Source organism: Notechis scutatus, chromosome 1, assembly GCF_049901735.1.
Source record: "Notechis scutatus isolate UNSWTSFEM ecotype Mainland chromosome 1, rNotScu1.2, whole genome shotgun sequence".
Classification (NCBI taxonomy): Eukaryota; Metazoa; Chordata; class Lepidosauria; order Squamata; family Elapidae; genus Notechis; species Notechis scutatus.
Window position 1 is genome coordinate 187,567,254 of NC_142009.1, and position 132,350 is coordinate 187,699,603.

Genomic DNA, 132,350 nt, shown 5'->3' on the forward strand with positions numbered 1-132,350 from the left:
CTCAAATAGTTTCAAGGATCTCTCCAATTGGTTAGATGGCCTTTTTCTCTCTTTCCATCCTACTGGAGGAAAATATTGAGTTTATCGAGGAAAATACAGATCCAGAAAAAAAAAGGCAGTTTTCTTTAGTGATATGTGTGCATGCTTGAATCACACAGCAAACAATATTTGTATATGGTGTTTGTAGTGTTCTTTTTCTAAGATTGTAAACTGATTTTGTCTTCCTCGCTATTCCCACCACCCATTGGGGCTTGCTCCGAGGTAAAGAAGCGCAGCCCTGCGTGATAACCTTCTCCAAGTAGGTGAATGTGGACACCCTTTTCAGACGGGGTCACAGAGAAGGCAATCTTTTAACAATGTAATGAATTCTCCTCATCCCCATCCAGATGTTTGCCCTTTAAGGTTCTCTGACTTGTGCAACCAAACTTGTAGAGCCTACACATTTTGGGGGTGGGGAATAAGCTCCACTGAACTCAAGGGGGCTTCTGATTAGGCTTACATGTGTCACAGTGATTAAGCTCTGTTTTTCCAAACTAATACAATAAATAGTGCCAGTATTAATATTGTAGTCTTTCTCAGTAAAAGGGGCTTATAAACCTGACGTTGGTGAGAATTAAAGGGGGGGAAAAAAAAACTCAGCTTCGTTCCATATTAATGTGAAGGGAGACTGCAGATAGCAGAACGTCCACTCTTTTGGGGAGGGGAGGGGTAGGAGGGAGACCTTCCTGGAGAACGGAAGTCCTGGCAAAGAAGGGACCCAACCAAGGGCTGTTGGTAGGATGTGGCTGGTTCGAAATTTGGCGCTGTTTCTACACACTTGGTGGAAATTCAGGGGCGTTTTGTTGCACCCAGCGCTATTTGGCGAAGCGGTGCATTTCGCGAGAATCCGTAGCGCCTTGTCGTCGCTCCCTGCTCTCGGCGCTTGGCATCCAGGAGTTTCCTTGCAACTTCGGGCTCCTCCCTCCGCAGCCGACTTCAACTGCACGCTCCCGGACCGCTTGGTTGCAGCAGGGATGGTGACCCTCGGGGAAGGCGACCCTTTCCTTCATAATGCAATCCTTGCCCGCCGAACTGGGCCGTCCCACACGGCTGCTTCCCTCCTTCCCTCCTGCTGTCCAGCAGGTGGGCTGGGTTACAAATCCCATCAGGCCACGCTATGGGGTCCGAGGGTAGGAACTGCAGTCCAGGTCAGGTGGAAAGCTGTCATGCGGGGCAGGGAAAGGCCCAAGCGGAGGGCCTGGTGGTTACCTGGGGCCTCACCTCCGGGCTCACGGAAATGGGAGACAACGCGGAGAAGCGGCCGCTCCACCGATGAAAAAGCTTCGGATGAGTCTCTCCGGCTAGCCTGGGGCTCTCCTTGCCACGTACTACTCTTCTTCCTCGCTCCGCTATTTTTCTCTAACATCCCCCCGCCCCTCCTCCCTTACTCCGTCGCATAAAACAGTACTTCATGATTGCCGCTCGCGAGGGTTTGCTCTGAGATTTTGCAGCTCGGCTAAATGCCGAAGAACAATTCGGGAAGAAGAAATAACCTCAGTTCACCTCGCTTTCGTCAAGGGCGATTTTGACAGGCCACACAGGACTCACCTGGGGAATTCAGCGGAGGAGGAGGAAAGAAGGAAGGAAGGAAGGAGGCAGGCAGGAGGAAGGAAGAAGGAAGGAAGGAAGGAAGGAAAGGAAGAAGGAAGGAAGGAAGGAAGGAAGGAGAAAAAAAACCCACCACCTCCAGAATTGTTACCAGTAAAAATAGTGTAGCCGATTTCTGCTTGTCTTACCAGGAGGGAAAAGTTAAGCGCCGCGCCGTTCCTCTTCCTACCTAATAAATGCGGTACACAAGCGACATTCAGGGAAACACACACACACACAGAGTAGGATTTTCCGGCAGCGATGTGGGTGCAAGAGTGGAGTTTCGTGGGAGAGACGCAACCGAGGACTGTCGGCTCTACAAACTCATTGGCCGCTCAGAAGTCACACTTTTTGTAGGGTTAGCATAGGGTTATTCGGTCCAATGTTTTGAGTGTTTACAGTTCATTGAACCACAGAGCTAGGCTAAAATGTATCTGGCTACTGAGAGATCCAGCGTCCGTGTGAGCACAGCCTTCCGGGGTTTTAGGAAAGCTGCTACTTTTCTTAACCCTGTCTGCAGGGTAGTGGGACAATGAACAGACCAACGTTTTGGGTAGCCCTAGGAACGGTCCAATATTAACCACTGCTCCTTAAAGTTTGGGCTTGAGGGTGGGGAGAACGATTGATAACTTCCAATGGGAGGGGGCAGAGATTCGTTCATCGATTCATTCAGCATGGGTGCAAATTGGGGAGGGCTGCTTGGAACCTTCTGCGCGAGGGTGCCTCTTTCTTTTTCTCGGCATTGTGGGGAACAATGGAGATGCGTCTTTTGGACACCCCAGACGATTGCAATTCCAGAGCCCCCCGTATTTTGATCTGCGGCTGCAATCCATAAAGGCCTCTTTGGGATATTCTCACTGATCGCAAAGGATCTCCAGAGTGAAAGAAGTGGGGGAATGCCGCCTGTGTCCAGGGACCCCGTGACTCTCATTAAACATCCTTAAGACAGGCCTTGAATTGGAAGTACTGGACCCTTTGTTTCAAGAGCTGGATGAGCGGACTTGTTCTCTTTCTTTAAATTGAAAGGGAGGGATTTAGCGAATGGCTCGGGTTTGGAAGCCTAAGAGCCATTTTCTTTAAGAAATTAAATTTAAGAGCCTAACACTCGGTCCACACGCGAGATTCGAGGGAAAGGCAAACCAGTAAGGAAACGTTGGCAAATGGAGAGGCGGTGTACTTTGCAAGCTTGCGTCTCTGCACTCTCACCCACTTCTTCCACATCAAAACTCCACTGAAATCAGTGGGGAGGAGGAATTCCAAGAGAATAGCTCCCCCTTTACCACCCTGTTATCCTTTTAATTCGGGGTAGAATCGGGGAGACTGGATTGGGAGTGACATCTCAACTACATCGAGAAGTACAGTATTACTTGTATAGGCTCTTCCTTCCAATTTGAAATAAAGGTGGCTCCCGCAAACTATCTTTACCTGGCCCTTTCCGAGCAACCAAAGGCAATCTTGCTGCAGCTTTTTAGGGAGGGCGGGAGGGGGGGTGAGCGCAGGGAGCGCGCTCATGTTAACTTTGTTCCCTCCTCCTCTCTTATCGCTTTCTAACCTTCCCAACCGCAGAACTCAATTATAAGAGCTTTGATTACCACGATATATCTTTACAGTCCTCCAAACGCGCGGATGTCAAGGGCAATCTTTTAAAGAGGAAGCAGGGCAAACGAGAGGCCTGACAGCTCTTTGATGGCGAAAAGGATGCTCGCGCTACTTGGCCTCCAAAGCAGGGACGCGCGCGAGCGGAGGGGGGTGGGTGGAGGGAGGAAACGACAAACAAACAAACAAAAACAGGACGATGACGTCATTCCTGCGTGGAGAAAGGCCGCGAGTGGGAAGAGGGTGGGGGATCACGAGGTAGCGCCTGAAGCCCCTTTAAGATTCCCCCCCACACACACACACACACCGAGCCCCACCAAGAGAGCCAGTTTGGTTTAGTGGTGAAGGTACAAGGTAGAAACCACGAGAGTGTGGAGTTCTAGTCCCTCCTTAGGCATGAAAAAATGGCTGGGGGACTTTGCACCAGTTGGTTTCAGCCCAGTTCACCTCATAGGGTGGCTGTTGTGGGGAAATTAGGAGGAGGGAGGAGTATTAGATATGGTTACCTCCTTGAGTTGTTTATAAAAAAACAAGAGGTGGGCTATAATAAATATATAACTAACATAACCTAACATATATAATTAACATAACAACATAACATAACATAACATAACATAACATAACATAACATAACATAACATAACATAACATAACATAACATAACAAATATAAATTAAATATACATACATACATACATACATACATTACATACATACACACATACATACATACTTATATAGGTACATACATACAATGTTGCTGGTGCCTTGGGGCTGCAAATTCATCACTTGAGACTTTCAAGAAGAGCTTGGACTGCCATTTGTCAGAAATGGTGTAGGGTCTCCTGCTTGGGCAGGGGGTTGGACTAGATGACCTACAAGGTCCCTTCCAACTCTGTTAATCTGTAAAGGCACAGAGATAGTGGCGAAGGTGGTAAAGAACAAACTCTGATCAGAGAAGCAGTTGGATGATTTTAAGGTCTGGCCTAGCCTTTGCTCTAGGTGTGTGTATCACTTAAAATAGGCTGGGTCTGGCCAGTTTCTGATAGGTGACTGCCCTCAAACCTGGTTCTTTCCTGGGTAGCACCTCCTAATTTTCCCCCTAGTGGAAGTAAGATTTATTATGCCTGATGGGTCGGGATTGCTATCCCTATAGGCACAGACCCCATCCAAGGAAAAAAAAAAAGAAAAAAGGAGAAAAAAAAAAAAAAAAAAAAAAAAAAAAAAAAAAAAAAAAAAGAGAAAAAAAAAAAAAAAAAAAAAAAAAAAATAAAAAAAAAAAAAAAAAAAAAAAAAAAAAAAAAAAAAATAAAAAAAAAAAAAAAAAAAAAAAAAAAAAAAGAAAAGAAAAAAAAAAAAAAAAAAAAAAAAAAAAAAAAAAAAAAAAAAAAAAAAAAAAAAAAAAAAAAAAAAAATAAAAAAAAAAAAAGAAAAAAAAAAAAAAAAAAAAAAAAAAGGAAAGGGAAAAAAAAGAAAAAGTTAGGGGGAAAGGAATATAGAGTAGGGCTCATTTGGAACAATGAAGGCAGTCAGAGCATGGACTTGAGTTGGCCTTCATCTCCCTGCTTCCAAACACCAACCTTCCCACTTTTCATTTCATGAGAAAGTTTAAATGATCTTACTAAAAATGGGCTAAGAAAAATAAAAGACCAGTCTATGTTTTCCTACAAAGCTTTTACATATGGTAAGGCAGCTTTTCCCAAACTATTTTTTTTTCTGGAAATGTTGGATTGCAGATTCTGCTACTCTTTTGCCTTCCCCTCAGTTTCCTAGGTGGGTTGGCCTACCAGTCTCATCATCGGAGTCAGCAGCAGGCACAAGGGTGGATGACACTGAGATGCTTAGAACCTTAGTTTGACATATCTGGACAGCAACAGGTGGGGTAAAATTGAAGCATAATGCAGGACCACCAGAAGATTTGTCTCTTTCTCAGGTGATGTCCTTTAGATCAGTGATCCCCAACCTTTTTTACGCCGCGGCCCGGTATCCCCAACCTTTTTTATGGCACGGCCCGGTACCGACATCAGCTGGGCGCCGCCATCTTGTTTTGATGAAAAAGTGCTTCCGGTGAGCTTTCTACCCGGAAAAGCTCACCGGAAGCACTTTTTCATCAAAACAAGATGGCGGCGCCCAGCAAGCCAGCGGCCCGGTAGGACTTGTTCCACGGACTGGTGGTTGGGGACCCCTGCTTTAGATTACACTGCTTACCTCCCTCCCATAAATAATAATAGAGTTGTTTCTATTGTCTCAGCAACTGAGATTAAGTTGTCTTGGTGAACGAGTGCTACAGTACAAAACATCAGGGGAGGCTAATTTGAGGAGACTACAGAAAGATGGTACAAATGGTCTGGCCTGCAGGTTGTTCTTCTGGATTTTAAATGATCAGATTAGACAAGCACATGCTAGTGATACCATTTCCACCAACTCTTGCACTTCATCCAGAAGAGCACAGGTTGTTTCCCCTCCACAACTCTACACATTTTATTGTTTCTTCTCTACCCTCAAGTCAGAAGAAAGCCTCACTGATATCAGAAGCAACAGACAATCCAAGACACTAGTAGCAATTCTATTGCAGCTGCTCTCCAAGCCAACTGCAGGATGTTGTCATGCAAGCTCCACCCCGTTGATGCATTCCTATGATGCCGCAAAAGGCATGTTCAAAAGCGGCAGCACTCGCACTGCGATAATGTGATGTGGCTTTCATCATTTGCCCCCTTGACACCCCCTCCTGGCCCTGTAAACTCTTTCCCTGAAATTTCTGTGTATAAGTATTTCAACTCTGTCTAAAAAGTGTTACTTCCTACAAAGAGGAGCAGAGGTTGCTGTCTTCTTCTCATGCCTCTAGAAAAAGCCATACCATGTTGCTGAAAGGTAACTGAGCTGGAATGCAAGAAAAAGAATCATGTCTCCTTTGAGGCCTCCTCTCTTTGCACATAACGATGGGACAGAATTGTCCTGATAACTTGTTTTCTGATATGTCATATCCCCGTATCCCCTGTGATATTGCTTTCTGTGATATTGCTTTCTCCTAGCTCATCCATTAGACAGCCTGAAGTTCTTTTACTGGTCTTATTGTAATATTTTCCCCTTTTCCAACACAATCCAAGGATACCTTCAAGGGGTAGGAACTCTTATTGGATAGTAGAGAGAGTGTAAAGCACTATAAAGCGATATATAAGTCTAAGTGCTATTGCTATTGTGACCTTCACTCATTATCCTGGAGAGAAATAAAATGATTGGCATTTGGGACTTGGAACAGGAGCCAGATAGGGCTTGGTATTGGGGACAAACAATTCAACTCTGGCATTGTTTTATGCTTTCTCGGGAAAAAGTGGTTAGTGCATCAACTTAGCAGGGGAGAAAGGACACAGATATTCCTTGGCTTTGCTGAGGATCACTGGGCCTCTTTCAAAAACCTTGGAAGGCCGGGGACTTCCGGTTGCAAGGCTTCGGCGGCGGCAGGAATCCGCTTCTCTGTGGGTCCCTGCTGCGCTCGCCGCTGAGGTACCCCCGATCCAACTGGATTTGGGGGTTGTCGCTGCCCCGAAGAGGCAGCGGAAGACAGAGGAGATCCGGGCAGGGGTCTGGGGATATCGCACCCCCTTTCCCCAGCCGGCTAAAAACCTTGGAAGGCCCAGCCAGCTCTCAGAAGAATCTACAATCTTCCAAGTCAAAGGAACTAAAGCGTTCCCCCCCACCAAGCTAAGAGTGAACTGGGCATATTTTATTTATTCTATTTGTATTTATTTATCAAATGTAGGCAACACTCACCTCACTATTTATCAAATTTAGGCACCACCCGTCTTCACTATCACTGTGACTCAGGGTGGTTTATAGAGAAAAAAAGTTATACAAACATAAAAAGATACAGTTAAAACAGAATTAAAACTAAATGACAAACAGGTACAAGCAAGGATAAAAAGGAACGTTCTCAGGTCACCAACCACCCCCGTGGTTGCATGCCACTCTTTAATAACCAGGCAAGTTGGCAGAGCCAGATTTCCACACTTTTTCAGAAGGAGTGATAAGGAAAGTGAGGTTATATTATTTGTTGCTTTTTAAAAAATCATCTTTCCTTGTGAGCTCATGATGGCAGATCCTCCCACTGGCTCCCCACAATGGCCCTGTGATCTGGGCTGGGCTTGAAAAAGAGTAACTAGCTCAAAGGCACCAGGTGAGCTTTATGGTGGAGAGAGGATTTGAATTTGATCTCCTGTTAAAACCCAGCATCTTGACAGCTCTATTTTACCTCTCCAATGAGCTGGCAAGCCTTTCCAAAGTGAGGCTCTGCCAGCTGGTTTGGACGACAACTCCCGAGCCAGGTGCTGTGAGTATGACAAAAGTTCAGAAATAGGGAAGTGGTTATCCATAGAATCTGGAAGACGCCACATTGAGTTAGGAGTCCCCTTTCTGCTTCCCCCTGAATGTTGTTAAAAGAATTCTAGAATCTCAATAAGAAGTTTGTCTGGCCAATCTCTCCTTATTAGAAGAAGAGTGAAGGCATTTGTATATACTGTACTCAGAGACTCTCTTCTATTGTTCTGAAGATGCCATTTCCATGAACTCGCACATAAACTGTTTCAACTCCTTTCCTCAAGATGACGCCGTAGAGCCCTGCACACCAGAACAACTAGACACAAGGACAGTTTTTCCCTAAACGCCATCACTCTGCTAAACAAATAATTCCCTCAACACTGTCCAACTATTTACAAAGTCTGCATTACTATTACTATAATCACTCCTTATCACCCATCCCCTCCCACTTGTGATTGTATGACTGTAACTTTGCCGCTTGTATCCTTACGATTTATATGGACTGTTTCCTAGTATGATTTGATTGCTTATTGTACCCTATGACTATTATTCAGTGTTGTACCTAAAGATTCTTGACTCTTGATGAATGTTTCTTTTCTTTTTATGTACACTGAGAGCATTTGCACCAAGACAAATTCCCTGTGTGTCCAATCACACTTGGCCAATAACGAATTCTATTAAAGGCCTCTTTTCTAGGAAATTAGCTGGACTTGATACTCAACCATGTAGCCAAATTAATTAAATGAAACTTTTCTTCGGAACTGGGTTTATAGTAGACTAAAGCCTGGTTAATTAATTGAGCCATTTCCTGAAGTCACACCACACATTCAACCACATTAGGCTAAAATATGGTTGCCTTCTTTGCTGCTCACTCCTTTGGTCAACCAATCGTATCTGAGCCTTCCATATCACAAAGGGATCTTCAAATAAATACAAGCTGGAAGAGGAGAGCAGAACTTCATACGAGACTTGGTGCCAAGGCTCCAGTCCAAGTGTATCAAACTCGATGTCGTTGAGGGCTGCATCAAGGTTGTGTTTGACCTTGGGTGGGGCGGGGGGGTGGGAGTGGCCAGGGTGGGTGTGGTCAGCTCGACATCATTTGTCAGAGGCACCTGTGATGGCCAAGTGCTAAGGCAGAACTTCCCCCGGACCCTCCCTCTCTCACTATAATCTCCTTCCTTCCTTCCTTCCTTCCTTCCTTCCTTCCTTCCTTCCTTCCTTCCTTCCTTCCTTCCTTCCTTCCTTCCTTCCCTCCTTCTTTCCTTTTCTTCTTTTTCCTTCCCCTCTTTATTCTCCTTTCTCCTTTCTTCCCCTCTTTCTCCTTTCTTCCCCTCTTTCATTTTTCCTCCTTGCTCTTTTTACATCTTTTTCTTTCCTCTTTCCCTTTCTCCTTCCCTGTCCCTTCTTCCATGCTCAAATGCAAAAGGGGAAACGGGGCTGGGGGGGGGCTGCACGGGGCCCTCCTGAGGTCCATTTTCACTGGCAGAGGCACCATGGGCCGGTCTTTTGCTGTTTCCAGGGTGGCCCCGAGGACCAGATCTAAGCACCCTGTGGGCTGGATCTGGCCTGCGAGTCTTGAGTTTGACATCCATGCTCTAGTCATAGAAATGAACTGCTTAGGTCAGTTTGTTGTTTTAGCACAGTCTCTGGAAATCTCACTTGGGAATTGTTTTTAACAGGATGTGGTTCAGAACTGTACATACATACTCTGTGAAATGCATTCAAGTCAGTTTAGTTACAATCCGTTGTCAGTATTAAAATTAATGGGACACCTTTGCTTAGCTTCTTAAAGGACAGACTAATATCCGTTGAATTCAATAGGATGCAAGGAATTTGGATTAGGGCATTCTTTGATAATCATCTGGGAACTGGGGTGAAAACTTGGTTGCTGTCACTTGCTCTTGTATGAATGAAATCATCCAGTTAAAAATACAGCTATCTTTTCCCAACGTGTCACCATAAATCATCCAGACATCAGTGATGCCACATTACTTGAGAAGACTATAGTCTATAGAAGGAATGGAAGGACATCATAAAATGAAAAATAAGGAAAAATATAAAAATAAAAAATAAAGAAATTCATGAGATAAAAAAAATGGCTGTGCAAAAGAAAAATGGGCGATAGATGTAATGAAACTGAAGAACAGATAGATCTCAAATTACAACAGTTCTTTTAGTGATGGTTGGAAGTTACAATGGCACTGGAAAAGTGACTTACGGCCATTTTTCACCCTAACAACCATTGCAGCATCTCCATGGTCACGTGAACAAAATTCAAAATGGCAACTGACTCATATTTATGATGGTTGTAGTGTCCTGGGGGTAATATGATCCCCTTTTGCGACCTTCTGACAAGCAGAATCAACGAGGAAGCCAGATTCACTTAACAACTGTGTCACTCACATTAACGGCAGTGATTCTTTTTAACAACTGTGGCAAGAAAGGTCATAAAATGGTGCAAAGCTCACTTAACAACTGTCTTGATTAGCAACAGTAATTATGGGCTCAATACTGTACTGTAAAATTGTTCAATATAGTTTTGGACCCAGGGGTTATTTCAGATGATTGGCCAATAATGATATTCATTACTCTATTTAAAACAATGACAAAACTGCAATAATTACTGTACAATAAGTTCAATGAATTATGTTTTAAAAATATTTCTTAAAGTAGTACACACAACAGATCTACTAAAGTTGTTTTATGTTTTACTAGTTTGGATTCAGGTATTGGAGGTGCCTTTTTAAATATAAAATGTCTAGCAGAATATTATGGAGATATGAATGAGGATGTTGATAAGGCAATGATCACATTCTACATTTATTAACCTACTACTGGTTTCAGAAGAACCACCTGAACTGCATTGTAGATGCATAGTAGACTATGTACAACTCTGCCCTTCAACATCTGGAATGCAATCTATTTTCTGCCTAGTGACACAGAGCTTCTTCTAGGGTGAGGCAATCATTGGTGTGTTTCATTATAGCAGGAATGAAGACCAGTTATATATCATTTCAGTAAGGACTAGGTGATGATCTGAAAACGTTCTAAGTTGCCAGTGTGGAAATGGCCTATGATGGCCATTATCCGGAATTAGATGAATTCTAATTCTCTATTCTGAATCTGGTCCACAACAGATTTTGAAGCACTTTGGTTGACAAGCAGCGAAAATGTCCTTCAGTTCTGATAAACTCAAGAGGCCTTCAGTGAAATGTATTTTGTGAATATTACTGCTTTTGAAATTCAATACTGATTTGACTGTTTGCTTTATGTGTCTATATTATTGCTTGTTTCTTTTATATTTACACTGTGGACACTTTATTGCATTTTATGGATGTGTGTAAACTGCTGAGGGCTTTTTTATTGCAAGGGTAGATAAGGGGCAGGTATGAAACTAATACATACATGCATACATAGCACATATTTGACAGACATGCCCCTTATTTTACAAATGTCCCTTAAAGCTGAATTTCAAAAGGAGAAAAATTAGTGCTTAAACATTGTGTTTGATTTGGAAAATGAAAACAAACAGTTTTCCAGGCCAGATGGTTATAATCTCTGTCTAGAACTCACTTCTAAGATACAGCCAAGAGGAAAGGTCAGATATTACATCCCAATTCTAAAGAAATGATATAGGTGTCACTTTATAATGTAACTGCTCAATCAAGTTGACCTTGACTCCAATAACTTTGTGGAATATATTCATGCAGTTTTCTTGGTAGCAACACCTGAAGAAGTGAGCTCTTGCCTTTTTCGGGTGCTTCTTTGACTTCCCAGACTAGTCTGTTTAACTCCAATTAAATTGCTGGGGTCTGAAGTACAGGCCGCATGGGATTTATTAGAATTATCAGTCAGTTTGTATTTGTTTGCTTTAAATAACCTGCATTAACTTTAAATGTATATGTACAAATTACCTGGTGACACAGCACAGCCGCTTGCAGAGGGATTTATCCTCCAGGGAAAATACAGTCTCTACCCAGCACCCTATTCCTACTAGCATTGGAATCAAATGCTGCCTTTACTTACAAACAGAAGAGCGAAAAAGTGGTAAGAAAATGGCAGATTGCTGGAATTCTCCCAATTAAATAGTCTCTAGCATTGTTCTTGTTGAAAAAATACGAGTGGCAAAAAAAAAGTTGTGCCTTTGAAGACATTTTTATGGAAGGAAGCAGGCAGTGACCTTTTATCCTTTAAAATCTGTTATTTACAAGTGAGGTTGTTGACTCTCTAATTGCAGTTTAGAAACCAGCACACACTCTCATTTAATCTCTGACTATTTGCTACATTTCAGTTTCCGCATAAATTTTCGTTTCCATAGGGATCGTCCATACTTGCTGGAAGTTAATCCCAAGGTAGATTATAAATGCAAAGTTAAGGGAATTGGAGGGTCTAAATGCAAAAAGATTCCAAATACTGGGGGAAAAAAATGGATGGATTAGATAAAACAACCCTTCATTGTTTTGAAATTGGCTTTGTAATACTAAATCAAACAGGGCGGACACAACAGGAGTGAAGAAAGAAAAATGATTAAAATTAGAATTCTCAGAGAACAAGTTAGAAATTTGGGAGTTGGGGCTAGTTTGGAAAAAGCTGTTTACACGTGTGTGTAAATGCACCCAAAGAGAATTCAAGAGAATTAGCTGTGAGTGACACCACAGTTGAATGCACAGGTATTTACTTGTAAGTGCAACTTTGATGTACTTGGTGTAGTGGTTAGAGCATCAGGCTAGAAACTGGGAGATAGTGAGTTCTAGTACCATCTTAGGCACATAGCTAGCTGGGTGATCTTGGGCCCTCACTCATCCCTAGGAAAGAGGCAATAGCAAATCTCTTCTGAAAAACCTTCCAAGTAAACTGCAGAGACTTGTCCAGGTAATCTCTAAGAATTGGATACAATTGAATGGAAGAAAAAAAACAAGCATTTGAATAAAAATACTATAATTTAAATATCAAGACAATATCTGTAATGAGGAAGATTGTAACAAGATGGCTTAAAGTTAGATTTGCAGTCCAGAGGCTCAAGGTGAACGACAACTTCTAGGATTCTGTTCTCCAGCTTCATGACAATTTAAAATTGGACAACTTTTTAACAGGACCAGGAAAATGTTTGGGATACTATCTGGGTCTGATGAGAGCTGTTTTCTTGCATGTTTGGAGGGCATCAACCTGTTTCCCTGTGAAATAAAGAGCTGCTTTCTTGCAATCTTTATAATTGGTGTATAAGTGGAACACGTGGTCATCCTTTCATTTTTACTTCATTTCAGTTTCTCATTGCTCAGCAACTTTTCCCCAACAATAGATTTTCTACAAACAACCCCCAAAGCATTACTGAGCCATATTGATCACATAGAATGTTACATAAAGCAGGGTCCTTCACTCCATGGTAAGTGTTAAAGTTAAACTGACAATAGGTGGCTCTCCAAATGTTGCTGAATTTTACTTCTTAGCAATTCGTAATTAATTTTATTAATCGATTTAGATGCTGTCAGCTTCAGAGTGGCTGTGGGTGGCTCACAATACGACAAAGAGGAAAAAAAAATGCAATACAATTCAAAGAGACATGGCCAACAAAAACAAATAGGATAAGAACAAGATAAAGAACAAGATGGCAAATCCAGTGAACACACATACACTAACACACACACACTAACAAAACTCAAAAGCAGCTCCAACCACCCTAGTCCAGGAAGTACATGATCAGCATGACCAACAACTACGAGGCTCCCTACCTAGGCACTGAGAATACTTGCAGTCTCTATCCAAAAAGATAAGATGGTTTTCCTTACAAGGTCATATATATTTTCTCATTTGATAATGAAAAGTAGGTAGCAGTTCATTGAAACCAATATCAGAACACCTTATTTGCCTACGTTGCTGTTCTTTAGAAAACTGCAGGAGTGGCCCTTCAAAGATGGAAGGTTTACTAAATATTGGTGTCAGCCAATGTCAACAGAAAGTGGGGTCAGAGTTCTAGCTAGAGCCCATTATGCGGTCACCATTTGTTTAGATTGGTTTAGTGCCTCTGCTGTTGTTTATGTTTTACACAGTGTTTAGGTATTCATTCATTTTCATTCATTCCATTTATTTATTCAATTTATACATCTGCCTACCACAAATTCACAACTCTGGGTTGCTAACAACAATAAAAAAAACATTAAAACACATAACTGTACTGAACTCATGGAAGAAAACAGTGTAGGTGTTGCTTCTCAATGCCTTGAGTTGCTATTGGGAGATGGGTAGTCACATAAATCAAATAAATATGTAAATAAACAAGCAAATATGCTACAAAACACGTTCTTCTGTTGGACCCATCAGATTTCTTGAACATGTTTACATCTTATTCATCAAGAAAGGCACCAAAAGATGTGCAGAGGACACATGTATCAGCAAGCTTGGAATCTTTCAAGTTTGCAGACCCTGAAAAAGCATTAAACCACAGGAAGAGGGACAAAAACAGTTCAGTGACGATCAGCACTCCTCCATGTTGCTGGAAGCCTTGGCCATCGCCAAATGACACTCTATTGTGTTACCATTGGTGCCCAGATTTGAAGAAGAAGAGGTGAAAGGATTAGAAAGGCCTCCTGGATCCCACCAGCAGAGAAGTGTTAAAAAAAAAAAGACTCCAATTAGTGACCCATGCACATATCTTTACTTTAATGGCAAAGGAAAAAATATCTACTGAACATGTGGGAAGAGCAACAAAATTGTCCCTGTGATTTGTCTAAAGAAAGGGAGAGGTTGGTAAGATGCTATGGCATGTTGGCTTCAGCAGGGAAGAGGAAATCCCAAGAGCAGGCATACTCAGTGATAGCACTTGCCCAACCCTCAGCTTCAGAGGAAATATTACAAAACTGCCTTGCAGCATTTCCTCTAGAGAAGAAGTTGAGTGTATAGGGAATAGGGATCTACAAAGTTTCAGATTCAAAGCCAGAAGATGTTTTGGAGAACATCTGGGTACATGTATTGTACAGCCACTCTGCAATTGCTTAAATTGAAAGCACTTTTTCTCAGGGTTGTGTTTCAGGGGTAGAGAAGGGAGGTATATTTTGGTGTGTTTGTAGGTCCAAGAAGAAGAATGATGGTTGGGGAGGAAGATGTTAGTGGAATTTAATTCAATCTGCAATCTAAAAGAAATAAAAAAATTATTACAAACATGACTCATAGGCATAAAAATGGGAACAAACATAATAATATACTGATTAATATTTGAACTTGTCAAGTTAAGCAAAAATATTTACAGAGAAACAAGCCTTCTTGATTTATTCTTCTAAATATGTGTGTTGGGATCACCGACTAGTTGAATCAATCTTAAATTTGAATAATACCCTATGTAAATTGAAGAAAAATTGATAGATCTTGAAGGTACAATAAATACAAAATAGGAGAAGGAGGACGAATACGCCATTTCAAGACTGAACAGTTGTAGTAACAGCTGTAAACAGTATAACTATAAAATGACAAAACTTTTGATTCTATGATAATTGAACTTAAGGAATTTGAGTGAAAGAAAATTTACTGTTTCCTACACCTTGCTAGGTTCCCTGAAATATGTCCTAGGACTGTCAGGATCCCTCCCAAACACTATGGAATGGACTGTGGACAGCTGTTGGGAGAATAAAGAGTCCTTAACTGATTTGGCCTTAATACCTTGGTTATATGTCAACCTCCATTATTTTTTCTGACCTTCTATAAACACTTCCAAATCAGTACTAAGCAGAAATCCAAATCACTAGGAAAGATTATTTTTCAAGGAAAACTTTTCCTGATCTGAAAGAAATTAGGTAAAAAGAATCTGGCCATAAAATGGTACAGGGTGGAGTTGGAGATCCAGCCAGCTTATCATCTTCCAATACTCTCCCTTTCCTTCCTATAGCCAGCATTCTGTAGTCATGGAGGAGGAACATTCTGTCCTTGTCAACCAATTCTAGGACTTTTGACTTTTTCCTTGCACACAACATGGAGAAGATTCATATGCATACATAGTCCAATGATGTCTCTGGTCATTCTTTCTGCAGGATTTTAAACTGTTTGAGAAAACTCTCAACTGATCAACATTGCTTGAGATAGAAAGTAGAGAGTTCTGCATCATACATTGTATGGAAAAAGAACAATTGCCAAGCACTAAAGGGAGCATAGCATTATTGCCCCCTATTTTCTATCACAAAAATAGCAGCTATATTTAAAATAAAAGGTATATTCTGTGTCACTAATTAAGAGGAAGCCCAAAGTACTACTCAAGTGGCATAATGCTCAGTATCTTTCATCTTTTTTCTTATGGAGAAAATGGCTCTTAAATGATACAAGTTGTTTTAACATTTACATTTGCTTTTGATTAGCCTTTGTAACACTTCAATTCTCTCATGTATGGCTGATGTTCGTCCAAGAACTGCAAGTAAAATGACACTCTGAGTCACTCATGAAGAATTTATGGGAAAGATCATGACAAAAATAGTACCCCTGTTGAGTGGGCAGATACTATTGATTTTATTGGTTTGCCAGAAATACATAGTTAAATATATCTATAAAACCTGACTTTAATCTTGTTCTTCTGTTCCCCAGCCTTGAGCAAATAGACTATTCCTATATTCTACCTTCAGAAGTACTTGGTAAGGGGTTCGGTTTTTTCTTTTCTTTTGATGATGACTTAAACTAGACATCATCAATCTGGCACCTTTCAGATATGTTGGGGGTGCAACACTCAGAAGTCCCAACCAATGTGTCCAGTTAAAGACTGTGCTGATTGAGAAGTTTGGGGATCACAGTCCCAGTGTAGCTGGAGGGAACCAGGTTGGAGAAGGGTAATTGAAGCAATATTTCTGTATTAGCATATATAATTAATTCTGCAGTTGGGTCCGCTACAGTGTTTGACATGATGTCATAAGTTCATTTGTCAGCTCATCTTTTCATATGATTCTTCTACTTCTTTTTTTAAAGTTAGAATTTCTTTAAAAAGGAAACCTCCAACTTTACACCATTGCTACCATTGCTATATTTAGCTCTTTCTCAAAATTGAATACACGAACTCCTTCTGTGAAAGAAGCTGGTGGTTTGAAAATGTGGTAAATAAAATTTAAAAAAAAAGACCTCCATGAATTCTGGCTATGCTATAATCATGACCTTTTAAAAATTATTTTTTCTTATGATCATCCACTCTGGAGATTCAGAAAATTCTGATCCTGCTGGCCTTCTGAAAGGCCTTTAAGACCTGGCCTTTTTTCTGAATCCTGGATGAGACTGTCTATAATGATTGGAATACTGAATGTTTGTGGTTGGTTTTAATTTATATTATTATTGTTTCTTTGTTCTACCTTGGTCTGTTTTTGAATTTATTCCTATGTTATTCCTATTATTTATTCCTATGTTCCTCAGAATCACAGTTTATGATTCAGGCATCCATATAAATAAAATAGAATAAAGAAATAAAACAATCCAGTCTGTCCCCCATATTAAAGCACCGAATAGATACTTATAAACTGCAGAATTCATTTATTTCTCATCTTAATTTGTATGGCTGTCTATCTCAAATTCATGACTCTGGCTGGCTAACAGCAATTAAAACTGCATATAAAGAGATTAAAAATAAATAAAACAAGAACATATGTAATCCACAGCCAAGGTAAAAACAAAATCACCTATGGCAAATGAATACAACCACTGCATAGGCTCTGCCATGCATCCAGATCCCCGGCCCAGTGAGAAAAACTGTCTTTTGAAAAACGGACAGGCTTAAGGCTAATCTGACCTTTTTAGATTTGTTACTATGCACTAATAACTATTAAGTGCATGTGCAAATACACAAACACACACACATACACACACAAACACAGAGGTTTGTCTTTAGATCATATACAGTTTTCTTTATTAAAAAAATAATCATGCAGTTTTAGTAAGGGTAACAGATCTTTCAAGAACTATGTAGGGAAGATTTGGGGAGAGAAAAATGCTATAATCAGAATGAAAAGGGACAACCATATCGATCCTGGTGCAGGCTAAATCTTCTCAGCATGAAATGCTATGTCATCAGCATTTTTATTTAAGCATTTCAAATCAACTGGATAATTGGGTTAGTTCTTTCCCCCTTCCACTTTGGCTGGTGTCTTACTTTTTAAATCAAGGCCCCCTTCCTCTATTATCTGAACTGACTCCGACACTGAATGGTTGAAACGGAGTGCAGAGCTTCGGTAACAAAAATGTTCTTGCTGTGTTTTATGATTAGGGCTGTATGCTTTAATCAGCAGATTAATCAACTATAGCATTAGTTAATTAATCACTGGGGGGCAAATCTGAGTCAGTGTGGAAAAATGTTCATTGCTGAAGTCAAAGCTGATAGGCAATCTGAGGACTTAAAAGACAAAGAAAAAAATAATGATTGATCTGTTGTGGTCCATTCTTTGGGAAAACTACACACATACCCACATATGTTTGTGTGTATGTCGCTGAATATATATCTATATATCTATCTAGCTACACACAAACACTTATTACAATGTCAGATGAATATTCATCTGTCATTTAACTCTTCATTATTTCAGAAAGCTATATTGAGATTTTGGTAATATGAATTGTGTTCAATTTTTCGATTTACACGGCCATTTAAAAAGGCAGTTGATAAATAACTACATTTTACTTATTCATTGTAAACAGATTTGTTGGTTCTGTGTGTATGCAGAGAAAAGGGGGTCGGAAGGAGAGCAAAAGTATATAGGGCATTATGAAACATTTACAATTTCTATCCAAACCTGCTACTTGAAGCAACAAGCCCAGTCCTAAGCTTGATGAACCTGCCTTGAGAGCCTTCCTATCTTCCTGATTACAGTGTGCCCATGTAAATGTAGAAGAGTTTTCTGCTGGGATTTGCTGGAAAATCAGCTGAAATTTCAGTGAAAGTATCTTCAGTTGATATAGCGAAGTCCCCATGTAGACCTTGGTGCTTCAAGCAGCTTCACAAAGTGCCCTGGCGAATGTTTTGTAGAATCCTAAGAGTTCGTGTATAAGCAAAAATCAGTTAGAAATTCATTTTTTGATTATTTTTATATTTGAAATATTTATTTTATGTCTTCTAGAACTTTGTACATGTGAACGATCCATTATGCCCACTATATTAACTGCATATACAATTATAAGTATACTAATTTGTCCAGAGATGTGGGCAAGATTAGACTGCACTTCAGTCTCACGCATAGTTCTGACAACAGATGGAGTAATGATATTATAATAATAATAAATATTTTTATATATATGCATCTTTAAGTAGAAGAAATGGGGAGAGTTTTATAAGTATGAATCTAGAGCAAGTGTGTCCAATCCATGGCTTGTGGGCTGCATGCAGCCCTCGACAGCTAGTAATGCGGCCCCACAAGATTGTAAACTTTTAATATTACTATCTGATTTATATACATTAACTATATTATATATTTTATATGCAGACCAAGACAATTCCTCTTCACTCAGTGAGACTCAGGCAGGTCAAAAGATTGGACGTGATCTAGAGTAATTAGTTATCTAAGTATAATATTGAGTGTGCTAAGCACAGTACCTACCACCATAATCCCATTTTAATTCACAGGAAGTAAAGTAAAAATGAGTCACCGAGCATAAAACTGAGTGTAACACAAAAACCAACAACCCAGAGCACAAGGAAAGCCAATCAAAAAACTAGAATGAAAAATGATACGTGGCAGAAGAAATTCAATGGGGTCCAAGTGTTAATAAAAGTTCAATTTGTATTGTTGAAAGTGCGGTACATATCCAGGATTTTCAAAGCAGATACACCAAAGTAAATCAACTTCCTTAGCTGTACCCCACAACCAATAAATCTAAATGTGCTATTCTTCAATAGATTCTAAATTTTCAAGATGTAATTTGATATCACACTTAAATTTTTAATCTTATTTTTTTTCTCCAATACTCTCTTTAAACCACAAAAGTATCTTCATAGAACTTGCCCAAAACATATATTATTTATTAGTGTCTGTTCCAACATACAGTTAGAAACCCACCTATTGTTGTACATCTTATTGAAAAATCCAAAATATTTTATGTGTCTATAGCTTTTAATGCAGGAAATCATCAGATGTATAACCAAAAGAAATACTGAGTCCCTGTCAAGGTATTAAGAGGAGGAGACAACAGCTTTCTAGTTGTATCATTTAATTTCCACAATGCAATGGAATTCAGAATAGAATTAAAATGGAAAAAATCCCCTCTCTGTATAAAGTCATAATTTAGGTTTTTAAAAGTAGAGATCTGTCTAGCCCTTAAAAACGTATATTTTCAAAGCATTCTCTTTTTTAATGTATTTGACAGCATTTCCTTTTTTCTTTTACAAAATCTTTCACAACATGGAGGTTTTAAGATTAGCGTTTAATGCCAGAACATGGCCCTGCTGAGAATATAGAAAGCTTGTACTTTGCTGGCAGGGCCAATAATGGCTGGAGGTGCTGATCTTGCTGAAGCCCTGACACTAGCTAAGCTGATAACATTGAAAGTGATTAATGAATGATTGAAAATTCAATCACTGCAGCTCCAGGAAGAATCTCTTATTTAGAGGCTGTGGCAGAAAACTAGGCAGCTTGTAAATGAGCCTCTGATCATTGTATTGATAGGTATGCTACTGTTTTCCAAGGCTAGATGGAGAAGGAAAAAGTATAGGCCAAGCTTCAGTAGGTAGCAACCAAGCTAAGAAATCTCTTTCTTACTGCGTACAGAATGCCTGTCACTTTTCACCTCTTCGTTTCTTGGGTCCAGCTTTTGCTAAGAATGTTATTGTCTTAATACCAACATTCTTCACCAGCCTGAAGTTACTGCCGTGAATCCTTCATAGGTTTCCTGTGAAAGGTAAAATGGAGGGGGAAGCTATGGTTTCATACGATACCACATGAGAAATGTGGAAGGGATTGCAGATAAAGGTTAAGCCAACTTACCACTTTTAGATCTCAAATTGCAATTCATTTTCATACGTGCAAATTCATTTTCAGTATTGTATACCACCTGTAAATTCATTTCGTTTCTTCCCTTCTAGAAAACAGGGACCGTAACATTTTTTAAAATAAACAGTTCACTTGGTCAATAATTTCATTTTCAATTCTTAGATAATTTTTGATATGTTCTGGTCTCTGTAGGAAATGCTAAGCCCATCTATTGCAAATAAATGTTATAGATCCAATGAAGATAATTTTCAAGAAAATATATTTTGTAAGCAATCAAATACATTTTGTTGGAAATTACCTCCACTGGATAACCTCCACCCCCATTTTAGAATCCTAAACGCAAAAATAATTATTTATTGGACATAAACAACTTTGTTAATAAAACTTAATGCAAATAAAAACTATTTTGATTTCAATACATTTAACATCTCTTTCCTGGCCACATCAGAACTGAAATATGCAAACCCTTATCCCACCATACTGCTTTCTTTCCGGTGATATTACTTCCTCAGTTTGCTATGTTATTTTTTATCATTGTGTTATTCAAAAAATATGCTGGGAAGCAGGCAAGGAAACATAATTTTCCCCAGTGGTAAAAACTAAAATATTAGGAACAAAGTTATTTCTCTCGCTGATGAATTAGTTTAACTCATGAAAGGTATAAATTCTCAGATGTATGATTAGAGTGGTTACAAATCAAGATTCTATCAATTTAATAGAACCCAACTTTGCGTGCCAGATAAAACAAAGCAGTCAGTGCTCTACTTGTAACCTTATGATAAAACATTCCAATAAATGGAATGCTTATACATGTAGAGAAAGTAAAATGCTACAGTAGTGGCAGACTCCTTACATTTTATAGTTTGAGGATTTTAAAATCTGCATAGTATGCTAGGGTAATAAAGTTTTTTACATTTTATATTGATTTCCCCCCTTTGTTGAATATTGTTTTTTTCCTAAATCTATTGTCAATAGATTTTTTTTGTTTAGTTTTTATAATCTCCATTGATAATATTTATTAATGGGGAAACAGAAAACATACAGTACTTCTCCAAGGCATCCAGACAAAGAGATATTTTGATACATGGATGCATCAACTAAGTTCATTATATTTATGGTATTTTGAAACAACACGGCTGCAGCTGAGGATTTAAATACATGACTGCCTGGCACGCTTGGATTACCTCTGCTTGTTTGGAATCAATTCTTTCCCATGGCATAGATCTCATCTAATTCATTGTGGGTACTGTTCCATTAAGATAGAGGCAGACAATCATTTGGGGCCAGAGATTGCGTTTTTCCTTTTTTTAAAAACAAATGTCTTTGGTTTCCAATGGTTGCAGCAAACATGGCAGATAAACTGTCTCTGTCACTACAGGTAATCCACGATTTATAACCACAATTGGGGTGGGAATTTCAGTTGCTGAATGATGCATTTTTTAAGAGACATCACACATGACTTGATTTTACAGCCATTTATGCAGGCATTAAGCAAATCACATGGCAAATCACACAGTGGTTAAGCCAATCCGGCTTCCTCTTGCTGGAAATTGGCTGAGAAGATTGCAAATCAGGATCATGTAACCACAAGATGCTGCCACTATCATAAATGTGAGCCTAAATAGCAATCACATGACCAAGGGGTAGTGTAACAATTATACGGTAATTTTGAGGACAGGTTATAAGTAACTTTTTGGAAGGCTGTCATAATTTTGAACTGTTAAATGAATAGTTGTAAGTCAAGAACTACTTGTAGAATGGGCTGGGAGAAATGTTCAATCATCTGTGATGTTTTTCAAACTGAATATAAGGGGCATAATAGATACAATGAGTCTCACAAAAATTCCAAAATCTTTCCAAAATTTGAAATGCCACCCCTTCCCCCCGCCCCAAAAAAGAATCAATTCTGATTTTTGGTTCTTTATTAGAAAATCACAAAAGATATCCTACAATCTACACACCATTGCCGTAGATTTAAAAAATGTTCTGTTTTCACTTTTTACAAAGAGTAATCACATGTAATCTTCAGGCTTCAGAATGTTAAGGTCTGTACTTATCTTTCATGAGCACACTGGAGAAAAATCAACAAGCATAATAAGGTTATCACAGCCCTGCGTCTTTAAATAACCATAAGTGTTCACTATGGTGGAGGGCAAGATGGAGAACTCTTGAACATAATGGTGGAAAATCATCTTAGAAAACAGAGGAAATATTTTTTCTCTGATGTACCCATTGTCTACTTTGACCGCATCCAATCATCTCTTGTTCCACTCATGTGGAACTGCTTTGGTGTTTAACAAGGTATGCTTATCTCCTGATCATGAAAAACTTGGACTTTTGTGGCAAATGTATATTCTTTTCTTTTGAACCAAAAATCATTTTTGTAAAAAGAAAGTCATGAAGAGAAAATTAACTAAAATTAAATTAAAAGAAACCTTAATAGAGGGGAGAGATTGATCAGCTATTTAAAAATAAGCTACACAATACCTGGAAAAATTGTAGCAATGGGAAGAATTAAAAACAAAAAAGCGGTGAAGCTACCTCTATTCTTTGAAAAATGTGAGCATGTTATAATATTTATATCTAGTCATTATAAATAAAACATGGATGCATTGTTTTTAAGACATACACACAGTTTTATATCCATTCTTAATCTTTGTTTACAAAATTTTACCAACATGATTTTTATTGTTCCTAGATACCCAGAAAGTCGGTGGCTTTTTTTTTTTTTTTTGAGAAGAAAAATCTTCTGACTTTATCTGAATGTAGGTATATTAAAAGAGGCATTCCTAATCAAAAAGAAGTCTTTTATTAAGGTTTCACTGGGAAACAGTTACACTAACCCCAAACAATAATTAAACATAACATTCTGATGGGGCCCTTTCCTTGTTAACCTTCTAACATTTTACATTCCTCTAATAGCTTGAGGTTATAAGCAAAATAAAATTCTCAACTGGAGAATTTAAACTGGTTTCCCACATACCTGATGGCAAATTATACTACACAGATGCAGAAAAGTCCTTATAAAAGAACTAAACAATATTTCCTGGTTTTTTTCTTCTATCTTTTTTGGGGGGGCGTGGGGGGGCAGGTGAATGAATTATTCCATGAATTTCCCTCCTTGAACTTTCTTAACATTTTATGATAACAGTTCCTTTTTATAAAAAAAAAGGGTGGGTGCGCGCAAAAATTTGGTTTCCACTCTTCTACTGTTCTGCTGACCCTTAGTTGGCATGTACAAATATAAAAAATATAAAATCCTTTTCAATAAGTTTTTATTAAAAACAGTTTCCCTCCTCTTGTCTCAAAGAGCTCAGACAGAGTGAGGTATCCTGTGTTATCATGATAACAGATACCCTGCGTGTGAGGCCTTTCTCAGAGTCTAGGGCTGTCTTTTATCATGGACTTTCTCCTCAGTTATTTCTTTCATTTAAAGGAGGAACTGTTTCTCCCAAGCCATAAACACCTATTAAATATTCCCCACCCTTTCATACTGAGGTTGAGGGTCTTAACAGTCTGCAGCTGGGTGGATCATTTTATCTTCATTTCAAAGGCAAAGCGCTCCAACATGTAAGCCAGCTTATTACCAACTCCCCTTAATGGACATTATCTTCAATAAAAAAAGCATGTGATTATGTCTGCGAAGAGAGAAAGGTTCCTGTCCTGTAATCTATATTCACAAATGGGAAAATCAAGTCCTGGCATTCTGGGGTCCAGGAGAAGTCTGAGTGCAATCAAAGTGGACCAGCTGGGAAATAGAATCGGTGTCCTGCTAAGTGAACCTCTTGGGTGGCTTACTTTTCACCAGGAATTTGCAGAAGGGAGAAGGCCTGGGTGGATCGGGGTGGCCTTGCTTAATCTGATGAGAGGCTCAAAGGTGCTGCCATCTCGTGATATGGAAAAAGAGAGTCCTATTTCATTATTTCACCAAGGCAAGGGTATGTATATACGGGCATGTCTATGTGAATGGATGGGTGTAAACTTAGGGGATGGCTTTAAGATTGTTTGACTTTTTAGAAAACAATGCCTTTTCTTTCTTCATAAACTGTTCAATTGGCATATTCATTTGCATGGTCAGGCAAATGGGCATCTTTTATTTCAATGAAAGCCCCATGTTTCTTAAAAGGAACTACAGAGCACTAAGAGTTTCAAAGAACAGCCGAAATATAGTAAAACTCTTGCTAGGATGACTCAAATAACAAAAAATGGAACCGAGATTTATGTTAACTAAAGTCCAGTCAAATTATATTGAACGGCTTGTCTACTTTTAAATTCTAACAAATTATAAAAGTTCAGCCTATGTGTACTATGCAAAAGTCTTCCGTATTGAAACAAAAATTCACAATTATGTAGTATGACATTATAAGCAAACAAACCATGTTTAGAGTTAGTGTGATGGCTGAACCAAAGAAATACTAGAGTTACCTGGGGGTGAGTACAGCAAATGTTGTGCTGAAGAAACTGTTGAGAAAATTCTTGTCCATATCCATGTTATCTTGATTTCTTGAGAAGATAGAACAGGACCTTGTGTGTTAGGAATGAGATTTCTGGATTAGCAGGTATCTTGACATCCTGGAAAGGAGAACTAAGGCATTAGAAATTGTTGGATACATTATCTCTGTCCACCAAATTGCCTTTTTAATGGTGCAGAATAGAGAAGATATCACCTAGTGTCCTGCTTTCCATTGCGATTCAGCTGTTGTTATATACATAAAAAGAATTAAACAACAATCTAAGTCCACTCCCTTTGGATTGGTCAATACTAATTATCTTCTATTATTTGCAATGGGTTTGGAAAGTTCTGTGTTTCTTGAAAGAAATGGAGATAAAGATTACATTATGTCAATTGTTTCTCTCTCATTTTCTATCTCTCTGTCTGATCTTATATCTCACTTTGCCAGTTAATTATTTTGGTAGTTGCTGATGTTTAATATATAAATATCACATTATATTTTTACTAGCTGAATTGAGTTTTCTGATTTTGTTATAAATTAAATTGAAAATTACTCACAGTAATTATTGAACAAAAGGGTCATGGGCCCAGTATGGAGCAAAACTAAACTCTGATCACCCCAGTAATAAAAATATTCCAAATTTCTTTCCAGGCACTTGATATAGCACACAGCTGATCAGTGCTTAGGTTGTTGATTTTAATTAGGACTTAAAAATCCTAATTAAGGAACATTTTTATCTTTACAAATATAACAAGAGTTTTTAAAATGGCTGTGAAAAATGACTAGAAAATCTCATCTTCAAAAATGGGAAAAATATGGCACCTAGGACATCAAATGGAGTTTGAAAAGCTGGATCTCTCAGAAAATGTCAGGCAGCTTCGATGAAAAAGGATGGATTGTTGAAATCTGAAATAGTGGTTGAATTTAACAAATTGTAAGCCGATTGTTAAACTGTACTTCAGGAAAGAGAATAAAACAGATTGAAAATGTTTTTACTAAAACATTTCAAAGAATAGATGCACAGTTATGATAAAGGATACATCCCTTTTAAGTCCTCTAATAACTTATATTAATCAGAATAATTTCTATAGTTTGGCTAAAATGAAATATTTGAGAGACTATAATCTTTATGGATTAAAATACTTTTATAGTAAGAGGGAACCTTTCGATAAAGATCAGATTGAGTGACAAATAGATGATAAATTACCACAGCTCTTCTGGTATCAATTTAAATCTCTTTTAGGTAAATTAATAATTGTGCAACATTGGAAAACTCTTGATAATATAACAATAGAGTTGTGAATTACTAAGACCTAGTTCTAATTGCTACATTAAAACAAATCACAAAATTAAAAATTAATAAGACATCAAAGGAGGGAACTATCAAACTTGGATGGCTTTTATGGTTTAACTTATTAACTATAGATTACAATCTGGTATTACACACACACACACAGAGAGAGAGAGAGAGAGAGACAGCATATTTTTATATGTATGGCATTTGATCCTTTATTCACATTACAGTAGATCTCTTTGGCAATTTTTATATTTTTTCCTTTTTGTTCTTTATATTTTCCTCTATATTATCTTGAATTTATGAAAATGTAGTACCTGATTTTGTTTGGTAAAACCAATACAGATAATTTAAAAAAAGAAATGGAGATGGTTGGTTAAACAGACAGACATGTTCAGAAATGAACAATTATACTTTCATGCAGAAAACTCATAAATCTTAAATTACTGAGGAATTTAATGGAACATGCACCAAAATCTCTCTCTACTCCAGAGACACTAAAATAGTATGAACCTTTCTAGTGATTTAATCAAGAAAGTGTTATTAAAATCATGACCAGAATATTATATATACAGTATATATTAGAGTTAATCAAACTTCATGATGAAATTTCTCTTGAGAAAGTAATTGCAAAACTGGAGGCATAGAGCAGCTTGAATAATTTGCAACTGTACAGAATTCCTTAACAACATAAAAGAAAGAAATAGGAAAGGAAAGAAACATAAAGGAACGTGTCATTAGTCTAATAAAATATGACCTATTAAAGGAACATGGAGATTTTACAGAACTAAGACTCATATAAGAGACATATAATGAGATCAAATATCCTAAAAGAAAAGTCAAGCCTGTCCAAGGATTGCAAAAACAAAGATGTAGACAAATAGAGTATTCATGTTCACATACTTGAAATTGGCTATGATTCTGAATTTAAAAAGATAAGACAGATTTTTGTCGGATAGTGGTACATCATCAATTTGTCTGTAACAAATATATTTTTATGAGCATTGACAAATTTTACTGTGGAAAAGTTAATTGAGTAAATGGAATGTTTATAGACGTATGTGGAAAGGGCAGTATTAAATTGAAATGTCTGATAAATCATAATGAAAGCAGAAATACTCTAAGAAGCATATTATGCACCTGAATTCAACACAAATGATGTATGTCTATGTTATCTATGTAATGTGGTTGTAAAATAATGCTTAAAAATAGATTTTGCACTCTTACAAAGGACCATGAAATAATATTGATGGGAAAGGAAATTGAAGCTAATTTGCTGGAACTATGCAACCTGAAACAAATGGTAGCAAGAAAAAATTCCAGAGTTTTTAGCATTCTACTTCCTTCTCAGCCACCCAAGTGATAAGGTTCAAATCTGTCCCTTTATTCAATCAGGACACAATTTGTAAAATCTCCAGTACCTTTGTTAAGAGTGCAGAGTCAGATCAAGCACATAAAGAATATGTTTGACCATGCTTTCTTGGGCAAGACCACAAGCACATATATCAGCCAATTTTATAATCTTTTTCACCCAAAGAGTTAAAGACGGTACAATTGCATTGGCCAATACATAAATTATTCCATATGTGATCATTTTCAATCTAATTTGGAAGTTCCCTGCTTATAGTATATCTAGCGCATGCATAATTATCTCTAATGCCTTGGCAATATACAGTGGCTAATAATGGAAATGTTTAGAATCTGTGTTGATAATACCAGTGGTTTTCTATGACTGTGACCTTTTCGGGGAAGAGGGAAGCTTGCACATGCTATTATATATGATTTTTTAAAGCTATTCTGTTCCTTTCTGGTTGTCCTAGTTTTGTATTTCAGAAGAGTTACTTTAACCATCAGTGTCAGTGCTGTACTAAAACATTATGGCAGCTGTCTTGCCCTTTTATTCCATACATCCCTTATAGAACTGAACTCTGTATTTGTCCTTACAAGAAATAAAAGGAATCAAAAGGTGATTGTTGCTTAAAAGCAAAAGGAAAAAGAACAAAGTACATTCAAAGAATTGGACCTTAGTTTTTTTGATGATTGTCAAAATCAAAATGAAGGTCAACTGCTTTGTAGTGTCATTCAAAATACACCTCCATATCTTTTAATGAGAGTAAAGTGTTTCAGAAATTTTGATTGCAGTATGCTTAAGTAGAAAACACGTTTAATAGAACAATAAGGAGATCAAAATCTAATAACGGAGAAGAATATTGCAATCAAGATACTTTGGGAAAAATACAGCAGAAAATTACAGGTGAAACTCGAAAAATTAGAATATTGTGCAAAAGTTCATTTATTTCAGTAATGCAACATAAAAGGTGAAACTAATATATGAGATAGACTCATTACATGCAAAACAAGATAGTTCAAGCCGTGATTTGTCATAATTGAGATGATTATGGCTTACAGCTCATGAAAACCCCAAATCCACAATCTCAGAAAATTAGAATATTGTGAAAAGGTTCAATATTCTAGGCTCAAAGTGTCCCACTCTAATCAGCTAATTAAGCCATAACACCTGCAAAGGGTTCCTGAGCCTTTAAATGGTCTCTCAGACTGGTTCAGTAGGAATCACAATCATGGGACAGATTGCTGACCTGACAGTTGTGCAGAAAACCATAATTGACACCCTCCATTGAGGAAAGCCTCAAAAGGTAATTGCAAAAGAAGTTGGATGTTCCCAAAGCGCTGTATCAAAGCACATTAATAGAAAGTTATGTGGAAGGGAAAAGTGTGGAAGAAAAAGGTGCACAAGCAGCAGGGATGACTGCAGCCTGGAGAGGATTGGCAGGAAAAGGCCATTCAAAAGTGTTGGGGACTTTCACAAGGAATGGATTGAGGCTGGAGTTAGTGCATCAAGAGCCACCACACACAGACAGATCCTGGACATGGGCTTCAAATGTCATATTCCTCTTGTCAAGCCACTCCTGAACAACAAACAATGTCAGAAACGTTTTACCTTAAACAGACCTGGTCTGTTGCTCAGTGGTCCAAAGTCCTCTTTTCTGATGAGAGAAACTTTTGCATCTCATTTGGAAACCAAGGACCCAGAGTCTGGAGGAAGAATGGAGAGGCACACTGCAAGATGCTTGATGTCCAGTGTGAAGTTTCCACAGCCTGTGTTGATTTAGGGAGCCATGTCATCTGCTGCTGTTGGTCCACTGTGCTTCATTAAGTCCAGGGTCAACGCAGCCGTCTACCAGGAAATTTTGGAGCACTTCATGCTTCCTTCTGCAGATGAGCTTTATGGGGATGCTGACTTCATTTTCCAGCAGGACTTGGCACCTGCCCACACTGCCAAAAGCACCAAAACCTGGTTCAATGACCGTGGGATTACTGTGCTTGATTGGCCAGCAAATTCGCCTGACCTGAACCCCATAGAGAATCTATGGGGCATTGCCAAGAGAAAGATGAGAGACATGAGACCGAACAATGCAGAAGAGCTGAAGGCTGCTATTGATGCATCCTGGTCTTCCATAACACCTCAGCAATGCCCCAAGCTGATAACTTCCATGCCACTCCGCATTAAGGCAGTAATTGCTGCAAAAGGGGCCCAAACCAAGTACTGAGTACATATGCATGCTTATACTTTTCAGAGGTCTGATATTGTTCTATGTACAATCCTTGTTTTATTGATTGCATGTAATATTCTAATTTTCTGAGATTGTGGATTTGGGGTTTTCATGAGCTGCAAGCCATAATCATCACAATTATGACAAATCACGGCTTGAACTATCTTGCTTTTCATGTAATGAGTCTATCTCATATATTAGTTTTACCTTTTAAGTTGCATTACTGAAATAAATGGACTTTTGCATGATATTCTAATTTTTCGAGTTTCACCTGTATAGTCTTGAACAAAACAGGGCTTCAAAGATAAAAATAAAAGATTGCTAAGCACCGAAGAGTGTCAGTTCAAGGTTACTAAACAATTTTGAGAGAAAGCAACACAGTTACTTAACACTAAACTATTTATGAACAAAACAACCAGATAAAATCCAACATGAAATAGAATTATGGAATAGGATAGGAACCATTTCAACTATGGAATGGAAGCAAACCCTGACTCTCCTACCTCAAGGTATTTGGGTGCAAAGCTTATGCATATATCTCTAAAGAGAAAATGAATAAACTAAACTGTCTAACTCAGTTATGAATAATGCTGGGATAACAAATAGGAACAAGAGGCTGTAGAGTTTTGCTTTTAACAATTAGAAAAGACATACAGTCATTTGAATGAAATTTTTGATATTAGAGCAAACCAGTCTAGTTTTACCAGTGTGTAGCACACGAATCTATTTGTGAAACTTACAAAGGGAAGAAAATAACAACATTATATAATTGGAAGAGGTTACAGAAAATTAGTCTGAAAAACCTGAAATAGCAACAAATTCAGAAGGGGCTGTGACCTAGGTTATGACCCAGGCCCAGAATTAGGTTAAGAAGATCCCAAAGATCTAATAAAGGAATCCTTCCCAGGAGAATGTGTTGCACAGATAGAACAAGTGGGGTCCCAGATCCCAGTTGATGGAAAGTTGTACAGAGATTATCAGCAGCCAAGGCACAGAAATAGAAGACAGTTGCAGGGGAAGAAATGAAAACATTGCCTATACCTTGCCTGCTTCCACAAGGTGAGAGAAGTATTGGGACTCAATGGACAAAACAATTTGTGGTGGTACAATCCATTATGAAACACAGTTCAATGCATACAGTATATAGCACTTTCTTTGGGATTATTTGTGCTAATTACCCACTGTGTTCTTTCTTGTGTGTGATATACTGTAATTAATGCACTGTAAATCCATGCTTGTTCTTTGTATCTCTTTCTCATCAGCTCTTCTTGCCTTCCTTTTTAATTTGACAGTTAATTCTTTTAATGTTTGCTGATAAACATCAAAGCACATTTTTTTCTAGGTGAGTGGCATGTACTTTCTTTGATCTGGATATAGAAGCTGACCTGGAGTGTGTTGGTTACAAACAAAACTACAAATTACCCCCAAAAATGAAGATCTACACTATGAAGTAGATGTACTCATCTAACAATATACAAAATAGGATTTGGCATGATGAAACTGCTACTCAGAAAACAGCCTACCGTAGAAAAGTATTGATTATATCACAGAAGTGTAAGACAATATCCATATTTCATAGCGTTTTATCAGGAGAAACATTTGCTTTAAGTTAGTTGCACAAATAAGATTATCAGCTGCTGCAAGATATTTTATTTTACCTCCCTTCCTAATGTTTCATTTATTTTTTCCAAAACACTAGTATTTTTACCACCTAAGGCTATTAGTCCCCATTACTTTTCATGTTTCTTCATCCTTAAAAGGATTTCTTTTCCTCAAAAATATTTGGGGTACAACAGATCTGCTGATACAACCACGAGATGCATGACTATTTGAATCTAAGAATTCTGACCACAGAAAATGAGCTTTTTTTTTTTTTTAAAGAACATGATCTGTGTAAATAGCTTCTTTCAGCATTGAGAAAAATACACATTAGCATTGAATAGTATAACTTGCAATCTTATTTGTACAGATATTTTCATTTACTGCATAAATTATTTAAGAGGCATCAAACAATTATACCGATATTTGTTTTTTTTAAAGAATATATCAACACAATACAAAATCAAAACTAAATCAATATACTGTACTATTAGGAATTGTCTTTGTCAGGGAGGGTGGTTATTAATAGCCCAGGATGGCGATGGATTTTTTTTTAAAATAAAGTTTATTTAAGTTTCAAATATTTAAAACATTTAAGAAGAAACAAATAAACATATATATATGTGTATACACACACACACACACAAACATACATTTTGCAGCAGGTATTGAGCATTGGTTACATTTTTCTTTTCTTTTTTTCTTTTACCCCATAACATTGACGTGATCTACCTTGTTACAATACCCTCCTTGTTCTTTTAATGTTTTAATTTCACAGAATACTTTATGATTAAACGCATGTCCTTCATAGTTTCATAACTTATTCAGTTGTCAAATGTTGCTTTTTCTTTAACCATTCGTACCAACAGTTCCAAACTTTGTAGTATTCACTATCTTTGTTGTTTTTTAATAATTTGGTTAGGCTCTCCATCTCTGCACACTCGTGAATTTTTTTAATGACCATCTCCTCTGAAGGGACAATAGACAGTTTCCAATTTTGAGCATAGCTTATTCTGGTTGCCGTTATAATGTTCAAGATTAAATATTGATATTTTTTTCTATTTTTGAGTCTATCATACCCAGCAAAAAGGTTTCGGGTTCAAGTTTTACTTCTTGTTTAGTTATATTTAGAATCCAATTTTTGATATTTTCCCAAAACTTCTGAGCATATGGACAGGTCCACCACATATGAAAGCATGTTCCTTGGACGCAGTTACACTTCCAACAGTTTGGGGGGAGGTTCGGGAACATCTTAGCCCGTCTCGCGGGTGGCAAGTGCCAACGATACACCATTTTATAGAAATTCTCTTTGTACGAGGCTGACATAGTTAGTTTGTAATTTATTTCCCAAATATGTTCCCACTTGTCTAATTCAATACTGTGGCCCACATTTTTTGCCCAAATTATCATACACTCCTTGACTGTTTCTTCTTTTAATTTATAATAGATATTTATATATTTTACTAATCAATTTCCTTTCCTCTCCATGCCAAATTTTATCTAATTCTTGGTAGGTCATGCTAAAACCAAATTGTTCTTTATCTTTTTTGTAATGCGTTTGTATCTGCGCATAGGGCCACCATGCTATCTCTTTTTCTTGAATTTGTATTTGATTCCTACCCTTTAACTCTCCGGTTTGATGTAATAGATCTTTATATCTTACAATTTTATCAAAATCTAAAATGTTTGGATGTGTAACTGCCTCCATTGTAGATAACCACAGTGGGCCTTACAGTAATGTACTTTTTTTATCTTTTCCCAAATAGTTAATAACACACTCCTTATATAATGCCTTTGAAAGTACAAGTGGTATTTACTCTTTCCATCCCACATAAATGCGTGCCATCCAAGTTGGAGATCAAAGCCCTCTAATGTTAGCATACTTACCTGCAATTGGTCGGTCCGTGACAGCGGGAAATTTGAAGAGCTGTCACTGGCCACAGCCGCGAGCACCCCGACTATAAAAAGGGCTGCCGCGGTTTCTTCAGTGCTCAGTCCTAGAAGGAAATAAAACAATAGAAAATCATGCTGATGTCCTGAGTCTCATTCCCGCGACTTAACATTAAATATCAGACATTTTGGGGACAGAAAGAAACAACAAGAGTGTAGTTCATTGAAAACAGAGAACTCTACTTTTCACTACATTTTCTTGGACACACATAATCTGGCTATTGTAACATTTGCATTGGTAATCTCATAATCAGATTCATTTCATCTGATCTGGTATTTTAATGGACCCAGAATAGTGCAGATGCTGACCAACATACTGTGAATATGAATATATCACCTGGCCAGCATGACTATATACTGAGGTGCACAGAATGCAGTTAACTTCCCAACAAAGTGGTACCTATTTATCTACTCAAATTAGCATGCTTTTGACTGCTAGGTGGGCAGGAGCTGAGGCAAGTAATGGGAATTCACCCTGTTACATGGTGCTCGGGTCTTGAAATCCAGGCTGTCAGCTTTCCAGCTGACAAGCTAAGCATCTTTAACCACTGAGCCATTGTGTCCTCCAATCTTTCAATAAAGGATTATCTATTTATTTATTTACTGAATTTATCTAAATTCAATAAATTACAAATTGTCAAATTATCTAAACAAATGGCACAAATTTTCTTCAAAACTCACCAAAATGAAGATACCTGCTTGTTGAACTTGAAATGGGGAGGGAGTATCTTGTCAAGAAAAATAAGTCCTTTCAGGATTGTAAAACATTTTACGCAGTTTTGTAAATCCAGACCAATACATTTAGCATTCAGAATGTTAAAAGACCAATCAAAATGTAATACTTGGTCTGTGTCAGTGGTGGAATTCAATTTTTTTTACTACCGGTCCTGTGGGCGTGGCTTGGTGGGTGTGGCAGAGGAAGGATACTGTAAAATCTCCAGGTGGTATTTGCCGGTTCTCTGAATTACTCAAAATTTCCACTACCGGTTCTCCAGAACTGGTCAGAACCTGCTAAATACCACCTCTGTGTGTGTAACTGTATCTTGCCTCAGGCCTTTATATGAAGCATGTTTACATTATCAAGATATTTAAATGGAAGAATATTCTTGGGTAGTTTGTAGATACTTTAATACATATATTTTGGATGTATGAAAATTAGGCTTTGTGTTTTGGACCAATTTATTACCAGCCTAGTAATAAAAAGTATGACAAATTCCATTTTAGATTGGAAGAGTTCAATGCAGGACCTGCTATCTTTTCTCTAATAATTACCAAGTCTGATTTCTAAAAAGCTTTTTCCAATTTCTAAGAAATTAATAATTTACAACACCAACAAAAAGATGTATAGATTATGAGAATAATTTTATTGTCTGGACTTCTTATGGACTTATATCATTGAAATTTAAGTTTTAAAGATATAATGAATAATATATTTGGTGTAACAAATAATACAATGGAAATTAGTATTTTTCTTTCATATCCTGTGATAATGCAGTTCCAAAAGGTTTAATCCTAATGGTGAATTGTTAAACTTTTAGTCTAAATGTTTGGTGTTATATACAGCATATTTCTAGGTTTTTTTTTTGTCTTTTTGTTTTACCAGTGTGTATATTTGAGCAATTCTAAGAGTTTGCTGCAGGAGAAAATGTTTTTCCTCTAAAATATTAATGAGTTTTACCTGGATTACCTGGATTTTTTTAAAGCACAAAACACAATTGAATAGATAGAATGAGCTCATTGCCTGGATATGGGCAGGGGAATTAAAACTGAAGTTCAGTTTTGTACTAGGGGATGGATAGACTTAGGATGTGTGTATGTGTGCGCATGAGAGAGATAGGGAGAGAGAGAGGGAGAGGGAGAGAGAGGTTGGGAGGGAGATGTTCTTGCCCATAAATGAGATCTATCAGCTACTACAAGATCTACCATGATGGATCAGGAGAATCAGTAATCCATAACCTACATTAAAGATGCTCGGGTAGGTAGACAGACAGCCAATCAGTAAGTAAATAAGTTTATTGTTGCAACCACTGGTTATTACTGCCTCCCAAACATAGCTTATTGGAAACTCTACAGCATATTGGAAGCTAGATGTTATCCTGTATAAAGGAAGACATTGTCAACAAAAGTACAGGCTCCCTCTATGACTCAAGAACAGAAGGAACTTAGAGATGATGGACAGAAACAAATAGATTTTAAATTTTTAAAGGGCTTTTTTCCCTGCCTTTATTATTTTTATAAGTAACTCAAAGCTGCAAACACACTTAATATTCCTTCCTCCTCCTGTTTTCCCTACCACAATAGTTCTGTGAGATGATTGGGCTGAATGAGAATGAATGGCCCAAATTCTCCCATATGGTTTTCATGTTTAAGACTGAACTAGAACTCACAGTCTCCCGGTTTCTGGGTTGGTGACTCAATCATTAAACTGACTCACTGACTATTTGCTCCTTTCCTGCTATAGGACAAACTTTTCTTGCCAACTGTGACAGGCAGAAGGAAGATAGCAAAGCCAGAAGAATCAACCAATTGTTTTTATCATACATTCCAGACAAAATCAGGAGAACACAATTTGAGATCATCCAACACCACAGGATGAGATATTTCAATATGCAGATGATACTCAGCTTTAAAATTCCATTCCTAGTGATCCAAGTGGGGCTGAGGCTGCCCTTTTGGGGTGCCTGGAGGTTATAGGGGTCTACATGTGGGACAACAGGATTCAGCTGAAGCCCAGAAAGATGAACTTGCTGTGGATTCAAGGGACTTCAGGATCTTGTTTATTATTTGTAGTTCTGGATGGGGTTGTACTATCCCAGATAGGCCTGGTGTGTGAATTGGGGTTAGGGTTAGGGTTCTCTTCGACTCACAACTCCTGCTTGAAGAACAGGTAGCAGTTGTGGCTATGGGGGCCTTTGTGCAACTTTTGTGTTGTGCCTTGGTCATCTCTCAATTGGATTACTGCATTGCACTCTACATGGGACTACACTTGAAGAGTATTTGGAAGCTACAGCTGGTACAGAATGCAGTGGTACATCATTCTGGAGGCCCCTAGGGTGGCACATATAACACCACTGTTGTGCTAGCTGAATTGGTTACCAGTTTGCTTTTGAATCCAATCCGTAATTATTTCTTGAAAATCTCCATATGACATAGGTCCAGAGCATCTAAGGAGCCATCTCACCCCAATTCTGCTCCACCACTGGGGACCATCTATTAATGAATTGTGGTAGGTAAAGTTTAGGAGTCTTTTCCACTGTGGCCCCCATCTGTGTGGAACATTCTACCACTGAAGTTGAGAATTTCTCCTACCCTTCTAGCTTTCTGGAAGGGTATCAAAAATTGGTTTTGCCGGTTGACCTGGGGCCCCAAGGAGGGCATTCACTGCTGGAGGTGGTTGATGGGATGAGAAGAGCTCATCCCCTTGATTCTAGTTTATATATAGCCTTTAATATTTTTATTATTTTGATGTTTATCTTTTTACTCTTTGTAAGCCACCCAGAGACATTAGAGAAATGGGTGGCATATAAAATAATAAATACATTTGGTGAAAAGAGAGAGGAGGTAGTACAGAAATAGCAACAGTTAAAGCCAGTATTTATTTCTGCCAATCCAAAGATGTTTAGATAGCACTTTATTTTAATAATCACGAAAATCATTTTCAGGCACGGTAGAATCAGTACCAAGCTAGACATGTGCTTCAAGCCCACCTCCCCAAGCCCACATCTGTGCTGCAGTGCCACAAATATTGGGAAGGTATTGTGCCCCCTACCACTTGGCATTGCAGCTTTATAGATCTATATCCAACAGCTGGATGTGTACTTCAAACACCCCCTTTGTGTTTTCAATGCTTTAGCACCAAAGACATGGAAGAGGCTTTTTCAAACCAGAGACATGGCTCTGACTACACTTGTGGGAAAAAGAAGTCACACTGTTTCGCCAAGATTGATATCCTAATTCCTTATTTCAGAGCTTATATGTGTCACCAACATTAACCTTCATCAATTTCAAATAAAGTTGAATTGTTGGTTTTATTTCAAAAATAGCATTTTTTAAACATCCAAGCATTTGGTACTATATTGGTATAACGACAAATGTTTTAACTGAGTATATCCCTGAGCAGATGATTTAGGTAAGCTACGATCAATGAGGACATTTTAAAAATTCTTAAAATACTGGTTGCTAATCACCTAATCTGAGCTCTTGCTCTTGTTCAGCCTAAGAGTTCTGATAAAATATTTCCCTCCATCTTTAAATTGGGATTTGCACAAGTGTTAGGAAACATTAAATGCAGTTCTTATCAGTTAGATATGAAGTTAATTAATCAAAAACTGTGTTTATTGGGTCCCCCAAAATAAATTTAAAAAAGAATGGGTATCAGACTTTTTGTGTTGATTTTGCAGGTCTTTTTGACTCAAGTTCAAATTCTCTACAGCCTTTTTCTAGTCTCAAGTTACATGTTAGTCCAGCTTTGGAGAAAACTTTATAAAAATGTAAATGAAGTGTGGAACATATTCCAAAAATACAGAACTTTTATAAATATCTAACTTGGGGATCATTTAAGAAAATCATTCTATGAAGGTGGAATAATAAAGAATGGATTCAAGAGACGTGTGCTTTGTTGATTTCTGAAAAGTCTGAAGATATTGTAGAGAAGATAGGTATTGTTACTATAGGGTTTAAATGTTAGATGTCTATTAACAGCACATATGGTTTAAAAAAATCAGCTTATCACTAATATATATGATCGTGTATGTAGATTTTTGTATTACCCTTACTATATTGTTTTTAATTTTGTTAAAAAAGAGAAAACAAAGATAAAATGACCCACTTCCCCTCCTCTCTTGGTCTTTCCATCCTTTGCAAGAAAAGTGGAGAGTCCAAAGAAAAGTGGGAACTCTGTCTATTCTGCACCCCATCGCCTTCTTTTCCCATGAGGAAGAGATAAATGAATAGATAAATGACAGAACTGGAGAAAGGCTTTTTCTGGTGCAATGCTTCAGTCCCATCCAAGGGATCAGAGAACTAACAGCACCAAAGGTATTTTTCCTACTCGGCCTCTGCCCTACTTGGCTCTCAAAATAAAATGTGCTTATTTTGTACCACATTTGCTTAAGGGATCCTAAGTGCTATTTTCTTTCTTCTGGCCCCCATGAAGAATAACAGCACTGCTGCTGTGTCAAAACGTGCAAAATGAGGCAACAGCACATTGTTGGATGCCTTTGGTGGAAAAGAGATACAATATTACATGTGAAGACTAGCATATCTTCTACCATTTAACCACACCTTATTATTCCCTTTTTTCCCCATTATATTTGTTTTGATTTTGGACTGCAAGCTGTGTGCCCCAATTCCTGTTCCTGGTAAAATGTCGTAATAGTCCTGTTTTCGTAATAATGGGTAAATGAGTTTCCATCACCTCCGCCCACGCAAAAGCACATCTACATCTGTGCAAAGGCTTTATAAATCTACGCTCATCGGTTGGATATGTTCTTTAAACATCCCGCCACTTCCCTTGCCTGTCAACTCTCCGCGCTTCATTCTGATGGTAAAAAAAACCACACACACAACGCCCAGGGTTCTTTTTAAACCCGGGTGTTTGAAGTTAATTATTATATGGGTTCCTACGCCCGTCCGTTCCGAAAGTCGAGTCTTAGAAATAGAACTTCTCAAATTCAGGACTGTACTATAACACTCTGGCTTCTAGGCAGGGCGATGTACCTTTTAAATTCCACTACAGTACGTCGACTCCCAGAGAGGCAATCGAAAGACCATCTCTTCTTTAACAGTTGGACTTGAAAGCCCGCCTTAGCGGAACAGCGGACGAATCACCAACGCCAACAACGTAAGCCACGCCCGAACGACTCGCCCTCTTCCAAGATGGCCGCGCAGCGCGCGGCGCCCGTCTTGCGTCATAACCGCCTCTCCGGTGGCCTTGCCCTTTTCCAGAATGGCCGCACCGCGAGCGTCGCCAGCCTCCTCGGACTGAGAGGCACGGAGGAAGTTCGAGGGGAGGGGAGGGGAGGGAAGTAGCCTCCTTTTCCTCGTCCCGCGTCGAGCCCGAGCGCGTCGGAAGGAAGCTGCAGTGGGGCGGGGAAGGTGCGTTTCCACCGGGGGGGGGCGGGCAGGGGAGAGGGAGGGAGGGGGGCGTGTGCGCCTGTTGGCCGGCGGACGGTTGGCGATTAAAAGAAGGGGAAAAAAACTTTATAGAGAAGGAGCGACGAGACAGAGAGGCGTTGCGGCTTAGTGGCGCCCGGAGGGACACCTGCCGAGGCTCTTTTGAAGTTGAACGCAAGGGAGAAGCGAGGGAGGTGAGTGGCTTCTTTGCGGAGTTGAGGGCAGCTTGCTTGCCCGCCTTTGGCCCCTTATCATATAGCCCGCTGGTCTCGGCCCCCTTCCTCGAGGTCCAGCCGCGTTTCCTTTGTGAGAGAGGCTGCTGTGGGTCGGTTGGGAGCGCCGGGCAGAGGCTGTTGGTGCCCTGCGTGGGATGCCAGGCTGCAACGAGCCAGCACGGGAGCTTTCCCTGCGGAGGTTGCCGCAGTAACCGCTGGAAGGATGGGCGAAGGGTGTGGAGGCGAGCATGGGGCTCCTTAGCCGCCCAGCTGAGGGCATGGTGGTGCACCTAGCCTTCTGGAATACATTAGGCCTCAGAGCCTGACCAGATGTGTGGCATTTTTAACCTAAAACTAGCACTTTTCAATCTTGTTTCCCCCCCTCCCCCCTATATATTGTATTAAAGTAATCCCCCTCCTTTTTTTATAAATGACTCGGGTTGAGAATCAATGGTCCTGTATGTATTCAGGTATGTCCCTATAAAGCCCGAGTATAAGAGTTAAAACCGTACATTTTTGTGTTATACCATGGAGGGGAGATGTCAAATATTTCTCATTGTGGGAAAGTATGCAGGGTGAATGGCCTCTTGTCTTACTTGTTTATGAAATTTCATCTGGTTTTGTTAAAATCAAACAGGAGTAAAATAACTGGGTTTTTTTTTTTTTTTTTAGGATTTCAAGTTAGGGTTTTTAGGCTTTCCAGTTCATAATGTTAGTGTCAACCTTCAGCAAGAGTCTGTGAAAATGCAGATTATTGCAGCCATATATAATATATCTAGTTTTTTTTTTCTTAAGGTGTGGTGGGGTGATAGATGTATATTACAGTGGAGAAAGTGAAGTGCTAATTTCTACCTAGGAACATGTAAATATTATTCTGGTTTTTTTCTTTAACATTATGTACTACAGAATCTGTTCTCAAAATTTCATTTTTGGTCACTATGTAATTATGGTTCCACTTAGGACATAAACATGCAGGATCTCATTGCTTGTCAGTATTTGGAAATATTTGGCAATCCAATCCAGACATTATGTTCCTCCTCTGGAGTTTTAACATATCAGAATTAAACTATTCTGATTATAATCCTGTAGCTCCCAGAGGGCAAGGCACCCTCTGCCATACAGGGAAGCTGTTCAAGTTAAATGTCTGCAGCTGTTGCTTCTCTGTGAAGAGGGTAAAAAGGAATGTGTGGGGCCTATGACAGGGAAGCTGGAAACAAAGTTATATTTTCCCATCACTTCCATCCCAAAGTAGGGAATAAAGGCCTTGAGATCAGAAGGTTATATACTTTATCTTCTGGCCCACTTGGAAAAATGAGGAAATAGGAAGAGAAGAAACTAAATTTTAAAAAAACCATCCCTACCTTTCAGCTTTCTAGTGAAATTAGTAATTTATTTCCCCTGTCCTTTTTGGATTGCTCTGTTAAAGACATATTCATCAGTCATTGCTTCTTTGCATTAGTCATTTATCTAGTTCACCATTTATTATCTAGCCAAACTATTTGGAAAAGTTGCGGTTTGACAATGATTTATTTTATTTATTATCTAGCCAAAATATTTGGACAAGTTGTGGTTTGACAATGATTTAATTGCTAAAATATTTTTGCTAAAATATCTCAAGAGTTGTTTCGTGATTAGGTAAATACAATTGCTTCTTGTGTTGTTGCTGAAATTGAGTTGGTTCTTGGGTACTTAAAAACTGAAAGGGGTGTAACTTGAACACAGTGATGCATTCTGTGAGATGTTAAAACAATTAACTCCATTCTCTGCCAATACCTGTTAGTTCCAAAGTAGAAAATATTTTTTCTTTGCATGATAAGATATGACCAGAAATGGATATTTATTATTTATTAGAAATGCCAACCAGGGCTGGTCTTTTATTTTTGTGTGTATTCTTCACTGCTGAATTTATTTATGTTAGATAAACCATGTTTAACCTTGTTAGGCTCAAAAGATATTAGCTATTTCTCTTAATTTAGTATTTCTCAATGAGGCAACTTCAAGATGTACAGATTTCCAGAATTTCCAAGCCAGCATGGCTATAGTTAATAATGCTGGGAATGGAACTCCACACATCTTAAAGTTGCTCAGTTGGAGAAATGTTACTTTAGTTCTTAAAGATATGGACTGCTGGGCCTAAATGACTTCAGATCCATAAGCCTCTCCAGGGAGACTGAGCATGTGATTAGCATGTTGCAATGACAGCACAGGACTAAAAGTTTGTTCCCAATTGAAGTCATTTTGTATTCTAGAGAGTATGCTGTTTGAGATATATTCTGATAGTCATTTTATTTTTGGTGGGGGAAGGTTAACCTGAAATTAACAACTTTTCCCCCCCAATTCTGCGCTCTATCTACATAGAACTTGAAGTTGCAGAAGATTCTTGGATATGTCTTCTTGCATTATTAGTGTTCTTCAGAGAATGATTTTCCCTCTGGTTCAGCAACTGGGTGAAACACTTGGAGGGAAAAGGAATAGCTGATCAAAAGTACTTAGTACTTGGTAATAATCATTCTAGTGGGCATAGCTCATGTTCTGCATGCCAAAGGCATCTGGATCAAGCATTCATGTCTTTTATCATTTGCTTGAGATCTGCAGGTTTGAACTTACTTGTGCACTACAGAATAGATTTGGGTTTCATTTAAAACATAGTGTCAGGAGGATATTGTAATTGAAATACATTACTTTTAAAAATAATTTTAGTAAAAGTTTTAAAAAACATAAGGTAAAAATTAAATGTAAAAAGATACAAAATATACAAAATAATATGAAGAAAAGTAATACAAAATAATATGAAGGGAAAAAAACCAGTTTGATCTTTTGATTAGGGCAGGGGTCCCCAACCCCCAGGCTGTGGCTCACTACTGGGCCGTGGCCTATTCAGAATTCAGCTACGTGAGTGGCTGAGTGGCGCAGTGCAACTTGCATGAATGGCGGGCTGGTGGGCGCTTACACATGTGTCGTGCTGGCCTGCCATTTGCACAAGTCAAGCTCCGCATGCATGTATGCGTACTCTAGCCAGTTACTTGCTCGGCCCAATTCCAAATAGGTCACGTGGCCCAGCTGGATCACCAAGCCACAAAGGTTGGGGACCGCTGGGTTAAGGTACCAGGCTAGAAATCAGAAAACTATGAGTTTATTTAGTTATAAAATTTATTGGCAGCTCTCAGAGGTGGTACTCAGCAGGTACTGACCAGTTCAGGAGAACCGGTAGCGGAAATTTTGAATAGTTCGGAGAACTGGCAAATACCACCTCTGACTGGAGATTTTACAGTATCCTTCCCCTGCCACGCCCACAGAACCAGTAGTAAAAAAAATTGAATCCCATCACTGGCTGCCTTTCTTACTACAGCGTAACTTACAGTCAATTCTTGTCCTGCCTTACACATGAAAGCCATCTGGTTGATTTTGGGTCAGTCATTCTCTTTCAGCCCAACCCACTTCATAGGATGTTGTTGTAAGGAAAGTAGGAGTAGGGAGGAGTATTGGATATGTTTACCTCTTTGAATTATGTATAAAAATAATAAAGGCAGGATATAAATAAGGGAACGAAAGAGTAAGAAATCAAAGAGAAAGCTAAAAGTCAAGAAAGGAATAAAACTAAAAATAAAATAGAAAGAAAAAAGATACAAAGAAAAATATAAATTGACATCTTTCAAAGCAGTTGTAAATAGATAGGTCTGCTCAGAGTCAGTTCGGTATATAGTACTGAGCATTAGACTAGAAACCATGAGATTGTGAGTTCTAATCCTGCCTTAGGCACAAAACCAGCTGGGTGAATTTGGGCCAGATACTCTGTCTCAATTTTAGGAAGTAGGCAGTGGCAAACAACTTCTGAAAAACGAAAACTTGCCAAGAAAACTACAGGGATTTGTATAGATAACCTCTGAAAATTGGATACAATTGAAGGGAAGAAAACTAAATCTTTTGTTCTTGCTTGGAGAAAAAGGAGAAAAATAAGATGCTGAACGTACATCCTTTCATTTTTTTTATAATATACCCTTTTACCATTTGCTTTTTTTACTAATACATATTTTCATGTATTAGGATATTATGAAAAAGCTCATTCTTCCCTTAAATTCTTTTTTTTTAAAAAATCTCTTTCTCATGATACCACAAGGGCTACTTAAAGAATTAGGACATGAGCTTGTAATCTTTTCTATGAAAAATACTTCTGGCTGCAGCCTGGTTTTCTCTGTTGCATTGTACCTTATTGTGGTAAAATTGTGGCCATGTAAATTGCAGGGGGTGAGTAACTCTTGGCCGGCTGTATATTACTACAGCTTGGCTGTGTTTCAGCAGCAAATGAAATGATCAGGAACCACTTATGCATGTTGGTAAATATAGAAGTTTAGCAGAAGCATGGAGAAGTTTTTAATGATTAGTACTCAATCAAGACACTCCCAAAAGCTTCTGTAAACATTCTTTTTCTTCTGGTTAGCTCTCTTAATGTTCCCCATCATCTGATTAACTTGTAAAATTGCAGACGTTGCTGGAGGGGAAAAAGTAATCACCAAGTAATATACTAATTTAAGCAGTCATATTTCAGCCAAAAGGGATAAGAGGATAAGTGTGTGTTGTGTGCTTTATGTATGTATGCATCCATGCATGATTCTCACAGAGTTCTCTTTAGTAAGATTTATTGAGGTAAGATGTTCCCAAAATTCCAGAAACTGAATTCCATTTATAACCAATGTGTGCCCAAGTACACTGGGCTGAAGACTTTTTTTGTTTCTTTATAACAGCTCCCCTATGATCTAATGGGAAGAATGATTGGGAGTTTGGCAGCATAGAAATATAGTAAATTATTATTAATGTCTCTGATCACAGAAAAACAGCAACTGGATATTTATATATAAATATTCTGAACCCTAATCAGATTGGGATTTGGGTATTGCACATACATATATGCATATCATACAAAAAGACAGCTCTTTTTTATTTTGAATGTCAATAAGGTAGACTAAATCTTGAGACACTGGAATAATCTGTAATTTCAGTGTTCAATCCTATCCTAGTGCTACTGCTAATCCTGTATCTTTAATAAAGTCCTTTCTTAGGATAATAGTGGGCAATATCCTGTTTATCACCAATAGTTATATGAAAAGAATCTTCTTTTCCTTTTCCTTTCCCCTTAGCCCAGGAAACAGAAGGAAATATTTATTTTCATCTGATGGCTAATTAATAATTCCCCAAATCCTGAAGTGAGAATTTGATTTTGGCTTCTTTGAATTTACTAAATTGTCTCAAAAAAAGTATAAACCAATCAATAAATAAGAAGAAGAAAACATAGCTTTCTGCTCTGTTATGAAATTCCTGTCTTTTTTTTTTTTTCTGTTCCTTTATCTAAAAGAAACTAAGCTATTTCTATCACACCAAGTCAGCAAATAGCAGCCCAGTACTGTATAGGAAGATCACTTTAAAAAAAAAACTTTCTCAGTTTTTATTTTTATTTTCTCAAGAAAGGAACTTCTATATTAATTTTTTGTTCGCACTTTTTAAGCCAAGCTTTTCATGATTCTGTGGTTTTAACACATGAATGTATGTATGAATGCTACATTTCTAAACTTTTTGATTCTTAGTTGTGACAAGAAGCTTTAATGGGTGCAACTTATTTTAATTTTCCACTTTTTTCTTCTATCCCTAACTCTGTATGCCATTGAAGTGAATCATTTTTTAAATCCTCCAGTTCTTCGTTGACCTCGTTCTTTGATTTTTTTTATCATTTCACTGAATGTATTAATTTTTTCTTAGATGGTTCACTAAAATTTCTGTATAACTGAATTGTAATTGGTGAACATAATGTGCTTATTTGATATCAAGTAATCCCAAATTTGATTTAATAAATTGAATTGGTTATACTTCAATTTTTTGGATTTTCAACAGCTGTTTAATAAATTTATTCATCTATAATATTCAGTGGATACAGAATTAATACTGGAAGAGGCCCAAGCTTGTAGCAATAGAATTAATAGAAATATTGGCTTGCATTTTGAGCCTATCTTTATTTTTAGTTCCTGGTAGATGAAAAAAAAGAAATAGAAGTTTTAAATGTTTATACTTCATGAAGTGAATGAGGGACTTGAGATGCTTTCATGTTTACTTAAATTAAGTACCATTGAATTAACTAAGTGTATGTATATATGTATGTATATGTGTGTGTGTGTGTGTGTGTGTGTGTGTGTATATATATATATATATGTATATGTATATGTATATATATATGTATATGTATATGTATATGTATATGTATATGTATATGGTATTCAGCTTTGTTCGGGTATTTTCCCACGTCATTATAGTTGTGCTTTTAAAGTTGTAGTGATGTTTCGGCAAAATCTCATCTGCCATCATCAGGCTTCTGTATTGTGTTTGGGAGTCAGGCTTTCACAGCCGTTTCTGTTTTAAACTCCAAGACCAATAAACGCAAACTCCAAGACCAATAAACACAGACCAAGACTCCCAACCAATCAGGATGAAGAAAAAACCATTCTAACACAGCAGTAGGCTAGCACCAAATTTAAAACAGAAACGGCTGTCAAAGCCTGACTCACAGACAAACACAATACAGAAGCCTGATGATGGCAGATGAGATTCTGCCAAAACGTCTCTACAACTTTAAAAGCACAACTATAATGACGTGGGAAAATACCCGAACAAAGCTGAATACCATACATATAGATACCTGCGAAAACTTAAGAAAACAAATATATGTATGTATGTATGTATGTATGTATGTCAGGGATGGCAATTTTCTCAAGTGGCCATATGAAAACTGGGACTGTTGAAACCAATAGGCTCCTTGTTGCTCTTTGGCGGAGATCTTATTGGTCCCTGTTGTGTTTGGAGTTGAGCTTCTTCTTGATGACTTTGACGGCTGGCAGTGACATGTTTAGGGGGGAAAGATGGGGAGCCTCACCTCACCTCAGACCAGCCAGCCCCATCCGCCACTCTTCTGCTGTGGCTGCCATATTCCTGCTCACTTGCTATCTCTTGGCCTACAAGGACACGCTTTTGACTGAGGTAGCCGAGTCCAGGTCCCCTCGTGATGACCACCACCATCGCTTTCTCAGGCTTCTCTAGGTGAGGGATGAGCGCTGTGAAGGTGCAGAGAAGCCCTTTCTCCCCTCACCTTCTTGCGGCCCCCAGTCGACTGAAGGAGCGCACAGTGATTGCATAGAATTGGACCCAATTCTGTGACGTTCTTATTTACATTTGATTTCTAATTTCTGACTGACCTCATGCTGGCTGGTCAGGGACAGTCAAAGAACTTGGAGGTGCAAGTTGGGGGCTGTAAAATGCTCAGATCTTACACACACACACACACACACACACACACACACACACACAAACTGTTCGCTGTTCAGCTTGCAGTAATTTTGCTCAGTTCATAAGATCTATTCCACAACTTGCATTATGTACCCTCTCTTGATTTTTTCTGTTGTTGAAGGCATCTGTCAGCAGGAGAGAAAATGGAATTTTCAGTGATTTCCCCACAGACTCTCCCATGGCCCCTCTCACATATCTTAAGAAGGATCTGAATCTTTGGAACAGTTGAGAATGTAGGGAGTGGCAGTGAGTGAGGGAGAAATTTCTGAAAACTGTGCACCTCCATCTTGACAGAAGAAGCAAACTTGCTTTTGTTTCTGCCCCAGATATTCTTGATTATTATGCCAAGCAACTGTAATGCCATTAAAATATTTTGGGGGGTAACTGAGTTAATTTGAATTGTATCTTATGCCATATTTGCACGGATGGAGGTCTTTAATTTCAATAATGCCTTTCTGGGATTTGAATGAAGTTCATAATATTCACATTGAAATTCTACTGAAATATTAATCAGCTCTTAGACTCTCCATTCTAAAACTGCAGTTGCTAATGATAGTCATCTAATTGGTAGTAAATGTTTTATTTTTATTTATTTAATATTAATTAAAGAAGGGATGGAACTTTACTAGTTTCCATGGCTACTTGATATTTTACAGTGGATTTCTTTTGGAAAGCTTTACCTAATAATTTAAAATTCACAGAAAAATGTATACTCTAGCACAAAACTAATTATATATGTAAAGTGAAAATGTGGAAGTATATTTGAAAACTATCCTATGTGGGTTAGTGATGAGTCATTTGGATGACTAGAATATAGTTTGAAATACCTTAATACTTTTAGAGTTACACTGTGGGTGAATTTTTAATTAAAAACACAAATGCTTTACTTCTAGCTGTGAATTCCATTACAAGATTGGTTATAAGTTACCAAAGCAACCCATCTCCACAAATAAAGCAATGGGTGGAATCATTTCCAGATGGCGGGTAAGTAAATCTTCTCAATTGGAGGTATATTTTTTGTATGGCAGGAAGGAGAGTGTCTCAGATGAATTTTTAAGTTCTGTAATGTAGAACAACTTGGCAAGTTTAGCTACAGCAGAATCATATTTATCAGTGTATTGGTTGCTCTTATTTCTATTTATATGATTAGTTTTCCAATGAAGATAAGCAGCTCTTAAAATCAGAAGGCTATGCATACCTTTTATGCAGTGTTAAATTGTGTCTATTTATTGTGGAATGATATGCCTGAGGTCAGTGGTCCCCAACCTGTCTGACAGCAGGAACCTATTTCAGAAGAAAAATTTTCTTCCATCAATTAGGGGGACGGGATGGTTTCATGTGCATCCCACATCCTGCTCATGTGCAAATGAAGCTTTGCTCACTTACTTGCTACTTGCGCAGCCTAGTTCCTAACAGGCCACAGACTGGTACTGATATGTGGGCCGGGGTTGGGTGGGGGTTGGCCCCTGCTTAGATGATGTTGTAGGGAAAAAATATTGCTAATAACTAAGGAGCTGTCTAGAGAAATGGTGAAGTTCAATTTGTTATGTTTTAGCATTTTGCAATACAAGAATGTAGCTGCTTAATGAGAGACCACATATAACAGGCAACTTAGTTTATGGAGTTTCTCCCCTTTTCGGAATCATTAACAAGAATAGCATTGATATCCTGCTTCCTTGAATTTGAAGTGCATCTCATGGAAGACTTTGATAAGAATACACAAATCATATCAATGAATTTTCAAGTTGGAGATGGTAGCCAAAAATAAGAATAGTAGCTTGAGTTTGAAGATATTTCTGGTTTATAATGAACTCTGCTTGTTAAAAATGTATAAATCACATATAGGGTATCATGTTTATACTTTACTTTTTTATGTTTATACTTTAAACATAATTTAATAATCTTGTTAGTCCTGCTTTAAAAAATGGATGTCATTAGCTTGTATTTATGTATGAGGAATATGTTTCATTTTAAATGCAAGCAAATATTATTTTTCAGATCTGTATAATCTAAGAAAAACCCTTCTATTTACATAGTTTCTTTGCACATGTAGAAAAAGGATTTTTTTCTATTTATGTGCAAATGTGTATGGCTGTGAAATGTTGAAGATAATACAGTATAATAGGATGTATCTGCATATATTTTTTGCTATGTATGCATCATATTTATATCCCACCCTTCTTTTTAAAAGCTCTCAGTGCGGCATTTATAGTAATAATATGATGTATTTGCACATTAATCCTGGGAAGTAGGTTCAGGTTGACAGATACTGAGTCACTGAAGGCCACCTGCAAATTTCATGGCAGAATTGAGATTTTGTACTCAAGTCTCTCTGGCATACTACACCACCAGTTTATTGCACTGATTGCACTGTTGAAGGAAGAACTTACATTTACTGCAGTTTGATCTACTGCATTGTAACTGTAGAGTCTGGAAATTTCTGTAACTGAAATTTGTCCTCAATCTGATAGAAATGCACAGAAATCTATCACTAAATAAGTATCCCTAAACACTAGTATTGCAAAAAGCTTTCTGTAATCCCCCATCTTTCTTTCTTTCTTTCTTTCTTTCTTTCTTTCTTTCTTTCTTTCTTTCTTTCTTTCTTTCTTTCTTTCTTTCTTTCTTTCTTTCTTTCTTTCTTTCTTTCTTTCTTTCTTTCTTTCTTTCTTGTCTCTCTCTCTTTCCCTCACTCCTCTCCCTCTCTGCAGAACCTTCAGACAAGGATTTATGTACTTCTTTTCACAGGTGTGCAAGATCACAGTTAAGATTAGTACAACTGGAAAAAACTGAGGGACAGATCAAAATATATTTTGGCCTATAAGACTTTATAGATATGTATTAATTATCTAGATCAGGGATGTCCAACCTTGGCAACTTTAAGACTTGTGCACTTCAACTCCCAGAATTCCTCAGCCAGCAAAGCTGGCTGAGGAATTCTGGGAGTTGAAGTCCACAAGTCTTAAAGTTGCCAAGGTTGGACACCCCTGATCTAGATATTTAGTGATTAGATATCTATGTATTTAGATATCTAATCTTTAGATATTCTTCAATCCAATTTCCTCTTCTTTTTAAGAATTAGAATGTTGAAGAAAAAGATTCGGATTCGCTTTTATATGTAGGACCCTAGGATACAAGTTTGTATGAGAGTTTCTGTGTAGAGATGCGATGAACATAAATGTTCATTTGCATTCCCATCATTCTGAAACATTTCCTTTCCATTGTAAAGGAAATGTCTATGTGAATGTGAGAGAAAAGAAAGGGAGAACTTTCAGTATATATATTATTTATGTGGTTGCATACAATATTTGTTTTTTTTAGGAGGTTAGAGCAACCTGTTGTCTTTTCTATTTTCTCACTATTGGAAGGCTGGTGTTGGTGGTTGAATCCTATGGCTGCAGGGCCTCCTTCAAACCTGTCTTGGCATGACCCTTTTTGTTTCAGCTTCATTGGAGCACTGATAACAAGTGGAGCAGTGACAGTTTTCTTGAGACTTTTGTCCATGTCCTATATTTATAGATTCCAGGCTTGCAAAATTGTCTTGCTTCTAGTGTATCCTCCCATAGATAAAGAGGACAGCTTTTATCTTTAAATAAAGTTATTTAATTCTGCATAACTGGACAAACCTGTTCAAGATTCAAGAGGCCCTTATCACAATCCTTACCACGAAGTGTAATCTTCTGTTTGTATTTATGGAAAGTATAGAAAGATAATTAATATGTACATTGAAATTTACTAAAATTTACAACTTTATTAATTAATTTTTTCCATATACTAATTTATTTATTTTTCTTCATCCTTTTTAAAATCTTCCATAAACTAGTTTTTTTCACTTCTTAAAATTCCGATTAAACTTTAACATATCCTAGTCAAGGAACATCTTTCTCTCTCTCTGTCTTCTCTTCTCCCTCCCTCCCTCTCTCTCCTCCCCCCCCCAAGCATTCACCATCATTTTAGGTCACCCAGAAGTCAGAGTTATTACTCTATAGACCTGGGAAACTGCTTCATTTGGGATGGTCTCAGTCAAATGAAATTTGTTACTTCAATGATCTGTTCTTTTACATCGTAATATTGATTTTGAGGATGTGTGCTGCTCAGAGCATGCAGTGCCAAGCGATGTGTTATGCAATTTGTTCTCTTAGAAATTGGGGACCTTTCTGCAAATTGCAGTTTCTGCTTTCTTACTGTATTGCATTTCTTTCTCATGCGATCTGTGGAGGCAGATAAAGTTATGGGAAAAGTTAGAGTGCATGTGCTACAAATGCTTCTTCATATATGCACTTTTGGCCACCTTAGCATGAGGTGACTGGGGAAGTAAGTTATATAAGCAGAGAAAAAGTTTGCAAGGGAATCTGCTATTACTCAAATTATTACAACTCTCCCCTTCTCTAAATTTCTAATTTTTGTTTGTTTGATAGTATTTATTATCTAGTCGGGGTAATATTTCACAGCTTTTTCCTTTCATTTATAAGCAGGCAAAACCTTCCACTGTAGAAGTGTTGGAAAAACTTGATAAGGTAAGATTTTCTTTTAATACTGCTTTTATGAACTGAAAGACTTTAATTATCTTTTCAGGTGTCACATTATATGTAGTTTAAGTTGGATAATATAAAAAAATTGTGGGTGATTATTTAGAGCAGGGGTGTCAAACTCGATTTCATTGAGGGCTGCATCAGGGTTGTGTTTGACCTCTGGGGCGCCAGGGTGGGAGTGGCCAAGGTGGGTGTGGCCAGCTTGACGTCACTCCTGTTGGGGACACCTGTAGTGGCCCAAGTGCTCTGCCAGAGAAAACGAGCTCCTGAACTCTGTTTCAGCTGCGACAGCCTCCTGCAACCCTCTGCCAGCAACAGTGAAGCTGGGAGGGTCACCTGCGGTGCTTCCGAGCTCCATTTTTGGCTTCAACGGCCTCCTGCAACCCTTTGCCATCGAAAATGGAGCTTAGGAGGGCTGCATGTGGCAGAGGCACTGCTGGCCAGTCCTTCACTGATTTCAGGGTGGCCCTGCGGGCTGATTTAAGTACCTCATGGACCGAATCCAGCCCCCGGGCCTTGAGTTTGACACCTCTGAGTTAGAGTGTCTTTACATATGTTACAAGCATAAACATTCTAGGTAGGAGCAGACTGTTTGAGAATAAATAAAAATGGAAATTTATAAAATGCTGAATTTTAGGAGGAAAGTGCTTTAGGAAGGGGAAATAAAAGAGACTATACATTCTTCATTGTTGCCAAGGACTCCCTTTTTCCTAGAGTGGGACAAATGATTAACAAATTAATTCACCTGTTAAATTTAATAAAAATACTTCCATGTAAGTAATACTTATGATTGGTGCAGTGGTTAAGGTATCAGACTAGACAATAGGAGACCATGAGTTCTAATTCCATCTTGGATCCAAATCCATCTTGGGCCAGTCATACTCTCTCTGCACCCTATGGAGGAGCATAATGGCAAACTTTTTTTGAAATCTTGCTAAGAAAACTGGACTAAATTGGATTGGACTAGATTAGTCCAATCGATGACCGGGTGTAAACATTGACTTGGTGCCACAATGTAATACAAAATAATAATTAAGATATTAGATTAATGTATGTTAGTGCTTATTCAGAATTACAGCTAATCCTTGTTTAGCAACCTCAATTGGTTCTGATGACATGGTTGCTAAGTGAACCACATGACTGAGAGACAGAAATGCTGTGAAGCTTACTGATAGTTGGCCTCATTTAGATAAAATCATTCTCACTCTAATGTGTTTTTTTTTTGGTCAGGTGCAGAAATTTAGGCGTAAATCTGGGCATTTGTCAGAAAATAATATTTTTACTAACATTTATTACCATCATATTTGCTAACAAGAACTACCACAGTCAAAATGCATTTATTTATTTTTACATAATAAACTATATTTAAACATAAGACTTTTGAGCTTTCTGGTTTCTGCAGTTTCTACAGGCATGTTGGATATTCTTGAAGTGAAGATAATTATGTATAACTTACTCCCTTTTTATATAGGAGAATGTAAAATCTACCTCATTATTTTTTTTCATCCCTTCTTCTTACACAGATGTTTCTTCATGCTGCCCCATCCTTCGTATGTGTACTAAGTGAGGGTTATGCATATGTTTCTGAACACAAATCATAAACAGGTTTAGAATGTTATTTTAGTACATTATCTCATTATCTAATTTTTCAGATGAAAGTTTTAGAAAGTTAAAATGCTGCCAAGATATACAAATATAAATATTTTTATATTTACAGGATATCCAGTCACTGGAAGAGTTCAGAGAGAAAAATCAGAGGCAGCAGAAGCTATGGGTTGGAAGATTTCTCCTCTATTCATCTGTCCTCTATCTTCTTATTTGCTTTGTTATTTATTTGTGGTACCTTCCTGATGAATGGACTGCTCGATTTATTATGACTCTTCCACTTTTTGCGTTTCCTCTGATGTAAGTAAAATATTTGTGTTTTATAACATTCCCGTTATTTTTACAGACATTATGAAGAAAGAGTTGAAAGAATGCTATGGGTTCTCCTTGAAATAGAGTGTTATCCTGAGCTCTCTGCAGCTATCCAGAACTTGTAAACAAGGAATCAGGAAACAGTTTTTTTCCATAGACTAAGCAGGACCTCTGAGAAGTTCATAATGAATATGGAAGCCCAGTAACCTTCTGTTGTTATTTTTGAACAAGACATGCTCTGATATATAATTTTTGCCACAAGATAGGGGGTAAATAAATTAAATAAATAATGATAATGTTATATTCCATTAATTTGTGTATTCACCATCTGAAATGTTATCCATTTGTTCCGGCAATCAGTATGTCCCATGGGAAGAAGTACTTTCCTTTGCCCATTCTACGACTTATTGAATGATCCCAATTTCTAATGCTGTAAGAAATAAATAATATTTTTATTATTTACTATTATTATTATATGCCCCCCCTATGATAATTTCCCCACCTAAATTAAATAATTTTAAAGTTGCAGCGTTTTCTACATGGTGCTGTTCTGGACCCTAAGAACTCTTTGATTTACAATAGCCATTTTGAGGTACAAAACCCACACTCTGCATAGTTTTCACAAAATATTCACATCATAGATTTGTAAATTTCTGCTAGAAGGAAATATTTTGTTCAGGTTTAAAAAAAGAAAATAAAGTTTTCTGAAACTAAGAAAATAACCTTCCACACAGAATGGGCAAGTGTTTGGCCCGAACTTGCATATGATTCCAGACAAGATAGCCCCAATCCGTGGGCTGCATGTGACCCTGGAAAGCTAGTAACACAGCTCTAAAACAACGTTAACTTTTAACATATTATGTTATTTATATAATTTAACTATGTTGCATATTGTATATGCAGCCTAAGACAATTCCTGTTCATCCAGTGCGGCCCAGGCAAGCCAAAAGTTTGGTCACATGTCCTAGACCAATGTTTGGTGACTCCTGAAACACTTCGGAGTCTCTGACACAGAAATATACTGATTGTATTTATGGCAATCACAACTGTGCATTACTATAGGAGAAACTCAGGAATGCATGAGCTCAGTGAAATCATAGAGGACTCATGGGTTATAGGAACGCTTGGAATAATTAGACCAAGACCCAGGAACACTGACTCTCAATCAACAGCCCTGGTCAGGATGGTTAGGGACTTTTTAGAGCTTCGTTTTCTCTTATCTTCTAATCTACTTGCTCGCTTGCCTGCTCTTAACATTTTCTTATAGCAGTAACAGTAATTGGATAGAATACAGATCAGTTTTCTCTCACTGGTTTATGAGAAGGACATTTTTTTAAAAAAAGCCTCTGGAAAGGGAAAGAAAACCCCCAAATGCTACTCCTTTGTTTCTTCTTGTTTCTTTGGTAGTAGATTACCTATTTTGCAAGATCAGATAGAATTCGTCTCAGTTGTTTTTCTCCTGCTAGGAATGGCTAGCTGTTGACAACTTGTTTTTTCTTCCAGTCAAAATGTGAATCTATGTGGAATATGTAGTTTGATCTAGTGCTAATTCTGGAGCCTTAAGCAAAGTAAATAGTGCCTGCCTTTCTTGGCCTGTGGTTCCTAGAAAAATGCTGCCTTGGGCTATTCTCCAAGGGTCTGATAGTATTACCAATGCTGGCAAAGTTTGCTGACTTTCAGGAATTTGTTTGCTGCCTAGCTTAATGCATGTATTTAAATTAGTTTTGAAAGTAAGATAATGAAGGCATTTTCAGTGATTTTGATATTTGTATCTAAAATGTTCAGGTTAGTTTCTTTTAAATTCGAAACATCTATAGAATTGCCAAACATAAATGAAAAATATAGAGCTATTAGAAATATTTATATTTATATTTATATTCATATTATATTTAATATGTAAAGCTCTTTGTGTATTGCAAATAGGCAAAAAGGGTTTGCAAATTATAGAGTGAAAATAGGGGCTACTTGGGGTCTGAAAATTTCCCACTTCAGAAAAGTTTGATAGTTTCAAAATTATATTATTTTTCAAAGTATTTTTATTAAACATTTTAGATTTATTTTATTTATTTAATATGGCAAAAATGTTAAAAACATTTAAAAACATTTTAGAAAAGGTATACTATGATTGTATTATGTTTTCTTCTTTATTGTTGAATGCCATTTCCTACATTCCAATAAAAGCATTTTTTTTCCTCTGCAGAACCTTACAGTTAACTTTGATTGTACTGTTTAAGCCCCATAATATAGGCTGGATTTAATTCTTTTCACTTCAGATAGTGTAGCCGAAGTACACAGTTTGGACAGTGGATACTGAGATTATTACACTCACTAGAAGTATACCTATTTACATAGAAGGAAAATTCCAGAACATTTTCTGATGCTACATTTTCTGGAAATTGTACACTTCTGGAGAGACAATATCTGAGCTGAAAAATTCGGATGGCTGCAAGATTGCAGCAAATCTAATTAATATCTATATTTCTGCCATCCAAAGGTGGACAACTGAAATGATTTGAAAAAATGTTGATTCTGAAAAGCTTACTGTGGTTTTTCTGATTCCTGTTAATCAGTCTGTATTGTGAAATGGCTAAAATGAAGCATTATATTTGCTGACAATGTATTGAAAGCTGTTCAACATTGCCATCTTGTTCATAATTTCAAATACAGCACAAGGGTGAACCAGTTTTACTCATACTAAAGAGCTTGCTATTTGGTTCACCAGAAACAAAAGTTTGTAACTGCATGTTTGTAACACAGAAATTTCTGCGGTACAGAAATTTATCTTGTTTGTATAAATTTTTCTGTAAAAGAGACGAAGAAATACAGAAACTGTATTATTTTCTACTTGTCTTAAATTCTGGTTTTATTTGACATACAGTGATGGAGTTTCAATAAAGCCAAGTATAAATGCAACAGAGTCCCAAAGTAGAGCATCTTAATTGGATGCAGTTTATTAAGATAGGGAATGGATGAGCAGTTGGTTTTTGCCTTCCAGTTCACAATCTGCAGGCTTTGCCTCTAATAACAATTTTTGCTGTCTTAATGACCTTACTTGAAACAAGTACATTCAGTGAACTTATAACATGAAATGAGGTGGTTACATAAGCACATGACTTTCTTGGCATTAGTGTCTTTTATTAAAATTGGGATTAGTTATGATGTATTACAGAGAATACTTACATTTTTACAAACAGTGACAATGTTCTGTTTGCTCTTATCTAGATTTTAATGCTGGATGTTCTTTCTCTCTTTTACCCTCTAACTTTTCTCTTCTCTTTAGCATTTGGTCCATAAGAACACTCCTCATCTTCTTTTTTTCAAAAAGAACAGAAAGAAATAGTGAGTATCTTATTTTTTCTTTTTTTTTCTAGATCTTGTAAGAATAAACATGGTATTAATAGAGTGACATTGTATACAGGTAATCCACACTTAATGATACTAATTGAGATCAGCAAATCTGCCCCTAATGGTTGCTAAGTGGAAAACCATGTGACTATGATGGTGCTTTCTGGCTGGAAACAGACAAAACTATTCAATTAAACACCTTAAGCCTTTGTTTCCCCCATAACCACTATCCCACCCTCAAGTGCCTGCTTACTGTCTTGTTCACATCAAAAGCAATGCAGTTGTGCCAACTGTCTGGGGATGGAAGCCATGGTTATGCTATGGAAACAGCCTATTCTCTTGAAATCTCTTCCTCTCCCAACTCTCTGCTCTGGGGGGATAGAGGAGGGAAAAAAGCAAGCAATTTCTGTAGGAAATATCTCCTTTACCTGACCCTTTCCCACTGCTGTTGTGAACTACTCTGTTTTTCCGTACTCTGGACTATGGTTTCCTGATCTGTGTATAGATTTTGCATGAAGACAATGAGATCTTTTAGGATTTCCATTTTTGTTAGCAAATTCCATAACTTTACACAATTGACACAGTCAAAGACTTTTATAATTAATGAAGCATATGTTGACCTCTTTTGAGTATTCTTTGGCTTTCTCAATTATCCAGCATGCATCAGCAATGCTCCTTAACTTTTTCAAAAACCGGTTTGAATATCTGGCATCTTTCTTGTTGAGCTCTAATATGCTTTGAATAATCCTATTCATTATTTTTCTAGTATATGAAATTAAAGATATTATATGATAGTTTGCATATTTTGTTAAGTTTTTTTTCTTTACCATTGGAAGATTGACCTCGTCCAATTGGTTGGCCATTGTATTGTTCTCCAGATTTGTTGTCATAGTTTGGTTACAACCTTTATTGATTCTTCTGTTGTTTGCTATATTTCTATAGATGCTACCTCAATTCTTTTAACCTTTCAATTTGGTAATGACTGGAGGGCTGATTTGGTTTTGTGAACAGATGTCCTTGATTTTGAGATTTCTATTGTAGACGATTTCAGCATTCCCCATTCTGTCTTTAAAATTTAGACAACTTTTGGAAAACTTTTCTTGTTTTTCATGCCTTTTTCCATCTTTACTGCCTTTACAGATATTATTGTAGTACTGTTTCTTGTCTCTTCTAATGGTTTTTTGAAATTCTTTGTTAAGTTCCTTCCTGAAATCTTTGGCTTCACTTTTCTTGGCAATTTCCACTGTTCTAGTATCCAGTGTGCCTTCTTTTGTTTTTTCCCCCTAACTTTGGCAATCACCTTTCACATTCATTTTTAATGACTTCTTTAAATTCATCCCAGAGTTGCTCTGGTTCCTGATGAATGAGTTTGAACTTCAGAGTGATTGTTGATGTTCTCCTTGAAAATGTTGGGTATATGCTCAAGATCATACCATGGGAAATGGTTGGCTTTCTTCTTCTGCTTTATCTTAACTTGGAAGTTGCCCATGAGTAGTTTGTGATCTGTTTCACAATCAGTTCCTGGCCATGTCTTTGCTATTATAATTAAGTCCTTCCGCCTTCACACACACACACACACACACACACACACACACACACACACACACTCTCTCTCTCTCCAGCTGGTGATGTCCATGTTTTGGCATTGTTTTGGTTGTTTGAAATTGTTAAGTCATTCTCCTGCTTCATTTTGAGTTCTTTAGGCCATATAGTGCAAATTTCTGTGTATAGAATGTGTACACGTGTGCATGTGTATTTGTGTGCGTGGATTTATGGCGTAAGACAGCCTATTGATCCTGGGGAAAAGGTACAAACAGCTATAGAATATGCTATTTTCATATTCTTGCATGATTCATGCTATTATGTTGTTCTGTGAAAGGTATAAAATGTATATAGCATCTTAAATGACAAACTTTTCTTTATTCACAAACTTAAATTAGGATTAATGAGCAATCAGTGTACAGTATGAGATACTGAATGTAATAAAGCTACCTGCGTGGTAAACATTCAGTCATAAAACCGAATTATATTAATTCAAAAATTAAGAGCAAAATTAAATCCTACAATTATTTTTTCAACGTAATTTGGGTTTTATTCTTATATTAATAACAAAATATGGTGTTATTAAAAATAGAAGAATTCTGCTTTATTTGTGAGATCCTATATATCCAAAGGAAAACTTTATACATTTGTTTGGTATCGAGTCACAATTCTTTATAACGTCAGCCTGCAGTCCTGGTGTTTTTCATGGAAGTATCCTAGCATGGAACACTTACTTCTCCACTGAGCCGAAGGGAGAATCCAGGATGGGTAGTCTCTAGTTTCTAGTCTCATAGCTCCGCAGACCAGGTTGAAAACTGAGGACACCCCCCCTGGTAACGGTCCCCAGTTCTTCACTCGGTCTCAGCGTGTTCAGACCACCCTTTAAGGGCTCTGAATAGTTAAGATTGTAGAAGAATCACCCCCTGAATTGAGTTTTTTTCTCTTTGAGAAGCTTAGAGCAGGTTTGACAGTTAGCCGGCTTGCCGGTTAGCACTTTTGTTTTTCTTTCTTTTTTTTGACTGCCTTTAAAAAAAAAAATCTTTGTTGGTGGACTGATTTTTGGAATTGTGATTGTAAATTTGGTTGGAGGTGCCCCTGAGAGCTCGTGTGGCCTGGGCTGGGGGGAGGCGGGAGTCAGTGTCTTATTCAACTCACTTTCTCCTGGTCCGTTCTTATGATCTGTGCTAGCCGCAAAAAACGCGAGATGCTTCTGCCCCTTTTCGGCGTCGACGGCCATTTCAAACAGTTTGTCTCCAGGATTGTCCCTTGGGGGGGGGGGTACTGGCCATCTGGATTGAATCCTGACCCCCTGTCCAGTCACCAGAGCACTGTGGCAGCTGTAAGACGCTTGAGACTGCCAAATTGATTGTGGTGCAGCCAGCACTGGCTTACAAGCCTCTGATCTGTCAGGGCTTGTAGCAATTTTAAAGAGTCAGCCATTTTTTTTCCTTTTTGCCTTGACTCTTGTCTTAAATTGTGGAGCTGTGCTGAGCTCACCACTTCTGGGTCGCACTAGCCTCCTGAAGTGGTGGACAGCTGCTGTGACCAAAGCAGACAGCTTTAGATCAAATAAATTTTGTTTTTATTTTTCTTTTGCCCCTTTTTTTTCCTTTTCTCTCTCCCTGTCAGTGACAATTATTTTTGGCGGGCTCAAAATGGCCGCCAGGGGAGCTGGCCAAGAAATATCAGCTCCTCAGCAGAGTAGGAGAGAGCTGCAAGGGGATCAACTAAGTCCAGGTCTGCTGGGCTGGAGGCAGCAGCTAGGATCAGAGCTAGGACCCTAGCCCCTCTAAAAGACCCTCTAGGGCAGAGGATAGGCAGGCCAGGCATAGACAGAAAGCCCTAGATAAGGAGTTTGATAAGGTGGTGAGAGACTCCAAGATGGCTGAACTGGGCCATCTCTCCTCTGCTCCCACAAGATGGCAGGCAGCAAGACCAATTGGCAGGGATAGACAATATTTGACTGCCTGATCTCCTGGTGGCTCAAGTACTCAGGATTTGCAGGGAAACCTCCAAATCAAGGCAAAAGCCACTCATAATAACTCTGAGCCACCACAAGGATTTTTGATTGCTGCACCTGGAAGCCAAGCCTCCAGCAGAACCAGACCTGCACCTGAAAATAAATTTTAAAAAGCCACCTTTACCCCTACAGTGGCTGGGTTGCAGCCTGAGGAGACACAGGCAAGAGATGCCATCCTTCATGAGAGCCTGGATCTCCCAAACAATTAGAGAATAATTTCAGGCTTAAGTCAACCAGCTGCCTGGTTTGGATACCAACAGAGGCGTTCCTCAGGGGCAGGCTTCTGCAGAACAGCCAATCTACTTCAGAAATTGTTCTGCATCCCCTTCAGAAAGAAGCCAGTCTTATGTTTCCAAGAGGGACTTCCTTCCAGAGAGGGTTTTTTGGATGGGGAGTCGGAGGTAGAAGGTCCCCCCATCCTTTAAGGACCTTTTCCAGCTGGCTTTCTTCAAGACTCTGCTGGTTAAGGCTAAGAGCACAGCTCATCTTAAAAAAGGGACAAGGTCACCTGGGATCTTCCCCCAGAGGGGGAAGATCAGGAAGATTACCTATTCACTGAGAAAGCATCTGTGGTGGATGCTGTACCTGTACCCCAGACATTTATGAATGTGATTAAAAAGCAGTGGGAGTCCCCTGGGGGGTACACTCGCCCTAGTGGGTCTGAGTCTACCTTATTTAATGGGTGGCTGCGGAAGGTGCAGGCTAGAATCCCACCTGAGGACCTCAGGGTGCATAAGGACTTAAATAAGATAATGGCCGCAGCTCAATTGACAGCTAATGCCACCCTCAAGTCAGCCAAAATTTCTTCCAGAGCCATGACCTCATCTGTAACAGCACGTAGGCTCATCTGGCTAAGAAATTGGCAGATGGACGCCAGAGACAAATGGAAGCTGGCGTTTGCTCCCTTCAAGGGAGAGAGGCTTTTTGGGAAGGCCCTGGATCCCTTTTTTGTTGGAAACCAGGGACAAGCGAAAGATCCTGCCCTCCCAGGTGAGGCGTTTTGATTACAGGTCTCCACTCTACTACAGAAAACCCTCCTTTAAACAGGGGGAAGCTGGGGCAAGCTTTCCCCATCAAAGTAGGCCCTTCTTCCAAAGAACCTCATTTCAGGCCAATAGTCCGGCCTTTGCTGCCAGAGGGCATCAGAGGCAAGATGACAGAAGGTCCTTTCAGGGTTCCAACAGATCTTTTAGATGCAACAACTGACACCTGGCAGAGGTGGGAACAGATCATGACAGACGCTTGGATCCTGACAACTTTATGGTCAGGTCTCTCTTTGGAGTTTCTTTTCTCCCCCCCAGTGCCTTTGTGTGCTGCCCCATCTCAAGGGACCCCTCAAAGAGGGATCTCATGGAATCGGCGATCCACTATCTGAAGGACGTTTGGGCCATCCAGCCAGCTCCTGGAGACCAGGAGAGACAGGGGTTCTATTCAATTTGGTTTGTGATTCCAAAGGCTTCAGGGTGGTGGTGGTGAGCAATCCTCAACTCGAAAGGGCTCAACAGGCATCTAATCTACTGAATCTACCGAAGATTCAAGGTGCACTCCCTCCACTCTACCCTACAGGGCCTGCAGGAGGGAGATTTTTTTTACCTTCAGTAGACCTGACAGAGGCCTACCTCCATGTGCCCATAGACCCCAAACACCATCAGTTCCTGAGGTTTTGCTATGGCGGCCACCATTTTCAATACAGGGCGCTCCCGTTCGGCCTGTCATCAGCCCCACAGTCTTTTACCAAGCTCCTGGCGGCTGTAGCGGCATACCTCAGATCCTTACCCATAAGGATCCAATGCTATTTGGATGACATCCTGATAGCATCCTCTTAACAGACCCCAGGCGGAGGAGGATATGATGTCGACAATCAGGATCCTTTGAGAGCGTTGGTTCTCGATAAACCTGGACAAATGCCACCTAGTACTATCGAACCATCTCTTGCATTTGGGGGCTATCATAGACACCTTAACTGGCCAGGTCTTTCTCTTAGAGTCGAGACAGTATAAGGGATGTCACATCACAGATCCTGTCTGCCAGAGAGGCGCCTATCATCTTGCTGTCTCAACTTCTCGGTGATGATATTGTGCATCGGGATGGTCCTAGGGCCCGCTTCCATGCCTGAACTCTGCAGTGGTTCCTGCTCCCCTACCAGAAGGTGGGCAGGAGCAACTCACCAAGGAGGGTTCGCGCCCTTGCTGGTTCTTCATTCTCTCCATTGGTGGCAGTCCCAAGCCATGGATCAGGGTTGCTTGTACAGGGAGTCCCAGAGGATTACCATCACCACCGACGCCAGTCTGTATGGTTGGGGGGGCCACCTGGGAATCCAGGTTAGGTGGTCACGGGAGGAGCTCGCCCACAACATAAATTGGTTAGAGCTCGGGACTGCCCCTTAACTCTCAAGGATCTAAGACAGGAGGTGATGGGGAGACAGGTTCTTCTCCTCACAGACAATGTGGCCACCAAGGCCCACGTAAACCAGCAGGGGGGCACTCGCTCCAGATCTCTAATTCAGGAGGCAACTCAGTTATGCAGAAACACCTGTTGTCCCTGCGAGCAGAAAACATCTTGGGAGTTTCCAATGTGCAAGCAGACTGGTTGAGCAGGGCCACAGTCGACAAGTCAGAATGGCGACTGCATCCCAGTCTGTTCCAGGAGATGACGGAACGGTTTGGCCGTCTGATTCTGGATCTCTTTGCATCTCCGGAAAACTCGCAGCTCCCGAACTTCTTTGCACGGGTTCCCAGCACCAGGAGCAGAAGGGGTCAACGCTCTCCAGTGCAGGTGGCCCCAAGCGCTATTGTATGCCTTCCCCCTTTCCCCTGATTCCAGGGACAATCAGAAAGGTACTGACAGAGAGGGCGGAGGTTCTGTTGGTAGCCCCTTACTGGCCCAGGTGCCCATGGTTTGCCGACCTGGTGGGCCTGTCGGTTGCCAGACCCTGGAGAATTTCCCTGCACAGGATCTCCCTCAGCCAGGGCCCGATTGAGCACCCAGATCCAGCCTGGTTTCGGTTGACTGTCTGGCGCTTGAGCGGGTGCTCCTGAAACAGGAGAAGTTTTCCAGAAGGGCCATTTAGACCATCCAGGCAGGATATATGACGCATCGTGGAGGATTTTCTGCGGCTGGTGTGCCAGTCACCTATTGGAACCTACCGCTGTGTCTATGGCAAATGTGTTAGAGTTCCTGCAGGACGGGTTGGACAGAGGTCTCACCCCAGTACCTTGAAGAGACAGGTGGCTGCCTTGGCCTCGGTTTTTTCGGTCAAGGACTCAACCACTCTGGCCCAACACCCCAGCGTATAAGCCTTCTTTAGGAGACCCATTAATTTGAAGCCACCGGTGGTCCACTGGTACCTGGGATTTGCCTAGGGTCCTGCAGGCACTGACTTCTCTCCCATTTGAACCCTAGTGTGAAGTCATTCTTCGCCTACTCACATGCAAGGTGTCATTCTTAGTGGCCATTATTTTGGCCAGGCGTGTATCGGAGTTGACGGCCTATCCATCAGAAAGGACCTGTGTGTTTTCCATGCAGACAGGGTGGTTCTGCAGTTGGGCTCTACCTTTCGGCCCAGGGTGAACTCCTTATTCCATCGCTCACAGGAGTTGATTTTGCCTGACTTCTGTCCATGGCCTACCCATACACTGGAGAGAAAATGGGACGCCTTGGACCTTAGAAGGGCCCTCTGTATATACATCAAAAGGACCTTCTCTTTTAGGAGGGCTGAAGCCCTGTTCGTTTCCTTTCAGCCGTCAACTTTGGGTCACAGGGTGACACCATCTACCGTGGGTCGCTGGCATGGAGCCTGTATTGCGAAGGCCTGTGAGTTACTGGCTGTTCCTGTGCCCAGGAGAATCACTGCACACTCAACCAGGAGTGCGGCGACCACTGCAGCTTGGGCAATGCAGGCTTCGGTTCTGGACTTTTGTAGAACTGCGACTTGGTCATCTGTGACCCCATTCATAAGACATTATAAAATTGACTCCTTTACCTCAGCAGAGGCGTCCTTTGGAAGACGAGTCCTGCAGGGCGTTCATGTAGAAGTGGGGACCTCCGACCAATCCAGTTCCCTCCCGTAGGACAGCCATCAGACAGCTTTGGTATGTCCCATCCTGGATTCTCCCTTTGGCTCAGTGGAGAAGGGGCATTGGTCCTACCTGAACGCTTCTCGGGGAGCTGAAGGGAGAATCCAGTCCCACCCTGTATTCTGTCTGGTTGGAGTAGGGAGGAAATGTTTTTTTCTCACAGTATCAAATAGGCTATCTGATAGAGGACGAGTAGCAGCTGGATTTGCTTCGACGTTGTTCAGAACTGGGGACCGTTACCAGGGGGTGTGTCCTCAGTTTTCAACTCTGTCTGCAGAGCTATGAGACTAGAGACTACCCATCCTGGATTCTCCCTTCGGCTCCCCGAGAAGAAGTGTTCGGGTAGGATCAACGCCCCTTATCTTTTGGAAGATGCGAAAGGATTTACTAAGGTGTTTTCAATCTATTCAACCTTATTATTTAATAGTACATATGAATGAATGAATGGATGGATGGATGGATGGATGGATGAATGAATGAATGAATTCTTTATTGGCCAAGTGTGATTAGACATACAAGGAATTTGTCTTGGTGCATATGCTCTAAAATGTACATAAAAAGAAAAATACATTCGTCAATAATCATAAGGTACAACACTTAATATAGTCATAGGGTACAAATAAGCAATCAAATCATACTAGGAAACAGTCAATATAAATCGTAAGGATACAAGCAACAAAGTTACAGTCATACAGTCACAAGTGGGAGGGGATGAGTGATAAGGAGTGATGAGAAGAGTAACAGTAATAGTAATGCAGACTTAGTAAATAGTTGGACAGTGTTGAGGGACTTATTTGTTTAGCAGAGTGATGGGTCGGGGGAAAAAACTGTCCTTGTGTCCAGTTCTTGTGTGCAGTGTTCTATAGTGTTATTTTGAGGGTAGGAGTTGAAACAATTTACATCCAGGATGTGAGGGGTCTGCAAATATTTTCACAACCCTCTTTTTGACTTGTGCAGTATACAGGTTTTCAGTGGAAGGCAGGTTGGTAGTGATTGTTTTTTCTGCAGTTCTAATTATCCTCTGAAATCTGTGTCTTTCCTGTTGGGTTGCAGACGTTGCTCTAAAGCCGCGGCAGCAAGGGAGAAGGGAAAGCAACGGTGGAAGGTCTCCCAATATGAAGTGCCCCACCAACGCAGGCATAGAGGTGCAGATGACAGACTCAATAATTCCTCTGTAGAACTGTATCAGCAGCTCCTTGGGCAGTTTGAGCTTTCTGACGCAGAAAGAAAGATTCTTTGTTGATGCTTTTTTGATGTTTTTGATGTTAGGTGTCCATTTTAGGTCTTGAGATATGATAAAACCTAGAAATTTGAAGGTCTCTACTGTTGATACTGTGTTGTCTAGTATTGTGAGAGGTGGTAGTTTGGGAGGGTTTCTCCTAAAGTTTACCACCATTTCTACAGTTTTGAGTGTGTTCAGTTCCAGATTGTTCCGGTCGAACCACGAGGCTAGTTGTTCAACCTCCCATCTGTATGTGGATTCATCGTTGTCTCGAATGAGACCAATCACTGTTGTATCATCTGAAAACTTCAGTATTTTAACAGATGGATCGTTTGAAATGCAGTCTTTGGTGTATAGGGAGAAGAGAAGTAGAGAGAGTGCCTAGCTTCACCTGCTGCTTCCTGTCTGTTAGGAAGCTTATGATCCACTTACAAGTGTGTTCAGGTAATATGATCCTCCATTGCCCTTTTGTTGAGGGACATGAAATATAGGCAATCAAATGCACATTATTTTTATTTTCCTGCACAACAGTTACTAATATCTGTTTCTTCATGCATTTTTATTTTTATTTTCATGATATGTGCTCTTTTCTGCATCATGAGATCAGTGTTCAGTCACACTCTGGCCATTTCTTGTTTGGATTACCACAATGGTCTCTACGTAGGGCTACTCTTGAAGAGTATTCTCATATTTGTGACCCTGGGAGGTTTCCAATTAAAACATAAACAGTATCAAAAACCACAGAATAAAATAATCATACAAATGATACAAAATAGTAAAACAATTAGAACCATGCAGTTCGGTCATCAGGAGAGCACAGTTGTTCATAAACAGGACAACCATTTTCATTCTGATGTTTATTTGTATATATTCTCGTATAATTGTTTCCTTGTATGTGTGTCAAAACTGCCAGTTTTAAGTAAAGGTTGAAAGAGATTTGCTATATTTCAGTTTGCTTTCAACATTCAGCGTGAGACCAAATAAACTCTATAGGAAACAAGCATATTGTCAGACAGCCCCCTCCCACAAATACCCCCCCCCCCTTGAAGTTAGCAGCACTTATTATTATTTTGACTGCAATTAGCAGACTGTGGAGAAGAAAGGGGATTTATCAGAGTGAACATAATGTGAAGGGACTAACCTCATGACAAGCCATAATGTAAACTTCAAACGTAGGAGTGGCTGCTCTTTATTTTACTAGTCCTTCAGATCTGATTGCCAAAATGCTTTGGAGAAAGCATAAACAGATATGTAGCACATATCTGTAGCATTTTAAAGTAACTATGTCTTTTCCCTGGATCCACAGGAAAAGCAGTTTCTGTGTGAAGCATCTTTTGAAGATTAAATTTTATGTGCTACACAGCTACTTTTACTATTACATTATTTTTACTATTTACTATTGTTGGTAGAGGCTAGCACAGGGAGCAGGGCATGGATGTTATGACATTGTAAAGATGGCAAGGATGATTCCCCCCAGCATTGTTTTTAATGGGGTGATTTGGTATCCCCAAGAAGTTTAACATGTAATAAGCACTGAATGCATACACATAATTCCTCTTAAGGCTACAAGGTTTGAGAGCTGCATGTACCTGATAGACTGTTGTCAACAGGTTATCTGCTCTTAGATAAACTTAAAGTATACTAAAAATTTCCAGCAAGTTGAAATAAAGTACTAGATATTTAAAGGAGATACCTAAAGGATCTTTTAAAACTTGTTATTAAAACATTTTCAAATGAATTGTTTATAGAACAGTCTGACTTTACTTGTCATGACTCTTAGGCTACACAGACCATTTGGGCATGCATACCCATGATTGTTTTGGGTTTTCTGTTGAAGACAGAGTTCTTTTTAGTGTGGTATTATGTATTGTCAGAGAGCCAGTGTGGTTTGTTCTTAATGTACCCAACTAGAAAGTGGGAGACTCTGAGTTCTTCTAGTCCAGGCTTGTGCACATATCCAGCTGGGTGATTCTCTCTTAGCCCTAATAAATAGGAAATGGCAAAATCTGAAAATTCTGAAATCTGGCCAAGAAAACGGAAGGGGCTTGTCCAAGCAGTCGCCACAATTTGAAAACATAAGTGTTATACATGTTACTCTTGAACATGATTCATTTTTCCAAAGAAGATCGTTTGAATCCTTTGTTTTCTTGGTAGTGTACATCTTTGAGGTATTTAGATCTAATACAGGTGGTGCTTTAAAACTTCCAGTTGATGTACCTATTAAACAATCTATGCAACAATCTCTTCAGCCAAACAAGGTGAGGATAAGGAATACAAAAAATATACTCTGAAACAGGAGTTTTACTATAGCACCAAAAATATTTTTAAGCATAATTTGAAATTGTTTCCACTGAGAAATGAGACTGAGGCATTGGTTTCAAGATGGTGTGTGTATTCTTTCTTGCTCATTTAAAGAGAGTGGAATTATTGTTGGCTGAGTTTTCTGCAAGCAAATATTTTAAGACGTTGTAGGCAGGAGTAATCTTATTATAGAAAGGAGTTTAATCTGAAAGGAATTCAGCATGTTACTTAAGTTTTTACAATGTGTTCCTAATTCTGGTAGTTTAAAACTAAAACTAAAATCTGTTGTGGTTTTGGGAAAAGGGAAGTTGTGGTATATGTACAGTTCAGCTAATCAATAATTAAAGTTTAAGTATAGAACAACTCTTTTCAAAGGAGTCTAAAACAGTATGCAGAAGAATATATTAACCTTTGCCAGTACTTCTGTGAGCTCATGGTTTACTTGATCCCATTTCTTGAACTTCTTGTTTAACTGGTGATGTGAAACTACTTTTCCAACTTCACTTAGCATGTAATAATTAAGTTATAGTAGCATTCTTTCTTTATAACCAGTCCACTGCATTTGAATAGATTGTAACAGCTGTTTATTTTAAAATTATGTGGGTGCCTTTGGTATATAAACCTTGCATTCGTTAAATCTCTCAGTTCAGTTCTATTTATCTTGACATTAGCTTTGAAGTGGCCCAGCGATGTTCTTGAGCCATCTGTATCTAGAATTCTGTTACCGTGTTTCTCACATAATAAGGCCGGGCCTTATTTTTTTTTGATCCCCGAAAAAACGGCTAGGCCGTCTTTTCGGGGGTGACTTAAAAATGGCTAGGCCGTCTTTTCGGGGGTGACTTAATTCCCCGCCTTGCATCCTCGGGTGGGTGGGTGGGCGGCGACAGCTTGGATGTTCGGGAGACCTTCGGGTTCGGGCCACCGTTGCTTTCCCTTCTCCCTTGCTGCCGAGGCGTTAGAGCAACGCCGCGGTGTTTGGCGCAGCCACGTGCGGCCAGTCAGGGCTCCTCCCTGCAACCGGAGCCCTGAGGAGACACTTGGCTTCAGGTGCTCCTGTCGCCGCCTTCCCTTTGCTTTAGAAGGTAAAGCGAATTATTTTAAAAACGACACCCTACTACAACAAAGCCTCCCCTGCCCGAGAGGGCAGCCCAACCCCACATGGGGAGGCGAATCTCCCGGGGCCTCTTCGGTTCCTCCCCGACCTCCCTACACTGCGCGCCTCTGACGGGCCGGTCCCTTCAGCCCAGCGAGCTCTTCCACCTCAAAGAAAGGGCAGGGATGAGTGGAGGGTCCGGCGGGGAGGTGCTCGCTCCCCGCCAGTGCTGCACCAGAGCCGTGTGGGCTGGGCAGAGCCAGGAAAGCGAGCCGCGGGTGCGCGGATGCCTCCTCCTGCCCCTCGTTCCCAAATCTCGCCCGGGCAAGCAGCGCTTCGCTTGCTCTGTAAAGCCGCGGCTTCCTCACCTCTCAGCAAGCAGGAGGAACTGGCTGCAGCCTCCTCCTCGTCAGCCGCAGCGCAGACATTGACCTTGCAGGGAGGGAGAGGGAGAGATCCTCTTGGGCGAGCGCTTTCTCCCGCAGCCCTCCGCACGAAAGGAGGACCCGCTGGCCGGGGTGGGTAGGGGAAACTGAGCCGCGAAGACTACCTCGGCAGACGCTCCCGAAGGAGTCGGTCGGAAGCGGCGTGGCTAGGCTGGCCGCGGAGGTGCTAGGTGCAGGTGCCTCCAAAGGCGGGAAGGATGGGCTGGCGGTCGCTAACCTAGGTCGTTCTCCCCGCATCGGGCTAAGGGTGGTGGCTGTTTCCGCTGCGAGCGGCTCGGACCCACTGCTGCTGCTCTGCAGCCGCCCACCTGGCCTTTCTTTGAGGTGGAAGAGCTCGCTGGGCTGAAGGGACCAGCGCGTCAGAGGCGCGCAGTGTAGGGAGGTTGGGGAGGAACCGAAGAGGCCCCGGGAGATTCACCTCCCCACGTGGGGTTGGGCTGCCCTCTCAAGCAGGGGAGGCTTTGTTGTAGTAGGGTGTCGTTTTTAAAATAATTCGCTTTACCTTCGAAAGCAAAGGGAAGGCGGCAATGGGAGCGCCTGAAGCCAAGTGTCTCCTCGGGGCTCCGGTTTCAGGGAGGAGCCCTGACTGGCCACACGTGGCTGCGCCAAACGCCACGGCGTTGCTCTAACGCCACGGCAGCAAGGGAGAAGGGAAAGCAACGGTGGAAGGTCTCCCAATATGAAGTGCCCCACCAACGCAGCCAGCACCATATCCGGGCATGCAACAAAAGTAATTCCTAACGGCAAGCCCTCCCCCCCGCCATTCCCCCCCATTTCGCATGTTTAATATGGGCCTTAATTTGGGGGGAGGGGCTTAATTTGATTTTATGCCAATAAAACATGGTGGGGCTTTCTATTGGTGGAGGCCGTATTGTTGGAGAAACACGGTACTATACTTCAATATTTTTTATATTATATTTCAATATTTTTTTTCAGTTGCTTTGAGTTAAACATTTATGTTTCAGGAACTTCAGACTTTAAAGTTAATTTTTCTTTTTTTCCAGAAGGGTTAAAATATTACAACATTATTATGCAACCTGCATTAGAATTCTTTTTTTTTTTTTAAACAAGTTTTATTCAATTTTTCACATAAAAACAAAAGGTTCTTTTTAGTGGACAACATATTTCCGGATCATCGCTTTTACATACAAATATGACAATAAGTATACATTCATATATGCATAATAGAATTATTACTATAATAGAATTATTACTACCTTTTCCATTCCAAATTTTCAGAAAAGAGAAAAACAAACAAATTAATCCAAATCTCTTACATTAATCCCAATCCAAACATCCTTTCATTTCATTTCAAATATTTCAAATATAATCCTTTAATATTTTTTAAGAGTAAAAATAACAATATATGTTTGCGTAATAAAGAAAAAAAAAGGTTACCAATGTGTCTCCTTCCTTTTAATAGTCTGTATTAGCTTATTTATTTAAATAGTTCTTTAATCTGTCATATTTTCTTTTCATCATACATTCTTTCTATAAATTCTAGATTAATACAAGTTTTAACACAAGAGAAAAAGAAACAAACTTAGGTTTCCCCCCTTTTACTGCTTTGAGTGTGACACCTCAGTGGTTAAAATATACCTTTATTCCCTCATCTTAATTCCCAATAAACCTTTATTTTTAGGTAGTTACAATAGTAATCATTACATTCTTTTCATTTGGATTCCGCAATATATTTTCCCCCCTTAATTTTATTTCTAATTTCAAAAAGGTAAAAGGGAAAAATTGACTATTTAATTCCTGGTTACTGATATTGACCTCATTTTTAAACATCTTCAAATTCATTTCAATTATTACAATTTCTTAAGTTAACCTAGCTTTTCTTTTAAAGATAAAATTAAAAATGTATATTCATCTAATAAGAGTTATCAGTATCTATCCCTCCTTTAATAATCTATATTATCCTATTTTCTAAGTATTTTTTAATTGCAAATATATTCTTGTTACCCCTTGTCACCCTGCAGCACCCCCTTTTTAATTCATCAACCATTATCTCTAAAAAAACAATTTCTTTTCATCATTTTACTATTTCCGTGTTTCTTTATTTCCTGCACCTGTTTTTTTCTGCCTCTCCTCCCCCTCTTTTTCCCATATCTTTTCTCATTCCAGTTTATATCCTTCTCTTTCTTAATATCTTCCTTTCCCCTTTTCTGCTGCACCTTTCTACCTCTCCTGATTTCACAGGTATTCCCCTTTTTGATTACCTTCTTAACTGTCAACTTTTTAACCTTCCTTCTTTCCCCTCGTCTTTGTAGTGTACTTTGTGTTAATTGTCTATTTAAGATGGCTTCTCCTTGAGCCCACTCCTCCTCTGAAGTTCTTTCTTTTTGTTTAATCGCCATTTCCATTTCTTCTAACACAGAACAAAGTGATTCATCTCTTTCCTGTAGTAATTCTCTCATATTTTTAAGTTCCATTTTTAATTCCAGAAGAGATATCATCATTACACACTCTTATAATCGTTAAAGTCCACAAAAAACACTTTTACTTTCCTTCTTTCTTCTTCAAATTTTCTAAAGTTCTCAATTGTTCCAACCCAGGGTCTGTACCAAAAACATCAATCAATCCCACAGTCAGTCTTTCCTTGCTTCTTTCTTTATTCTGGTTCAGCTTTCACTTTCTAAGAGTCTTTCTTTGTTTCAATATTTCTTTAACATTATATCAACACAAGTTCATACAGAAACAAGATGATTTCCCTTTTGTTTGAGTTTAAGTTTTTATCCAAAGGATGGCACTCTCCATTATATAAAGTCTTCACCTTTCCCCCCTATTTTATTATTTAGGGTTTTTCAAACCTCAATATTCCAGAGCAGTCCAATCTCCAATTTGTAAATATTTTAATCCAATTTAATTAAGTCTTTAATTCCAGCTTCTTCCTTCCCCAGTTCGAAGCCCCACTTAGCTGTCAAAATTATTTTCTTTTCTTTTTTTCCTGTCCCTTTGTATTTTCGCCACTCACTTTTCTTTTCTTAAGAGTTCAATATTACCTTAATCTCGGGGTACTTTTTGTTTAGTTGTTTCTCCCAATTGTCCCGGCTCAGATGTTATCCACCTCTTTCTTCACTCCTGCACAAATCGTAGTCCAGCTGAGTCCTCCTCTTCGGGGTGGCCATTTTGGACCACTGCTTCAGTGGGGGGAAAAAGACCAAGCCCAGTAGGGGAGATACAGCTCCCCTCAACCTGGCTGGCAGCTTCCTCTTACTCCACCGCCCCTCCAAGGCAGCTTCAGCCCCTAATCACGATGATTGGGGCTCTCCAACGAAAGAGCACGGATCATAGCTGTGGACAGTCGCGATCTATGGTCCATCAGCGAGGAGGGCTCAGCCTGGAAGTCAACCTGCATTAGAATTCTTAATGAATGTTTAGTTCTTAAATGAATGGGCTTATTAATTTTGTATAGTATTAAATATCTGCTTAATTCTGGGATTGCTTTTTAATATTTTAAAACGATATTTTTATTTAAACTTAAAGCTCATATTCTTTTCCCAGTCTATAATGTTTCTATGATAGTAGCTTCATATCAACTTCAATTTCTTGCCTTGGTTATAAAGATATGACATGTGAAAACAATATTACCTTTAATAATAGTTTATTTGATACAGCATTGTATAAAAACTCGAAGTTACCATATTCACTTGCAGCAAAATTGATAAGCTGATGATTATGAATAATGATGTGCCTTATTAAATATCCCATTAGTTAGCCAGAAGAGAATGGGTAATATTCCATTAGAACTTTTACCAGATCAGGGTGTGAAGAAAATACCTTTTGTATCCAATATTTTCTTCATTGTGGGTGTGGATATGCTTGTCCTATTAGTATTAAAATATTATTGTAAATATTATTTTCTAGATGAAGCCTTAGAAGATTTAAAATCCCAGAAGAAAAAAATAGTAAGTCTCTATATAAATGTGTTTCTTGAAATCTTATCTCTGTGTTTTATATACTTGGTTGCAGATAGTCTTAAAGGATATATGAAATGCAGTTAATATGTTCAACTGATTGAGCTGTTATTGTCAACTGTACATGGATGGAGAAAATTCTCTTCTAATCCACAATATATTTTGATGGGCATTCATCAACAGGATTGGAGTGGTGGGGTAGAGACTGACCATTTACGTATTTGTGATTATTCAATGTTTATTACTATCAATATATTTTAATAAGATTTCTTTATCTGATTATTTGTGCATTTTGGAACATCTCCATTGAAAGTTGTGTCAGTGACAAGTCAGTTGTCAAGCACCAGGGAAATCAGGAGATCCAGGCAGTGCAAATGTGTATAAAGGTTTATTGTAAGCATAAGCTCTCTACATTCATCTGAATTACTAACAGCCAAGGGAAATTAGCAGGAATTAAGAATAGAAAGGAATTCGAGGTGGGCTGGACTTAGATCTCTTGTGGATATGAAGGAACTCATGACTGATGGTGCATTTGACTCCTTCCTCGGGTCTCAGCCTGGTCATCTCCTACATCAATTGTGACATATTTCTGTGAGCATGAAGTCTTGACCTGGAGATGTTTGTTCTTCATTCTTTAATGTTTATTTAAATGAATAATGTTATAGAAATATACCAGCATTTTTCTAATGTATTCAGCAAGTCATTTTTGTATTAGTAGCTTTTGTATTATTTGTATTTTATATTAGTTTTGCCTTCAGAAGTGGTTAATGTCGGTTATAGTCAAGCAGATGTGAACAAAAAATAGAATAATAAGCTCTTACATTTCATAAGTTATAAATCCATGAGATAAAGACTAAATTGCACTTATCATTGCCAATTAGATCATTATCATCCAGAAATTAGTCTTAAGATAAAAATGCCAGCCTGTTGTGTCATTTGTCTGGCAGAGAGAAAAATTAGAGAGTTCGCCACTTCCAGGTCTGTCTTCTATGTACAATTGAGTAGGTTTAGTGGATAGGGAGGAGAATGGCAACTGTTTAGCCAGTTCTGTTGTTCCATTTAATAGAGAATTTGAGCAGAGTGAACCAGAAGAGGCAACAGCTTGAGTGTAAATAGCGGTAAATTGAGAATGAATTGCATTGAACATGAAATAAAACACATTTGGAGCAACATCACATAGTGTGGATACAGCTAAGAATGCATACTTCATAGATTTCACTGTATATATTTGAGAAGTAAGTTTGCATTGCTTTTTCATACTAAGGCATCAATTCTATGAGGATGTGAGAAAGGGGATGACACAGCAGTTAATAAATTGGTATAAGCAATCTACAGCATTCCTTGTGGATAAAGTAACTGGGATCAGTCTTAACTCCAGCTTAACTTGAATTCCAGTGTTGTAGTAAGGTGGGAGGATATAGCAATAGCCAGCACTTAACCTATTGTTTTGTATTATTTCTAGCTAGTATACTCAAAGTTGTAGACAAGTGCCTGAAAAAATGAGGAATGCAATTTTTTGGGATAACTTGCCCTTCCTGACTCCATTGCTTCCTGGAGTAGGGGGTTGATCCATCCCTATCTTAAGGAGACAGTACTTAAAATACAATATATTCCATTGACTTGGGTATTAAGTACTATTAGGTAAGAGTTAGGAGTCCCTGCAGATTTTACTTTGCCAGTTGTTGCCATCTATGGGGGAGGTGCTCATCTCCATTTCATTGAGTCAGTGGTGTTAGAAGATGTTTCTGGCCAGCATGACATCACTGTTACTTTCCCACTGAAGTGATCCCTATTTATTTACTTGCATTTGCATGTTTTCGAACTTTTAGTTTGGCAGAAGCTAGGGGGAGGACAGGAGCTCACCGTTTTGCGCATTGCTTGGGTCTTGAACCTGGGGCTGTTGCTTTTCCAGACAATAAGCCCAGATCTTAACTGCTGAGCCATTGTGCCATCTTAGTACATTACCATAGCAAGTCCCAAATATTTGTCAGAGATCCATGCATTATGATGATGACTTACAGCAAACCCCTGAATACTTTTAAATAAATATGTGAGATTGGTTATGAGCTTGAAGAGTGAATATAGTACCCAATAACATATTTTTTGCAATTCCTCACTTGACATAGCCAGGTGCATATCTTTTAATTAGCAAATGTAAAACTCAAGTCACTAATGAGTTAATAATTAGTATCTTTAAAAGTAACCAGAATGATTTACTTCATTTATAATTTGTTATGTACTTTCTGTTTTTACATCCTCTTTCTTCATGCCCATCAAATAAGCACCCTGTGTCAATTCTGATTTCACATTTTCTTCTACCTTCTGCTGTTTCCTGTGCTTTGCCCCAGGTTGACTGATAATTTGTTATCTATTACTTTTCTTTTTTAAATTATATATCATTTTTATTTAAAAAAAAATTCAGTAATATAATTTTATACAAAGTAAATTAAGAGAGAAGAATGTTGCAAATGAAGGCAAATATACATGTCCAAGGGTAATGTTGCAGGATCTGAGTCGACCACTGGGATTAGAAGTTTAGTCTTCCTCGCTCCTGCTGGAGTCCATCCTCGGGGAACAGTCTCTGTCTCCAAAATGGATGCACTGGGCTGTTCTATGCATAGTATTTATGTAGAGCCTGGTTGTGCGTGGCTTTTAGTTGTTAATTGGGGGGTTGATGGCCAGTTATTAAGTTGTTGATTGTTGTTTCCTTATGCTGCCCTATCCTCAGTTCCTAAGTACCTGATAAGCTAATGTAAATCAGCACTCCTGCTGACTGACAAGAGTAAGAAGTGCAAAAAAACCCAAAAACCCTAAAGAGTAAGAAAACAAAAAAGAATGAAATAAAAAGAAAATAAATATATGAAGAGGTGACTTCCATTCTTCATCACCAGAAGTATAAATCTGTTAACTCTTCACCTATAAGGTTACAGATAACTTCTTCCAATAATGCATCCCTTTGAGCAAATCCATAAGATATCAACTTTTCAGTTCTAGTGTCAGCAAAAAGTCTGTAAAAGGTTATCAGAATTTCATCAAAATGTGTTATTTTAACCTTAAAAACCAATTTTATATTCCTTTACTTCCAAAAATATTAATCTTTAGTTCATTCAAATATTGTTATAGGAATTGATCTCTCTTCAATTCTTTTTTGTCCCATTGCATAGGCTTCTTTCAGGCTATTAAGTTTCTTTTGTAAATTCAATGAAAAGATCCAGATCATTCTATTGGTTTAATCATTTCCATTTCCCCTTTAATTTTTAAAGCCAGTTCTTTTGTATATCCAATAAAGAATATTTATATGAGTTATTCCTTTAGCCTACCATTTTAAATATCTTTGTAATCTTATAATTCCCACCTTTTTTAATCCAATATTTCTAATTTCTGTATCAAGCAAACATGTTTCATCTATAATTCCTTTAAACTTAGTTTATCCATAGACACCAACATTATTACTATTGTTGTTATTGTTTGTTAATTTCTGCTTCCATTCTTGGAAGGCTTTAATAGTTCAGATGTTATAGTGTTTTGTGTCATTTTGTAAATTTCAATCTTGAATCCAAATCAAAGGTATTTTTTCTTTAGTCCTTTCTAGTGTCCACTTTAAATAATAAAGCCTCTAATCTATTGTTATGATTTACAATAGACAAAATAATTCTGCTTTCCACTAAAAGCTATTTATTTTATATAGTTTTGCAATAAATCTTATAGTTTCAATATTCCAAATTTGTCTGGATCCTTAATTCATTTATAACACGCTTGGTTCAAAAGCTTATTTAGTCCTTTGCCATTTATTTCAAATTCTTCAAATTCTTTCTTAAACTTATAATTAATTTTTCTTTTGCTCAGAGATGAAGATAGACTCACCAGGTGGCTTTTGAAACTTATTGTTCCGAAGATCTCTGGTAGCTTCATAATAACTAAATAGGCAATTTCTGAAAGTGATTAGAAATGGGATTAATACTTTTAGTGTCTTTTAAAAGGCTTTACTGTAATTATGAGCTTGATGATTGATCCCTTTGTCTCCTGGCACTCAAACCCACAGGATACTGCTGTCCTGCAGTTACTATACAAGGAGCAGCTGTCCAGTCCACATGTGAGCGATCTCCCATCTTCTCCTTGTCCATTCCAAAGAGCTGGTCAATTCATCAGTTCTTCAGTCTCTGCTCTTCATGGAGATATGTGTAACTTGCCATACCTTCACTGGAAGTCAGGTCTGGCTGTTATCCATTGCTTTTCCAATTTACCTACTTATTGCTGTCCACAGCTTAAGGTCCCATCAATTAAACAGTGTTATCTAATGGAAACCAGGAAGTGTGCTTCTCTGCCATGGAGCCTGCCCTCTGGAATTATATCCCCGAGAGATCTGGATGGCTCCCACTCTGATGATTGCTAGAAACCTATTAACAGCCTGGCTCTTCTTCCAAGTCTTTGGACAGAGGAAAGGTTAGGTCCCTGTTGAATTTCGAAGGGAGTCATTGTTTATATGTTTGTGTTTGGGCCATTTCTGATTTCTTTGGTTTTTTTGTATTTTTTTTCTTTATAATAATTGTAAACCACTGAGAGTCATTAGGAGGTGATAGCCTCTAAATTATATAAATAAATATGTAGGCTTTATGTCTTCTCTGTAGGACCAGGGAAACCGTGGTTCGTGCTGCATCTGTAGATGCCAAAACCCAGAAGCATGACACAAAATTCCCTTATTACCTCTCCTTACTCAGACAAGGATTTGTAAAATTAAAAAAGGGCTCTCAGCAGAGCACATACCATCACTGAACTGAATGTGGCTTTATTGGCAACATATCCTTATTATTTTGTTTCCCTTTTGCCCTCCCATTGTTGAAATTCCTCTTTACCCATTTCCTAACTCAGCCCCTTTTATTCAGTTTTTCCCCCTCTTCCTTTTCTTTCTGCTTGCTCACTCTTTAACTCTACTGTTTGACTTTGGTGGTTTTGGCATAGAAGTCTTTCATCTCTCCCAGCAGTTTACTTGAGAGAATTTTAGACGTAGATTACACATTATAGCTTTCTGGTTTCAGTAGCCTACAAATATTTATCTGTTGTCTTATTGGCCCAGCCTTATATTTAAAATAATAAATTTTCCTTCTTATTTTGAAAATTTATGAGCAGCACCTTTAAAAGAACATCTAGTAGCTGTTTAATATAAATGAACTTTCTCAGCTTAGATTTGCAAGATTAAAATCTTAAAACATCTGCAGTTGTAGAATCTATATAATTGTAAGAAGGTTGGCTTCAAGAAATTACTACAGACATATCTACTAGTACACGTCCTTGACTTATGACCACAATTGAATCCAAAATTTATGTTGCTAAGCAAGACAGTTGTTAAGTGAGTTTTGTCCCATTTTACGACCTTTTTTGCCACAGTTGTTAAGTGACAATATCCAAGGTCTTGGGTAAGGATGTGCAAATCTTTTCACATGCATTTTTTAATCGGGGACAACAAAGTGATTGCAAAAGACATTGGGGGAATATGCAGAAAAATAAAAGAAACAAAAAGCAGAAAAATAAGCTTCTGCTCAGATTATTTGTTTCCACAATACCCGTCAAATATTTTGAGAAGCCTTAAGAAATTTGATAGTTAGATAAATATAGGTGTCACTTTCTATTTGTGACTTTTGATAGTATGGCCTTTTAAGAGGTTTAGAGAAACAGTTAGTATAGCCTTTGATAAGGGGCTCTGAAAGGGCAAAAATGTTTTGTGGAAACATTCTCAGTAGCTTATAAGAATAAAACCTATGTTAAAAGGTCAAGGAAAATAACAGTATGTGAGCCAATGAATTTTGTATGACCTTTCTTATGTACTGTAGAATTTGACTTCTAAGAAACACTTGCACATACTAGTTAACTTGAGCAATGTGTTCCTTTCTGTAAATAAATGTTACACTCTGGCATTGGCCAAGAGTTCCAGACCACCACCAAGTTGCATGCAATAGCTGTCCAGCGCTTATCTCGAAATATGCCTAAAATCCTTTTCTGCTTTCTCCCACCCCACATATGTTTGATGCCATCAAAGCTAATAAGTCCAGTTATATCTTTGGCAATACATGTTCAGCATAATGCCGGATTTTTTTTAAAAAGTGTCCATATAGGAAGTTGTATTTTTTCTGAAGACAAAATCCATTCTTGCACTCAGTGTAATTCCACTTCCATTGAAATAAAAGGAAAGGAGAAAATTAAAAATACATTCCAGGGGTTGGCAGGAAAAAGAGAAATTGACGGAACTTATCTAGTGAAGAGCCTCATTCTATTTTGTGAATAGAAATAGCACTTCTGTTGGTGAAGATTCAAGATCCCTTCCGGTTTGAGTTCCTTCGGCGACAGACAGAAATCCGCGATCGTGCGCGGTTTCTGTCAGGGCTCGCCGCTGGAACGTCCCGAGCCGGCTGGTTTCGGGGCTAAGCCACCCCGTAGAGGTGGTGAAGAGGGGGGAGACTGCCAGCAGGGTTCAGGAGAGCCACATCTCTCCTCCTCAGCTGGCCATTACTCCCTTTCCCGAAGGCGGTTGCAGCGGTGGTCAGAAATGGCCACCTCAAAGAAGAACTCGACCAGAAAAGAATGTGCAGGAGGAAGATAAGAAGTGAAAGTTTTGGCTGACCGGGTTAAATTGCAAAAGCAACAACTAAGGTACCCTGGAATTTAAACTTACAAAAAAATAACATCACTCCCAAAGAAGAGTCGGAAGCAGCGAAGGAAAGGGAAAAGGGAAAGGTTTGTTTGTTTTTTTCTTCTCTCCCTTTCCCTATACTGACAACTAAGAGACTTAAATAAGAAATCAGAAAAATCCGCTTTGATATCAATAGGCAATTAAGCTGAAAATAAAACAAAATGTCAAAGGGATAATAAAGATTTCTGGACACTAAATTTTTTTTTCATAAGCAGGAAGGGAGAGAAAAAGAATAAAAGGGCAGGATCTGGAAAGAGGGAGGAGACTGCCTGGAATTAAAAAGAATCTACAGTAAAACTTCAACAAGAATCTACAGTAAAACTTCTAAAAGATACATTTTAACTGAAACTTTGTAACTAAACAGTAGAACCCCAGGAAGAGAAAGTCAAAAAAAAGAGCAAAAAGAAACAGCTTGCATGTATTTGGATTACTTGGTGATCTTTGGATTCTTGGTTATTGCATTTGAATGACTAAAATTAATCAGGTGGTTGTTTAAAAATTTATACAATGGCACTACTTCTGGATGAATTGAAAATGGAACTTAAAAAGTATAAAAAGATGCACAAGAAGGGAGGGGTTCTTTTGGCTTCGTTTTTCAATTTTTAGAAATGGAGATTTGGAACTGAGAAACAACAAGAAACGTCTGCAAAACAAGAACAAAGAAACAAAGACAAAGAAGAAGCCATCTTTAATGAACAAGTAATTCTATGCGGAGAAGAAAAAGGAAAGGGGGGAAAGAGAATGGAGAATTTAAGACTTAAAAAAACAACCAAAGAAAAGAAAAATAATTCAAAAATAAGTATAATACTGGAAAGCAACAGAAGTGGGGAATACAGAAGAGAGAAATAGAGGTAGAAGACAAGGGGGTAAAAAGGGGAGAGAGAAGAAGAGAGGGAAGAAGGAAAGGAAAAGAAGTTACAAAGGACCGGAACAAAATATAGAGAAACAGGACCTATTTAGAGATAATGGGTGAAAATTTAACTGAAAAAGGGATTCTGTAAAGGTACATAAGATGGTATTGTTATATTACCGTGTTTCTCCAACAATACGGCCTCCACCAATAGGAAGGCCCAGCATGTTTTATTGGCATAAAATCAAATTAAGCCCCTCCCCAAACTAAGGCCTATATTAAACATGCGAAATGGGGGAATGGCGGGGGGCTTGCCGTTAGGAAGTACTTTTGTTGCATACCCGGATATGGTGCTGCCTGTGTTGGTGGGGCACTTTGTGTCGGGAGACCTTCCGCCACCATTGCTTTACCTTCTCCCCATGCTGCTGCAGCGTTTAGAGCAACGCCGCGGCATTTGGCGGAGCCATGCGCAGCCAGCCAGGGCTCCTCCCTGCAACCGGAGCCCTGCGGAGACACTTGGCTTCAGGCGCTCTTGTCACCGCCTTACCTTTGCCTTCGAAGGTAAAGCCAATTCTTTTAAAAATGACACCCTACTACAACAAAGTCTCCCCTGCCTGAGAGGGCAGCCCAACCCCACGTGGGGAGGCGAATCTCCCGGGGCCGCAGCGAAGGATTGGGCCACCCCGGAAGAAGCACCCAGCCGCCATCCCTGCCTGGCGCCGGGCAGAGTGCGAAGAGCTTCTCCTAGGGCGCCCAGCGCAGCTGACAGGCGGGCCCTCCTGCCCCGAACCCGAAGGGGACACCAGGAGAGGCTGCCTGAGGCAGTGATAGCGCCTACCCATCTGTGGACAGGGAGACAAGGCGACAGCCCGCGCTGCGTCCTCCTCCGAGCTGAGCCCCGCTGATTCAGCGCCTCTGTCTGATGCCCGTTCCGCTGCAGCGTTTTGAGCTGCCGGCGCATTTGGAGATGCGTGGGGACAGAGATGGGCTGGGCGAGGGGTGGAAAGGACGGGCGGCTTCGGGCTCTCTCCGCCGGCCAGGGAAGCAGCGCTGCCATCACCTCGCCTCCCTATCCGCGGACGGGTGGGCACTATCACTTCCTCGGGCAGCCTCTCCCGGTGGCCCCTTCGGGTTCGCGCTGGAGGGACTTGGGAAGGAAGCCAAGCTCAGGTTGGCCCGGCTCTTTTGCTTGGCAGGCGGGCGTGCACCCGCGGCTCGCTTTCCTGGCTCTGCCCAGCCCGCACGGCTCTGGCGTGGCCCTGGTGGGATGAGCGGAGGGTCCGGCAGGGAGGCGCTCGCTGCCTTGGTGAGAGCTCTGCTGCCGGAAAGGAGGGCCCGCCTGTCAGCTGCGCTGGGCGCCCCAGGTGAAGCTCTTCGCGCTCTGCCCGGCACCAGGCAGGGATGGCGGCTGGGCGCTTCTCCCGAGGTGGGTCGATCCTGCGCTGTGGCCCCGGGAGATTCGCCTACCCACGTGGGGTTGGGCTGCCTTCTCAGGCAGGGGAGGCTTTGTTGTAGTAGGGCGTCGTTTTTAAAATAATTGGCTTTACCTTCGAAGGTAAAGGGAAGGCGGTGACAGGAGTGCCTGAAGCCGAGTGTCTCCGCCAGGCTCCGGTTGCAGGGAGGAGCCCTGGCTGGCCGCACGTGGCTGCGCCAAACGCCGCGGCGTTGCTCTAAACGCCGCGGCAGCAAGGGAGAAGGAAAAGCAACGGTGGCGGAAGGTCTCCTGATATGAAGTGCCCCACCAACGCCGAGGTCAACATCCAAGCTGTTGCCGCCCGCCCACCGAGGATGCAAGGGGGGGGAATTAAGTCACCCATGAAAAGACGGCCTAGCTGTTTTTTCGGGGGTCAAGAAAAATAAGGCCCGGCCTTATTTTGTGAGAAACACGGTAGTAATAGAAATAACTTTAGAAAATTGGAAACAATGTATGATTAAAATGAGGGATAAAATAGTTAGTGTAATTTAGTGAAATGTTTGTTAATAAAATAAGTGAAATAAAATAAATGAGAAAATTGAATTAGGAAGGGATGGGAACATTTTAATTAGTTAATGTTTTATAAAATATAAGTGAAGAGGGGGGGAATTAATTATGGAAAGCTTATAATTGTTCCCATAGAAGTATGATATTTAATTGAAAAGTAATGTTAAAGAAGTTAAGATTTTAATTAATATTAATATTAATGATAGAATTGAATTGGAATGGAATGTGTTGTTTTAATTACATATATTTATATTTTTTTCTTTTTTTAAGAATATAGTGTGTATTTTAAGAATGTACCAAGCAGAATCCGAATGGAAGTTATGTATTATATTGAATGTTATAACTTTAGGGTATATATTGAAGCCTAAATAAGAGTTAAATGGATAAACTTAAAAGATATAGAGGCGTCATACTCCAATCAGTAACTACAGGAGAAACTTTGTTTAATGAGAAAAGATAATATGAAATTGAAACAGGACAGACAAAAAATATAAATATAATTATTTGAATTGAGACGAGATAATTAAAACAAAATTGAGAAAATTAAAAGAGGGGAGAAGCTATGCAGAAAATGTAAAACAGTAATAAGATATGGAATAGAACATAAAAATGAGCATGAAATTGAATTTGTGTCTGTACGAAGAAATGTAACGGGATTACGCTACTTTCAAAAAAGATGTTTTATTTGTATTTTGGTTTTTTTGTGAAAACTCAAATAAAATTTACAAAAAAAAAAAAAGATTCAAGATCCAACCTGTTACTTGATTATAATTTAAGAGTCTGTTCTAATTTTGAGCTGCTTAGTGGGATGAGAAATATAGTTATATCTAATTCTTCACCAGACCTTTAAGCAGTGAATACTACTTGAATGGTTTTTGTTTATATTTGTCTTTGTAATTCTTAAAATTAATATTATTTTTATGAAGTTCCAGCCAACAGTTTTGCTTTCTGTATTTTAATTATTCATTGAGAATCACTTTGAGATTTGGAAAATTCAGAAACTGTATAGAAGTACATTTAGTAGTAATAACTGAAAAAGGGATGCTTGGGGAATGGTTTAAACGGGGAAAAAGATAAAACAGCTGAAGTATGAGAAAGAAGTAGAATCTTCATCTAAAACTTAACTGCAACTCATCCGTATCCATTACACTGACGTTATTCCAAAATAACCTTCCCAAACGCCAGATGGTTTGTACAGTAATACCCATTATTCACAGTTACATTTGGGAGCCATGTTAGCTGATTTGGCTTCTTGGTGTTTAGGTAACCAGGTATGTTAATTTATAATATTTTCAAGACCTAAAAATCTGGAATTCTTACTCTGAAGCTTTCTTTATTATATAACAAATTTGTGGTCCTAGCAAACAGAGATTTTATAAACTTTCACTTCAAAATGTTTTGAGCACAATATTTCATGAAATGCCCTAATTTTGAGTGCAAATCGGGCTGTCAGGTATGCTGCAAATATTTTATAATGCTCAAAACTCCCCATTTTTTTGAAATTTACAAGCTTAAGATGAAATATTGCGTGCTAATAATTTGCATTTCTTAAAAAAATTTCTAATCATGTCAGAATTCACTCGCTATCATGTGTTGAAGCAAGAACTACTGTAGTAAAAAAATAATCAGATTAGTTATGTTTCCTAGATGTAGTGATTTGCCTTGTTGCAGAATCTTAGATACTGGAAGGATTTAAACCAAACTTTTGGTTTTAAATTATCATTTGGAGAATTCTGGCATCTACAGCCTTCTTCTGTAAATTGGTTAATAATGTAGATATTTTTTTCCTTACTTCTTTCAAAGTTAGAAGCATATATTATTTGCTAAATAAATCCTTGATTCCTCCTTTGAAATACTACCCATACATATTGTTTACATTTAAATAGTATAATAAGGTAATATAGGACAACCTTTCTCAGTCTAGCATCTTCCAGAAATATTAAAATTGCTAATATTGCTTTAAATCATACTGTTCAGGAATCCTAGGCCAAAGCATCTGGACAGTGGTTGTTTTGATAGGAGACTTGCCAAAGGGTATCCAGTACAGTATCATCTTTTTCAATCTGCAGCCTTCCAGTCACCCTTCCACACACCATAAAAAATAGTTAGATCAGTGTTTACATAGAGTAATTTTGGTGCAGCATTGAGCATGAAATAATAGCTTTGAGTGGGAGAGGAAAAACTCCTGGATGTATAAAGGGGAAGTAAATTTTAACAGTAAGAAGAACCTAAGAGAGGGGAGCCATCAAAACACACTGTAAAATGCTTCACATTCCTTGTGTATATTAGTCATCTGTCATAATTTTAGAACACAAATATTCATAGTTAAACTTCTGATGCTGGCTTATAACTGCTAAAATGATATTTTACTAGTGATTACTTTTTTAATTAAGCCCATGTATTAGCCATAAAGCTGCTTGAGTGCATTGTAAATAAAATGCTGTAATAATGAAGTGCTTTAATTACATTCCCTAAAGTATGCATAGTACTCGGTAAATTTTTTATTTAAATTTTTAACATGTTCTATTTTTTTCCTGAAAGGCAGTTTGAATCCAGCCGTAAAGACTGAAGCTTTAGCCTTTAAAGTCATTTGAGCAAATTCCATGGCTGTTCTCCCAGTTAGTGAGTTTTCATGGCCTTTGCAGCAAGCTAATTGCTTCTGCTAATAAATAATCTAAAATCAATGCTGACAGCAGTTAATTGGCAGGGAGACTTTATTCTGTAACGCACTTGACTAACGACCTCCTTTAAATTAATAGCATTAAGTGCTATGAGGAAATAAATCTGAGGGATTGCCTGTCATTTGCTTGTCATGTCTAATAACTTCCAATAATGATAGCTGATAGATTTTTGCACATTCTATTATTGAAGTTGGTGCATGTAATTATTCTCCTCATTATATGTAAACAATTAGCAATATTTGGTGTTTCCTTGCAATAAAGCTGTTGACTAGAACTAGAGGTTAGAAATTCTTTGTGAAGCTAGATTTTGTTTCAGCTGAGTGCAGACATGTGCATATCTGCATGTCTGTAATTTCATGTATTCCAGGATTTCTCTGGTTCAAATCTGTGACTGGAACTGATGGACTTCTTACTGCTCTCCTCTCCCCTGCGTTCATCTTAATGCTCTCTCTCACCTATTCTGGGGGATTCCCCACGTTTTATGGATGAGATTTTGGAGGAGGGAGAAGTAGGACAGTTTATTCCGCTAACAAATGTTATTTTGTTGTACTCTTAATGTGTGCACTAAAAGAAACATGATGACATGTAAAATCTAAAGAGGCCTGTCTTGACTAATAGAACTGATTTTTATTTTTAGCTTGAAGAAGTGATGGAAAAAGAAACATATAAGGCTGCTAAATTAATCCTTGAACGATTTGATCCAGAAGCCAAGAAGGCAAAGGTAGGGTCTGATCTCTGTACTAATTTTCTAGATAATGCACCATAGAGAAAAACACTTTATAATATTATTATAATTGACAGGATGTGGAGCTGCCATCTGCTGGAGCATCTGCAGTTCCAAGACCTGGCCAAGGTAATAGCTCTACAAAACTGCTGCTTCTCATAAGGAAAATTGTATTTATACAATGTAATGTTTATTCCAAGAGGTTTTTAATAATTCGAAACATTGCTCCGTCATGAATAGGATCTGTTCCTAAGCAAGAATTAGAGTAGGAATGGTTCTTTGTGGATGAGTGAAGGGAGCCATGGCTAAAAGAAGCAGAAGATTCCGCCCTCTCTCCAATAGGCATGGTAAACCCATGAAGTTGGTGGACACAAATATCCAAGAATGTATGTAGGTTTTTCTGCCTGGCTTGATCCTAGAGGGGAAGACTCCAGGAACAGCAAACTCTTTGGCTGCAAATAAAATGACTTAAAACCTTATTCTATTAGCTGTTCTTTCCTCCCACAAGTCTATAGACTTGACAAAATTCAGAAGATAAATTGTTATACATAAATACAAAGACCCCTTCTGTCTTTTCAGCAGCGAAACAATATTTAAAAAATATACGTATACATCCGGCAAAGAAATAGACAAAGCTGAAGTTGTATTTTGAAGCCATAGAGAAAATATTTTTTTATCATGCCTTTTCCTCTAGTCATTTTAACATATACTGTACATGGATAATTTTCTTAAAGAGCTCTAAATAGGATGCAGAATTTTGAAAATAAGTTGGCCTGAAGTAGAATAGTTCAAGGCAGAATCTGAATTGTGTCTCAAATAGTACAGAAATCACATAAATTCCTGGACCTTTGGGTGCTAATGCTGTTCTTATCTACACTAGGAACATTTTATTCAGAGATGGTCCCTGCCATGAATAATGATACTGAATTCAAAGCTACTCGTTGCAGCTTTGCTGGAAGGGCAATTGTAACTCAACTTGCATATTCCCATGGTTGTAATTCTGTATGGCTTAATACTTTATCAGTAACAAATGTGCATACTGTATTCAAATTGGAGCCTGCTGGACTATCACTTTGGTCTGGTTTTGATTCAATTGGCTGACTCCTATCTGATCCTCAATCACACCAACAAAATGACAAGGTCAGAGCAGAGCAACATGGTGACAGCACTTCAACACTTATTTTGGAACTCATTATCTATGGCAAATTCCTGCAGAGCCAAAGGCAGTTTTATGTATTAAGGATGATTTAACAAGCCTTCCCTTCCCTTTAAACGAGGCATTATGATAACGCACAACTTATTGCTAACTAGGTATCTGATTTTTTTTATTTTTATTTTGCATGGCCTTGAAGTTGCTGTTCAGCCCTCCCCAACAGAAATCTAACCATAGCATCTCACTGTTCCATGTATTTCCTGGAGCAACTTGTTTATTTCTGCACTAATCAGGTCTGATAACCACAGGAGAATTTAATTGTGTTTGGTGGAATGGGGTGTGTGTGATAATGTTTGAATAATTATTTAGTGCCCCAAATATCATTTGATTTATACTTGAATATAAGAGATTTGCATTTAAATGTAGATATGTCATCTGTACACTTATTCAAAAACACCAAGAGATACATCGTTGCTTCATCGTTGTTCAGGTGAGACCCGCTTGTACAGTGGTAGGATTAAGTGCAAGAATAGATTGATCTGCTAACTTTAGTGCACTCTTCTGCTACTTTTGGAGCTCACCTTTCTTTCTCCTGCTTTGGCTAATACAAATATGTTGCCCATTTTTGAATCACTTGGAATGCTGTTCTCTAAATTAAGTATGTGAATGTTCTGTCAGAACTTCGCCATCGGACCCCAGTGCGAGAAAACATGCCTCCACCTGGCCCAGTTACATCAAAACAGGGATCTCCAAAAGCTATGGGTCCAGTGCCACCACTACCTTCTGGCTTGCCAAGAGACATATCAGCACCCGGGGGACCTCCGGAGAGAACTCTGTCATCAGCCTCACCGCCAAATATGTTACCGCGACATCCTGGGTCCCGTACTTCCTCAATGCCTGGAATGGGTAAACAGAGCACTTAATGTTGTTTACAGTTTATATTGTTTCCTCTAGTTACCAATAAAACAGGCCATTTTCAGACAGTATGGAAATAGCATTTTGTTGGGAAATAGTAGAGCAGTTATCTGATTAAGCAGGAGTTCCATATTCAATTAGCCATAACTCTTTACAGCTGGCACCTTATGATAGCGAAGCCTATTGCCTGAGCTCATTTAACTGTTATGGCTTCTTTGTTTAAATGGCAATAAAACAGTTGCAGGATTCTGTAGTCAACAATATAGCATACCTTTTTATGTTCTTGCTTTAGGCAAGCTCCAGGCTTATATAAATCAGGTACATAAGAAAACACTTTCAGAATACATTCAGTTTCATACAAAGCTCTGGACATATTTTTAATGCGTGTTTTGACATTTATTTAAATTTTTCTTCTAAGCAGAAAATACAGTGCTGTAAAGATTAAAGCATAAAATACTCAGGAACTGAACAGGATTTTTCCTGTTAGCAGAACTTTCTAAAATAACAAGCTGATAACCAGGAGTTAACATCACTTAGCATCTTATTTGAAACATTTAACCTCTCAATTTGTTTTAACTGAACTTGAATTTTCTGTTTTGTAGATGCATCATTTTTCAGATGTGCATATAACACTTTGCAATGAGTACTTCTCATTTATTCAACAGCATTTATAGGCTATCTCAAAACTGTGAAAGTAGATAGCAAAAAACAATTTAGAGTACAATAAAATTAAAAAATCAGAAACATTACAGTATTTTTAAATTAATTCATGATGATTACCCAAACTAAATACCAAAAATGTAGCACCAATTTTACTTGTGTTCAGAAAGCAAGGAAGTTTGCAGTTGCCCATAATTCAGGCATTCCATGGAGTTGGGCTGCTTGTCATCTGATTCATAAATGCTTCCTGCATTTAATGCTGGTTAATTCTCAGGGTGCCTTTGTCCATCTTTTCCTGCTTCTGAGCAAAATCCAACTATTAAAGAATGAGGTTATTTTCAAAGATGGACGGCTGGCTCTCAATATACTCTGTACCTTGTATTTTTTTTGCCTGTCTTGCTTTAAATTATGACCTACTTTGAGTCCTATGTTTAATTTCAAGCTGTGTTTATATAACGTAGCTGTCTCCAGTGTATAGCATGCTTGATTTTCCACTTGATTATCCTGGAGACTTTACTATACAATAGGTGACATTGTCTAAGCCTGTCTTCCCCAACATTGCACAAACTCAGCTCCACATCTAGGCATGTTTATGTTGTCAAGCTAAGTGGTAGCTGACTATATTCAAAGAAGTTAAGTTAAACAGGAGTTCTTGGTTCTTTATATAGAATGCCAGGATGTGATACTGCTGTGGAAGAAATAAACTGAAAGCACTTCATCCAAGAAAATTTCTCCTTGAGAAATGAGAAGATCTGAATACCAAGTTCTTGCCATCAAGAACTCACACTATAGAAGTATTTAGATTGCGTTAATTCTTTGTTTGATTTTACTATAAATAGGAATCATTGTATTGGAGCCAATAAGCAGATGCAAGTCTGTGTATCCACAGGAATGCATTGGTGCAGTAATGGGAAATGGAAGGAGTTGAGTCTGTGCAGAACTCTTGCAGGATGAGTGAATGATTATGAAGCCATGTATGAGGAAACTATTTGCTTACTCTGCACTGTTTTGGGCTGTTGCTGATTTGGAACGGGGATTTTTATTTCTTTTAAAAATATTCTTTGTATTTGGTGGTGGTTCAGCTCTCACAACCCCAATAATCTCACAGGTCACTTACAGGTTGGCACATACTTCATAGCAATGTAAAATTATTTTAACTTTTCTAACCAAATTGTATTAATAAAAGCTGAACGTACATTTAGAGAAAGTGCTTATTAATAATACAACAATAATTTAATATAATAATATAAATAGGTAATGCCATAACATTATCAATCCTAAATGTAGATTGTGAATTCTTTGAAGACAGCCACAGCTACATATGTAACCGCTGTCACATGACAATGGTGGCTGTTAATACAAGCAAAATATAGCAGAGTATTATTTTGTTTTGGAATTCCAATCAGCAAGCCAGATTCTATTGTTGAACAGGTCATACCTTTTGCAGAGCCCTGTTTTTCAGTGAATAGTTTGTGACCTGGTTTCTTCACCTCTTTTTGGCCTTCAGTACATTGAAATTTTGAAAGTGTGTTGCAATTGCCCTGAAAGCCCATTTGCAAAATGACCATTTGTAGTGACAGGACCCATCACAAACTAAAAATTCAAATGGAAATTGGGAGGTTGCCTAGAGAAAGATTCATTGGCACACTTATTGACATTGCTAAAGCTTCTGGATGTTCATAAAACTATCTTCTGAATTGTATGTTTTAAAAAGATTATTTTGAACTTTCTTTCCCAAGCCACACAGTGTCTTTCAGCACATTGGCAGTCTTGCTTCTTATTTCCCAGTGATTCCCCCCCTCACCAGCATTCAAGTACTAATTTTGCTATTAGTGTGTTTGTGTGTGTGTGTGTGGGGGGCAATACAAATGCTGCCATACTATAAAATCATTTTTTGATTTGAAATTGAAAAATCAAGCTCTGCCATAAGCAAGTGATAGAAGATTTCCCTATTTCTCTGCTTTGACGTACTGATCCTGGGATGGATCTAATGTTTGTCTGTGACAGACAGAGGCTAACCTATGCTTCACTTTGGAGGCATCCAGCAACTGGTTCTTTACAGCAGGGATCCCCAACCTTTTCGACGCCGTGGCCCGGTTCCGGCATCAGCTGGGCGCCGCGGCCCGGTACCGGCGTCAACTGGGCGCCGCCATCTTTTTATGACGAAAAGGCGCTTCCGGTGACGTCACCGAACGCTGTTCGTCAAAAAGATGGCGGCGCTCGCTTCGGTGAGCTTTTTCGGTAGAAATGGCTTTCTACCTGGAAAAGCTCACCGAGCGCTGGCGCCGCCATCTTTTATGACGAAAGCGCTTCCGGTGAGCTTTCTACCCGGAAAAGCTCACCAGAAGCGCTTTTTACCAAAAAGATGGCGGCGCCCAGCAACCAGCGGCCCGGTAAGGCTTGTTCCGCGGCCCGATACCGGTCCGCGGACCGGCGGTTGGGGACCCCTGCTTTACAGGATTCTGTACATGTTGGCAGTTCTAATGGGTGCAGCTTATCTTTCATGGATTTGAGGTGGTGGTGGTAAATGCCAAAGGCACATTTGAGGCGGGCAAGAAAAAACCTTAAATGGGAAGGAATTCTTGATAATGTTGCTGTGTGGAATCTTTTTTGACTTTACTCCAGTGGAGTGGGACTATGTCCTACTAAATTTCTGAATACCAATTTGTATGGGTAGCTTCAGGTGCCTCTGGCAGACAGATGTAATAAGACTTAAAACAATGGAGGAAGAAAAATTAATGCACTCTTCCATTTTTTAAAAATGACCCATATCCATTAATGGTAATCATTGTTAATGATAATTGTTAAATGTGATCAATTTTAACTATATCTTATGGCAATTAGGAAATGAACTCCCTCAGTTAACTCAGTTTTGTAGCATACATGATGACAGTCCTGGTGATTGTATTGATACAGGTATTTCATTGATCATTAACCCTGTATGTAATATTTAATTTATAATGCAACCGTAGCAGTATAAAAATAAGCAAGTTTCTTGAGTTACAATTTCCTATCTTATGAGAAATAACAAAGTCCATATGACTGCATTTAATTAGCTTTAAATAGAAAAGATCATTCATTTTTTCATTACATTATACTTTGTGGAAGAGAATCAATTTAACATGTATTATTACAGAGCTTCCATATGTCTAAAAATTAATAACCAGCAGGTAGTTGAGAGTTTGCCAAGCTTTGTAGAAATAGCCAGCCTGCCTACAATTATTGCTTTTGATGTTCATATTAATTACCGTTGTCCATATCAGCATGAAGAATAAGAAGTGTGCTTAGATGGCTTGTTACTGTGCCAAGTAACCACAGAGATTCTTGGGGCATGTGAGCTCTTGTTTTAGGCTTCCTAATTATAGTTAGGCTTTACTTTGCAATAGGCAGTTCCAGTTGAGACTGCATCCAAAATGTGCATAATACTAATCTTGAGTGCTAATTTGTTTTTTGTTTGTTTTGTTTTGTTTTCATTCCCTGCTCCTAAAACTATTTATTTGGGAAAATATGCCCTTTTGTTGGCAATTGGACATTGTTGGACTCTTATTAATCTGTGTAAAATAAAATAGAGTCTTCTTCAGTTTGTCTAATAATTATAATAGAAATTATCATTTGCAGTTTATAGCCCTAAATTTGTTTTTTTTCTATGTGTGATAATAAAGGCTGGCAGAGTTTTGGCCTTAAGAATTCTTGTCTTCAGGAAGCAAATACTTTAAGCTACTTCCTCATTTAAGGTTCTCCAAATATGTTATATTACACTTCAACAGTTCTCAAGAAGTAATTCTAAAACATATTGTAGTCCAACAGTTGACACTGTTAAAGTCAACACTGTCCAAGAATTGACACTGTTGCTAGACCAACTTGAAAAGGAATGTGCCTTCATAGATTTGAATGGAAAACATCACGAGGAACCTGATGGAAGAAAGTCTACCAGTGTTGCATTGCTTGTCTGATAAGAAGAATTAACCATGTAATTTAAACGTAAATTTTTAAACATTTTCATGATATTTGATTCAAAACCTGTTTCTTCTCAAGAAGTTTATGCACAAAAAATTTCCATGTATTTTTCACTCAGAATCCATTCATATACAGTTACCCTAAATAGTTTGATTTTCGAATAAATATATTATCTGGTTGGTTGGTCAGGCTCTGGTCCATCCATCTGTCCATCCATCCATCCAGTTTATATTGTAGCCACCCACTAGTCAAATGACTATGGGCCAACTAAGGTTAAAAAACATCAGCTACAAAGGAAAATTGTAAGAATAATAGGACATAAGAAACTAAAAGATAACTGCATTGGGGACCAGTCAGCTATCTCATAATTGCCACAGGCTTGTGCACCATCTTGGCTTGAAACCTATTAGGCTTCTATTTAAAAATGTCTATGTTGTATGTGTTAGGCTAGAGCTGGTAAGTCCTTTGGGACAAGTAGTAAGGCAGATTGTACCCAAAACAACAGTCCTTTAGAGAACAGCACCTCCTCCTACAAGGCATGGATAATAACCATCCTTCACCTCTAAATAAGATCTCTTGATGACATTACAATTTGATTATCAGAGCGCAGCATGTTTTACCAATCCGCAACAGCTGAGCCATTCTGTGGAGCATAATAGTAACAATTGGAAATTAAGTCTCTTCTTTTCTGAATTAACATATTACACATTTTTCATGCTTAATTGTGGTTTCAATTCTTTTTTTTGAAAGTACTAGAGTAGGCAGATCTTGATCTGATCTAATATATTTAAATACATTCTTGCTTTTTTTTTTTTTTTCAAGAAAAGTGTTTTTTAAAATATTAAGGTATTCATTAATGAAACACTCATCAGGCTTTCTGATTTTAAAAATCCCCAAGATTAAAATCATTACTGCATTGGAGTGTGACACTGAGATGGAATTTGAAAGCTGGGTTTTATAAATATGCTGAAGTTGTTTGTTAATATTAAAAATAATTATGTTTTATTTGACTCAATAAAGCAAGTTTTTCAGGCTGACAAGAAGATGAGCTGAATATTAAAATCACTAAAACAGTAGAACACAATAATAAATACTTTAGGGAGGGAAATAAGAATATATAAAAGCTACTAGTCTAATATGGGCAGTTAAAATAAAAATCTATCTATCTATATATAAAAGCGAAATACCATTGACGCATCATCACAAAATCTCCAGAACTGTAAAGCTTACAAACTTGAAATTTGGCACGTATATTCCTCTTGACTTCTAGGTGCTCTCTAAGAAAGGATTTTTCGAAATGACCATTAAAGCATTAGTATTTCGTATATTATTATTAACACGCTCTGATGCTAAGGAGTTCTACTCCCCCCACCTGAAAAGAAATCTGTTCCAAATGCAAAACACAAGCAGAGGAGAGCAGTTTTAGTTACAGTTTTAGTTTCACAGCACCAAGCAGCTTTAGTACAGAACAGTTGAGCTATGCCACGCACAGGCTCCTTGCTATCTCCTTCTTGCTCACACAGCAAATAATTTCAGTTTCCAAACAGCCCTCAACTCTCTCACACACTGACAGGATGCTAGCAGATGAATACTGATGGATGCTGCTAGGCAGAGGCAGAATTTTTCTCCCTTATTTTCCTCCCCAAAAACTAAGCCCGACCACATAATACTTAGGAGAAGAAGATTAGTTTGTCATTTAAGATTTGCCTTGGAATAGGAAGGAATGGAGTATTCAAACAGCATCCTTCTGGATAGAAGAGGACAGTGCTCTTCTTTGCAGCCTTATGGAGATCTTGTAAATGATTGCTGGACTACATCCTGTGATAATACTGGGGAGCAATTGTTACCTGGCAGTGATTCTAATGTACTGTTTAGACAGGAATGGGTGCCAAAGTAAAAGCATTCATCAAAGGAGGCTGCAGTTCTCATGTGTAATCCAGTGCCTGGACTGAGGTGTTGTTGTTTTTTACTCTGAATTCTGTTTTGCTCACACAGCTAAAGCTGACTCCTTTCTTTGCAGCTTCTTCCTATTCCAGGGGCTGTTTCCCATAATTAACAACAAGGAAGTGACCATAGGTCCATCTAGCCCAATATTGTTGGCACGGATTGTCAGCTGCTCTTTAAGATCTTAAATTGGAACATTATCGATTCTTCTTGGAAAGACCAGTATAGCAGGATACAATGTAATTCCTAGCATTTGTTTGAGCCATTTTCCTATCATGTGTGTGTCTCATATAGACTGAAACATTTTTTTTTCTAGTGAAGTTAGATTGAAAGCTATTTTTGTCTTCCAGGCCTTCATCCTCCAGGACCCCCGTTGGCAAGACCTATTCTTCCTCGAGAGAGGGGGGCATTAGATAGAATTGTTGAATATTTAGTTGGAGATGGTCCACAGAACAGGTAAAATGTTGCTCGTTACAATAAATGAATTTTATACCCATCGCATGATATAGTAGCAGTTTCTTATCTTACTTTTTAGATAACATCAGAAATCTATATCTGCCTACTCCATCTGAGATGTCCCTGAGACATCTTCAATTCTTCAGTCTTCAATTCTTCAGTTCCTTGACTTCCCTCACCACCATGCCCATTATTGAGAATTCTGGGGATTGAGACCCAGATTTACAGAGAACATCTAAATTGGTGCTGGGATAGACTGCATTCTGCCAAATAACAGATATTCTTGCTGTGGTTTTTCTCTTTGGTTTTCTTATCTCTTGCATAAATTAGGGAAAGTAGAGAAAGTCATGTGGAATCAGGCTCCTTACAGTGTCAATCTAGATACTGTACAGGTGGTTCTCGCTTCATAAACAGTGGTTTAGCAATCGTTTGAACTTACAATGGTACTGAATGAGTGGCAGTACAGCTGGTCCTGGTACCTAGGTCAGTTCCATTGTTTCCACCACCATGTATTTGTAATCCAGGCACCTGGCTTGTAAGTATAATGTCATAGCATTTCATGGGCCTATGATTATCATTTGCAACCTTTCTGGGGGGTTTCTGACAAGCAAAGTCAATGGTGAAACTGTAAGGAGGTCTCACATGGCAACCACGTGATGTTCTCGCTTAATGGCTCAGTGATTTGCATAATGATGGCAACTGGAATTAACATCGCAAAGCAGTGCAGTTACATAACATTGTGCTTTATGACTGCACCGTTTAGTGATGGAAGTTCCAATTCTAGTTGTAGTCAAGTGACATCTATCTGTATACCTAGTCAGAATTCAATGGTACTGAGTTCAATTAACTTTAATTTGATTGCCACCATTGTGTATCTTTCTAATAATAATATGTAAACAGTTTCACTCCAATTTTTTTAATCTGAGAAGAATAGCCACAAATTGTAATAATATATAACTGATGAGATATGTCATATGTCAACTATTGCTTAATATAAGCCTTTTCAAAAATTAGCATTGCAGCATGAGTGTGAGAGTTCAAAATAATGATACTTAAAAATCAAATTGCAGATCATAGACTAAAAATATTTAGATGCTGTCTGGAATTTGCAATTATTGTATATTTATAAAAACATCAGAATATCTATATAGCACCCTATTTTGTAATCTGCACACATGAATTAAAGGCAGGTAATGATGAGGAGGGAATGGGCACTTGAGGTTCCTTCAGATATTATACTAAATATGTGGACATTGTGAAGTGGAGTCCAGAGATCAGGTGCAGGTTAGAGGACACATGGGGATAAGCATATTTCTGAATTTTAATGCTGTCTGATGTGAGACTACTTGAATCTTTAAACTGATAATTTTGTCTCTGATCCTTTCTTTAGATATGCCCTGATATGCCAGCAGTGTTTCTCACATAATGGGATGGCTTTGAAGGAAGAGTTTGAATATATTGGTAAGAACAAATCTATTTAGTCCACTGTTTCACTTCTAACCAAGGAGCACTTAGATTAAAAACTTCATTCTGTGATCTAAAAGTTCTTGAAATTGTTATTTTTTGCAAAGCTTAAAAAAAATTAATTATTTACCATGCAATAAATATTTACCACTCTGTTTGGGGAGTAGGAGTCAAATCTACCTGGAAGGAGGAGGCAATTTTCTGGGATGTGCAGGTATAAAAGCTGGCTGTAGAAATGTAGTTTTTGTTTGTACTCTTTAAAGACTATTATAGTCTGTATAAATAATTCCCTGAAATGTTTTAAAGTTTTAGGCCCTTATTTTGCCAGAATTTAAACAAACAACCAAATTGGTGGAAAACACTAGAAATGAAGCAGGGTCAGGGTCCAGGGTTATACTTTAATTTTATGCTAATAATTTAAGATAAGCACAGCCTTTGGTGAACAGAGGTGTTAGTTTTGCTTCTTATCAGCAATCGCAAATCAACATGCAAGTAATGTAGATACAGGTCTTTTGTCTTTCATGTGGATATACCCTCTCATTTGCTCTTAGTTTATAAACATGTTCAAGACAATAATCAATGCATTTATAATGTTCCTGCGCTATCAAGGTTCTAGAATATTTTGTTTAAATACATCCTCTTTCTCTGTGCATGTATATCCAAAATATTGACTTTTGCAACAGATTTCTTTTTCAGCTACATTGATGTAGGCTCATTAGTTTGTATCAGTTATACTCTGCATATAAATGACATATTAAATTTTATAGGCTGACATTTGCCTACTTTCTATAACTCTTTGGTTTGGGGTAAAAATATGTAATATAGCATTTTCCCAACTTTATCTAAAACCCCTCTTTAATTCATGAAATATTAACAGCAATGCTTGGAAACGAAAATATTTTATAAATATTCAGAATCCGTATGCATAGTTTTTTTGTGTGTGAATTAACAGTGTTGAATCCATGTCAATTTCAGTTTTTCCTCACGTTTTTAAAAGTGAAATTTATTATGATTGATAGAATTTATCAAATACTACTACTTGTATGATTTAATTGATAATTTCTCCTAAAAGCAGGTTGATATCTGTAATCTGTATTCTAAAAAATAATGTATCTTTTTCACTTTTAAAAGTTATTAAGTTTCAAAAAGATTACAAATAATACTATATTTCTGATTATAATTTGTAGCATTATATATAAACTATATACAGCTATGTACAACTATCAAAAGGTGCTGTACTCTAAAAAAATATACAAAACAGAAGTTAGTAAATAATCCTAGTGTTATTGTGTAACATCATGATATACCATCATCATTATTATAAATATATATATAATCTCAACAAAGAGATGCTAGGTATTGAATCTTCCATAAAATAAACCAACATCTTATTAAAATAAAAATAACCAGTATGTTATTAATCTCTTTAAAATATCTAATTGAAACAAGATAGATATTGTTCACATAAAGATGTTTTTATATTATTTTCATATTAATTTTGTATATATTATACACACACAACACACACAAACATTCTCATCTACCTTTCATCTGGGCAATACATTTTGAAATGTTCTTATCCACTAAAATAGATATTTTCATATCATGTAAATATTGCATACATTCTGTTTTGGTTTTCCCAAATATGTAATTTTTGAGCATAATTTTTAGCTTGGAAATATTTTTAGATGGATACTTGCAGATTCCATTTATGTTTTGAATTTTTGCAGAACGGACTACTTGAAGAGAAATCTGTTATAGATGATTCCCACATGCCTAGTATAAATACTCCGACAAACACTCAGATTTGAATTGAAACTCCCTATAAAACTACAGAATGTGAATACATTATCTTTTGTCTTGAAGATCTGAATTTGCTCTCAAGAAGACAAAACAGATTAGTTTCTTCTTCAGAAGACAACATTTCAAACCATTAAAAATCTCAGATCCTTTGTTAACTGAGCTTTTATGTAAGCAATATAAATATAGCAGTAGATGTCAGTTGTTGTAGAACATTGAGTTAATAATTTAAATCATCTTCAAATAACTTCATATAATGATCTTTTAGTCATGTCTTTATTGTCTGATACTATCTCAGTAGATCACATAATTCCCTTTCTACCAAACCCAATCCAAAGTTAAAATGATACTATCTTAATAGATCACATAATTCCCTTTCTACCAAACCCAATCCAAAGTTAAAATACAAAGATTGATCAGTGCACTTGTCCTACAAAGTAGCTTTTACTGTTTAAGTCTTAAAGTTTTCAAGCTGTGGGGAAAACCCCTATTAGGTAGATTGCATCTTTCCCCCCTGAAACTCAAAATACAGGCAACCGTAATCGGTATACATTTGGGAGGTAAGCGAGAAACAGAATAGGGTTTTCTGAATGAAGTAGCAGCTATTTCTTGGGACAAAAAGCACCAGGCCTCTAATCAAGCAATTATCCTCTTCATCACTATGCCTCTGTCATCAAGATGGCTCCATCTGCTTATTATCACTCCTATTTTAACCCTTTCCCTCTATTTGCAGAGCTTTAAAGAAAAGAGATACATAACTTTTAAATTTAAAGATAGAGATCAGTTAAATTCTAACTGCTTACCTATTTCTTCTCTCTGTTGGGACTGCAGCCAATGACTAGCAGAGAATACTGATAAAGGAATCTTTACTAAGTCAATATTTCAGTAGATAGATAGCTTATTAAAGCAGGGGCCTCCAGACATACGGCTGTGCTCAATTTTCTATACAAATAGCTTAGCAGAGGCAAACTGGTTAAAATAGTAGGTAAATGTGGCCCCAACTTCAGAATGGAGATAAAAAGCTGCTTTAAGATTCCTTTGCCCTTCTGTTCATTCATGGAATCCATCCCTTCAGTTGGGCAAAATTAGAAAGTACCAGGCAACAATTATTGAACCAAGATAACTCAGATGAGCTAACTTACAGAATGCTGGAACCCCACAACTCCTATGGAAAAGACACTTGGGAAAGTTGTGGCCGCTTCAGTGCCACCTTAGCTTCTGCCTACACGTCCTAGAAAATGAGGGCTGCATGGTGCAAGGTAAAATGGGAGGACTGTATGTCTATCCACCTTTCCTATCTCCCTCTGGTCCCTGCACACAGTTGGATGGTGGCAAGATCTGACAGGCAAATTGGCTGTTTTGGAACTGAGGAGGAAGTCTGAAATCTCTTAATAGCAGTGGGTGGTGAGAGAAGGATGATGGAGTGACTCGAATGCCTGGTGGTGAGGTAGGGCTAGCTGGAGAGTCCCAGCAATTTACAGCTGAGCCCTCTTCTTCCATGGAGAGCAGGGACGTTAGGGACATATTGAGATGGGGACTGGGGTGGGGAGTGGGAGTGCAGTTTTCCTCATGGTTCCCTGGCTCCCTTTGTTCCCCTCCCCCCAGTAAAGTGGCAGGCAGTTTTTCAGTTGAGCCAAAGAAGAGTGATTTCTGATGTTCACTGCTAGCTTCCCACAAGCAAAGTCAATGGGAAAGCTAGCAGGAAGTCAAAAGTTTCTTCTGCTCCTACTGATACACCCAGTTGGCTGGTAGCAAAGCCTGATTGAGTGAGTGATGATTGGCTGCTTTGAAATTGAAACTGAAATTTGTAATCTTTAAATGGTGGTAGGTGGCGAGGGAAGGATGAGGGAGTTGCTCATATGCCTGCTTGCAAGTAGGGCTGTTTGGAGACTATCGACGGTTACCGGGTGAGCTCGGTTCCTGGTCAATGAGGAAGCCGGCAGAAAGCTGGAAGTTGCTCCCTCTCCATTCTCATTGCTTTTTTGCTCACCTGTGATCACTTTGTTTCTCTGCTTAGGTAAGGAAATATCTTTGAAAGGAGATCCAATAGGTGAACTATTGTCTAGTGCAGGGGTATCAAACTGGATTTCTTCAAGGGCCGGATCATCATTGTACTTTGTAAGTCGGCGGGGTGGGTGGGAGATGGGATAGACGCCTCCTGCAGCACCCTGCCAGCCAAAATGAGGCATGGGGGGTGCTCATGCCATGGGCCAGATTTAAGTACCTCGCGGGCCAGATCCAGCCCATGGGCCTTGAGTGTGACACCCCTGGTCTAGTGTCTTATAATCCTTTCCAGACTGTATTGGAAACTCCACTTTTCTGAATTCCAGAATTATTGTGGATGAACTATTCAGAAACTAAAGACTAGTGCAACTGGAGAGTGCTTGGTTGAGAAGGGGAATATAATGTGGGGGGGAAATCCACACGTAAAGAGAGTTTCAGAAGTAAAAGATTTTTTTAAGAATATGCAACAGCCAATCTCATGGCTGGAAGTGTCATGCCCCTGTCAGAGTCTGAATCCGAGGAGGCAGCCGGACAGTTGACAGGGAGTGGGAGTGTGGCTCTGTTGGCTGTGGATGAGGCTGGGGAAGGGCAAAGTCCAGCTGGGCAGAGTCAGGGGAGAGATAGAACAAGGGAGAGGGAGTTCAGAGGAAGAACCAGGCCCATCCCCTCTTCATCCTAGGGCACGCAGGGAGGAATGGAGAAGAGAACAACGTGGGTTGCGTGGCTTATGGGGGAGGAAAGGGCCCTGATCCCCTTCATTAGCTACAGCTGGGAAGACAGTTGATAAGAAAGGCAGGCTGTGTGCGGCAGGCTGCTGGGAGCAAACGTGACTTTATGCTGTGTTGTGGCTTATCTGTGTTCCTGGCATCTTTTCAACCATGTGAGTTTTGCCATGTCTTCAAGTCTGGAATTCCTGCTCCTGCCCTGCCAAATTAATTACTTCAGTTTGGCTTGTTTGGACTTTAAGTTACAGTTTGTATTGCTCATGTTTTGGACTTAATTTTCTGCAGTCAAAAGCTGCTTCTGGGAGAGTTTTTCTCCAGCCAGAAGGTAACCTGGGCATTGGTGGCAAAGTTGGAGATAATAAAGGGACTCTTATTGCTTATCTGACTGTGTTGCCTTTGTGCCATGCCCCGGGTCATCACAGGAAGCTACAAAGAGATTTTGTTGGTTTTTCATATTATGGCTTTAGGATTTCAACACTGGAAATAGACATGAAACAAGTGATAATAGGAAATCATTGATTTTCTAAGATTAGGAAAAAGGTTTTTGATACTAAAGTCCTTTATTTTATTTATTTATCTGCTTGCTTGTTCAATTTCTGTACTGCTCACAACTGTTTCTAAAAGTTTATTTAAGAAATAGCATACAGAACTATAAAAACATTCACCCTTAGCAAAACCCACTGCTCAGTAGCTTCTCTTTCTGGGTGTCCTAGATTCAAAGCTCTGCAGGAATGTTCTGTTTTACCTGTCCCCAAAAATCATGTTAGTGAGTGTGCCACTAGGATTGCTGAATGTCAGCTGTTCCAGGCAGTTGCATACAAAAATAGAGGCATCCTTCCACAAAGTGTATGTTACATCAAATCCTAATAAGAATAGAAGCTGACTGTGGTTAAACATAACAACTTCTGTAAAGTTGAATGCATACAGTACTACCTATTTGCAATTGTTTACATATTCAAACTAAGAAAACAGTAAATATATTAATTGTAAAAGTTTCAATATCCTTGCAATGGATTCAGTCAATGAATTATGGTGCATAATTAAAAGATAATTGACTTGTTAGGCATACAGTTGGCTAGGTGAACTTTCATAAATGAACGAATACTTGACCCTTCTAATCTATCCAAATTTGGATTGTTAATTTTGCGTAATGATTAGTTCTTTTGAGCAGTTGTCTGAAGATTGGCAATGAAGAAAATTAATTCTTAAGAAGTGAATAAATAGCCATGAGGACATGGCTATTTAAACAAAACTAACTAGAAATGTCACTTGTGAGAAGCACTGCTAAGAAGATAAAGTTACCGTATATACTCGAGTATAAGCTGAGTTTTTCAGCCCATTTTTTGTGCTGAAAAAATCCCCTCGCTTATACTCAAGTCAGATCCCCTCTGAAAAAAAATGGTGTGGAGTCGCTGCCGCCGGAGCGCCCAGTCCCGCTGCCTCGGGAAGGGAAAGGCAAAGCGCTTTTGCCTTTCCCTTCCCGGCTAACTGTTGGGAGTCGCTGCCGCCGGAGCGGCCCCAGTCCCGCCGCCTCGGGAAGGGAAAGGCAAGCGCTTTTGCCTTTCCCTTCCCGGCTGGGCTGTTGGGAGTCGCTGCGCCGGCGCGCCCCAGTCCGCCGCCTCGGGAAGGGAAAGGCAAAAGCGCTTTTGCCTTTCCCTTCCCGGCTGGGCTGTTGGGAGTCGCTGCCGCCGGCGCGCCCCAGTCCCGCCGCCTCGGGAAGGGAAAGGCAAAAGCGCTTTTGCCTTTCCCTTCCCGGCTGGGGCTGTTGGGAGTCGCTGCCGCCGGCGCGCCCCAGTCCGCCGCCTCGGGAAGGGAAAGGCAAAAGCGCTTTTGCCTTTCCCTTCCCGGCTGGGGCTGTTGGGAGTCGCTGCCGCCGCGGCGCGCCCAGTCCCGCCGCCTCGGAAGGGAAAGGCAAAAAGCGCTTTTTGCCTTTCCTTCCCTTCCGCTGGGGCTGTTGGGAGTCGCTGCCGCCGGCGCGGCCCCAGTCCCGCCGCCTCGGGAAGGGAAAGGCAAGCGCTTTTGCCTTTCCCTTCCCGGCTGGGGCTGTTGGGAGTTGCTGCCGCTGGTGCGGCCCCAGTCCCGCGTCGCCTCGGGAAGGGAAGGCCACGGCTTGGAAGGCCGCCGCTGGAGCGAAGCTGCGTGCAGCCACTGCGCTAAGCATCGGATCGGCGCGCGCCGGACGGTTCCGACCGAGCCCAGTGTTGTCTTTGGTGCCCGCCCAGCGCCGCGGAGCTCCCTGTACCGGGAGAAGGGCGCCCGGCGCCTTTCTACCCACCCCGGCCCGTCTCTTTCAAGCGGCGGCGACTGCGGGCGGGGGTCGTCCTGCGGGGACACCGGTGGGCACGGAAAGAGGGGCGGGCGGGAGAAGCTCCTCTCCTGCCCCGCCCGGGGTGTCTTCCCTTCTCCCGGTACAGGGAGCTACGCGGCGCTGGGCGGGCGCCAAAGACAACGCTCGGGGCTCGGTCGGAACCGTCCGGCGCGCCCGATCCGATGCTAGCGCAGCGACTGCGCGCAGCTTCGCTCCAGCGGCGGCCTTCCAAGCCGTGGCCTTTCCCTTCCCGAGCGACGCTGACTGGGCCGCACCGCGGCAGCAACTCCCAACAGCAGCCGGGAAGGAAAGGCAAAAAGCGCTTTGCCTTTCCTTCCCGAGGTGACGTGAGATAGTGAGATCGTTTCCCAAATTAATTATTTTTATTTTTGAAATTTACCAGTAGCTGCTGCATTTCCCACCCTCGGCTTATACTCGAGTCAATAAGTTTTCCCAGGTTTTTGTGTAAAATTAGGTGCCTCGGCTTATATTCGGGTCGACTTATACTCGAGTATATACGGTACATGGAACTGCTGAAGTCAAGGCAAATTTGGGAAGATCAAAAAAGTAGATTCACTTACAATTGCTTGAAAATGGATCAGAACATAATCTGCAAATCATTGCAGATGTCCTCTTGAAAAATGTAGCTGATGCCTAAATTACTACTCCATAGGTCCACAGCAGAGCGTTGCTTATGCAAAAGTGATCAGCATGGCAGAGATGTCAGGAAACAGAAATAATTGTCTGAACTATGGAGGAGGAACCCTTGAGAGGTGTGAAATATTTGGGAACAACGGTCTTCAGACTGATGAAACAGAAATTTTCTGAACCACACAAGATACATTTGAAAACAAAAGATGAAACATTAGAAGGAATGGAATAGAGCTCAGTGTGGCTCTTTTTATGTTCTGGAGTGTGTATATTGCACAGAGCACTTATGCGGATGGAAGGAAGTATAAATTGAACTAAATATCAACATATCATAGAAACTAATATAATATATCAGTTGGTTTACAAATTTGACTATACTTTTATTCATTCATGTTTTACGAAATAATCCATATTTTACTTAATTTGTTTTATGACTGTTCTCTGTTATCATCTCAAATCTATCCTACAATCATAAATTCAAAATGAAAAAAAGTTTCAGCGAGATAGTAATCTAAAACATATCTCTAAATCAACCATGAATTGCTTACCAAAATTAAAGATACTGAACTCACCTTCACAGTACCAAAGGTTTGAATCTGTACGAATATCTCAAAGCAAGGAGACCTAAGAATATTTCTGAGCTAGAAAACTTCTGCAAGGCAGAATCGGAGAAAATTCCAAAAGCAAGAATAAGCATTTAGAATAAATGTTTCTTACAAGAAACATTTGAAAGCTGTGATATCTGTCAACGAGGTATTACAAAGTACTGACTGGAGAGGTGTCCAAAGTGCTACTCCTACCATATCTGCCACAATCACTCTTTTCTTATGTTGAACTTGTAAATAATAGCACATAAGTTGTAAATATGTATTCAATCTTACAGAAAGATGTGTTTAATTTTGTACAGTGTAGATGTTTACTTACTCTTAGGGGTTCATGGAAATATACCATTTGACCAGGACTGTCTAAATGTTTGGGTGCAATTGTAATGTTGGAGCATGCCCAGAAAAGCACTGAGCTCTGTCCTTCCCCTGCTTCTACTAATCTCACTTGGGCAAAGCATTTTCAGCATTAGTTATCAGGTTGAACAAGACATGACCAGTTGATTTACCTGAAATGGGAGGAGCTCCAGATACCCTGTTCTCATGCTAAAAAGACTTTATATGCTAAAGCCGGCACTCTGAATTGTACTTGGAAGCTGAATGATAACTAATGCAGTGCTTGCAAAATCATTCCTATGTGGTATCGGCGATGCTCATTGTCAGTAGACATTGCCAGTAGGTGCTGCATTCTGCACTTTCTGGGTAGTCTTCAAAAATAGCAAAGTGCATTGCAGTCATCAGTTGGAAAGGTAAATGAGGCCATGGGTGACTGATGGGGGCATGATGCTCCAGGAAGGGCTTTAACTAGTGCACTAACCAAAACTGGTGTTTTCAAGAGTAACATCAAAGAATAAAAATAAATTATAACAAGTGTAAACAAGAGCTCTGATGTTCAGTGAGCTCATTGGATATGCCTATATAATCTTTTGTGCAGCCTTTCGGTGCGCCTACTGTTTTTTCCTGAATCCTGCAAGAAAAACCAGACCACAAGCTCCACGGCTTCCAGATTTCGACATTGAAAAGAAGCCAGCTGCTATAATGGAGAGTAGGACCGAAGCTATGCAGCTGGAGGAGGAAAACTTGCAACAGCCTGAAACGGAAGAAGGTATGTAGATAGGAAGATAAGATAAGAAGATAAGTAGATAAGAAGATAAGAATCAACATAGTTTGGTCAAATGATTTAAGGGATTTGCAGAGAAATCTTATATATTGATTTCTTTAAGAATGCAATCTTGGATCATATACGTATGATAATATACTGTATGTAGTCTTCTTTATTCCTTACAATTTAGAATTCTTGGGGGAGGGGGGTGATATTGGGAGGCAAAGTGCAGCTATGGGAACATCCCAAGCCTTTTCAAATTTTTCAGAAATAGTTTCTCTTTGCTATCTGATATTTTATCCTTAAATTTGTGTGTGTGTGTGTGTGTGTGTGTGTGTGTGTGTATGTATGTATGTATAAATAAAAAAAATCTTGGGTTCTTCTATTAATTAGTTATCAATATTAAGAATTATATTCACTAATTAAGGATTTGGGTCATAATGTAGTTACATCTCATAGTTTTGGGCACGTCATCTGGTTGAGATGAATTGAAAGTCCAGCTTTTATTTTAAATAAAAAGTTGAAACTAGTTTTTTAAAAAAAAAATTATTGGTTTTTAAGACAAACATAGACAAACAAAACATAAAAACATCAAGCCATCTTCCATATATATATATATACATACAGTGTGTCGGTTGGTTTACAAATTGCTTTGTGCTTCCATTTCGTAGTCTTCAATTGCAATTACATTGTATATATTCTCATATTTTCAATCAAATATTAAATACATTAATATCATTGTTAATCAATCATTTGACTATACTTTTATTCATTCATGTTTTATGAAATAATCCATATTTTACTTAATTTGTTTTATGACTGTTCATATTATCATCTCAAATCTATCCTACAATCATTTTGGTTGAAATGTTAGTTTTGATGTTTCCCCAAAGGATAGAAAATCTAGTAAAACAGACTTGCTTAAAAATTGGGAATTCAGAGAGAAGTTGTCAAATTTAATTTACCAAAGTACCTTTACAGAAGTTTTATAAATTTGAAATGCGGTAGGCATCTTGCATTTGGCTAACAAGGAAAAGAAGCATCGTAAAAATATAATTTAGGGTGTTGATTTCTTCTTTGAAGAGCACACCCTGAGATGAAGAGAAGTTACATGTAGAACACTTTTGTGAGGCTTTAGGCAGAAGACTCTCTTCAGAATATTCTGGAAAACATCATTGGTGACGATGGCAAGAAATAATGACGACCAAAAATATTTTTGTAACCTTTTACAATGCTGGTTGATATTTTTGCATCTGGTACAAACAAGCAATTTTTCTAATCTGTAGGACAATTTAAAAGGATGTAGGAAGAGCCCTTTTAGATGAAATTGAAGGAGCATCTGACACATGAGCAAGGCATAAAGGAAACAGTCCTTTTTTGCAGTTAATTTTTTCAGTGAGTCATGTTCAGCAGCAGGTTTAGTTTGGCCATAATACTGAGCTATAGTATGCATAGTATGTTTGATTTTTTTAAGCCTAGTCTGATAAGGAAACTTAATCCAAAGAACACAGTGATTTCAGGGCAAAAAAAAAAACATGCTTTGAAACTATGATTTGCAAAGCCTTGTTTATGAATACTGACTCGCAATATCTCTACTCAGAAGTAACCCTTATTTGTTTTTGTGCTCTTCCCAGAGTAGGGAGTCAGTTGAAGAGATGAAGGAGAAAGCAACCAGGAATTGGCAAAACAGTCCAGGGTTTATTCTCCAAGATTGTCTTTGGCTTCTTGGGGGAGCCATCATTAAAACAAATCCCAGGTTAACGTGATAACTATGAAAGCAGCCATAGACTGCTTCTGAAATATAAAGTTGGCATTTACCGTAACTGTAATGGCTGATAACAGTCCACATAGTTTTGTTTGATGACTTTACCAAGTTCTTTGGGTTCTTCTGTTCGTGTTCATGTCACTGCAAACACAAACATCTTCTTATGTTAAGTCACTTATCTAGAACATTCTTACTATTCTTTTGTACCTAAAATATTCTGTGAAAAAAAGTATACTGAAAGATGCCAATGTGATCCCATTAAAAAAAAAAATTGTTAAGAGAAATCGGAGGGCAATTACTTTAACATTTATCTCAGACAAAACAGTATTACAGCATTATTGCAGAGAAGCAATGAATGCGATGAGCCTTGCTGAAAAGCAATTAACATGGCTTCTGCAAACATAGATCTTATGAACCTTCTACACTTTTTTGGGGGGGAGTAAACAAGTAGGTAGACACAACTTCTCTTGAAGTTGCTCTGTATTTCAGTGCTTTTAGCAAATCCCTCACTAAAGACTCTTGAGCAAACCAGTGTTCTCATGGATTGGCAGTTGGATTAAAAATAGGAAACAGTGCAGAAATAAATAGACAATTCTGGCAAGTTGAGCAATGTGGGGTTGTGTAGGTAATGTACTTGTATAAATTATCTGGAGTTTGGAGCCTGAAAAGTGGCTGTGTGGTGATGATGATTTGAAGCGTTCAGGGTGGAAGGTAAAATCAGTAGGGATTGTGAAGAGCTCCAAAAGAAATTTTCCTTTTTTCCCCCAAAATGGCAAAGGTGATTTAATATAAGTGCATGTAAAACGCTACATATTGATACAAGGAATATATGTTATTGAGGTGGGAGTTGGCAGTCACTAACCAAGAAAGGGGGGGTATTTTGGAGGACAGCTCAACAAAAATGCTTTAAACTGCTGTAAATTGCAGCTGCTATAAAGAAGGCAAATTGCATGCTGGGTGTCATTACAGAGAGAATTGTACTGGCTTAATGTCCTTGCCCAAACCTGTAGACCACAATTAGAGTATTGTGTACAGTTCTGGTCACAGCACCTTTACAAACAAAAAAATGGTATTTTAGAATTAGAAGAAGTGCAAGAAAGACCAAACAGAAAAAACCTTCATAAGATACTATAGTTTAGAGCAGCGGGCCCCAATCTTTTGGGCACCAGGGACTGGTTCCGTGGAGAAAGATTTTTCCATGGATCGGAGGTGGTGTGGTTTCATGTGCTGCCTGCATCCCGTGGATGGGGCTTTGCTTGTTTGCACGGCCCAGTTTCTGGTATGCTGTAGATTGGTGTCGGTCCACAGACCAGGGATTGGGGACTCCTGGTTTAGAGTTTTAGCTTGGAATGGAATAGAGTAAGAGAAGGCATACTAGAGGTTCTGTACTCTGTATGTAAAATCCTGCGTGGCATGGATAGAATGTGCTTCTCCCTCTTTACAGTATTATAATTCAAGTTTACCTATAGTAATGACAAGCATTAAATGATCAAAGGGAATACTTTTCCGCACAGGCATATTATTAAGCAGGAATTCACTGCCAGTTGTAGAAATGGGTATGTGGATGTTTTGAAAAGGAACTAGATGGATTTGTGGACAGACGGTGACCAGCTACTGCTGTTGATGGCTGTTGAATCAGAGGCAACATACATGCCTTGATAATGCTGGTTCTTGGGAAGCAACAGTGAATGGGGTTATTGCCCTTCCTCCATTAGTGATAAGCTTCTCCAACACGTCAGTTGGCCTAGGATGGGTCTGTGCTCTCCTCATCTACTGCGGCCATTATTTTGCCCATCAAACTAATAAACCTTCCCATTTTCTGAGTTGCTAATTCTTCAGTGACTATAATTACTAGCCTGTGAAGGAATGTGGCCTGTGTATGTTCAGTACAGGGAACAGCACCTACCGAAGAGTATTAGCGATTGCGGGAGAATTTCCATACAGTGGAACCTCAGTTTGCTGATACTGCCCTTTGTTGTTTAATCAGCATAATTTATCCAGCTCTACTCAGGAAGACGCTGGAGCTTCACAAAAGGATTAGTTCTGCAGAATACCTTTCTCCTATATTAGGCAAGGCTGGAGGACTCTAAAGAGAATACAAATACTCCATAGGCAGCTAAAAGCAGCAGTAGTGTACGCCAGCCAGCTTAGCAGCTGCTTTTCTTTTATTGTTGTCATTACATTTAGTGTCCTTAAATGTAAACAGCCTTGAGAAGAAGGCCTGGTCAGCCAGCAATTACCATGCATAGGACCAGTCTGGCCATGCTTGTTAAGCAGCAGTAGGAAGACTGGGAAGGTCAGCTGGGTGTGGCAAGGCCTGCAGAGCATGCCTCTATGCGTGTGGCTCTAGGGCAGAAGTAGAGGCCTTGAGGCAGTGATGGCAGAAAACCTTGGGCCTTTACCTCAGACCCAGCACCACCACCACCACCATCAAGGAGTATCAGAGCTACTGAAAGGGCAGAGATGGGGGGAGATAGTGTTCTGGTTATAAATGTGGGAGGACTGCCCAAGTGCCCAAATTTTGATCATGTGACCAGGGGGAGGGCTCTGCAATGGGTGCAGCTTTGGGGACCAGGATAAGTGCCATTTTTTTCAGTACTGCTATAACTTTGAATGATTGCTGAATGAATGGCTGTACAGCAGGACTTGTAGTGTATTATAGGTATTGCACATTATGCTGTAAACTGCTTGGAGTTGTATGATTAAAGTGGCATAGAGAGGCATTTGTAATGAATATATAAATAAATACAATTTGTATAATTAAAATGTGTGTCTCATAGGACCTTCAGAGGAAGCTCCCCCATTGACAGAGACAGACCAGGAAAATAACCAGGCTTTAACAGTCAAACAAGGTGATGACATGGTTGAATCTGCGCAGGGAGAGCAACCAGCAAAGGAAACAGAAACAATGGAAACAGAAACAATGGAAACAACGCCTTCCACCTCCCTCCCTCCTCCAGGTGACCAAAGAGAAGAAACTTCTGAGGGAGAATAAGTGCCTCATTGTTTTAACTATGTGTATTTTTGTTTTAGATGTTACTTTTTCAAGGACTGATTCTGAGCTTAGACTGCCACTCCAATGAATGTTAAAAACTCTGCAGATTGTAATGCAATGATACATTTGAGAGGCGAGTGGGTGAATTAAAGCATTTTGGTCTGGGCTAGTTAGTTGAAGTCTAACTCAAATACTGATTTGTATTTTTTTTTTCTTTTTGCGTACTTACAAAAAAATGTAAACAAGCTTAAATGGGTATTTTCCATAAAGTGAACTATAGTATTATTTGGTCTTTGAGCAAAGAGTGCTGTAAATGACTAAAAAAATGTGTAAGTTTTGCTTTAATAAATTAAGGACTTTTTTTCCTGAAAATATTTATCTATTAAGCTGAACTAAATCAATTTAAATATCCAGATGTTTACAGGAGAAAGGGTGCTGGATAATTACTGTACCAAAAGCAGTACATTTGTGTCATTGAAACTTAAAACTTTGCCACTCTTCATATTTTTCCTTGAAAGAATGCAGTCAAAGAGAGCAGGCTAAAATATGATGCCTCCTGTTGGGAGGCTCTGGGCACAGCAGATGAGCTGAAGATAGCATGTGAAATAGAAAGCCTAGTTTGTGTTTACATGAAGTGTAGGAATTTCAGCACTTGATTGTACTTGAATACTGAGCATTATTTATACTTGTACAATAATGATGATAAGTGAATTTTGTGTATTTTGTTAAGAGCAAATAAAGATCATATAGCATTAAGGGCTTGTTCCAAGCATATTTTCGTAATTGATTTAAATTGGGTCTCTTAATTTAATCATTTTATTACACATTTATTCTTGAATGTACAACTAGTATATAAAAATGCTAATAGAGCAGCTACTCCACATTCTTGTAATGCTATTATCGAGTAATTATTTACTTAGATTCCTCAAGGTCTAAAGAATTCCAGATTATATCACAATATTATGTTGTTTGCACCATAGATTATGCCCAAATATTATCCAAATCAGAATGAATATGAACAACTACCTGTGAATAAGGCTGCAATTTCATTTGCCATTTCTGCACATGATTTACTTCATCCAAAATTTTTAAAGGGACTAGATAATACAGAACAGAGTCTACAGGAAGTAATCTGTCGATAATGTGTAAATGCTAAGAAGAATTGCTGCATCACTACTGCTCTGAATTCTTTTTTCACCGCCGTACGTCTCTTACCAGCATTTAGCCATATCTATTTTTGGTTTTCCTCTATTAACAACTGGGGGCCTTTTCAGTCACTTCATCTCCCTTAACTCTTCAGTAAACCTTTGGGGTTGGTGCCTGGGTGGAGACCTTACTGGTACAATCTTAGGTCACCTCCAAATTTCAAAGATTAACCAGGCAGAGGCTAGAACTCCTTGCCAAATTGTCAAGGAAATGCTCAAACACCCTTTGGAAACCTGAATCCATTAGATTTCTGGGGCAGATTATTCTAACTGGTACTCTGCTACTGCAAAGGTTTATAGCACCCATATATCCTAGTTTGATATACTCGTGATTAGCTAAACCCTCAGGAACTCCAAACCTGAATTTGGGTTGGGGGTGGGCCACTGCTAGGCAACTAGTTGGAGCAGTATTCCTTGTCACACAATCACAGGGACTTCTCTTCCCTGACCTTGATGTTGTAATGTTGTAGGACCTGAAACCAAGCCAAGCAGCTTTCCAACAGAGTTATATGCCCCATTGCCAGGTCTCAGTAATGCACACCAAGTGCACACACCCATCCATCACCATGTCATGGACAGATGTATCTTACAGTGCAATAAGAAGGAAGTGTTTATCAGGAGCATTGGGAGACGGGGGCTTTCCAAAATTCAGCAAACTTTGATCCAGGACAGAGGCCTATGTCATATCTTGTAATGTCTTATCCAGGAGATTTGACTCCCCACCCCCACAATAAAATTTTAATTCTTCTGAATTAATAATAGCTTGTCCATTAGTAAACACTCTTAGTATACAAAGGTAGGTTTTCCTTCAACATGTTGCTCCATTTAGGCCAAAGTTAGAAAATAGCTTGGGATCTGCTGGCAAATGCCAGGTTGAGTTGCCAGGGTCCTACTTCATAAGCATTTAATCATAGGATAGGTAGTCCTCGACTTACAACCACAATTGAAACCAGAATTTGTGTTGCTAAGCAAAGCAATTGTTCAGTGAGTCATACCCGATGCTACAACCTTTTTTGCCACAGTTGTTAAACAACTCACCGCAATTACACAAATTAAGCAAATCCAGGTTCTTCCCCCATTGACTTTGCTTGTCGAAAGATGGCTGCGAAGGTGATCACCCTGGAATGCTACAACCGTCGTAATTGCATGCCAGTTGCCAGGCAGTGGAATTCTGATCACATGACTGTGGGGATCCTGCAGTGGTTGTAAGTGTGTGAGGTCTGGTTGTAAATAATTTTTCCCAGTGGCATTGAAACTTCAAACGGTCAATGAACAAATTGTTGTAAATCAAAGATTACTTGTACTCACGGTATCAATAAAACTCAGATGAAGCTCTGATAAAATTCAGTGATAAAGTTACACAAACATTCAGAAAAGCTGAAAGGACAAATACTTCACAATCCTCTAAAGCCACATTTAGGAAAACTATAATATTTATTTACCTACTCATTAAATTCTAGGTGGCTTTATATGGTGGTCTGTATATCTTTGGAACTTATGTTTCCCATCTTGCCTGTTCTATCAGCCATTTATTCTGTCACTTTTGCCCAACTCACTGCTGTGTTTTGCTCTTCAAAGCTGACTAGGGTAAAACCAAACTTTGTTCTATATTAGTGCCATTAGAAACATCGTTTAGAATTGTTCTGCTCAGATCAAGCAGCATCAACTTTGTGCCTGATAATTCTGCTTAGCATAAAATACCAGAAGGCACATCAGATATTTTAAAAGTTTCATGTATTCACTCAAACCCAAACCCATTAGGTTGGTACAAATCATGGAAATAAGAGCACAGTGTAATTGGCTTAGTAAAAATGATTTTTAAAAATATCCCCATAAAACGAAGCAGAGAAAGTGATTTTCTCAGCTTGTATGATCTCTAAAGAGGGATTGGGTCACTTAAATATTCTGTACATCTGTTCAAGCTAAATATGTACCAGTAATAAGAGAAGGAGTAGTTCTGTAAGCAGCAAAAGAATCCCTCTACGTGGCATGAGGTCTGCATTTCTATTCCTTCAGAAGAGTCAGAAAGTTTAATCCATATGATTTTTTCCCATCTTTTGTCAAATGCAATTCCATTTAATTAATTATGCCAATTAAATCCTTTGATCCATAGGACACCTTGCTGTATTTTGTTTTCATCTGTCAAATGAAATAATGCAATATAATAATAACAACATACTGTAGGCCCCTGGGAAGGACTCGATAGGTGGATAAAAATGCCAAATCCAGTTTAAACAAATGCTGAAAATTTAAATCAATTGATGCCTCCCTCCTCAAAGGAACATAGAAGAGAATTTACAAGAAGAAAACCAAAGGATTTTTGATATGTTATAGATAATTGCAAATATTTATAATGTTAAAGTCTAGTTCAGAGAGATCTATACAGGAAATATAGAACTGTAACAATATAAGCAATATACTAGTGATTGATTGTGCCAATCAATTCAAAATCAACTCTTAAAAGCCTACATAAATAAGACTTTCTCCATGATGATCTGACTCAAACTTGGTCCCTCAGGTCTTCCAATGTTGCACCATCACTGCCGCCCATCCACCTTGCTGTTGGTTGACCTGTTTTTCCATTTCCCACCATTCTCATTATTATAGACTTCTAAAAAGAGCTAGGTTTTGCATAAGGTTCAAGGTATGATTATTGAGTCTTGAGTGAGAACCCTGGGTTGATTTCTTTGAATAACCCGCTTACTTGTTTTCTTGGCTATCCGTGGTCTTAGAAGTCTTCTTCAATATCAAAAGTTAAAATTATCAATACTCTTTCTATCCTATTTTGTAATATTTTTTGACTGCTAGTTCTTTTATTGTTGGTAGTTGTTCCTAAAGGAGGAAGCTACCCATACTTTAATGTCTTCATTGTCAATTCTAAGGTTGGTTGCTGTAGCTGTGATCATTAATATAGTACATTTAATCTTAGTTCCATGTTTTCACTAGTTGCCTTAACTTTCATTACTAAAATTTGCAAGTCATATGCACTTTCAGCTGTCAAGAATAGCGCCATCAGCACAGGGGAGGTCATTGCAATTTCTGATTTTAAAAGCGATCATCCCCATCCAATCCAGCTTCCCTATTTAACATAAAGGTTGAAAAAATAAATTCTTTTGAGCTTTTGGACTCATTCTGAAATCCATCCTCAGAGAACTTCTCTCCCATCAGAATGTGTGGGTTTCCTGGGATTTTTTCTCAATGCATTCTAAGGCTTGAGATGATCAACACAATCAACACCTGTTCTATACTCAGTGAAGCATATATTGACTTCAATACTATGAATAGTCTACCTCACACTTGCATTAAAAGAGATTAACTGTTCTAGTTTGCGAAGCAACTTTATTGAATCAGGGAAGAGACAATAAGGAACAGCTGTTCCTTCTATTTGCGTTGAAAGCTCTTTTTATGACTGCTCTGAGCAGATCACTCCAGTACAGCATCTTCCTTGGTGTGGACAAGAAACACCATCATCCCCATTCTAGATGCAGCTTTGTAAAATTGGAATGATGTTTGCAGTACCTCAAGAAAGGCATTGTGTTGGATAGCTGAACCGGTGGGAAAGAAATAAGATGCTTACTTCAATAGTATAAATGATATTGATTCCTTTTCAAAAAAAATTAATGTCAATAGGTATTTTAAGTCTTGTCATATTGCAACATAAGTAACATTTTGATAATGTACAACCCAATTTGCATGTCTGTCTCATGATTGTTCCCAAGAAGACGAACAACAAAGTTTACAAGAATGAATTGCATTAAAAAAAAAAAAAGTCACATTCCTGCTTCTTCCATTAAAATCCATTTTATTAAAATTAAATTCCCATTAAAATGGCTTATTTTTAAAAAGTGGAACACCATTATATTTGAAAGCAGACTTCCTTTATGGTTACAATGCAGTGAAGATGTTACTGTGCTATTCTAAAAAGCCTTATAGCAAGCCGAAGTTTCTATCTGTTCCATGCTGGTTTATTTTGGGACAAGCTGTAGAAGAACACTGAGATGATATTTCATGTTAAAGATCTAATGCTACTTGAACCCCCAGAGGCCAGTCTTGCTGTCATGCTAACTACCACTTTAATAATGCTTTCATGGCTTCTGGGTATTTTCGGTGTACAGAAAGGGGGGATTTCTCTAGTCAGTTCAGAAGCAAGCACAGCCACAGAATACATGAACAAACCATGCTTAGAATAGCATACATTCAGGTGACCCAGTTAAGTGTGTTGTGTGAACCAGACAGGATTCTTTTTTTCTCCCTACCTTGTAACCATTCCCACTCACCCCCTTTCTCCCCCTTTTCCTCCCCCTTCAATCTGCTGTCTTTAGCCCGTGTTACGATTACAATTCTCAGATTTCCATGCTGGCTGAGAATTTGGGTATAGTGTAAATGTCCCTGAAAGACATCACACGGGCCAAAATAAATAAATGTGCTGCCATGGGTGTGTGTGTGTGTGTGAGCATGAATAGATGAGCTAGTGAATTGGCATGATTCCCTGCTTTTAATTCCCACATGCTATCACTTGAAATACATTGGAGTTTATTGCACTTTGAATGCTAGCAGGTGCAATATAGCAACTTCTAATGATTGGGTGGATCAGTCCTACTCAGGTCCATTAGATTGGTATCTGTCAGGGGTGTCAAACTCACATAGCAGTGTCATGTGACATATCGTGACTCCCCCCCCCGCTAAACTGGGCGTGGCCGTGACCAGTGTGGGCTCGGAGTTTGACAGTCCTGGTTATATGCTCACTCATAAATCAACTCTACTCTTTCTTGCAGCTTTAACTCATTGAAGCCTATCATACAGAGAAATCTTTGTGACTGCCACACCTACAATTACATGGGCAAGTCAAAACTGAATGTGGAATGTCATTACACTATTTAAATGTAAAGAGTGGAATAAAATAACAACCACCACCTAGCTACAAACAGTGTCATGACTGAGTTGCCAAAATTATTCACTGAAAACTTTGCCTGAGTTTTGCATTTGAATGTAGCAAAAAATTACTGGGACCATCAACTTGAGAAGGTTTTGGAAAAATGAGTGGGTTAAGATTGTCTGGAATTTTGAGATCCAAACAGACATCTTGTTCGTAGCATGTCTGATATAAGAGTTCTTGAAGAAAGTCTGCTTCATTGGTGTTGCTATTCTGAATGATGCTAGGATCGAGGAAAAACAATTGGGAAAAAATTACAAAATACTGGGTTCCAGATAGAAGTTGAACATTTATGGGGGAAAAAATCCATTGTTAAACCAATCTGGATTGGAGCCTGTGGAGCAATACCTAAAGGGATCCTTCAATATCTAGAAATGTTGAATTTATCAGACTTGAAAACCTAATTTTACAAAAAACAAACAAACAAAAAACCCCACCCTGCTGGGAACTGCCTATATTCTAAAGCAATACTTTAATAATTATTATTAATAAGGTTCATACTACAATTATTATATTTCCATCAATTTTACAGTATGAAAATGTGAATTACCCACAACAACATCTGGAGCAGCACCTAAACAAATCAGCATTGGCAAAATAAAATACCCGTCAGGCAACTACAAAAGACAGGTTTAAAGAAACACCTGCAAGGATACCTTTAACACCACCAAACTTCTCCCTAGCCCAGGTCCTTCAGAAGGAGTCAATCCAGTTTAAACATCTGGCTGACTGTGTGGCCAACAATAATAACTTCTGTCTAACTCTTGAAAGTTTTCTTCTACCACATTCATGAATTCTCTTGTCAGCTCTTATTATCTACTATGTCTCTGATGACAACAATGAATATAAGCTTAGGTAGGCTTGGGTTCAGCAGTGCAACCCCCCCCCCCTTTCATATTGGAGAATAGTTACAATTTTGTTTATAACGGTAAAAGGTTTTAATGCTGAAGTTTTGTACCTCTTTGGTGTGGAGTAAATTCTAAGATGGAAACCTGGAAATTGCAGTCCTAACACATTCTGAAAGCAGCAGATTGGAGAAGGTTGACCTATAATAGTGTGGTCCCTGCAGCTTAAGCCATTTAAAAAACTAATCCATAGTAATGTTTTGTTTTATCATTCCCACACTTAAAATATAAAGTTACTATATAATCAGCTCAGCGGTTATAATGACCATTAGCCCATTAGCACATTTAGTTTCCAACTGCAGAGTTAATTAAAAGCATGATAGCAATGAAACTGGATACCCACGATTAATGTGTGCTCATAATGACCCCATCTATCTACAGTTTCTGCCCCAAGATGAATGACCAAGGGTCACGCATACTTTGTCAATTAAAAAAAATGAAACTTCTGTATTTTAGTGTTATTTTGGCTCAAAAATGATCATATTTGATTTTGGAAGGTTTATTAAAAGTTGGAATATATCCAGAGAATAATACAAAAATCAAATTAACTCAATTGTGTTGCATGTGTGCACTGCTGCAGTTCACATAAATAAATGCTGAATGATGACAATGAATAGTCATTTAGTCTGTTGTAACACACTTAGCGGTAACTATTGCTGTCTATTAAAAATTAAGTTTTATCACAGCATAAGATTTTGTCAAACAGAGTCCATTTCATTAGATGCTTGAAATTTTATTCTCAATTGACATTGCAGAGGGACAGTCAAAGGAAGACTTTGGTGCCAAAGTTTGTTTCTTTTTTAATATTCATTTGCATTTCCTCTTTCAACCAAATTCTTAGTCTAAGTAGGGTGAAAGATAAAAAATTCCCTTGAATCAATACCAGGATGTTTCATGGATCAGAATCTAGGGGTGGTGGGTTTTTGTTTTTTTTGAGGGTCTAACAATAAGTAGCTTGCCATTGGCTTCTAAGAAGTTGTTTTCACTACTTTATCTATCTCTGGGATGTTCTGATGGACTCTCAACCAAGTAGTGACCAGGCCGATTCAGCTTAGTTTCCAATCATTGTTTCCAGGAGTGGTCACATCTAACTGCTAACTGCTCTTTAAATTGAGGAAGAGTCACAGAGCTGCCCAACAATAGCTAGTTGAAGCCCACACATTTCATGTAGGTTTTGCCTACAGCATACAGTAAAAAAACTTGGAAGAGAATGTCCCAAAGGTGCTTTTTCAGGAGGCAACTGGACTTTCAACCATGATCTGGATGACTGAGAATCTCTACAGACTTTTGGAAGAGAATGATTTGAGGCAAACCCAAGTCACACACATAGTCCTGTACTTGTAATTCATTGGTGTAGAATGAGCTATTCTATATGGTCACAGGTCTATAATCACACAATTATAAAAACAAGAATTGGCTTCCCTAATTCTGTTTTTCTACATGACTATCTCTTGGCCCTTTCAATCAGTACAACCCTATAGCCAACAGAAGTCAAATTCTGCTGACCTGAACTAGAGTTTTAATCTCATCCTAATATATTTAGGATTCATTCTTTGCTGCAAATTCATTAAACGGTAATGTCCCTGTTTTGCTTTACATAATTACGGTCATTATTATGCTGTCTGAGAATTATGTGATTTGGTATAATAGCTGGAACACTGCAACTAGAAAAATGCTGCTGCTTCTTGTGCCATATCCATCATCGAATGTTGGCGATCATGTTGGCGATCTTATTTTTATCAATAGTCACATGAAAAAGTGCTGCTGAGTTTTGTCCAAACCAGCCCCTTAGATTTTAAAGCCATGATTCCTTCTTCTGCCTGGACCTCGTTTGCCTTCAATATTTCCTTGGAGGATTCAATGAAGTATGCCATATTTTTCCGGATGTTGCATCACATGTCCAAAATATTCTTATTTCACTTTTTTATGATTTTGATGATTTCCCTTGGCTTTCTCAGGCAGCTTATCATAGAAAAATGCTAGTAGAAATTAACCCGAAGACCAAATAATCAGTTATAGCAGTTGAAGTAATTATATTAGGTTGGAGTGCTCCAAATTGAAGAAAACTGAGCTGCTTCATAGTAGAGGGCCCTGCAAAAGACTTACACTTCTGAGATAATGATAACATGTTTGGCTTTCTCCTCAGGCAAAAGGCATAATCCTTAGAAATCAGCTGCTCCTTGCATAGGGAAAAGTTGCACTGTCCAAGATTTCTCATGATGCCCAGACACTTCTGGAAAGAGACAACTTGAATCACAAGTGGGAAAAGAATGAACCAAATGGACCAATGAAATATTATCCTGCAGTTAGAGCACCAGAAAGAAAATGCTCTCATTCCACAAAGAACTTTCAAGGGGCATTCATAACCCTTTCCACAATATGGAATGGTACTATTAGTCTTTATCATCCATTCAGATGTAGTTTGCCGTTCTGGAGCTGACTGCAACTTCCTGACCAATTTATTGCTAGAGGCAGCTATTTTTCCAGAGCTGATTGTTTCATTTAATTAGGAGCCTCTTAATCATCAGCTGACACCAACCAACATTTCTAGAAAGACCTTTAAACCAGTCCTCCGTTCCAAGAGCTGAATCCCCTTACATTTCCATTTATATGATTAACCTACCCAGATTTTAAAGAAACCCAGTTCTTGATATGCCTTTCATTCATTGACTCCTTGCGATTAAATGGATGCATCCCTATTGTTGATACTACTGACTCCATTATTATTGCTGTTGTAATTTTTGTGTTACTGTTTACTATTGATATGTGTACCAACTTGACTATTGTACTTATTGGGAAGATAAGCACTTTAAATTATGGATAAATGAAAGAGAAAACCACAGGCATCTTTGTGATCACCATTGTGTTCTTCGATTGGGCAACCTCCCTTCTCTGATCTTCAATAAATTCTGATAAGCCTGGTTTGTCTATAGGTAACCCTGTTGAATCCTGGCATGGGCCACAAGCTATTCTCTTGATCAGGATGGAAAAGGACTCTTAAGTTGCAAATGGGAGGATGGGTTTTGAGTCAGGATTATTTCATTTTAGGTGCAGAATTGCATCCTTGGAGAAGTGTACAAAATTGGAAAACTGTAGACTTTTGTCCTGAGATAGCTTATCAGTAAAAGATATAAACATTTCAGGCGAGCTATTATAGCCTTATTGTCTCTAAATAGTGATTTATGTCCTTATTTCTGCATTATTGTCCACCAGGCACAGCCCCATGTCATTTTTCAATTGTTTTTATTTTCATTAGTATAGCCACTTTAGCTTGTGATCACTGCAATGCATTGTGTTAGAGCCCAGCAGTGACATCTAAGCCCTCTGAGTTGACTGGTTGACCCCTCCACTTCCGACACATTGGTTTATCTCTCCCCCATCCTGGCCCATGACTTAAAATTAGAAAGCCCTCTATTTGTTTCATGTACAGTATGTTGTGGGCAGTTTAAAGGCTGATCAGAATCAAATATTGCTCTTTCAAATTTGATAACGTATGACTACAAAACAGTGACCTTTGATACTCAGTAATACATCAAGATGACAAGAGCTGTAAGTGCTGCAATTACCTTTGCTACACGTTGAGATTGGGTGTTAGCTCTCATCTTGCAAGCAATTATTTCCAAAAATAGGAGTGTGGGCATGTGTGGGTATGGAGGAATCCTCTCAAGAGAAAAGGATCTATCAGTTACACAAGTAATGAAAATGCAAAAATCAGGGAACATCTTCATGACTACAAAATGTACCTTGATACCTGAAATAAATCATCCTCCATTCCCACAAATACTTAAAACACGAGAATTCTATCTGGTTCAAACAACCGCTGTCATAAAATTCCACTGTGAAATTCTGTTCTACGAAGTTTCCAGCACAACAAGAACATACATTCTCCAGTGCCTTGGTACAGTTTTAATTTCTCCTGGTAAACAGGCTTTACATTAGCATTCACTGTGATGGGATAGGGGAAAAAGCCTGTGCTTGCAACTGGGTTAGACAATGCCTGTCTGGAGACCAAGACTTCAATCAAATACTTAGAGGGCTGAGGTTGGCTTCAGCAAAATCTTCTAGGATTTGCAGACATCGAAGATCCTTTAGAATAGATTGATTAATCTTGAGAGTTCATGTCTATATGATATTAGTCGACGGAATCCTATCCCATGGTCAGTGCTGGAATCCAAGCAAAAGCATCTTTGCCAGATGACTGTCTGCCCTCAGCTTAAACTCAGCCAGTGAATTTCTGTGTTACAGCTTTCACTATCAAGTTCCTCTTACTAATTTCTGCCCCCTCTTTGGACTGTAAAAATATTCATTCTCCTCCTTAAACATAAAGCAAGCCAATTCTAATCAGTTTAGACCAGGGTTTTTCAAACTTGACAATTTTGAGATGTCCACACTTCAACCCCCACCCCACCCCCAATTTCGCTAGCTAATGTGGGAGTTGAAGTCTACACATCTTAAAATTTGCCAGGTTTGAAGATCACTGGTTTAGATCTGAAACTGAGCTCCAAAGTCCTGATCGGATGTTACCCACTAGATCAAATTGTTTGACTGGAAATATATTTGTGTAAAGATCTTTCCAAATATCCTTTTTTTTGTTATTTGTAGCTGCCAAGATTGAATGTGGGGTTTCCTTTTTAGTACACCAAGCCATAGTCCCACCATTGACAGGTAACTCTAGTTGGGTCAGGAGAAAACAAATCCAGATGACTTCTGTCTGAGAACTTGCCCAAAGGAGGAAGTTAGGAATCATTCTTGACCACTAAATTTCTTCCATAGGTCCCCTCAATGTGTTGGCTTTGGTATGTGATACCAAAGACAAAATAATATGTGGAATAAAATAATTTTAATTGCAAATGTTCTATCATTATCTTTGTGCCATAGCATCCATCTGTTTGTCTACTGAAGACAGCATAAAGCTAAGGAAGAAAGCTGAACTGAGATCTCTTTGAAGACTCTCTGAAGCTTCCTAGCTTTATCACCATTGTTCTCTCGAGCCAATAGGCAGAAACCACTGCCAAAGTCTCATCTTTCCTACCAGCTGTTCTAGAAAAACTTCAAATGTCAAGATAATGCTAAATTATTCATGCCAGCTGAAGACTGATCTCCACAAAGCAGAAACCACTGCCAAAGTCTCATCTTTCCTAAGTTGGTGTCCTCCCAAGGTGAAATTATTACAACAACCAGAAAGCCGGGAATAGCATTGCCAGCATCTGTGATTTGATGACAGAAATCAGGAAGTGCCAGGAAATCACAGCCTAAATCCTCTGCACATCTTCAAGAATTTAAAGGAACTCAAAACAAATTTTTAATCCCTGATTAATAAAGATTCAGCTGCACTGTATAGAAACAGAAAAGCAAAATGGCTGAAACAGTCTTTGTGATTTTACGACATATATTCTTATCTTGGTGTGATAATACATAATTATATAACATGAAGGTGACCTTCAGAGGTAATCTTTAAAACAGGAGTCATTCTCTGTCCCAGCTCTTTCTGCGATGTCAGCACATCATTACTATTACCCATCTGTTCCTTGGAGATGGGGGGGAAAAGAAAGAAAAACAAACAGGAGACATAGGCTGGTAATAGAGTACCACCATGGCTCTAAATAAGTACTGAAAAATGTCCCAAACTTTCACAATGTTTCAGATTTTGTGATGGTTGAGCAAAAATTTGATTTGGCTCTTAAAAAAATTATTCTGGCCCTTGTTTTAGGTACTATTTGTTGTACTTTCACAGAAGATAGATAACCTTCACTATGCATAATATGCAAAAATGAAAATTTTTTAACAACCGGTTCTGTGGGCATGGCTTAGTTGGTGGTCATGTGACTGGCTGGGTGTAGCCAACTCAACATCACTCCCATCGAGGCACACATCTCCTCGCCTGGCCTCTCATGACTGTGGGGATGCTGCAACAGTCGTAAGTGTGAAAAATGGTCATAAGTCACTTTTTTCAGTGCCATTGTAACTTTGAATGGTCACTCCACACCAGCAAAGGAGGGGGGAAAAAATCCAGAGACGTTCCTGAGATAGGAAGTCTAGTCCTGCCAAGAATGTAATAAGGGTTAATGGAGAGGCAGTTTCTGTAAGCAACACCAGAATGTTTCCTTCCTGCCTTCCTTACAGGATTAGTCTAGTAATTTCTTCTAACACCTGGTTCACCGAACTGCTTAGAATGTTAACAACCGGTTCTAGCGAATAGGTGTGAACTGGTAGAATCCCACCCCCTGATGTGGCTGGGCTTTGCATGACTATGCACTCATCCCAGGAAACTACTATAAGGAAAGGTATTCACATCTATGAAAGTATGTCTGGTTTTCCTAGCATTTTTCTACATAGGATTTGCAAACTCTTCACATGCAGTTAAATGTTATGACATGTGATTATTGCTGTTGCACACTAACTGTGTCCATAGACCATGTGCCCTAGATCAACCTATATAAACTGAGAAATGCATACAATTCAGGACCTTCCAAATAAGGCTATCAAGACCAGAATAACATCTACAACTTTTGTACGTTACTATTGTTGAATCCTTTCACTTGGGGGTAGAATGGGAAGTGGTGCAGTTTTGTTAAAATACCTGGAAACAATTTATCTATTTTTATTGAGGCCTCTTGGCTACCTGACATAAATATATACTGATTGACGATTTATGTTTTGAAAACAGAACTGATAAGAAGCATAAGTGTTCTTGATATTATGTTTTGTCATATCTGGCTAAAAGATTGAAATCCCGAGAAACAATTTTCTGAAGAAATGAAACAATATGCCCTTCTGAACTCTGGTGGGAAAATAGCCTCTCCGTTTGCTCAGAATATGAAACGGTGAAGCAGCGTAAGTAAAATAGACAGCCTTGCCAAGCATGTCACATTTCTATTGGTCCCAGCCAGAACGATGCTTTAAAAAGATTTTCTAGTTATTTTTCATAAATAAATGCTGCAAATAACACCTGCAAACTAACTCAGCTGAGGGTGTTTTATCTTTCTTTTTGTCAAATTAGATTCAGGTTGTAGTTTTGTTGCTTTTACAGAAAGAGGCTCAGAAAATGCCTTATTAAACTTGCAGAATTTCTAAAGAATAAGTAGATCGAATAGAAATAGATGATTCAGTTCATGGAACACTCTTAATTATAAGTGCCAAAAAAATAACGTTATAGTTGTTATCTAATTCAGTAGGTTTTCAAAGTATGTTGAATAATTATTTCATGTAAGGGTTCTTAGCGGGCAGATGAGACAACCCTCACTGGAATATACTGTCCACTGTTCTCCTCCCCACCTCAGGGTGGGATGTATTGGTTGAATTGCTACTTATCCATTGCCAAAAAAAGAGAACAAAGAGAGAGAGAGAGAGAGAGAAATTGGCAAAAAAAATTGCATATGCTAATTTATATGTAATATACAAGTGCAGAAATGTTACTATAATTTTAATAAAAATATATTTTCCTCTAATAAGGGAGGACACAGCCGCTTGACCTTGTCGCTAATCCAGCTCTTGTCATGTGCATATTTATGAGGGAAACTTAAATATCCTTCAAGATATTTCCTTTCTAAAGATTCTTCCCTTTTACTGAATTGGTAATCTTCCAATATGGATTAAAACAATGCCTTTCAGACAGGTAATTCTTCACTTTTACTGAATTGGTAATCTTCCAATATGTATTAAAACAATGCCTTTCAGACAGGTGGACTTCAATTCCCAGAATTCTCAGCAGCGACTATAGTGACTGGAGAATTCTGGGTCTGAAAAAAGGTTGGGGATCACTGCTTTAGATAATTTCCCAATCTTGGTGATTTCCAGGTTAGTTGACATCAGCTCCAGAATTCTCATTAATAACCATCCTGACTGGAAGTCTGGGATTTGAAGTCCACACATCTGGGATTGGTCCAGATCAGAGAATACTGATTTAGAAAGTGCACTGATTGGAGAGGGGCAGTTCTAAGTGCTGGGTATACTAACGAAAGTGGAAGTGGTTGGAAGGCCCAAATCCCTGAGCCAATATTCTGAAGGAATTGCCTGCATTGTTTCCTTAGAATTTTCCTTAGAATATGTAGGGCTATCCTGTGGCTTTTTAAGTAAGCAGCACTGGTGGGCAGGAGTGTATAGATTAGTGGTGGTATGCTACCGGTTTGGACTGGTTTGGCTGAACCCGGTAGTAAAAAAAAAAAAACCTCCGACAAGCAGCTGAGAGGAGGGAAAAAAAGCCTCATCAGCTGTGAGGAGAAAGAAGAGAAAAGTGCAGGATTGCAGTGAGCTTCTCTTGATCCCAGACTGCTGGAAACTGCCTGACAGGATGATGGTATTAATTCCTAGTTTTGGATACTGGTAGTTAGCACAGTTGTGTAAAAGGGCCTTTTCTTTCTTTCTTTCTTTCTTTCTTTCTTTCTTTCTTTCTTTCTTTCTTTCTTTCTTTCTTTCTTTCTTTCTTTCTTTCTTTCTTTCTTTCTTTCTTTCTTTCTTTCTTTCTTTTTAATTCATCGACTATAAGCCTGATACATTTTCTGTAATAAAATCAGCCATTTTTATTTATAAGAGGCAGTGTTGGGTGGAACGATATGTTGGTGTATCTATCAATGTTATAATAAATGTCTCTCTGATTCTTATAAGATTATTGAATGGAAATAATAGAAGTCTCTGTAAAGGTCAAGAGTGAGAAACCGGGAGGGAAAAATGGTGATTCTCTGTAGAGAATGGTTTGATGCTCGTTGAGGCATATTATTTATTGCTGCGAGTTAGACTGAAGATAGATACATGTTGAACTTTCATCTGCAGATTCAGAACCAAAAACATTGCTTTACACAATCAGAAATATTAGGCTACTGGGGAGAGGGTGGTGGTGTAAAAAAACTTAATCTCAGTCATATATGAACTACTTCATATTCCTTGCAGCTGCTATAAAAGTATTCTTTTAATACTTTATAAATGCACACTTTTTAACTATCTTCCATAAAAAAATAAAATAATATGAAGCAAAACTCTGTCTCAGTCTTAGGCTAGTTTACATAAAGCAAGACCCATGGAACAGAATAGAATTTACTTGAGAATAAATATATATGATTTCTTGACTATTTTCTTCCTTCCCCCACAAAATCCTGGATAAATAAGGATAAGACCTCCTTTGAAATAGAGTAGGTTAAAGTATCAAGGTCTCAACACATCGAGGAAGATTTTAGATATGGATGAGCATCTTTTTGAAGGTGGGAGCCTGCACTGAACATTTCTGGAGAGTAGTGGAGCAGCAGGGGATAAAATGCTGAATCAAAGAGAGCAGGGCTGATTTTCAGAGATAAGCAGACCAGGCATTTTGGTTAGAGTGTTGTTTTACTTTGTGTACCTTTTAGAGAAAGAAATGCACTTCTAAAAAAGTGGATTAAAACTACTTTTTGCTCTGGTTTTGGTAGATTTCCTACCATAAATGGGCAAGAAACTTGTTTCAAATTCTGCACTTTCGAGTATAAGAAGTATACTTAAAGTATTTTGCTTAAAAAGGAGATTTTCTTTCTGATCCTTACCAATCACTGAACCATTCTGACTTGAGCTGGAATAATAATAGCAAACTTTTTCAGTGGTATTAGGTGAAAGCGTGAACTAAAAAGAACATGCTAGAAGAAGGCAAGGGCAACACACTTCTTAATTGTTGCAAAGGAAACTATATGGAAGTATTCATGAAATCAGCAAGAGACTTGATATTTCCTGTTAACTAAGGTCATGCATAATTCCATGACTAATTGTTCCCACTCTCATTGTATGTTTTCCAAAGCGTTCTGTCTCCTATCACAGTGAATATAGGCTAAATACCATCTATAGCTAAAGGTTCTAAGATTCAGATCAAAAGTAACCCTCCGGTTCTGGTAAGAGTGAAAAGTGCAAAGAATTGGGGGGAAGCAATAAGAAAACTGTTTCCAAGAGGGCTGGCTGATTGCATTTTTAAAGCTGATTTACACAATGTGCCTATATGGTAAGTCAGTGGGAAGGAAGAACAGCAGGACAAAGACTTAAGAGAGGCATGGAATTGCTGATGCATTTTATAATACTAATTATATTTGCTGGAATTAAAAAAGGGTAGGTAAAATTAGCATTAAACCAGGAAGAGGCTATAGATTACTGGGACAAACAATATATGAGGTAATTTAATAGTAGTGGCCTCATCTAATCTCAGTAATTTCCATTATTTAGTAGGATCATTGAACCTCAATCTCTCTTACTTTTCTGTTTTTTTTTTTTGTTTTTTTTTTTGTACTAGAACATCTCACTTGTTTTTTTGGAAACTTTCTCTAGTCAGGTTCTTCATAACAGAATTCTAGTCCTGGTTACCTGATATTCTGGCTTCATGAATAGGATGGGGGGGTTACATTTTAGAGCAGGGGTGTCAAACTCGATTTCATTGAGGGCCACATCAGGGTTGTGTTTGACCTTGGCAGGCTGAGGTGGGCATGGCCCGGGTGGGTGTGGCTAGCTCGATGTCACTCGTGTCAGGAACGCCTGTGGGGACCTTACCACTGTGCCAGAGAAAACAGGCTCCTGACCTCCATTTTTGGCTGCAACGGCCTCTTGCAACCCTCTGTCCACAAAAATGGAGTTCAGGAGGGCCACCTGTGAGGGCCTGTCCATCACTGTTTCCAGATCCGCCCCCCGGGCCTTGAGTTTGACACCTCTACTCTAGAGCAGGGGTGTCATGATATATCACAACTTTCCCCCCTTTGTTAAACTGGGGGTGGGCATGGCCAGCATGTGATGCATCTGGCCCATGGACCCCTGCTCTAGAGATACTTATCCAGAAATCCTGGATGAAAATTTAAGAGTGAACCTTTGTTACTACTGTTTTGTTCTCAGATACATTGGAATGAAAAGCATTGCTTGAAAGCCATGGTGCAAAGAAGGTCAGATTTGAAATGAGAATCCAACCAAGTCAGACGATTTCTGGTTGCTTATAAAGTATATTCATCTGGTAGGGCAAAATGTAGGTGGAAGTGGGACAGAGTATCTTAGAAAACTAATGGAAGGTATAGAAAGCATTCTAAGTGGTTTGCCTTCTGGAGAATTTTTCTGGCTGCCCCCTGATATTAATGGGAAGGCTTATGCCTGGCAGCCATTTTGAGAATGGCAGCAAAGACGGTTTGGATACCAGTTAAAATAACTGAGCAGGGATCTGCAAAGCCCCTGGTTTAAATCTCAGTGTTGCCAAGATAGTATTTATATTTTTTTAATTTTAATTCCTCCATCCCCACCCAGATGTCAAATGGGACAGAGATATATAGCAACATTAAGGCAATTGAAGCAAGCTGAAATTGTTCCGTTGATTACTGAAAAAATATATTTTATTTTTGAAATGTACTATTATCCCTAAGATTATTTTAAAAAGAAACCATAGAGAAAGATTTTCAATTTTTTAAATGTTACCCAAATACAAATGTTTTGCTAGTGTCCAAAATGCTCATTCTGGCCCTATGTAAAAACAAGGACAAATAGGCTGAAAAACAGCTTCTATCCCAGGGCAGTAGCTCTTTTGAATTCTGCTGTATAGTGCAGTGTTGGTATGCTGTCGGGGGTTTCCAGTTCAATGTGTGAAGGGTGAAGGATGTGTGTTTGTGTTTATTTTCATGGTCATGGTCATGATGTGCACTGAAGATGGTGTTTGATTTCATTGTACGAGGTGCAGTGACAATAAAGTAAACTAAACTAAACCACAATGTAGAACAGAATGAAAGTGGACAAAATAGATGTGGATGCACACCCAACCTTCCTCCCAAAAGGTCTGAAGAAGTAAGGAATAAGTTATTCATGGTTAGAGATACTTGATTAGCCACACCACAGTTGTATACCTATGAGTGTTTTACTCCCTTCCATAAAAATGAATTATTGCCTTTTTGCAGGGTGAAAATGATGGGCTAATCTTCCAATACCATATGAAAGGGCCAAAACTTGCTAGGAAAATGGAAGGTCACAATGGAAGTTTCTCCACCTGAACTCTATGAGCATATTGTCTATGGAGATTCTCAGTCATCCAGGTCATGGTTGTCCCAAAGGTGCTTTTTCAAGAGGCAACTGGGCTTTCTGGTTACTGTTGCCTCTTCAAAAAGCACCTTTGGGACATCTATGAGCATATTCTATACTTTGGGTACTGAATACACAATTAGCAGGTGCAGTTTAAAATCATGGTGTTGACATGTACACAGTAAGCACAATCTTAATGACATGCCCATCTAGTTTTCTTGGCAACAATATAGAAGTAGATTGTCAATATGGAAGTGGTTTCTGAGTTGTTTTTAGATTTTCTGGTTTAGCCCCGAAGCTTTCTAGGTCCCCTAAGCACTAATCAGATCTGTTTAACTATTTGAGAATAATCAAGGTGTTGCTACCTGGAAAGGCAAACTCAATCAAACCTTCCCTGGCAAATGTGATTAGCAAGCTGCCACAATCCCATTCACTCTTCTGCCTGGCTAGTCATTTTTACTGAACAAAAAAAGTGAGAAACGAAAAGTGAAATAATATTCTGTGAGTCTATTGTGTAATGTGTGAGTCAGGGCTGTGTACAGAGTTTGAGGAAAGGTGCAAAAGCTGACCCCTTTATCATGCAAAATCTCTTCTCTCTTGAAGCAGTTGAATCATCTGCATCTTCCTGTGGTTTCTGTCACATTCCAGCCTAATCCTGCATCCAGGAAAGCAAGCTGCCTTTTGCAGGAAGGAGATTGCACTATCTACTACCATCAATGCTACCAAAAATGTTATTCCAGATATTGACATTTCGCTCACTAAATAACCAGGCCTAAGAAAGTGCTGAAAATGTTAGAGAGAGACACTTGAAAAGTTCTGCACTTCACTTTTTTAAGAGAACAGATTTATCTATTCAATCTGACCATTTTGTAACCTTCCCAGGTGACTTCCAGCAAGCAAAGTCAATGGTGGAAGCCAGATTCACTTAACAACATGAGGTAATTTAATAATGGCGGTCTCATCTTATCTCGGTAATTTCAATTATCTAGTAGAATCATTGAACCACAATCTCTTACTTTTCAAGGCTATCCAATAAAGACCAGTAAAAATGAAAGAATAATTAATCTTTAATGCTCCACAGATACTGCGTAAACAGGGGTGTGAATTGTCCCCTCCCAGATTCAATTTGCAGGTAGTCCTCAACTTATAACCACCAGAATTTCAGCTAAGCAAGGCAGTTGATAAGTTAGTCCCACCCAATTTTATGATCTCTTTTGCCGTGGTTATTAAGTGAATCACTGCAGAAAAGTAAGAGATTGTGGTTCAATGATTCTACTAGATAATTGAAATTACCGAGATTAGATGAGACCGCCATTATTAAATTACCTCATGTTGTTAAGTGAATCTGGCTTCCACCATGGACTTTGCTTGCTGGAAGTCACCTGAGAAGGTTACAAATGTCCATCATATGACTCCAGGGTGCTTCAACTGTTGTAAATACATGCTGGTTGCCAAACACCAAAATTTTGATCACATGATTGTGGGGAATGCTGCAATGGTCGTAAGTGCAAAGAACAGTTGTCACTTGTTTGACTGCTGTTGTAGCATCAAAGGGTCACTAAATGAACGTTTGTAAGTTGAGGACTATCTGTATATCTCTTAACATATTATACCACATCTTTAAGAAGAACCTGATTAGAACATGGCAAAGATCCATCTAGTCCAGCGTTCTCATTCTCACAAGGGGCCAACCGAAGGCTTGGAGAAGTCCACACGCTCCCCAGCATTTAATTGCATGCTGTTGCTAGCCTTAAATGATTTGCTTTTATGTCATGGTAGGTGAATGTTTTCTCCCTTAAATCAACAGACCCCTTCCTCCTCCCCCCCAAAGGAAAAAAAAAAGTATGTGTGGGGAGGTAAGTCAGATTAAGAAGAAAGGTCATGATGGGGTTTCTGTCTCAAAAAGTCCACAAATGGAGATGGAAAGATTTATCCAACCCTAAGACTGCTCCCCGTGGTACACTTTCCAACAGTTTGACCACTCTAGTTTGAAAAGTATCAAACAATGTGTGTACTCCAGGGTAGACCTTCAAAGAAAATAATGGTACTTAAGTGCCTCTCATCCATTGATTTTACAATGAGAAATAGTTAAGTGCAATTTTGCCTTGAAAATCTATTCCCCTTTCTGCCCTGTTTGGTCCCCAAGCATTAAGTGAACACATCATGTGGGAAGCATTGTCAAGGGTTTGCCTAAATACAAAAAGGGCCCTATTTAAATCTGAAAATGTATTGTCTTTGGGGTGTATTTCTTTTTTCCATCTTGGTGGTTCAAAACTTTGGCCTTTGATGAGAGAGGGAGAAAGGGAGAGGGAAAGAGAGAGAGAGAGAGAGAGAGAGAGAGAGAGAGAGAGAGAGAGAGAGAGAGAGAGCGAGCACTAATCTGTCATAGCAGTAAGTAGCTGTAGTTTGCCAGCTTGATGGCTTATGAAAATTGAAATTCAAAGAGAAAGAGAAATGTTTGTTATTCCTTGACACCTGGCATTTGAACTGAA

General features: G+C 38.8%; 1 protein-coding gene and 1 long non-coding RNA gene across 7 annotated transcripts; both read left to right on the top strand.

Moving 5' to 3' along the window:
- Positions 1-39,206: 39,206 nt before the first annotated feature.
- LNPK (lunapark, ER junction formation factor) lies at positions 39,207-111,580 on the top strand. 6 transcript variants are annotated; one of them, XM_087949683.1, is made up of 14 exons: positions 39,373-39,432; positions 39,544-39,644; positions 47,885-47,975; positions 51,464-51,505; positions 53,238-53,425; positions 56,718-56,776; positions 73,353-73,393; positions 86,237-86,320; positions 86,401-86,452; positions 88,155-88,382; positions 95,303-95,408; positions 96,799-96,869; positions 105,897-106,067; positions 110,610-111,580. In XM_087949683.1, exons 3-14 carry the CDS (start codon positions 47,949-47,951, stop codon positions 110,822-110,824), a joined length of 1,284 nt encoding a protein of 427 aa, XP_087805809.1. In that variant the 5' UTR covers positions 39,373-39,432; positions 39,544-39,644; positions 47,885-47,948; the 3' UTR covers positions 110,825-111,580. The 6 variants fall into 6 exon arrangements, with proteins under 6 accessions (XP_087805810.1, XP_087805806.1, XP_087805809.1 ...); XM_087949682.1 differs by having other exon boundaries at positions 39,376-39,432; positions 51,461-51,505; XM_087949684.1 differs by lacking the exon at positions 39,544-39,644 and having other exon boundaries at positions 39,207-39,432.
- A 3,869-nt stretch (positions 111,581-115,449) lies between these two features.
- On the top strand, positions 115,450-120,814 carry LOC148133135 (uncharacterized). Its single transcript, XR_015746507.1, has 2 exons — positions 115,450-115,582; positions 120,014-120,814. It is a non-coding gene; the product is annotated as an uncharacterized LOC148133135 (long non-coding RNA).
- Positions 120,815-132,350: the final 11,536 nt, after the last annotated feature.

What these genes read in the sequence shown, in the direction of transcription:
- LNPK (XM_087949680.1), top strand. Translation starts at nt 47,949, where the DNA reads ATGGGTGGAATCATTTCCAGATGGCGG. An exon ending in GAATCATTTCCAGATGGCGG is followed by an intron (nt 47,976 to 51,460) that starts GTAAGTAAATCT and finishes TTCATTTATAAG; the next exon opens with CAGGCAAAACCTTCCACTGT. An exon ending in ACAGCCTGAAACGGAAGAAG is followed by an intron (nt 106,068 to 110,609) that starts GTATGTAGATAG and finishes TGTGTCTCATAG; the next exon opens with GACCTTCAGAGGAAGCTCCC.